The sequence below is a fragment of the Acipenser ruthenus genome, chromosome 26 (assembly GCF_902713425.1).
Source record: "Acipenser ruthenus chromosome 26, fAciRut3.2 maternal haplotype, whole genome shotgun sequence".
Lineage (NCBI taxonomy): Eukaryota > Metazoa > Chordata > Actinopteri > Acipenseriformes > Acipenseridae > Acipenser > Acipenser ruthenus.
This window is the reverse complement of record NC_081214.1, coordinates 14,208,609-14,339,185: the sequence shown is the minus strand read 5'-3', so window position 1 is coordinate 14,339,185 and position 130,577 is coordinate 14,208,609. Positions and strand designations below refer to the sequence as shown.

Genomic DNA, 130,577 nt, shown 5'->3' with positions numbered 1-130,577 from the left:
TTTGTGTTCCCTCTGCTCCGTGGTTCATGGTGCAGTGTTTTGTGTTACCTCTGCTCCGTGGTTCATGGTGCAGTGTTTTGTGTTCCCTCTGCTCCCTGGTTCATGGTGCAGTGTTTTGTGTTCCCTCTGCTCCGTGGTTCATGGTGCAGTGTTTTGTGTTCCCTCTGCTCCGTGGTTCATGGTGCAGTGTTTTGCGTTACCTCTGCTCCCTGGTTCATGGTGCAGTGTTTTGTGTTCCCTCTGCTCCGTGGTTCATGGTGCAGTGTTTTGTGTTCACTCTGTTCCGTGGTTCATGGTGCAGTGTTTTGTGTTCCCTCTGCTCCGTGGTTCATGGTGCAGTGTTTTGTGTTCCCTCTGCTCCATGGTTCATGGTGCAGTGTTTTGCGTTACCTCTGCTCCCTGGTTCATGGTGCAGTGTTTTGTGTTCCCTCTGCTCCGTGGTTCATGGTGCAGTGTTTTGTGTTCACTCTGCTCCGTGGTTCATGGTGCAGTGTTTTGTGTTACCTCTGCTCCGTGGTTCATGGTGCAGTGTTTTGTGTTCCCTCTGCTCCGTGGTTCATGGTGCAGTGTTTTGTGTTCCCTCTGCTCCCTGGTTCATGGTGCAGTGTTTTGTGTTCCCTCTGCTCCCTGGTTCATGGTGCAGTGTTTTGTGTTCCCTCTGCTCCGTGGTTCATGGTGCAGTGTTTTGTGTTCCCTCTGCTCCGTGGTTCATGGTGCAGTGTTTTGTGTTCCCTCTGCTCCATGGTTCATGGTGCAGTGTTTTGTATTTTGTATTTTGTAGCAATATAGGTCCAGTGTTCACATCTTATCTGTTCTGATATTTGATTTGAGCAGTTCTCGGGATGCGTCAACAAATCAAAATTCTGGACATAAACACTGAACAACACTGAAATCAGAAGCCCTCCCAATCAGTGAAACCCCCACTCATATGCTTGGGGTCACTGCAGGTCTGGCAGCTCTGTAAATGAGCTACTTTTCATAGACAGTACAGGGCTGCTCAATGTTTCTTTACAGATACAAAAAACTTTTTTTTATTTTTCATCCACAGAACTTAAAAGCTTAGCAGGACTTGTAACCCAAATCTAAAATCCGTTTAGCTCTGAAAAAATGAGCTTAAGAGTTTTGCATGTAAATGAATAGCTATGCTCTGGTAACAGTGTGCTAGCTGGCATGCTGTTTACAGCAACCATGGAATCGCAGAATAAAATCTGAGAGGCTGTCAGGCTGTCAAGCTGTCTTGAAAAATGTAACTTCTGGAAAAGCATTTAATATCAAATAAAACTTGACAATATGACCTTCATGCAAAATAATCAATTGATGCTTGTGTCTCTTCTATCTCTTCTATTGCCTTGTACTTGAAACTTGGATAGGCATTCTGGCATTGGGTTTATGTGAAAAAATTGGCAAAACTTTGAGGCAGGATTGGAAGATGTCCTCCATTAATAACAGACATGATTGGAACACGACATGACATGACTATTAATTATGTTATCCAAAATTATGCTTTTTTTTCCATAGACCCAAATGTTAAAACCAGGTTGCCCGGCCAAGCTGAGGTACAGTGCTACATTCAAGCCAGCCATGGGCCAAAAAACAGGCCATAGTGACACGTCTACTTTTATACAAAAACATCACGTGATTGTAGCTTAGGCCAGTCAGTTTGTACAGGTTAGTGAGGTAAGGCCCCTAGAGTATAGTGCATTATGTCCAGCTTGGTTGGCAACTAATTGATTCATACTTAATTATAACTTTTGGGGGGGAGCATCATCTCTACAGTAAAATCAGAGAGCAGAGGTCAAAGTGGAGGGTGGAGGGTGGAGGGGGCTCTAATATTGTAGTTGAAATCTTGTAGCCAGGTGGGTGTAATAAAGGCTGGTTTAAAATATAGATGCTCACATCTGTGGGTTATTTTACAGCAACCTACTTAAAATAGCGCACACAGTGAGTATAACATTGGAAATCATCTTCCTTCTAATCTGTCAAATGCATACGGGTTCTGCAATCAGGATTTGTCTCTGAAATGGAACACAAAAGTTCTGTTTGCATGGCAGTCAGGAGGTTCACTTGAAGTAAAACGCTTGCATCCAGTTCATATGCAAAAATATTCAATTTGGCAAAGCTGTAGCAGTCTTGTTGCAATAAGCTTGCTGTCTCCATAGATGTATACTGAATTGTCTGCAACTACACTTTTCTGCACCCATGTGTTTTTGAGTAAACATGTATTTTTATAAACCCCAATATAAATCTGAATTTGTATCTGTCAGCAGAGATGTCTAGGGTTACAGAGATGAAAGTCCCAGAGCTTCACGATAAGAAGATTAGTCACTTCACAGGGTCTTCCTGCCCTACTGTTATCTGTTAATATGCAACCACCATAAAGAAGTGAATAGCTTCATCATGCAGAGATGCAGTAATCCAGCACCCAGGAGGGTTCTAAATGTGTGCACTGGAGGAATAAATGCACATGGCATATGAAACAAAAATAAATTGGCCAGCATCCCATTTTAATGTTTTATTTACAGCATGAAATAGTGCTTCTGCTCTGTCTGAAATCCTCCAAATGTGTTAAAACTGAGTGTTTAACACAGTATGGATGAGGTTCTCAAAGCTTACTCCAAGCTGTCATTAGCAAAACAAAAGTTTCTGGAAGGAATAAACAACATTAAAATGAATAAGAAAGCGGTTAAGATTCATAGTCAGTGAAACAGCAATAACTTTGTACAAAACAACTTGCAACTTGGTAGGAGGTCTGATAGAAGCGAGTTACACAGCTCTATTGAAAACATTTGGATCTTCCAATCTACTTATGATAAAGCACCCAGGGAGGCTGGAGTTATTATATGTTTTTAATGTATTTATGTATTCTTTGTTAAATGGTTTTGAGTTACAATTTTCTGTTTGCTGCCACCCCGGGATGACTTAAGGAGCTGTCTAAGTTATTAAAATGCTCATTAAAAATAAATAAATACAGTAATAAGTTTGATTCTGCTAGAAATTATTATACAGCAGTTCAGTGAGAGATAGGGCCCTAGAGAAGCTGCAGACTTGGAGACAGATGTGAGAGAGAGAGAGAGAGAGAGAGAGAGAGAGAGAGAGAGAGAGAGAGAGAGAGAGAGAGAGAGAGAGAGAGTTGTATCTATTTTGTTTGTGCCAGGCAGGAACTGCTTTAGAGTGACACAGAAAGTAATGGGACATGGCCCGAGCATGTAAAATTGTAAATAGTTATCTTCAGTGTTTCATGTTCTGTTTTGTTCAAAACAAAGTTGTGATTATGCTCAGTTGGTAAAAATGCTAAATAAACAGTTGTTTTTCACCCAGTTTGCTTCATCCCCCCCCCCCCCCCCCAACTTGTTCATTTCATATTGAAGTTCAATGGTGCAGTATATAGCAGTGACCAAAAATGATTTCTTTTGGAAAAGCGTTTTTTTTTTTAACTAATATTCTCATCTCTATTACATATGGTGTGCCTGATCCTGTTGCAACTTACATAATATTTGTGGCCTTTCATTTGATATATTGCATGCATGCAGCACAAACTATCCAGTAGTTAAACATACATAAATGAAAACAGTGAAAAACAGGTGGAAATAGGGCTGAGTGTAAAGAGTTCATGTGTAATTTTGTTGCATGATATAACCCTAAACCTAACCCTAACTCTAACCCTAACCCTAACCCTTCTGTACACTCATATATAATGTGCGTAATTAACATTGTAATTATGTGTAAGTATTTTAGAGACACTTACTGTAAAGTGTTACCAAGATTTATTTGAAGACCAGAGTTATGAGATCCTCTTTGGATCATTAAATATACCTAATTACAGCCTTTATGGAAATTAGTGTTTTTTTTATTTTTAATAGTGGTATTTCTTACATAGATATAATTCTTAGATTTGACATGAAACCCCAATAACAGACATTTTCAACACAAGCTCATATGCCAATGATGAGTATATGCAATCAAGGATAATCAGTTAAAAAGAGGGAGTGCTTCAGCAACAGTGCCTGCAGGAAAGGAGGATCCAACGCATGATGCTCTGCAGAGTACTGCTGTGCAGTATGTGCTGCTGCTAATGACACTGCCCCTTGTCAGCCAGCCTCAGTGAGACACTGCAGAAAATCCCATGAAAGTCACTCTTTACATTCTCATTGTAACAGCTGCACAATTTATTTCATGCAAGTATGTGCAGGCATGTGATATGGCATCTTGGGGTACGATTTTGCGCCCCACAGACAGGGAGCTTTGTGTGTTCAGAATCCCTGTTACTATTGGAAACGTACATTACTTAGGATTATATTTATGTGACCAGTAGCTTTCACAAGGATGCTACCCGACTAGTTTTGAATATTAATTTGTGTGCAGCAGACAAAGAAATGAAACCCATTTATAAAATGTGCAATGCATGTATGCAAATTAGAGTCCATGGAATCTGCTAGCCAGAAGTAGCTGCTGATGTCATTTTATTTATTTATTCTCCTTTTCCCGTTTTATGACGCTTATAATCCTTTTGAGTGGAATTGCTCCAATATTGAATTGTAATCCCTTTTCTCTGTTTAAGAATCTATGTCTGTAGAATCCTACTTCCCGATTGTTTTGGAGTACCGATTCTCAAAGAAATCTCTTGACACGCTGGCCTTTTAAACTATGCCGGCACCAATAGTAATACAATGATGTTAAAAACACATAGGTTGTTGATTCAGATAACATTTCCCACTGCATAACTTACAGTCTTCAATAGAGAAGGTGAGCATTAAGTTAGAGGTTTGGGGTGAATTGTGATTGAATGATCATGTAGGTGCTCCAGGAAGTTTGGATGTTCTTAGAGCACTTGACCAAACAGACAAAGTAAAAACAACACAGAACTAGAAACACTGAACAAGATTCTCTGCAGCACTTCATTTCTTCAAATAGAGATCTTAACGACATGAAGACAAACCCCTCAATATTTCAATTTGACTCACTATTACAAATACAACACTGGATAAGCATTCTTGCAGGGTTAGGGAGGAAAAACAGCTTTTATTTTTTTGGTTTGTCTCATCGCGCTCCAACAAGTCCAGGCTTGTTCCCTGCCTCCAGGGTCCAGCCTCATGATACTAGCCGTTGCTCAACTGACTTGACAGAGGAAGGGAGGTCAGCTATTGCTCTTCAGTCCTCCTGATCGTGAGTGGGTTGCTGTGGTGAGGCAGCGTTCAAATCAGGTAGAAAAATGAGGGTAAAAATATCTCAGAAACAAATAAATAAAATAATACTACATAGAGGATAAAACAAAAACTCTTGCATGTAATTTAATAATGTAATTGTATGTAAAAATAATGTGATATCTTGTAACAATTGTTACAGGACCAGTGCAGCTCCCTGTTCAGCATCCCTCACCAATGACTCCCTTTGCCTTCTAGCTTAGACAGGTAGCAATTAACCACTTTGAAAGATGATTGCTCTTACACATTTATGGAAAGCATCTAGCTGGTACATTCTAGCCCTGCTTTCCAGTCCATTAATCCAAATACTTATAAAAATAGAAGAAAAACACACTCAAGCATCTGCTTATAATGCACATATAAAATGTGACGTCATCCTGTGTGAACCCAGGCGACAGCAACATCGTAGAACAGCGTGAAAATTGAGGCCAAATAGACCCTTGCATATATGAAATGGGATGTCTTCTCTAGCAACCACTTCACCTAGTTTTGTATTATTGTCTCAAACTGAGCAAAAGCTAGTAAGTCTGGACCACGGTATCATTTTTATAATTCAGTTGCATAATAGAAATACAGTAAAATGGCCTGTTTTGGTTTTATTTATAGATGTTTTATACTGTATTTAGCTATCTTTCTCAATGACCAAATGGTAGCTTGTTAAAATGTCTCCTTGAAGAGGGCTCACATGGGAGGTATGAACAGAGGGTATTGATGGACAGGTGGGTCCCAGAGCTCCCATCCCTCAGGAAAGCTGGGACATGTTTGCCAGGTCACCTCAAACACACACAGCTCTTTAGGGGCCATGTAAAAGGTCACTAACTTGCAGTTCTGGAAGAGTACAGTCAGGCAAGGGGAGTCGGTCAAGAATCCCAATGGGAAAACTCAAAATTCAAAAATAAAAGCTTGCTTGATGAAAGTTAAAGTATGAAGGCACTGGTCTACTTGTTTTCTTTCTTTTTTTAATCATGTTTAGAATAAATCACTAGGCTAGGAGTCATTTTAATGTGCTAGAGGGACTGATATAAAATAGGAGGTCGTTTATTGGCAGTTTTCTGTTTTGAAATGAGTGAATGAATGAGTGTTTTGGAAATTGTGGATGCAATTTGATGTGGATTTAAACTGCATCATTAATATTTAACATGACAGGATGTCATTTTTATTATTCATTCCAGAATTATAATGTGAAAACCACATTTTTTGTTACTATTCAGTATTATTCAATTGTTATTTAAAAGACCTAGTATTATTTTCAGTTATCAGCACTGGAAGGTACAGTATGACCTTATTAGGTATGCATGTGAGTGTTCTAGAGTGTATTTATTTTTCATTTGCTTGACATCACAATTGCAGCTTCCGTACGTTTTGAATTCCGAGCTCCCCACAGCAATGGCAATATGAGTAAATTGTGAATTATGTGTGTGTAACTAAAATAAGCAATAATAATTCCTAATAATAATCTCTTGGTTTTTCATTATTTTTGCGTTGCCCAATTCGAACCATCGTGCATCCTCTCTAGGTTTAGCAGTGCCTGTCAGGGCAGAGTTTACTAGAGATTACTAGAATGAAATTGAACAGAAGCAGCACCATGTCAGCAGAGAGGGAACTGCGGGTCAGTCTGTGTAATTCAGAACAGCAGTGCAAGTCAGTAAAGGGCAGCAGGATCCAGGTCAGGCTGATGAACAGATAACTAGACCTCTGATGTCCTCATATTTAAAGGCACAGAAGCTTATTTTGTTTTCAATTTACGAAAGAGTTGTTTAGGTAATATTATCAGCTCTAACCCTATAGCATGACAGCACTAACACTAAGAAACCCAGCTGGCCTGATCCTGCAGCACACGGTTACTCCCCAACGCGCATTTATCAGTCCCCGGGTGTCGTTCAGCAGTAGTTTATTAGTGCGCTCAATTAAGTTACAGGCTTTTTCCCCCAGCACTGAAATATACTTGATCTCAGTGCCCCCGGGTAATTAAAGCTGCAATTGTCTCAAAGGTTTTTCCATTTCACTTACTGCAACACAGACCTTTTGTAATCTGTACTAAAGAAACTCAGGACAGCAACTATGGATGCTGTCAGAAAGATAAGCGTTCGTTTCGTGGCCTCAGTGTATTGTATTGTATTGTACTGTCATCTTACTTTGAGCAGGTGAGTCAGAGCTGCCTGCTCAATGATATTCAGATATTTTTTTTATAATAGAAAATGTACATTGTGTGAAGTGATGGCAATACATTTTTGGTAATATTTACAGCATTGTTAGCTCTATGTGCTTTAAAAATAAAACGTAAAGCACCTGAAAACACGCTGGAAACAAAGCAGGAATACCAAAAGTAAAAACTTGCCCAGTGAAAGGATAAGGGATCATGTTTTTTGCATCATGGTGCTTATTCTATCCCTGATGTAAACTCTAAAGGCACTGCCTGCACTATTTACATAATGCAATATTCTGAATTCCCAATCGTTCTGCTTCACTAAATAATATGTACAGCTTACACTTCTCAGGTCTCAATTTATACATGAAAGGGTTACAGAGGCAATGACAGTTAAGGGGTGGGTCTGCAGTATTACAAATTCAACATATGTAAAAATGCAGCTAAAGTTATTATTTTATGTAACATGATAGCTGGGAGTAAGAAGTACAGGACAGTATTATAATTACTCTCAGTGATCAATTTTGCAGTTAAACTAATTCATATTATTAATACTGGTATGCTGGCTTTTAGAATCTACACACTAAATACTACTGCTACAACTACTACGACTACTGCTATTACTACTACTACTACTACTACTACTAATAATAATAATAATAATAATAATATTACATCCCTATTATAAAAATCCTGCTGTTTATACCTGAACTGAAGTTAAAAACTTACATTGATCAAAAATAAGTCTGTAGTTTTTAAATGATGTCATCTTACAGGTACGATAGAGATGTAGAATGAATGGTTCTGAATGTCCTGGTCCCTACAGCAGCAGCGTAATAAAGACGATATTATCAAAGTAATGCTTACATGAAGTGTCTCTAATTACTGTGTATTTACATAGTAGTTACATATTATACCTATGTTCTTACACAACTGCTGTGCTATTATGCATAGTTACAATGTACTTAATGTGTAAATCTTTTTGCACAATTGTATCAGATAGGGGTTAGGGATAGAGTTAGGTTTAGGATTAGGGTTATATCATGCAAATTAAGTTAAGTACATAGTAACTATAAATAACAACATTGTAAGTATACATGTATTTACTAAGTAAGTAAACACACAGTAATTAGAGACATGAAATGGAAAGTGTTACTAAGATCTATACTGTAACTTCATAGTCACAATTATAAGCATGAGTGAGGTCCTGTTCAAAAGTTCACCCGCATTCTGTTACATTAGGTAATCTCATTAGTGTTTTGCTACTTTGAAAATAACAGGTAACTGTGTAAAATACAAATTAAAATCTTTTGCTTTTTTCGGGATATGTAGATTAGAAGTTGAAACCACTGCCTCCTTGTCCCTAACCATGTCCTGGGCTGTAGGTCACATGATTGACCTGATTGATCTGATTGACCGTTGGAGAAAGACACTGTTCCAAACATCTGTTTCGTCTTGGTTTCTTTTGTGATCCGGATTGTCTCAGAATTGAGTGTTTAAAGTGCTGAATGCAATGAAATGCTTCTTTGGGTTTGCCTTTCATCTCGAGACAAAGAGTTACAGAACAGAAGAGTGACAGAGAGAGTGGGAGAGAAGAAAAAGAGACAGGTTTTACTGCCACTGCTTTGTCAAAACTGAAATCATCTCATTATGCCAAGAAAGCCTGATTTGAATTTAAAAGACAGAGACAGAGAAGGAGGAGAGACAGAGAAAGAAGAAATAAAGAGAGTGACCTACAGAGAGGAAAAGAAAAAGAAAGAGAGAAACAAACCAAGGAAGAGGAAGGAGCAAACACAAAGAGGTAGAGAATAGTCAGGCGTCTATGGGAGCAGTAGTCCTGTCTTTCGAGGACATGGTAAAGGCCTTGAGAAGGACATACTGTGCTGCTTATCTTCTATAGAGCCTTTAACTCTGTAGTAGGACCCATATTACCAGACACACACAGAAACCCATCCTCACACAGACAGCTGAAGACACAGAAGCACACACAACAGTTTTGTATGTTTCGTATTGAAATGTTTGTGACTAGATCTTTTTTCATTGTGAAAATGCAAACACGTTCTATTAAAAAAACATTGCTATGCATAGACTACTAAATGTTTTAACATGGAAGTAGATTTAGATGAGGATAATTTACTAGAGGAATTTCAAAAAAAGGTAAAAAATATCAATTTTCATTATTGCCTACAGGGGAAATTATAACAAAACTCAGTAACATTTACTTTTGTCAGTCATAGGTTTCCACATCACTTAATATCGCTTTAGGAAATAAAATCAAATGATTACAAAGTTTACATGTCAGTCTGTTGAAATGTTTTGATATATGAAGTAGCACAATATATGTATTTGTACAATGACAGCTTTCATATATATATATATATATATATATATATATATATATATATATATATATATATATATATATATATATATATATATATATATATCATGTTGCACCTGTTGTAGTCAATGCAATACCCAATACTACATTTCACATTCCTCAGCAAAACAGGTACATTTGGGTTAGTCCCTCTGAAGGAATATAAAACAGTTTGACTGTGTGTTAGCCTAATACAATTTGGTATTGTCCATTTTAACAATCTAATTAGTGGCAGACCTTAATAGCGCCATCCTAAAGTTTACAAAACACCTTAATGTTACAGAACTAGAACCATGCAACTAGACTATACAATTCCAGGTTTCTTTGGCACCCAAATAGTTCATTAGGGATTGGAGTAAAGACAGTACAAATATCCTCTTGTGTTGTAACAAAAACAATGCACTAAAACTGCAGCTAGTATAGGAAGGCTGTAATTCCATCTTGGGGCTCTGGGGACATTGACAAACCTCTCATTGTGTATCATGTCACCGGTTGATGGGACTGCAGCCCTATTATAAACAGTTCGATGATGATGATGATTATTATTATTATTATTATTATTATTATTATTATTATTATTAGTGGTAGTAGTAATAGTAGTAGTAGTAGTAGTATAACTATCATGTTATGGAAACGTATGACTTTAGCTGCATTTCTGTCACTGCCTCTGTAACCCTTTCATGTATAAATTGAGACCTGAGAAGTGTAAGCTGTACATATTATTTAGTGAAGCAGAACGACTGGGAATTCAGAATACTGCATTATGTAAATGGGTGCAGGCAGTGCCTTTAGAGTTTACATCAGGGATAGAACACCCCTTATTTTCTGCTAAAATGTTCATTCTGTGTTTTTTCTGTCTCAGTTTAGATTCATGCAGAGTTTCAAAACAGGTGAGTGAAGCCTTCCACATTATTATTATTATTATTATTATTATTATTATTATGCATTCCGGCGCCTCCTTAAGACTCACCTCTTCAAACAGCACCTGTAGAAATCCTCTGTTTGTATCCTGGGACACTATCACCCTTCATTTAAATGTGCTTTATTTTGCTCTTATCTGCCCCCTATTTTACTGCATTTAATCCTGTACTTCAGAATGCTGTAATCTGCCAAGTGTTTAACCTGTAGTACTTTGTATTTAATCACATCCTGATGTAACTATCACTATTTAATCATATCCTGATGTAACTATCACTATTATCTGCTGTATTATTGAATTGTGGTTTGTCACACTTGTACTTTGCTTGAACAAAAGTTATTGTATTTCTTGCTCTTATTGTATTACTTGTATTGTAACACTTGAAATGTATTTGCTTACGATTGTAAGTCGCCCTGGATAAGGGCGTCTGCTAAGAAATATTCTTAGTAGTAGTAGTAGTTAAAAAAAGAAAAAGTAGCTTTTTTTCAGCTAAAGAAAATAGTGGGTGTTATGTCAGGGCTCAAAACATTATTATTATTATTATTATTATTATTATTATTATTATTATTATTATTATTATTATTATTAGTGTATTATTATTATTATTATTATTATTAATAATAATAATAATAATAATAATAATAATAATAATAATAATAATAATAATAATAAGCATCATCATACATAGTACATTAAAGGTATTTGTTGAATAAAGGAAAAAAAATAACAGATGAAATTAGACGAAACAGTGTGTGTCACTTGAAAAAACAAGGGGGTGAATTAAACAAAAAAGAAGAAAAAGGAATAAAAAAATGACAGCGAGACAGAGAAGAAACAGGGGTGTTAAATAATTGCATGCATGGTACAGTGATTTGAGAAGGAAAAGGACACTGAACCCCCCCCCCCCAAGCAGAACGGAGATGCATGTGGCAGGAGCCCCGACTCACTGAGGAAGGTCTGAAACGGACTCATCCCAGCCTGCCACACGGCTAACGAACTGCTCCATCAAAAACCATGACAACTGCAGCTTGCTGGCTGGACCGACAACAAGGCTTCGGAAACCAACCAAATCAATGGGAGGGAAACGATGGAGCGATTGTTTTCTAGATATTTACATCTGATGTAAATCTCTTTTTGGAGAGGGAGAATCCTAGCTAGAGGAAAACAAAAAGAAACAAAATGATTTTCTTTTGAAGCTGTGTCTTCATTTGCTGTTTTTTTCGGGGGAAAGTGCTGTTCTTCCTTGAATCATCAGGTCATTCTCTGTTGGAAAAGATGGTCTTTCTGTTTCTAGTCATCTCTTTCTGGTCTACGCTGAAGACTAGATGATTTTCTGCCAGGGATTCAAAAAAGATGTGGAGGGACTGGATTCTAACCAAGGGCATTTGGATCCGCAGCAGTTTTTCTTTTTTCCAATGCAATAATGCTGTGAGGTTTTGAGCTGGACAAATACAATTTACATACAAGCTGTGTCCCAAATAAGGACAGAGGAAAACATGTAAACAACCAGGTATGTTTGTGTGTTTTATTATTCATTTATTGCCATTTTAGTTCAAACAAAACTAACATTTATGCGGCCATTGTTGTCAATATTTTAACATTGTGTGCTGAAAATGAATTTAATATGGTCGTATTGAAGCCAAGTGTAATTTTGGAGTGTGTAAGGAATAAAATGCAATTTTCTCCATGGTAGAGGAAAAAAGTTGCATGTATTTTTTTTTATAGGGGAGCTGATTAAACAATGATAATTTACTTTGAATCATACTAAAAACTACCTACCCCCCGTTTGTATATGATTTATAGATTGCGCAACATGTATAAGTAAACCACACATTTTTGGGGGGTATACATTTAGGCAAATTTCCATCGAAAAGTCTCTCCTGAAAAGAGATCCTCTGATGTAGAAAGCCGTCTTAGTGAGACTTGAGCGAATCTTGATCTTGATGAGAATGAGATTCATCAAATATATATATATATATATATATATTTTTAAAGAACCTGATGCACCATATGCTCAAAATATATTAATAAGTAAATTCACACGTATCAGTGTTTATTGCAAATACAAATTCACAGCAGGGGTACGCACCTACATATTAAGATTTTAAGACCCCAAACACTTTGTTATCTTTTTGTATTAAGTAGACCCACGTTTTCAGTTCGCTGTTCACTGCCAGCCAGCCAGCCAGCATTCTTAAGACACTTTTCACAAAATCTGCGTGCTTCTTTGGAGCGCGAGGTCCTTCTCCTGCTGGATCACCTGCATTGTCTGTATTACTTGACAAACCAAGACATATTTACAGCTCCGTGTTTGACTTTTAGTGAACCATCCTTTCTGATAGTCGGGTGCTTTCATAAAACTGAGGTCCGCAAAAGCGCTTTCATGTGAAAGGATTAACTCCGCATTTTTACATTTTGGTCCGCATGCGGACCGGCGGACGAACGCGTAGCTTTAAGATAGGATATGAAATAGTTACAGTCTGAAGTGTGCGGGTTTAAACTGAATCAAATTAACTGACCTTAATTCTTACATCCTGATTTGCTGCCTTGTGTGCCTAAGGGAGACAAGTCAGGTTTTGTCCTAAATTATGCTTGCCGATAGGTTATGACATTGGTGTTTACAAACTGCTGATGAATTTTGCCTGTATCACTATAAACTATATAAATAAATTAGCTATTGTTTCCCAGTTACCAAACTTGGAATACAAAACAAAACCATGGAAATATATGCATTTAATGTGTTTTTATTTTTATTTAAGCATTGTCAAAAACTTTTAATGACATTGTCCACCAATGTGTTGCCGTTACATTTCAATAACACTAATAAACTACAATCATTTTAAACCAATAACTATGCATAACTACATTTTAGTTGTCTGTTATTGAATACCTTTTATTTTTAATTAAACTAGAAGAGGGACAAGTTCATATAATCAATATATCAGTGTAGATTACAAGTGGCTGCTTCTTGCTATCCCAGGATTCCCTGTACTGCTGAGCCCTCCCATGGTCTGCAATCATAATGTAGCCCAGAAGTCAATTTGCATAGTGTGATGTCCACAATAGAGCTTATGGACTTTAGACACTGGCAAAGGATTAGGACTAGAGTGAGAGAAGAGGCACAGTTTATGAACAAGCACCAATAAAATGCCAACCATCTTCTTTAATTACCACCAAATCCCTGAGAGTTTAACTGAGCTGGGATTTTGAACCTTGGACCTCCCCAACCTCAGATCCCCTTACAAGGTTGTTTAAGATATACCGCCTTATGAACAGTGAGATGCTTAGATGCAATACAATCCCTCACTACAGCTGCTGCCCCCCCCATGCAATATGTATGAAGTATGACTGCAATGTGATGCAGTTATTTTTTTTCTTTGTTTTTCTTTAGAAAATAAATGGTGCGTTCTTTTTGATATTGCACAAGAGTACTGTTGAGTAGATTTGATGTGTTGAAGCATGCTGAGAACTGCCCAAATCAGATGACAGCACAGGTGGGAATCAAATGCAACAAACACAGTAAACTGTGCTGCCAATGGGTTCAAGTGAAACAAATAACTAGTACTCTCCAGTGGTCTTTCTTTCCATTTTTCATAGGATAATTTCTTCTTTTTCCCAGGGTTGTATCTATGTGTATCAGATAGGACCTGACACCAGAAACCCTGTGTATTGAAATTGTGTTGAACAGAGTAGCTACTGCACTCGGTTACAATGAAGTAATACAGCCACAATGAGCCAGACTGCAATACAGGTACTGTAAGTACTTACTATTGCTGCAGTGATCTCCATAGCTATAAGACATGCAGCAGGAGTGAAATGAAACCATTGGTAACACTTCAGTTTTGATATCCATTATAATATAGAGATATATAGATAGCTTCATGAAATAATATATAACATGTAGCAAAACAGAATTTCAAATGGCATTTGGTGTTATTATTTCAAATCTTATTTCTAACTGTTAATAGCATATTTACATAACATATTTATAGATAATATATAACCAGTTATATATTCCTAAAGTGTGACTCAGTGTTGTCATAGTTGTTACGTAGCTTTTGTTGGCATGTTTATTTCACATTTGGTTCAGTAAATGCATATTACTGTTTGCCATCATTCATAAGAGCATGAAGAACATTTCCGAGAGAAAACCATGCGGTTCATTAATCCCAGTGATTCAGCATCACCATGGCTAGGTAAGTGATTCCATACCCACACCACTCTCTGTGTGAAGAAATATCTCCTATCCCATGTTCTAAGTCTATCTCCACTTCATTCTCAGCTGCTCCTCTGGTCTTGGCTTCTTTGATGAGTTTAAAGTATTGGCTTGGGCTAACTTTCTCAACTCCTTTTAAGAATTAAAATAGATGTATCAGTTTCCTCTTCAAAATTCATTTTCTGGGTCACAATGTCCTTTTTGTATTGCGGGAAGCAGAATTCAACACAGCTTTCTAAGTGCAGTCTCCCCAATGCATAATACAACCTCGTCATAACCTCCTTGGATTTCTATTCTGCACTTCACCATTCCCCATGCTTATGCATGTGTAAAGTTACCAGAAGTATAGAGCCTAATAAACTGTTGGGCAATTTTTTTTATCATGCTATTTACGCAGGTTGGCCTTGTATGTAGGTCTCCAGTGGTGCATTGAGATCTGCTTAGAATTACATATGCTGCCCTGGGATTGCAATGACAGCATGTCATCGATGACAGTCCCTCAATAGTCTCAGCACCAGATGGAAGGTTCTCAATGTTCCTCCTGATGAGCTGTGCTGTCGTTCAGGATTGAGCCGTGCTTTCAATGAGGGCTGCTCATCCGCAACGTGAGATATCCCAGGACAGAAGATGGGGGTTTGACAGGATGCAGCTACAGTAAGACTACGATACCAGTACCTAAGTATCTGAGGTGCCTTTACGACTATGAATGCCACGTCTCAGATACCCCAATCCTTCTGAGACCATTGCTAATATATTGCAAAAATATACAGACATGTTTCTTTTTCATAGTAGCTGGACTGTGTCCTGGAAACGATGACTGGATGACCCTGGGATGAATGAAATGTGCAGAAGTCTAGTCATATTATTATATCTGACCTTGACCTGGAAGTGAAAGATTACCTGTGTGACAACTGCATTTACTCTTTTGTTTGTGAGATACAGGGTTTAAATGATTTACATTTTCATAACCTGACATAATGTGAGCTTCACATTGCAATATTTACAGTACAGTACTGTCTACAAGAGCTATGCTGTGATGCACTGCTTCCACTCCATCTGTATTACTGCAGGTCTGCTGGTGATTTGATGTCATGAATCCCCCCATGGAATATTTCTATAACATACTGTAGTATGGTACATCCATTTTTTAAATTCTTTAAAATGAAAAAATGCATCTTGGCTTTCAGAAATACACATATGAGACCCACATAGTGAAGGGATGTGCATGTGACAGGCAGTTGTGATGCTGACCTTACAGATTCATACCCGTCGTTCAGGTGATGTTAAAAGCTCTAAAACCGCACCTGCAGATGAGCCTAGTGCACAGTGGTTAAGCCACTCGCTTGCAGTATGTGTTTCTCCGATTCGTGACCAGCCTCCATCCTATTGCCTGCACAGCAGGTGAGAGTTCTGCAATCCTTGTAAAAGGATATTACAAGTAGAGTGTTTAGGTGCTGTTGTTTTAGTAGGTGTTCTTTGCAGGGATTGGGTTCTGGGCCGGAGACGTCTGTTTCAGGCTGAATATCAAACAGTTGTATGAAGATGTCTGTGTCGAATGCCGTCCTCCGTTTCACAGGCTGTTTCAGAAAGCTTGTGGCATGCTGCCCTTGCTGGTTGTATTCTTCTGCTTTCAGCTTGCACACCATTGCTATTGATTTTGTGTCTCTCTTGTTTGTTCTGTTGTCTGCTCTCCAGCTTGTTAGATTTTCTCTCTCAGAGTAAGTGATCAGTAACGCACCCCGTCTCACCCGCAGTACGGTGTGGCTGATTGTGTCCCCACATGTTAATACATGACTGTGTCATAATGGACCAGAGAAGAAGGCAATTGTTACCAGGGGGCAACTTTTGGAAATGGATCTGACACCTTGTTACCCTGGGAGTGTGTATTTATAGTGTATGTTATATTATTACCAATATTATTGTTCCTAATGGTCTATTTCTTGCAGTTGTGAAATGTCCTAAAGGAATTTAGATCATTTGTATATGTGGTGCAGATAATCAATGGGCAGCTCAGTTTAACAGAGCACATTCGGCAACACTTTACATTAAGTGTCTCTAATTACATAGTAGTTAGTAAATACATATGTACTTACATATAGTTACAATGTCCCTAACGTGTAGATCTTTTTCAACGATATACGTAAGTAATTTTATCAGAAAAGTGCTAGGGTTGGAGGGGGTTAGGTTTAGAGTTAGGGATAGGGATAGGGTTAGTGTTAGGATTATGGTTATATCATGCAAAAAGATGTATACATTTAAGTGCAGCATAATAACATCATAATTATGGGTACGTACACATGTATTTACTAAGTAACTGCTATGTAAATACACAGTAATTAGAGACACAATGTAAAGTGTTACTGAATAGTCTAATCATAATATATGATAATGCCTGTGGTGCCTGGCTTATGGAACACCCTGTAAAGGGCAATACAGTGGTTATACCTCCATGTCACTGCTGTACTTAGAAACATAAGGAAGCAGCAATGCTACACTCAATTAAACCATTTCCAGCTTCCATAATTCACTTATTTGAGCTAGTGAACATACTGTTCCCTCAGTGTTGTTTTTTTCTCAGGCTAAGACAGTCTGTAATATTGTGTTTGTGTCATGAGTGTCGTTTGTGAGATCAGAAAGGGGGTGCTGTGTCAGATCTGGTCCTTCTTTACGGGCCTTTTGGGCCAATAGTTTCACTACCGGATTCATGATGACCCCGCCTTGACCCCAGCACAAAGTGACCAGCCTTTTGTTCTCCCAAACAAGGTAAAAATGGAAAGCAGTGTTTGGGTGGTTTAAGCTTCCAGCTCCCAGTGGACATCAGTGCATGTCACAAAACCACTATACAATTAGCACAGCCGTCAGCCTTTGGGGGACTGAATGGCAGATGGGGTGTTTGGGTCAGGACTTTAGCTTGCAGAGTTGATAGAGGGGAAGCTGTTGTCCCCTTTCTTTCATAAACACCACAATCACAATCCCTGTTTGTTTTTAATCATTCATAAAGAAAATTAGCGAGATATCTTTAAATACTAGATACTGTGTGAAGAGATATTTGTTTTCATAATAAAATTCGACTTTCAAATAATGGGTATTAACTCGCTGCTGAAATGCATGGTTCCAAGGAGACAAACACAAGGGTGGATATTCCTTCAACGCTTTTCAAATGGGGTCTTACTTTACCGTATATACTGTATTATATTGAGGCTATATCAATTATATAGCAACTGTATCTCTCAAATAAAATATGCACAAAGAATATGGGCAACACTTTACATTAAATGTCTCTAATTACTATGTATTTACATAGTATCTACATGGTAAATGCATGTGTACTTACACATAATTGCAATGTTATTATGCATAGTTACAATGTACTTAACGTTTTTTTTGCACGATATATGTATCAGAAAAGGGCTAGGTTAGGGTTAGGGTTAGTGTTACCAGAATATGTTCAGACACATTTTATAGCTTTGTGATGTATTTCTATCCTTTTTACAAATGGCTCTTGCCTCTATAGTTTTAACCAGCACTGCAGCAGAAATCTGAAACAGTGATATCAGACACCCAAGGTTTGAGGACCTGCTTCATTAATGGGAAGTCTCATGCAGATATACATTCTAAATGTATGCAGAATGCAATGAGTACCCTAAACAACTAGACTAAACAAATCAGCTTCACTTGTGTTTCGGAGCCCCTGCGACTGTGAGAGGTGACAGTAGCGGTTCGCCCTCACAGTGTACAATGGCCCTGTGAAAAGCATCAGATCCACACATAGTGGCAGTGAAATCTTTTATTAATCTTATTCAGGCTGAATTCATGAGAATTAAATTCAATGAGACAAGTCAGTTTTCCACAATGTAAGAGAAAAAGAAGAATCTTGGCCTTGACTTCTCTGTGGAGCCTTCCGGGCTTCTGTCACACCGTTACTGTGCAGCACGAGAGTGCAGTGGCACAGCGTGACAGGTACCTGCAGCTCAGCAGACAGAACATGCCAATACCTAGAACAAGAAAAGACAAACACACATTTCAGATATGTCATTTGTGTACTTACCTGTACTGTACATTTATAATTGAGATGAAAATCGGACATTTTCCCCAAGAAAAATGAATTACAATGTTATATATCTATCTCTATATATCTATCTATATCTATATCTATATCTATATCTATATCTATATCTATATTTATATCTATATCTATTATGATTCAGAACCTACATTTGTGCTGCTTGACCCTTCTAGGGTGATCTCATTTGTGCTCACAACACCTTGTGTAATGGGAATTGCAGTTCTGTGCACCGGACGTTGACCTCACGCATCACCGATTGATTTGAAGGCTCCCAGAATCATTACACATTGGGGAAGGGTGCTGTGAACAAAGGAGATCATGCAATGTACCGCAGGTGTGTCAATTGAACACGTCTGTGTCCTGTACAAAACAAGCAATACAGTAATCTGTTGAAACAGGATTTGTTGTGCTTTGTAGGTGCGCATCATTAATATCATCTTCTGGAGGCAACCAAGACTTTTTAGAGTTCTTATAAACTCCATCGAGACACACTGCACATGCATTCTGACTGTTAATAATAATAATAATAATAATAATAATAATAATAATAATAATAATAATAATAATAATAATAATACAGTATTTATTTCTTAGCAAACACCCTTACCCAGTTGTATACAAAACATACATATCAAGAATTACAGTACAATTAAGAGCAAGATACAAAATACAATGACTTCAGTCCTAATAAGAGCAAGTACAAAACCCAGTACGAGTTGATATCGGGGCAGTTCAAGAGCAGATAACAGTGTTGATAGTTACATCAGGGTTAGATATGAGTGCAAGTGAAATACTAGATACTACAGATTGGGTTAAGTGCAGGATTAAATATAGTAAAATAGGGAGCAGATAAGTGCAAGTTAAAGTGTATTAAAGACAGAGTGCTATATTGTCCAGAAGGGAAGAGTTGAGTTTTACAGGTGTTGTCTGAAGAGGTGTGTCTTGAGGTGACTGTTGCTTCATAGTGAGACTGGGAGCTCATAAAGAGCAAACCATTACATACAAAATACACTGTCAGGCCCCTTTATTAGGACCTGTACCTAATACCAGGTTGTGCTGCCATATATCAAGCATGGTCTGAAGCTTGTTAACCATGGAGAAATCAGGGCTGACCATGTTAATAGGTTTAACCATGATTCAAATATCTAGGTCTTGTTGGGATAATGTGAACAATGCTCCATTTGTTGCAAACTCAGTTGTGTGACACACTCTCAAATACTGTTGGCCTTTCCAGTGTAAATACTGCGTATTCTGTTGTGTTAGTTATGACAACAACTTAGCCATCTCGTATTGTGTGACAGTCAGTACCGTGACGCAGGTTCATTGCTGATAATTATCTAAATATGGTATTTGGGCATTGTAACTGTTTAGAGATTGACCTACCCTACTGTTAGCAGCAGTCACTAACAACAATTCAATAACCAGACCATCATTATTGCCACTCATAGTGAGATGCAGTATACGAAAATTATACTTTCCACTTTAACGCCTGACCTCCAGGTCGTAGTCACAGAAGACCAACTTTCTCACAATAGGAGTGGAACTGAGTAACTATAGCCCTGTGGTTTTCGCAAATACAAAAATAACATTAAATAAAACTAAATGCAACATATTGAACTAAATAAAATGGAAAATCATTATGAAGCAAACAAAGAATGACATTTTTAAATTGGGAGGTTTATACAAAAAAATACTTTAAATAAATACTTGCAATCGTAGTTTTCAAGGCTCAGCTGTTGCCGTAAACACGGCTTGAAGGGAAATGGAAGCTCTGTCTAGCACTTGTGTAAATGTATAATTTGGAGCAAGTCCAGCTTTGGAAATTAAAATTGTGATGGAAGAGAATAGATGTGTGTTTCTAAAATGCCTAAACCATGCTGTCACACGGCTGGCTGAGTGGTGCCGTCAGAACCAGAAGATAAATAACACACAGGACAGATGAACTGAAATGATGAAGACGCTTGTTTGCACCAGTTTATTATAAATAAAAAGGTTTTAACAAAACACAGGACACGGCACTTTACGCCAAAATAAACAGACAAACAAAACGGACTAACATTAACAAACGGTGGACGGACAGACACACAAACACGGTGAGTTTAAATAAACAAATACTTATGATTTTAGTTTACTTTCTTTTACTTTCCTCTCCACAGTCGTTCTCCACTCTCGAACACACAACCCCGAGTGAGTAAAACGTGCATCTATATATACTGTTGTGCCGGGATTCAATTACTAATTAATTATTCACTTGAATCCCAGCACGTGAATTAATTATGTGCAACCTCGTGCTCACATATTATATACTTTAAATGCACGTGAAGTGATGTGCAATCCCGTGCCTAAATACAACTATACATTTTAAATCACACGTGAAACACAGACCCGTTTATATCCCGTGTACCAATGCCTATACACCAACATTAACACAGCACACGTAACATATAACACAGAAATGCACACAGGGGCGTGGCACATTGCCACACATGCAAAACAATTAAACAGTGCTGCAAAGAATGAGCATGAGGGGATGTATGCAGATGATGGTGACAAAATAATGCTGTGGAGATTTTGCAACTGTTGGCTTGAATGGAGTCAAAAGATACTGTTGTTAAGCATTAGCTGTGTATTCCTTTTGGGGAAAATATGGCTTGTTTGCTTGTATTTTGTATTACTATGCAAATTCTTTGTTTTACTTCAAGCGGTGCGAACTTTGCACTGGAGCAAATGCTTCTTTTGGTTTTGAATGAATTTTAATGAATAAATCTGCTTTGCTTAGTGTTTGAATACTGAGAAACCCCAAGCTTGTATACTGAAGCCCTGCTTCAGTGCAATGGGATTGCAAGACTTCACGTATGTTACTGTTACTGCTGCTAATGAGAAATTATGGTAACTAAATGATTTTTCTGTGCTAGGTCTGTTTATGTCAAAATGTTTTTAAAAAAGAGGATAATATTTAATAAAAAAATATGTATATATGTAAAACATGATGTATACTTTGTTTTTATTTATATACATCTATTTGAGTTATGTTATGAATGTGTATCTGTAATAACATTTTTTTTTAAATTAGCGGATAAAACGAAATAAAACTACATTTGTAAAAAATAAAACTGAAAATTATATATATATATATATATATATATATATATATATATATATATATATATATATAAAAATCACGGGGCTCTATGAATAACCTGTACGGATACACTTTTGTACAGTTCCTGAGTTACAAACTTGGTTTCAAAAGATCAAGATAAATGTCCCAAATATTTAGTGGAACTTGATAAATGAACTGATGTGTAAATACAATGGACAATAGAATTCACTTGAAATGACATCAGTATATTGATACAGTATACAGCTTCTTGCCAGCTGGGACTAGTGAGTCAATCTCCTGATAGACATTTCAATTTGTAAGCACCCCACATAAATAAAGCTAGAGGCAGCTGTAAAGACATATAAGGGGGAGGGGAGGTTATGCTGATGCTAGCACAAGCACTGTTGGCTGACTGGAATACTGTGAACTTATACCCTGAGGGAAGTGGGGTAGCTCTGGGGTTGTCTCTCCTCCAGAGATATGCTTAACATTCACTGTTTCTATTGCAGTACTGTAGCTCAGAAAAGAGGTTATGACAGCCATCAACAATCCATCCTCTGTTTACACCTTGCTCAGAGAAGGAGGAGAACTGATTCTCCGATATGGAAGAAAAGTTAGAAGTTAGTTACAAACTTGGTTCCTATACATTGTTAAGGAAGTTATACAAAGATGATGTCTTCCATCTTTCACAGTGATTTCAGTTTTGTACAGTTGCAGTCAAGTTGGAACCATAAGAAGATATCCCTGAGAACCTGTCCTTTGATCTCCCATCACCAGGCTCCATTCTAAGAACCTGTCCTTTGATCTCCCATCACCAGACTCCATTCTAAGAACCTGTCCATTGATCTGCCATCACCAGGCTCCATTCTATTCTCTACAGACAAGGTATCTGCTTTTTTCTTGAACAGTAACCTGGCAGTCACTAAATTCATAAATATTAAAGAGTTCTCATTCTTGAGTATAAATGTTAGCTGAACAGAAGCGCAAGGAGGTCCGGCTCAGTTACTTCAAACACCAGCCCCAACACATCAGTCTAATTAGGGAGTCCAACATCTGTCACCTAGCCTGCTTCACACAGGACTGTCCCAATACAGAGGAAGGGGGCTGATCAAAGAGTTCACTGTCACCTATCCTTCTTCACACAGGAGAGCTCAGAGCTTATACCTTACACAGCACCCTATTTTTATTTTATAATATAGTATAGCTCATTTTTATGTGACGTCATTTATATCTCTATCTATCTATAGTGATATTTCTGTAATACAGATGTGATGAAGCCATTTGAAAATTCTTTGCATCTGAAAATCTGTATCAGGTGGTAATGATGTCATAATATGATGATGTACAGTAGCTACCCTTCTAAAAGTGTACCAAAGTAAAAGCATAGCAAAGTATAATAAAGCACAGTGAAAGCATAGTAAAGCACAGGCAAGCATTGTAAAGAATAGCGAGTTGTGGAAAAGCATATTAAAAAACATGGCAAATCAAGGAAAGCTATGGTGAATGCATCGTACAAATATGGTAAAGGTGCAAAAATAACAATGCAGAAATACAGTGATTCATTTCATGAGGGTATACTGTTTAATTATTCCTATTTCACTCTAAATAATGAAAATATATCGTATAGAGTGCTGTAAGATAGAAACTGATGTTTCCCGCTCTGACAGTGTGGATGTGAGCTGGTATCGTGTAGCACCCTGCATGATATGCATTACAGAGATTCTACATCTGGGTCAGTTGCAGTATGGTTAAAAATGTGTAATTATAATGTGTAATGTAGTAATTCTTTACTTTAGGGTATACACAGGGACATGCAAAAGCGTTTTTGTTCCAATTTGCACAAGTGCTTTAATCTGTTTTGTAAACTAATATAAATGTACATTTCATTTATGTGAAAAGGAATGGAAACAAGCAAAATCAATCCGAACAAGGTTTGTTCTTGTGAGCTAAATAGTCGAATCGCCGTATGTTTTAGAAAAAAAATTATGCTTTCCTGCACATTTAAACAGAGCTCTGATCATTACAGTGAAGGAGAGCCTCTGTGATTAATGGCAGATTCTTTACAGATGTGCACAGCACAGATCAATAGACACCAGCATCTGTGAAGCTGCAAACAGTGGCTTTCACTGGGGTCTGGACAGCCAGCATCACCCTCATCATGGAGGGTGTGCAGTGCTGCACACAAGCCCCTCCTGGTGCTGACATGTGGGATGAACAGGCTGGCTCTCAAGAGGCATAATTGGGGTACATTTGCCATCCAGCAGATTGGAGACTATAGTGATACCAAAAATGTTTAAAATGTCCCTAGTTTTCTAAAATATTGTTGAGGTTCAATGGTGTAATTCCCCATATCTAAGTGTTTTACTGTGCATGTATTTATAAGTTATTAGAAAACAATTCAGTACCATCAGCCAATCAGCTTCCAGCTCTAGCAGGCTTCTTTCAGATGGTATATTCCCACTGCTACGTCACGGCATCAACTGTGAATCAAATTTAAAATCAATCCGCACAAGTGCCGGCTTTTTCATTTTTATTTGCTTTAATGAAAGCTCTGTTCACATCTATTGGACAGCAAATACCAAACAAGACACATTTGGTCCAAAATTATTTTATTATCCACCAAAACCAGCCAATCAATACTTTGCACCGAAGAAAGCAGCCAGTCCTGAAAATGCAACCGCCGAATCAGTATATCACAACCTGTCAGCTCGACAGGAGCTCAGACAGTATCTTTCAACAACAGCAAACCGAGACACGGACAGTTCAGTAATATTGCTCTATTCAGATATCTGGCACTGTCCAGATAAACTATAAGCAACTCTTACAAGTAAAAAGTTAATGTTTAATAATGTTCTTTTTTTCTCTAATCATGTATGTGACAAAACATGTGTTTGAGACCTACTGTATATAGCAAATGGAAATGCACAGCAGCTCTGTTTTATATAATTCTTTTGTTGGCTCCAACAACTTTAGAGAAGTTCTATATTCCATTTCTTTCCTTTTATTCGATTGATTAACAAGATCACTGGTCCTCGTTCACTGTGTTTTCTTTAACACAAGGACAGAGATAACGTTGCTAGTGCTAACAAGCTGTAAGAAGGTGGATTTTAAAGCCTTGGTTAGCACTCCTTGAAGGCTTAGAAGCTTCAATTAGTTTTCTGAGTGACAATTTAAAAAGCTTTCACAGAGGGCTACTAAAATCAAATGTACTAGTGTTAAAACATAGAAGGGAACTAGAGGACTGAATAACCTGCATTTATCAGCCTCTTAAGACTTTCAGAGCACCTTGAATCTTGCTATTCTGGTGTGAGATCCTGGTTATGAAAGAGAGTCATTTCATGGAAGTTGTATTCAGTAAAAGAAAATTGAGCAGCTGCAGGTTATGGATCTCATGTGCAAATCCTGCTGGACATACACGGCCTGGCTACTTTATTAGGATCCGATTGGATCTGGCATCGCCTGGTGTGGGGCATGTTCTCCTGGTGTATCCTGAGTCCCTTGATTACTCTGGAAGGCTGATGTTATGCATCGCCCTGTAGAATTAACTAATTTTGCTTCATAAAGTTGAACGAAACCTGCTGAATAATGTTCATATTGAATTACACACCGCTTTGTAGTTTTCCATATAGGCCAAGTTAATGAAAAACTTAAAAAATGTGATATGAAATACTGTACTGCTATTATGGCTTCTGGTAGACTTTTGCAATATTATTTTGTAGTTTCTTTGATTGCATGATGTTAAATGAAATATCTAAATTATGTTCATATATTTTATTTATTTTTTTAATTATGTCTCAATCCTAAACTTCGAGGTGATGAATCTGTCTTAACATTTAAAGTTTTTTTTTACTCAAGTCTACAAAGTGCTCTTATCAGTCTACGCATCAATATACTGGCACTGAACTACACAGTGAAGGATATTTAGCAAGACAGTTTTGACAGCACTTAGCAATGCTCTCACAGTTTTCCAATTCGGCTACACTGACTGCGCGCATTTCTATCTTTAAATATTTGTTTTTCGTAAACATATTATGCATGCTTTTTCACATTTATGCAGTTCAAGCGGAAATGAATGTGGTGGTTTTAACGTCCGCTCGGGCACGAGGGCAGTCCAAATCACAAAGTAAACACAATTCGTCAGCTTTCAGCATAGTTGTCATCCTCTGCTTGAGAGAGACCTAGGGGCTTGTTTCTAAACCAATTCGCTAGAACGACATCGTTAAAGTCTACAGGTCAGGAGCGATTCTATATAAAGTTGCTCACATTACTTGATTGTATTACCTGTCGTATTCCACTGACACCTGCTTACCTGCCTTATAAATACGGCAGGTGGGTCACAGTCATTTCCCTCTTGCACTTTGAGAAACATGGCTGTGCGCAACATCTTTGACTTGGTTTCTCATCAAGAAATGACAGCGAAGTAGCGCTTGAAGAGTGCTGGTACGTGACAGACGTCCCCAGTATTTCAATGACCCTCTCCCTCTTCTTCTGCTGAGAGTGTACCAGGGTGGGGGCCTCTGCCTGTTTTGTCACAGTCACGTCTCATTGCTGCTGTTTTTTTTGTGTCAAGCTGCTCTAATTTGTCCACTTTTTTGCTTGCTCCCATTTTATGGCCCTCCTTTCGCTAGCAGTGCTCATTTTATGTGCAATTAAAGTCCATTTCATCCTCTGATGAAAATGTTACATGGCTGTTACTTTTACAAAATAATATTTACTTGATCAATTCTGCTTCTTCTAGCAGTATCTATAAGTTAGCTCTGCTATAATGCATTCTTTTTGTTGCTGTTTGGGCATATGCCATTATTGACTTAACAGCGAGGAAGTTCTGGTGAGCAATTAAAATGTCAATTTTGCACTAAGCCCTGGTTAATTGTATTCTGCGCATCATCAGTGTGTGTTTTCTGTGGAACATTTGAACCCATTAGGAATTGTCCATGTGACTCTTTTGTTTAGAGCCCAGGCATTGCACCTTCAATCTGAGAAACTGTTTGAGATACAGACTTTGGATTTGAGTTGTATAAACAAAACAAACATTCCCCTCTGACTTTGACCTGGAAGACCACTGCAATACTGCTGTCATGTGACTTTTTCAGTTTCTGGATAACCAAAAGCTTTCCGATATCGGGCTTGTGTTACACCTGCGGTGAGTAAACCACCACACCGGTGAGTATAGGTCAGGGATTTATTTTCGTTGTTTATTTGCAGGGCCCAACTTCGTAGCACTTTTTTTTTTATTTAGAACTTTGAAAAGCCCACAAATACATTTGGGTTACTCACGATCGATAAGCACAGCAGTAGGTCGAGGTCAGCATTGAGGGCAAACTCCTTTTACTTTGGCATTTTGGTGTTCATTTTTATTTATTTTTCACAGCGTCTCCACTTCCATCAGCTTCTTTCTCCCTTTCTCTCCAGCTGCGATCTACCCCTCGCGCAATTTCTCTCCCTGCTTTTGTGCCTACTCTGTAGTGATCTGCCCCCTAGTGTTTGGAGTCCAGCACTTGCAGTAAGTTAAGATGACAGATATGGACTTCAAATCGATACATGCGATATCAGTGTTCTAGAATTGTCACTGCCAAGTTTGATTATCTAGATTGTCTTTATTTTGCTGTTGGATATTCAACACCTCAGATCTCACAAACTATTGTGATGTATTCCAGTGAGTTGCTCGCTCGGGCTGAAACAGATTATTTTCTGCCAAGTCTCTGCTCATTTTGGCAGCATTCACATTCACTGTGCCACAGAGGTTGTTTAGTTTTTATAAAACACTGATGTCTTGCTATGGTTAGAAACAAAATGCTTCAGGCGATTCCAACACTCTTTAACCTAAAGCCTTTTCAAAAGCAGAGGGGATTTTAAATGTAGGTGTGTGAGCTGTCCTTGACAGTACCAGTATGTATTTTAGCAGTTGAGAATTGTGCTGTAAGCTACTGCACTACCCTGCCCTATAACTTGGGAGAGAAACAGTAATATCGCCTCAAAACATGGTCAAAAGCCAACTTTAAAACTTTATTTTCTAATTTTTTTTTTTACTTCAATAAGAACAAATGCAAGCAGCATAAAAAAACTTGCTTATATAATATGCTGAGTATATTTATTTATTTATTTACATTTTTATAGCGCTTTTACATTTATAAAACATATTATTCATCTTCCACAATCATAGCATTTACATAACATTCAAACAGTATAATAAAAATATATATACACATATACACACATAGATAAATCTACCTACAAACACACATCCATACATAATAATAATAATAATAATAATAATAATAATAATAATAATAATAATAATAATAATGCAATATAGAAGTTACATTAAAACCAACTAAGACAAGAAAGCCATTTTATAAAAGTAAGTTTTCAGTCTTGACTTAAAAATGTAATGGTCCCAGCTTCCCTGACAGATGCAGGCAGAGCATTCCATAATCTAGGAGCTTTACAAGAAAAAGCCCTCCCTCCCATGGTGACCCTAGGAATAACCAGTAGCCCCGCATCCTGTGATCTCAGAGTGCGATTCAGAGCATATGGGGTCAGTAACTTCTGCAAATAACTGGGTGCTAATCCATACAGGGCTTTATAAGTTAACAACAAAATCTTAAAATCAATTTTTTACTCCACAGGGAGCCTGCGCAAATAGGCCAAAACGGGGTAATATGTTCACTTTTCCTGGTTTTAGTCAGAATTCTAGCAGCAGTATTCTGAACAAGCTGTAAGAGAGAAACCACACGTTTTGGGATACCAGAGAAAAGTGCATTGCAATAGTCAGTTCTTGATGAATCAAAGGCATGCATTAGCCTCTCAGCATCAGGTACGGTAATAATGGGTCTTAGCTTAGCTATATTTCTCAGATGATAAAATGATACTTTAGTAATTTTCCTAATGTGATTCTCAAATGATAGATCACGATCAAAAATGACCCCCAGATTTCTCATTTCTAGTTTTAGTTGCAATGAGACACTGTTAAGGTCTAGCTTATGTAAATTGATATTCTTTAGTCGTTGCTCTGAGCCCACAAGCATGGCCTCTGTTATGTCAGAATTCAACATTAAGAAGCTCTGTGACATCCAACACTTGATGTCAGCAAGCAAGCAGCTATTAGAATTATTAGAAGATGGATTTACTGATTTATCTAAAAATAAACCTTGGGTTAATTTGTTTCAATCAGATTGGAATAGTATGAAGATCTAGCCTGGGACAGAGCCTTCCTATGTTTAGCTTGATGGCTTTTCCATGCAGAGTAATGAACATGCTGATTAGTTCCCTTCCATCTGCCTTCCAATTTGCGACCCTCACATTTCATCTTATGAGTCGTGTCATTAAACCACGGTGTGCTTCTTTTGTAAAACACCCTCCGAGTTTTAACTGGTGCTACAGTATCTAAAATGTTAGTCATGGAGGTGTTGTTGGTGTTATCCAACTCATCTAATGATACAAACCGAGTAATTGGTGATAAATTGAATTCCTAACAGAACTTTAGAGCGGTTGATGAATGAACTAACCTGGTTTTGATTGTACGATCCTGGCTCTTTGTAGCGTAAGGTAATTTAACCTCAAAAAGAATTGCAAGATGATCATAAATAGTAAGGTCAGTAGTTATAATATTTTGAACAACCAGGCCACGAGAAATTACTAAGTATGGCCACGATTATGAGTCGGACCCTGAACATGCTGGACAAAATAATAATAGTCCAATAATCCCAACAATTCCGAACATTTAGAATCCGATTTAATATCGATGTGGATATTAAAATCATCCAATAGAAGAATTGTAGTTGACAGACAATAGTGATAAAAACTCACTAAATTCAGTAAAAACTACAAGTTTTACTTAAGTGGAGGATATATAATTACAATAAGAACTGCTAATTCATTATTTAGTGTTATAGTTAACAGTTCAAAAGATGAATATCCCTCAAACATTCTCTGTTTAATTATATATTCATTGCAGATGATGGTGGCAAGCCCACCTCCCTGCCCTCCCCGTGCTTTATGAGTAAAAGAAGGAGGAGAAACCTCAATCAAGGAAACATTGTCCTCAGCTCCAAGCCAAGTTTCAGTTAAAGCTAAAATATCCAGGTTAAAGTCCTTAATAAAATCATGAATTAAAGGCGCTTTATTAGAGAGAGGTCTAATACTAAATAAAGACAGGTGTAAAGCTGTATTATCAGAAGCATGCAGTTGGGCAGAGGTAATAGGGATTTGATAAAGAATACTAAAACTTTAATTGTTTTTAACATTCAGCACAGGGCAAACCTCTTTATATCCCCTCCCCTTCCTAGTTCCTAGTTTAAGTAATTTGCTAAATGGTTTTCAATGTTAGCGGCTAGCCTATTAGTCCCATCCTTATTTAGGTGCAATCCATCTCTCTTGTAGAATCTAGTAGTTCCTAAACAGCAATCGCAGTTATTTGTAAATCCCAGCCCTTCTTGCGCACACCACTTAACTAGCCAATTATTGATCGCTTTCACTCTACCAATAACAGGTAATGTCAGGCACCATCATTTTCCACCCTGATTCTTTTAGTTTTTTTTTTTTGTTGGCTCCTTGTATTTTCTTTTAGTACCTCTGATTTTCTATCTCTTATGTCATTTGTACCCACATGTACAATGACCACAGGCTCTTTTTTATATCCATTTAATAAATTAGGCAATTAACAGTCCTATGTAAAGGGTCTTTATGACAAAAGTCACTATCGACCCAACGTAATATTGAGTCTCCCACAAGCATCATCTCACCCTTGATTTCGTCTACCTCACAGTTGTCTGTAGTTAATACTTGGAATTTCTTTGATAGATTCATTTCAACTGTATCTTGACCGCTGAGCCTCGTCCTCCTCTTTCTGCTGTCTTTCTGACTTTCAACTTTCACCTTTTCAGGTTCCTCAGCACATACATATCATCATAGTCTTGTTGCAAATCCGAAATGGTGCTTGGACCAGGCACATTCTGAAAGTTAAAATCGGAATCCTGTGCAGTCTCTTCTACAGAGTCCAGAAGTGTTATTAATTTGGTTAAAACTGTTTTCAATAAACTGCTCATTTTTATTTATGGATCTTACTATTTCTAATTGTTTTTCTAGTTCAACAATCTTTTGTAATAAGATCTGTGAAAAATAACATTTCTGGCAATTCAAGTCTTCCTTAAATTGAGAAATACTATACTATATACATTTCACACGAATTACAAAGCAGTGCATGCATGCTGGATTCCATAGCCGTTATAAACGTATACAGTATGAAGATTTCTCTGATTTAACTGCTCGTTGCATTTATTTTCACATATACACTGTTAAATGCGCAGGGTGACTTGATGTGCTTGTGTGCCTTGTTCCTAGTTTGTTAGTTTAATTGATCTAATGGAAGGCTCCAGTAGATTACATAGTCTGCATATAAAGCACTACCAGCTCATTTTATACGCCTCTGCTCTCATTATAGTCATTATTAGCAGACATCGTCTGCCCATTGCTGGAGCACAGCCACTTGGACCCCCTGCCAAGCTGCCCTTACAAACCAGACTAACTTATTCTACTGTACTAGACTGAGGAAACTCTAGCAGACCACAGCATCACCAGCAACAGCAACACAATGGCCTGGGAACAGATACTACACTGTGGTCCTGATGCAGTAACACATGGGTGTCCATGGTATTGTAATGATATTAACAGCAGGGGATCTGAATACCTTTCCCCTAATACTTGTGTTCAAGCATGGACTTCTTTCCACTGTACTATGTTTCCATTTGAATGGATTGCTAGACAGTGTGCATTGGTTCATAGCATTGTGATAGTGCCATGGTTCTGAATGGATTGCTAGACAGTGTGCATTGGTTCATAGAATTGTGATTCCATTAAAATGTCAAAATATGGAAATGTTCCCACTTGTGGTAAAATTCTTCATCATTAGCCAATCAGAGCAATGTATTTCATGCGCAGAAGGATTCCTGTGTTCTGATGCCATTGACACTGTACTGTACAAATCAGCATAGGTCCTTCGATCATTGAGCTTTGAGCTCAAAATAACATAGGGGCATCAAACAGCTTGTTAGAGATCACTCTTGAGATTTTAAAAAACATTTTTATTATATAAGCATATATCATTGTAAGCACGAGAACTTTAGCCAATGTTTCTTCAAAAATGGATTCTGGCCTTCAAATTGCTCCTTGGCGGAAGCCAGTCTAGCTCCCTTAAGAAGTCCTTACTGCTTTACCTAAGAGGATGCTAACTATACAACAGAAACTTTATGAAACTATTACATACAATGAACGCTTATAAAGGTTACCTAAACACAGAGGTGAAGCATGATATAGAGTTATGTATCACAGCATTTTGAATTGCTTGGTTGTGTCGCTCAGCCTCCCCTGATTGTCACTGTTGGACTGCCAACTCCTCTGGTGAGATTGAAAATGAGGGTGTCAATTCAAAAGCACAGCACTGACTGCTAATAGAGAAGTAGGGTAAATGTACCTGGCTTGAATACTACTGGAAGCTGCCACTGATTGAAGGCTGACACAATTGTCTGTTTGATTTTTTTGCTAATGGTTGCAAGTCATTCTGTGAGCTCATTTGAAAAGAAGAGCCAGTCTAACTTAAGAAAACGGGACACAAAAGTTGTATTCCATTCAGTGGTACAAAACAGCATGCTGACTCAAGGAATCTTGAAATGCTGCTCCTGGTTCTAGTTGACCTGTGTTCTGTGTGCTTTAGATAATTGCACAATCATTTTGGGGTAATAATGTTGTTGCCTTTTACTTTGCTTCATAACACCCACTCAGGAGTGAATTTTGGCCAAGTGCCTGCCTCCTTCTCATCTGCTTCTCCAAAAAAAGCATTCAAACATATTTGGCTCAAAACAATGTCAGAGAAAGACATCACGTTATATTGTGCTTTATATCTTCAAGGTTACAACCAGAACAAATACATAACAGAAGTTTAGTTAAGTTAATATCTTCTTATTTTCTATTATTGTTTATGCTTACATTATTTTCCTGTGAACCAAAAGTTGACACATCCTTTACACTGTAAATGCATTTATTTAACAGTCATCCTACTTATTACATTCTTTCAAGGCATACGTTTTCAGAGACAAAATACTGAATGAATAAAAAATCACGTAGACATGAAATGGGTCTTTCTGGACTTGAGTAGGTAACCCAATTCCTTAACCCTCTGTGGCGGAGTGTCCCACCCCTTTGTTTATTTATTTATTATGATTTGTTTATTACGGCGAAAGCCGATTTTGTTATTTGTTATTTATATTTTAAAAACCTTGTGAGGATGCGTGGCTGATCAGCTACTGATTATTTAACTAGCTGATAGTCACGCATCCTTATTAAACTCGTGCAGACTGTGGCCGAGGGGTAATAAGATAATTAACAGCTAGTTAACCCCTCGGCCAGAATATAAGAACCAGCAGCTGTCCGTGCTGGGAGAGAGTGTACAGCGGAGAGTACGGGGAGTGGAGAGAGTGAGGACAGAGAGGACAGAGAAACTACATTTAAAACAACTGCTAAGTATCGTGCTGGTGTAAAACCAGCACGCGTTATTTGTTTGATTATTTGTTTGGCCAACGTGCCCTTTGGTTTTGTTGTTTGTTTAAATCTTTTGTTTTGTTTTATTATTTAATAAATACGCTGAGCGCAGTTGCATTCAGCTTCACCCGCCCATCCATTGTTTTGTTTCTGGTACTTCCTGGTCCGTGACGTCACCACACACGCCACTCAACAGCTGCTCGACCACACCCTCCTATTGTGTTTCTGGTCTATTTGATCCAACACTGGTTTCTATTGACCTTAAATGTCCCTTTTCTTGTTTCCCCACTCTAATATTTTATGAATTTTCCTAGGTTGGGGTCACAAACTTATAAACAGAAAATAACAACTTTTAGAAGATGTACATATTTTTTTTTAGAATTGACCTTGTATACAAACATAATTGATCTATATAGCTTTGTATGCATGAAGAAAATAACATGCTTTTACTTGGTCTTATTATTATTATTATTATTATTATTATTATTATTATTATTATTATTATTATTATTATTATTATTATTATTATTATTATTATTATTGTCTGGAAATGACTGCACCTGTCTGAAGAGATGCTTATAAACATGGTTTATACTAATCTCTAGAGCAGTGGTGCTCAATAGACGGACCACAGTCTGAATTCGGACCGCAAGTACGTTTTGACCGGACCGCCAAGTCATATGCCAATCTACGTTTTTACTTGCATTCACATTGGAAATGCTGTGAATTTTTCAGACAGCACAGTTCTTATGAGAGTGTGGAGCGATGAATGAAACAAAATGTACACCAAGTCAACAGTATTACTATTAGCAGCTCAAATGAAGTGAAACGCATTGGCTCTATGGCTAATAAAACAACCGTTATTAGTATTATTAAGATAACATTTTCATACCTTTGTGGTACAAAGACCAAGAAAACAATGACAGGTACCGGCGCTACAAAGAATATTTTTGTTAAGTAGCTTTTCCAAGCTGATTAAAAATATTACCGGTAAAAGATATACTATAATGCTCATACACATACGAGTCAGCACACAGTGTGATACCGTACTGTACAACTCGTGTGTATGGAACTTCACTTTGATAGCAATGGCAGTGCAATGGACAGAACCCGGCCACGACACATATCACACCATTTCACAATCCACCAAAATGTGCTACGTGTGCTACGTGTGCAAAGCTGAGTATGCTGATTGTATATTGTCAAATTCTCCGATCCAAGTCAGGCTTACACCACATGCAGTTAAAACGTTTCCTGTCTTAAGTATCTGCAGATCACACAACGTGTGCGGATATTCGTTCTCCAAGACAAACATTATTAATATTAATATCAGCGTTCTGTTCTGACTCATGCAAATCTGTGCGTCTCTGTATTGCTTTTGCTGAGCTCATCTGTAACTCCAGGCCTTGAGGACCTGCCATTTCTCCCACTTACTGTATTAGCCGAATATAAATGTACTGAATGGAAAATGACTGATTTTTTTATTATTTGTAAGATGTTTTTATTTTTAATTCACTTGAAAAGAGAAAGCACAGTGATTATTCAGTTCAGTTTTTTTCTTCTTGTGCTTTAGTTTTGTTTGCTACAATTTGCTTTGTTTTTGCAATGGTGAAACACAATGTTTGGCTCTGCTAACACAGACACATACGAATGTAGTTATGCAATTCTATGGTTATGACAAGGAAAGAACTCATGCAGTAACAATCCAGTAAAGAAGGCAGACTAGTAACAATGAGACAGAGTTTTGATTCCCCCCAAAACTCATTTAAACCTAGTGAAGAACTCTCAAACCAACAACATGTGTAAAAACTATATTTGTGTAGCTCTGTGTTTGTTTGTCATGGGGATGGGAGTGAAAATGTGCTCCGGACCTTCATCTTGCTGTAACCAAGAATTTTGGACCTTCACTAAAATAACTGCGCACCCCTGTTCTAGAAGCTAATTTTTTCTGCAAGCACCAGCATCTCTCTGAGAAAGAGGTTAAAAAACGAGCAGTTGCAAGAGGTTATCAGACAAAGACATTTTAGCAGATCTGGACAGAGACAGTGAATTGGAAGAGGAAGTGTCAGAAATAATGATGATGATCTGAAGATGCCGACTGAATCTGACATGGTTTCTCCTTCAACATCAAAGGGAAGAGGTGGAAAATCAAACTCTCCCCACCAGCCCACTGCTTCTAATATGGATGAAACATTCAAGTCTAAAGATGGAAATATAACATTGGCAGCATCTCCACGTAAGAATCAGGGTAGGCTACTCAAAAGAAAGTTGACCATGCTTGGAACAGTGAGAAAAAACAAGCCTGAGCTTCCAAATGAGATTGTAAAAATGCAGAACCGAATTGTGCACTCTTCAAATGTGCTTTTACAGAAAGCATAGCAGTGGTATCATACTGTCCACAAAATGCAAGACTGTTATTGTGATGAGCACAATGCACAAGGATGCAACAGAAGCCAGACATGATATTGGGCTACAATTCTTCCAAAGGGAGAGTTAACAGTCTGGATAAACTGACAGCAACCTTCACCTGTGAACGCATGACTGCCCGCTGGCCACTGGTTATCACAATACAATATAGCTGATGTAGCGGCATACACTGCTTTTGTCCTTTGGACTGATATCAATACAATGCGGAATGCTGGCAGAACTGTCCTGGAGATGTTGGGCAAGACACTAGTAACACCCCTCATTCAAAGAAGATCGGGAATGCCTAGAGCACCTGCAGCAATTACTCTTATCCACAATGTCCAGGCAGAAGGAGCTGGTGCATCTCTGCCTGTAGCAACTGGTATTGGCAAAACAACGTGCAAGATGCACGTTTTACCCTTCAAGCAATGACAATAAGACAAACATTACCTGTGTGAAATGCAGAAAGTATCTGTGCAAACACCATGTCTACCTTCTGTTTGTCATGTGCAATGTCATCTCACAGATCTGTCCTGCAATTACAAAGTAACCTGAGGATACATATCATTCAGGAATAACAGACACAAGACAGTTCACAGTGAAAAAGAGCTATTTTATTTGGCTGGTTGCTTGAAAGCAAAATAATAAATAACTGGCCTTACACAATGAAATGTATGGCACAGTTAAAACCACGGGGTTCAGTCCTGAAATAATAATACCACACACTATACACACACACGATCACGAATCCCAACAGTGAGTGCTCCTGGTGCAAGTGGTGAATTATACAGCAATTAGTGAAACAGTAGTGCAGTGTAGTCCGGGGTTGGTGCTGGCTGGTGCTAGTTGTCTATAAATTACAAATGTGACAATTAATAGACAGACAGAGATTACACAAAACACTCATGGTTATTTTTCACTCACACGTCCTTTACAGGTATTTTCACAACCATAACAAAGGAACAGATTGCTTCACCACATCCCCTGATATACTTGCAGACACGCCCCCTTCGGTAGCGTGTGCAATTGCTTTTCCTCCAATCCGCGATTGCCACATCGCCTACAGAATTAAGATGATGACTTCTAGTAGTGTGACTCCGCTCCCTTTCTGGATGGCCGACTTCTAACTTTCCTTGGAATGAATTGTCAACCCATCCAGTCTGGGACACACTGTTATACAGAGCCCTCACAGATTGGGAAGGAGATTTATGACTTGGATTCACTCGCTGTCTGTCACAAAAACTTTGTTCTATTTTTGTATCTATCCACATTTATTAGGACATAGATAAAGAAATGCTATTCAACATGGATATACCATAGTTATAATTAGTACTTCATGAACAGGTGTTTTTTTACATACTTGAAATTCTGCACTATGTTGAAGCTTTATTTATTCCCTCCTCCAAATATTAAGGTACAATGCAATTTCAAATTCTGTGCAATAAAATGGTCATGTAATGTTATGATGCAATTAAATATATCTTTGACTTTATTACAAGGAGAGTTTACATAAATTTCTAATATTTAAGGAAAAAGAGTAAAAGCTAGGCAAAGAAAATATATTTAATCGATTCAAGGCTGCTTCAATTTGTTTGAAATTGCACGGGGTCAATATGATACAAAACATAAGACACCTGCCTAAATCAGAGGCTTAAGCATGGCACTTGAAAACAGTGCAAAAGTAGTGACGTCCTTGCTATTGAAACTGACACTTTTCTGTGATTGCTGAAGGCAGTGAACTTCGATTCACGATTCACAGCAGTTACTGCTCAGCTCAGTGCCTGGGGTTATTACTTTTCTCCTCTGTATGTGCTCAGAAGATCTGCAGAAACCCCCACAGCACTGTCCTTGATGTGACTGCTCACTGGCAGTCCTCAGGGCAACTCGATTCTCCCAAGCAGCTCTGTAGATTGCCCTTGATTGTGCTGGACTGGTCTGACTGAGTGGCAAGCTTGAATAATGGGACGAGCAGAAAGCGTCAGAGAGCTATATTGCATTGACCTCATGTTCCACAGCATGACTAAAACACACCTCTTCCATGTTCTAAAGGGGAGACCCGAGCATTGGGTTGGCTCACCAAGGCAGCCCTTAAAGAAGTTTACCACGGTTCATTTGTATCGGAATTGTGCAGCTTTTCCATGGTTATACTCTGAATTAACTACAGTTTACCATAATTTCCCATTATTTTTAATATGTTTTACCATACCTCTCTGGGCTTTACAAAGCGTACCTGTGCTTTATCATACTTTCACTGTGTTTTATTCCACTTTACTGTGCTTTTACTTTTAGCTAAACCAGGATACCATTGCTGACCTTGATTGTTTTGGGCTCTGGTATAACAATGACGAGTTGTGAATGTGCTGAAACTCCATGGACTGACAAATACTATTTTTATTAGCTGAGCATGGTTTGGCTGTTGTGCCATATACCAAGAATGGTCTGGCAATGGTTAACTTTGGGAAATCAGGGCTGAGTATGTAGTTAATGGGTTAATGGGTTAAGCATTCGAAAAAAACATGGTACAACATGTTGAGAATCTTCCATATTGAAATGATAACTGGGCTGATTGGTAAATGTATATATTTTTTTGGAGTTCCCTTTTTTAAAAGCCATTGTGAGTAGGGGCCCCCATCTGGCAAACAATAAGCAAGAAATAAACTGTACTGAAGTGAAAGTCCATGTTTATTGTATGTTGCCCGCAAGTATCACAAGACCATCACAACAGTGATAGACTGCTTTTAGTATATTACCTACATTAGGGTTGTTTTTACAAAAGAGAAGTTTCCCAAAATTACAGGGGGCCCCTAATGCCAGTTTGAGAACTACAAGGTTAATTTATTGAATCAGAAGGAGTAAAAAGAAACACCTCTAACTCTTATCGAAAAGTCCTCGGGATTGTGGGATCAACCATGAATTTGTGTTGACATTTTTATTTTTACAGTATTTATTATGATGTGTGGTATGTTTTGGATTCATTATTTTTCAGATTGATTAGCTCGAGAATCTTGCAGTCTTAAATTAGTTTCATGTACCAGTAAACATTTGGAAATTAGATGCATTTGAGTAGTCAACGACTGTGAATTGAACTGAAAGATGACTTTACCTTCAGTTTCAATAAATATACAGGACACTATTGTATATGTCTAAAGCAGGGCTGCACACAATGTCCAATCACTGCTACAAATACAGCATTGCAAAGGCAGGCAAAGCAAAACCAAATCACTACACTGTGATGAATCCCATTCTGTATACTCAGCATCGCTTCTTTCTATAAATAAAACCCAGAGAAGAATAAACCAGAAGTCTTGCTCAGCAGCCTTGTATGCAAGGTGCATGCATATTGAATGATAATTACACACACTGGCGAGGGTCTGCTTGTAATTTATTTCATGTCATCAGCTGATCCCAATTTGAAAAGACATTAAAATGTATTCAAGAGTTGGCTGAGCTGGTTTCCTTACTGCCTGCATGCCTCCCTTCATGGCTCTTTGTCATAGAGACTGCAACGGATAACAACATTTAGAATTACAGATTGTTATTTATGTAGTCAATAGTGGTCAATGGTTCTAGCTTGGCCTGCAGTATCTATTGATGTAATTACACACCTGGACAACAGCTCTTCCCCAGTCCTTGCCCATATCTTTATTTGACCTGGAACATGCTGATCAGGGGAATTAACCTGAGGGACTGCAAGTCAAACAAGCGATAAACACTTACTGAGAGGGGGCATGCTGGGAAACAGGAACATTCAGGAGCTTCCCAGATTCTCTTTCAATCATACGCACCATGTATAAAAATAAGTGCTGTTTTACAGAATGATTCAGGGATATGTGGAATAATAAAGTACAGGAACCTGGTTACAGAGAGAATATTTATATGTGGTCAGCATTATTAAACAGTACCCAAAGGCCAAATATACTGGAACACATTTGAATCCACGGTATAACTTAGGAACTGGTGAAGGAATAACCTATAACGTGTTTGCTTTAGTGTTCCCACAAACTCATTGTCTACCAAGGCTTAATAATCCATTTCTTATTTCTTAATAGCATTTAATTTATTTAAGTAGCGTCCTTCATGTACAAGCATCCCAGGGCGCTTTACAAACATAACACACTAAAAAGAGCTCCAACCGTATGAGTATGCAGTACTAACAATGACAAATGCTTTGACTACAGATTATGTCATTTATTAGTTTATTTTTATTTTACTGAATGTTCAGTGGTGATGCACATTGCTATTTTAAATTTCTCTTTACAGAGAAAGATCATTTATTAATTGTTTCATAATACGCCCCTCCTCCCCCTTCAGGTTTTAACTGAACAGGAAGCTGTCCTGACAGACAGCAGAAGAGAAATGTCAGGGGTTTGTGTTTGTACTTTAATGGTTGCCATGGAGCTTACTACGCCTTCATCCATGAATGAGCTGTACTCTTTACATCCTCTGCAACAGAAAGAGTGGAACGCAGTGCTTTATTTATTTATGTATTTTAAATGCTGCTCAAGCTTTATGACCTTTTGTTTTCAGGTATCTTTTGCATTTGAGATGAATAATACTCAGTGATTATGAGAGATGAGCTTTGAAGGTCTTGGCCTTTGTAAATACAAGTACATGTGCATCCTATTGAGCAAGTGGAAGGACAAAGGCACATTTTATGACTGGAATAAAACAGCTTTAGTAGTATAAAACTAGCAAGAAACTTTATATTAATATTATTTAGCATATATTATCGAGAGTTTTAGATTGTGGGATATATATCGAGGGTATCTGTCTGTCTGTAATCCATCTGTCTGTCTGTATGCCAACATTTTTACATGTATCTTGCAAGCACAAAAAGGAATTCCACATACTGTAAATCATACTTTACCATGATACTAACACCTCACAAAATCAGAACTTGTATCTGTGATTGGGTGTTTAAAGCACATAGTGCTGGAGAGTAACACATTTCATGTAATGTATTACATGCAACGCAGTACTGTAATCTGATTACATTTTTTTCAGTAACTTGTAACTGTAATGGTTCCTTTTTCAGACAAGTAACTAAATGTGATAATGAAAAAATAACATAGTTACTTTTAGGCACATTTAAAAAAAAGTTATGCTAATGCATAACATGGAAACTAGAAGGCACTTCAACAGGGCAAACCTTACATGAAAACGCGTTTCATATCCTCTTGCTAGAAACTGACGTCAGTGGAGAGATTGAGTGGGTTCGATAGCTGGATCTTGAAAAAAATATTTTGAGCTGCAGCCTGACCAAACCGAAAAAGTATCTCTGTAAAATATAAACTGTGCCTGAGAAGTAACTATTTGTAACTGTAACTAGATACACTTTTTTCAAAGTAATACGTTACTGTTACTGCAATCATGAAGGAGACTACAGGGATATATATCCCAAAAACATTTTCTTCACTAGTAATAGCTTCAAAAATAATACCATTAAAAAGGCAAATACATGTTTACATAATGTATGCATCATTTATAAAGGAAAATATGACAGCAATACATAAGATGTACTGCAATTATTGTGTAAGCTCTATGGATGCACTGCCTACTGTGTCACAAGACTCACTCAACACAAGAAGAAACAAGGATTTGATTATTACTGGATATCTTCTGAATCACTGATTCCAGTTATGGATCATTATTAGTTGTATACGTTGTGTGTGGGGAGTCTCGCATGGTTAAGAGATGCCTTCTCATGGTTCTGTCAGCTCAAACCGCAAGGATGTTTGCTTCCATAAGAGGCACCTTTCTGTGAAATGTACCCCTTGCCGTGTAATATGTAGTTCCCTGTGAATATTCCCATTTCTGAAAGAGTAGTGTAAATATACATATTTGTATCAAAATAAATACAGCAAATGTTTGCCTTATTGATGTACTACCTGTTACACTGTATTTAGGAACCTGGCAGCCGGTTTAGTTTACTTCCGGTAAATGATTGAACACACTGCATACACTGCGGCACAATTTCTTTAAAACACCTTGAACGAAAAAGACACCAAATTATAAAATTTAGCAATTACTGTATTTCAGGTAAGCATTTAAATATTTAGGAACATTTGTTGTATAATAACTCTAGAGAATATGATCAATTTTGAAAATGACAACGCAATTTTTTCTGCTTTAATATATATTTAATTCTGAAATATCTTTAAATACCTATTATTAGACCGTGCCTTTGACAAATCCTTAACCATGATTCATAACATAAATTATTAATGCAAGCGTCTAAGACAGCAGACACATGTTTCATCAATGCAATGAATACAGTAGCTGAAACGTGTGCTCACTTGGTGTGTGTGTGTGTGTGAAGTTGACTGTATTCTTGTTTCTCCTCAGCCGTTGCAGGTGGCCTGAACCATGGCGCAGCTCTACTACAAGAAGGTGAACTACTCTCCTTACCGGGACCGCATCCCACTGCAGATCGTCCGGGCAGAGGCCGAGCTCTCTACCCAGGAGAAGGCCTACCTGATTGCGGTGGAGAAGGGGGACTACGCCAGCGTGAAGCAGGCCCTAGAGGAGGCAGAGATCTACTACAACATCAACATCAACTGCATGGACCCCCTGGGGCGCAGCGCCCTGCTCATCGCCATCGAGAACGAGAACCTGGAGATCATGGAGCTGCAGCTGAGCCACAACATCTACGTGGGGGACGCGCTGCTCTACGCCATCCGCAAAGAGGTGGTGGGGGCCGTGGAACTGCTGCTGAGCCACCGCAAACCCAGTGGGGAGAAGCAGGTAGGCAGCAGGGTGGGTAGGGTTTACTTCCAGTGTTGCTTTGACTGCAAGGGGGGCAGCATCCAAAGCCATACAAGCCTTCAGCTATGGTCAAAAGTTCTGCATCACCTAGAATTTTAGGATTGAGACATAATAATAAATAATAATAATAATAATAATAATAATAATAATAATAATAATAATAATAATAATAATAATAATAAAAACTATATGAACATAATTTAGATATTTTATTTAACATAATAAAATATATGTATTTGCTTGAAATGTATTTGCTTACGATTGTAAGTTGCCCTGGATAAGGGCGTCTGCTAAGAAATAAATAATAATAATAATAATAATAACATCATGTAATCAAAGTGTACAAAGTTGTCAGGATGTTAACAATGAAAAGAAAAAGGACAGATATGTTATTTAAACAGTTGTAGCAACACATGGGGACGTGCAGCGCTATATTTTTCAGAACCCCGCTACTTCCTCTTTAAGAACACATTATGTGAGCATCTGCTACTGTAAGCTCATTTCAAAACCAGGGAGCCAAGTTTATTGCAACACTGGAATTTGAACTTAGCCTTGAACTTTTACAACGGTGAAAGATATTTGTGAGGACAGACAGGCCCTTGAAAGGGATCCATATGACTCTCGGGGCGAATTTCAGCTGCTCTACATTACTGCACTAGCAGAACACAATGTTATCTCTCTGCTGCAAGACTTTGCTGAGAGGCTCTGAACTTGCTCCTGAAGCAGGTGCTCGTGGAATTAGGGATAAGATGTTTACAGCTCCCTATTGAATTGGAATATTGCTATATTCTCAGTCCTGGAATAATCAAAGTGTCATTTTCCTCTGTAAGGCTGTACTCGTAATCAGCCAGTGAATTTAAAGTGTTTATTCCTAAGAATATCAGTTAGAAATGGTTTCCGACAAAATCAATTTGTATGACTCCTTACAAAAAAAGATACTGCAGCATTTGCGAGGCTGTAACTTTGCAGTAGTACAGCAAAATACACATACTGCAATTGTACTGGATGAAACATGACCGGGTCTATTCAGTTGTACTGTATTAAAACATGACTGGGGTCTAGTCAATTGATCTAAACAGTGGTGCATTTAAATACCACTTTTAATTGAATGGCTTTTTATTACAGACAGAAATACACTAAAGCTTAAAGCAAAGGTGTATATTAGAAAATATTGTCATGCAAATGTTTGGGTATCACCTTCATCAGTCTATAGCCATTAGCTGAAAGGTTTGTCTAGGGACTTAAAACAGCTTACACAAATACAAACAACTACTGTGGTAAAGATAACTGAAGGATTTTGCCAAAAAAAAAGCATTCCGTTATTTAGTTATTGGATTTTGTTTGATTTAGCACTTAAAGCCAGCTCTAAAGATAGCCGTGCCTGTATTAAAATGGAATTCTAGGGATAGATATAGATTCAATAAAAAATACAACACCTACCTTGTGTGTGCTGTGCCTCAAAGTCTCTTTGGCTCTTTGAAGTTAATAATACGATTTTCTTTCCACCACCAGGTCTCTTCCTTAATGATGGATAACCAGTTTTCAGAGTTCACTCCCGACATCACCCCTATCATGCTGGCAGCCCATACCAACAACTATGAGATCATCAAACTCCTGGTCCAACGCAAGGTCACCATCCCGCGGCCGCACCAGATCCGCTGCAACTGCGTGGAATGCGTGTCGAGCTCCGAGGTGGACAGCCTGCGTCACTCCCGCTCCCGCCTCAACATCTACAAGGCTCTGGCCAGCCCCTCCCTCATCGCCCTGTCCAGCGAGGACCCCATCCTCACCTGCTTCCGGCTGGGCTGGGAGCTCAAGGAGCTGAGCAAGGTGGAGAACGAGTTCAAGGCGGAGTACGAGGAGCTTTCCCAGCAGTGCAAGCGCTTTGCCAAGGATCTCCTGGACCAGGCCCGCAGCTCCCGGGAGCTGGAGATCATCCTGAACCATCGGGATGACCAGAGCGAGGAGCTGGACCCGCACGAGTGCCACGACCTGGCCAAGCTCAAGCTGGCCATCAAATACCACCAGAAAGAGGTGAGAAGGGTTCCACCTTTGGACTAAGAGGGGAGGGGGATTTCCTTGTTCTATTGTGGCATGCAAGGTGTTGTAAACAGTTTAAAATTGATTTTATTTTAAACCTCTTTTCAAATACAGTGCTGTGTTCGGGGATGTAGTCTGGAGGTTTGATTGAACAGCGCTGTAAAAATGGGAAATAACACAGGTCTATAGGTGTAGCATTAATTTTGGGTTGAATGCCCCTTTTTGTTGTCACCCAACCTAAAATTGACAAGCTCTTGTTAGACTTCTTGGTAACACTTTACATCGTGTCTGTAATTACAGTGTATTTACATAATAGTTGCTTAGTAAATACATGTGTATTTACACACAACATTATGCATAATTACAATGTAGTTAATGTGTAAATTGTTTTGCATGATATAACCCTAATCTCAACTCTAAACCTAACCTTAACCCCTCTAAGCCTAACCCTAACCATAACCCTCTCTTGATACAATTGTGTACTTACATATACATGCAAAAACATGTACACGTTATGTACATAACTATGCATAATAACATTGTAATTATTTGTAAGTACACATATATTTACTATGTTATGTACATACACAGTAATTAGAGACACTTAATGTAAAGTGTTACAGACTTCTTCAGGGACAATTATAGATGAATACATTCATTTCAAAGCAAGAAAATGGGTTGCTGCAATCTATAAAATAAATAGCCATGCCAAATTGTAGACCACTTGCTCTGTTTAGTCCTGGTTATTTACAGGTTTTAGGTTACATGGATTTTGATATTCTTGTTTTTGCAAGTAATAGTATTTGATCAAAAGAAAACCTCTGTTATTAAAACAACTTAGAAGCAGAGAAACAGCCTGTACTGTTGGAGCAGCAAATACATTCCAGTTAGACAAAATGCAGAGAGAAGTTACAGTATGTAATTCATGATAGTAGCGTAGCTCATATGAAGATAAGGATACGCTGTTAGAAGAAGATGACTGATTGCACACACAGGAGAACTAGAACAGAGAGATGGAAAGGATGTCAGTTTGTTGAACATGAGAATTATTTTCAGCTTTAAAATATGCAATAGGTCAGGCCTCAGTTTTAACCATCCTAGCATTCCCCTTCATTTTCATTACTCTACTGTTTCTGAAAAGTGAAGTGCATGTATAGAGTGCAGGTGCATTTATCGGTTTTGGATTATCTATTGCAAGTCAGGTAAAGGATTTATTCTGAAAACTTGATCTCATGTAAAGATACTGCTTGTCTCTTTCTCTTATCTGGGAAATGCTTGATAATCTTGTTTTCCTCTCATTTAAATCTGATATATGTCTGAAAGGTTTCGCTATTGGAGGAACATATTTCAGAAGCATGAGCAGTAAAAGAGAAACGGGTCTGATTTACACATGCGAAACCTACGAGACACAGCGTGTCCTGTTTGAAAGCTGTCTCATTGGTTTTGCTTGTTTCTCCAATAGTGGGTTCAGGCACTCAGGCATCTGTCAGAGAAGTGTGAGACACAGATAGGCAATGCATTTCCTCTCATTCCATTGTCTGCGAGTACTCGGTGGAAACGTTGACATCTTGATGGTCACGTTACTTAAGGCTTTGAGTGTCAGCATGAGAAAAGCATTGTGATTGGTTGATTTAGTGTTCTTTTTTAGTAAAACTCCAATCGCACTCTTCTTTACATGATATGCGAGGCGAGAATTTGGATGTGAGGAAAATATCTCCTTATCATCTTAAAATTATAGTTATATAACAAGTTCATTTAAATAAAAAAAAAGTATTACAAATGAACATAATCAAAGCTAAAAGCGATGTTGTATTCCCCTAAGCTTTTGTGCAGACATTTGTTAAAATCAATAGCACATTTACATAACAGCTACTCAGGAAATGAGTTCTTTTGAACTAGCAGGTGCCCCTTCAGACTCGCTCTGCTGTTCTGTGTAAGCCTGGGAGGGTATTCGTTATATATAGAGACTCAACTCCTACAACAAAGGATTGACACTTGCTTTCTGAAAAGTTATTCAACTATAAGTTGTGTTACCGAAACTGGCCTCATTGTTACAGCCTTTTATGTTATAGAGTTATAGGGCAATACGTTTTTTGTTTTAAGAATTGAGTTATCTGTGTATGATGGAATATTGGTATGAGTAGAAGTGAACAGACAGAGGCTGAAAATCGTGTACAGGTTATAACACGTATCAAATCGTACATAGATGCTCGCAGTCCTATAGCACTGTTAAATACTGCTTTATTTTTAATATAGTAAACATTTTGTTTATTGCGATTTCCATTGAAAAGAAGGCAAAAGTTGCTGAAGAAAACACCGTTAGTGGCTGAGGTACATGGCCGATTGTGATGTCACCGTTTTGAATTGACTTTGAATGGAAGTTTAATGGAATTCCAAGAGGAGCCTCAGTTATGCTTTTTTGAAGCAGGTGATGTGAACAAAGCGCAGTAAAATCTAGATATGGTACAGCAGATGTCATGAAGTGTGTTTTTTTGTGATGCTAAACCTGTGCGCTGGATGGCTAAAAGATCTTCAGCAGTTACAGTCAGGACAATCTTACGTTAAGTAACCACCTTTATTATAATATAAAATCTTACAGATTTCCAAAAACATTGAACCCGAACAATGGTCGAAGAAAAATAAGTAGAGTAAAAAATAGCTGGAGCACAGCCTCATCCTTCAGAGCCGCCTGCTAAAAAACAAACAATAAAATAATAAATCAATGCGACGTGTTCATCCCCTTGAACAAAAGATAATTTCACAAGCACAGCAGGAGTTCGTGAAATAGGTTTATATACCTTATAGGTTGATGGGAACTTGCCGGTAGATTGGCCAATTAAATGTACTAGGCCCTTGTATCAATGATACTATAGATTTCCTGTCTGAAAACCGTGCAAGCTTTATTTTAGAATTAACAATATATTTCTAATGAGACCTCTTTACATTGGCACATTTGGGGAGCAGTAAAATGACAAGACCTCTCGTCATTGGTCCATTTACTTTCCTTACAAAGTGCTGCGTGAAAACATCGACTAAGATTGAGATAAAATAAACATGTTATCCTAGTCCGCATGAGATTTGGCTGATAGTGCTGATTTCTTTAATGAGTTATAGACAAACTATAGTTCATAGTCGTGACATTTTCCTTACGAGACGTTTAACAGTGTGGTCCTTTCCTTTAGCCTTTCAAACCTTTTCCGTGTCTTTTATATTCAATCACAGATGTATGGGTAACAGTATGGAAGCCCTATGTGTTTCATCTTGTTTCTTGCTTGGAAATGGTAATCCTGGTCTGCAGGCAGTTGCTTTGTTCTGTCTGGAATGTAGCTCGTCATCAAGGAACACAGAAGCACCTCATGGCACATATGGAGGTGTATTGAAATGATATCAGATTTAGGTTTTTGTGCCGAAATATTGATATGTGAAACTTTCTTTTCAGTGCTGCTTCTGTTAGATACAGTGGCTCAATAAGGACATAGATAATAAAATAACTACATTGCAATGAGATTTGTTGTGATATCAAGCTTCACCAGGGCTCGGGACAGGGTTGGGTTTGCTCCTCACTTGCTGACTTAAAAGTCAGAGGCAACATTTCTCTCAGTAGTAAAGCAGCACAACCTGCCCCTGATATAAGTTGACTGGTTTATATATCTGACAATAGCGGCACAATTGATCACAAAGTTTAGATTTACATATCAGGAGTACATTTTGTTAGGTTTACAAATAAATACTAAATTGCCTTGGGCTTATACATCAAGCGTTCTGATGAGTAAACTAGAAAAATATATGAATCCATATCTCTGATTTATAAATAAGAAATACTTAAATATTCCAATGAATTAAAATATATATCCTCATTCATTGAACACATTAATTGAGGAAGTGGGTTGCAAGGGTGATGCACCTCTATACTAATGAAATATAGATGAATCTTGTTTTACTATTTGTGTTTATCAAGGACGCCTCTTGTTATAAGCGAATCACTAAACTGAGTTCTGTCCGAGTGGAGTAATTGGCAGTCGTGTTTCTTCATGTCTTTTACTGTTGCTGTGGTGCACTGGGAGTTTGTTTCAAACTGCCTCTTTAATTATGTTGGTGGCCTGAGTGAAGTACCTGCATTTCTGCATAAACTATTTAATTTCAATGGAACAAAATTAATTTTATGTTACAGAGGTTTTGTGAGTGTTATACCAACCCAGATATCTCCCGTGAGCCATGCTGTATAATGTTCTTGCTTATCTGAAATATTTAAAAGGTTGTGTTATACACTCAGCAATTGAATGTGTGCTAGCGTTGGATTCTAATATGAAGATTATTAATATTAGCAACAGCACTGCCCCCCATTGATTGTGCTAAAGCTACTTTGATTCTTTGCTTGTTTCTCTTTTTTGAATTCAGTTATGCATATTGGTCAAATACTGTACAACTGTACAACTACAGATTAACTGATACATCTTAATACAGACTAATTTCCTGTGCTGTAGGTCACGGGCAGCTAGAATTTGGAATAGCTACGTCAAAGACGCAGCAATGATAATGTTAACAATGTTGTTTAAAATGTAGGATAATAGATTTTAAAGCCTTGGTTCCCACTATTTTAAAAGGAGGGCAGTGATAATGTTGTTAGTGGTAATATGAAATGAGAGGGAAGATTTGAAAGCATTGATCATTTAAATATATTCACTTTGCTTTGAACGTGCTTCAAAAAGGGACCTGTGTCATTTCTCTGGGCTTCATTTATGAAATAAGAAATCAAACAAAAGGAAGAATATTAACAAAAAAAACAGTCTACCGAACTAAAATTTCCTTGCAGGTCATTATCATGTAAAGTCGCAGGGCAGAAATACTTTCTTTCAATGTTAAGAAAACTTATTTGAAATTAAAAGTAAAATAAAGGTCAGAGCTTTTACCTCTGAAAATCAGGCAACAAATCTGGCTTCAGTACAGTATAGTCCAGTGCTCTTTCATAGTGGACCACCATCACAAAGCTCTTTACAAGATAGTGAGGAACAATGCATAATACATTAAATACAGGGCATAGTACATTAAAAAAATAAATAAAATAGAAATACATTAAATACAGGCATAATGCATTTAATAAAAGGCTAGGATGTGAATTCTAAACATTGTGGATGCGTGTGTCAAGCAGAATCATACGAATAAGTGAAAGGCAGGAAAAACCTGAAATTTGGACCCTTCATGGTTTTGGGCCTTTATACTGTATGTACAGGAAATGTTGGTACTTTATGCTTCTAGTTGCACCTTGAGATCAGTGAATGCTTTTGGTAGTTCCAAGAAGCTGTCTTGGGAATTCCGTCCCAAGCCATATAAGCGATGCTGCCACAGTTGAGTCTTTCACATCCAATTATTATTATTATTATTTATTTATTAGCAGACGCCCTTATCCAGGGCAACTTACAATTGTTACAAATTATCACATTATTTTTACATACAATTACCCATTTATACAGTTGGGTTTTTTATCAACGTTTCTTTGTAAAACACCACTCACAATGCTCTTTACATTAAAAACCTTATCTGTACGTATGTGAGATAAGGCTTTAGGTACAATCATGAAAAAGAAACAGGGTTTAATGTCAGACAGTGCTAGACAGAAGATCACACAGCTTCAGTTTATCTAGGTCTTGTTGTTTGTATGTTTTAGCAAGACAAAGAGGGGATGTGCAGTCTTCATCAACAACTGTACTGTAGGTATGAAATATTAATTTACTGGCAATGAGATATCTTGATGTTGCATGAGGGAGAAAGAAACTAAACTCTAAATATTAATGTATTGTATATGGAAAACTTTTTGTTAATTCTATTGGGTGATGCAAAACCTTTGGCCATAGCTGTAGGTTGTTTGAAGGAGTTAAACAAGGCTGGGAATGCCAGGAATCATGGGGTCTGTACAGCATCATATTATTGTTGCTGTTGATAATATTAGACTGTGCTGATATAAACAATTGTCTTTGATGTCATTTATGCATTAGACTTACAAAAACTCTCATCACAACACAAAGAGCTTTCAAGTACAGTGTTTTATTACCTGGAATTGGGAGTGAAGTAACAGTGTTCAGTGTACATTCTTAGCATCATCACTAACATGCTGTATGATCAAGCAGACCCCAAGCTCTACCTGATTAAACCCAAAAGAACATATAAAGATGCCACCCCATGGAGGAAGGATCCAGTAAGCAGGTCACTGGCATTGTTTGTTTCTTACTTCAGATTAAGGCTATTTGCTTGCTTATTTTCTCACTTGTTTTAATATATAGATTTTTCAAGGACAATACTATAACAATATAGTACCTAATCACAGTGCACATGATCTGTTTGCACACGTTAGACCATTGGAGTGATATTGACCTGCAGCATTTTTTTTTAAAGAGTTATATTAAAATTATTCTAATAGAGTTCTAATTAGGGTATAGAAAATAAGAACAATCTTCAACACAAGAAACGATGGCACCAGCAATGACTTTGCTAATTAAGTGATAAGAAAATTGATTTTAGAGCTTTGGTTAGAACTCCTTTATGAATAATAACTGTGAGAATAGCATGCCTACCCAAAGATGCTGTTCTGTAATTACATGAAGTGAAACGCACATGATTTCCGATAGCGAATAGTGGTGTAACGGCGTAGGAAGTGGAAAGCGTGGAAAGGGTTCATTATGCAAGTGTTCCTAGTGGCCACAGCGTAGACCGGCAGAGAAAGGATCCACAGCAGCTGTGTACAGAGATAAACAAGAGTAAGCTGTGGGACTCACAGAGGTGAGGAGTGCAATGCAACGGTGCCTGTGAGTATTAACACCTTTTCAATGCAAAAGGCTCCAATTCACACTGATATTACACTTAGGAAATGCGATTATACTGTAGAGGATAGACCATGGGTGTTCATTACCACAGAATTCTATGAACATTCATGCAGGATTCCTTTTATATAACAAGTACCGTAAAAACCAGTGTATAAGTCGCACCGGTGTATAAGTGCCCACATCCCTTTTGAGACAACAATTTCAGGAAAAAGCCTATAGGTCACACCGTTGTATAAGTCGCTCCAAAGGTTTTTACAGTACAATGTATGGAAAAGAAAGCATGTTTAAATTTAAATTAAACAGTGGAATTTAGAGAAGACAGATTGTGTAACAATTATGACGTGAAATATGAATGCGAAAAAATTACTCTTTCTATTTAGTTTGCAGCTTCATTGTATTTTTTAAAATATGATTTTACATAAAAGTACAAGTGTATACATGTTGATATAGTACTACACACCCACAGCGACAATATTATGTGTAATAGGGCTGTCATGATAGGCAATGAAAAGGTTAACCTTGCAGCCAATGAAAAAAACCTGATTATTCTTCAAAGTAAAAAATGATGCTTTTTAAGTTAAATAGGCTGGACCAGGGCTAAGAGCAGATAATAAACTCACTGACTTTCAGAACAATATTGGTATTGATTTAGTTGAAAAGGAGATGTGGGTTCTGAGTAGATCTGTATTATAGCAGGACTACAGTAACCGTGAAATCAAGCAGAGCCCATTGATGGGAGAAGATGGATTGTGCTTGAAGAATAGGAGATGAAATGACTTCAGACCTTTACAAGCTGGTAGACTGCATTAGGGGTGCATTTTTTGAAAAGGTCATTATTAGCATATGTACAGTATTGAAAAAATAAACACAATAAACAGCGGGCCAGATAGTGAAGCAACGAGACACAACTTCATTTACACGTAGGAGTGCTTAACCTGGCTGATGCTAACAAAATAATTCCATAAACTGCACTTGTCCTACCCTTCCACCCGTCTCTGTGTGCTTCACATTGGAGAGTTCATTTTCCATTATATAGGTCTCAGCTGAAATCGATTCAATCTGCTGCTGATGGAAATGAGAAGAGTCTCATTTCAAACTGCTTTCAAGCCAGTCCCAAACGTGGCATGAGTACACAGTGTGTGTACAAGGCTAGTTAACAGCGAGCAGGTCAGGAGTTACTAGAGAATGGAGAAGGCTGGGGCAGTTTGGGTAAAGAGCACAAGTTTGTTTTCCAGCAGCATCTCTTGCTGAGTGGAATTCAAAACTTCACCAATATATTTGATTAAACAAGCATTATTTCTGAGATAAAATAAGAAATGGGTTAATCAAGGCTTTCAGCTATGAAGATTATTAATATTTGTTTATTTAGCAGACATCTTTATCCAAGGCGATTTACAGAGATTACAGTGTGTGAACTATGCATCAGAGTCACTTACAACAACGTCTCACCCGAAAGACGGAGCACAAGGAGGTTAAGTGACTTGCTCAGGGTCACACAGTGAGTCAGTGAGTGAGATGGGATTTGAACTGGGGCCCTCCTGGTTAGAAGCCCTTTTCTTTAACCACTGGACCACACAGCCTCCTTATGGAATGTTTTTCTACTAGACTTTTTTGTTTTACAGTTTTCTCTCTGCATTCAAAACGAGGGCAGTGAAGGGGGTAGATTATACAAGCATTACGACGGTACGCTTATTAGACACATGTTAGTAGTCTGAGCACTTACATGGCTTTGAAAGAGCTCAGTCCTGTTTAATTTGATGAGGGAAAAGGGAACTCATAAAATGATGAGGAGAGATTTATAAGGGAAATAAATCAGATTGTTTCTTTGGGAAATCATCAGAGGTGAATTTTGCATTTGATGGGCATTGATTTATTTAATTGTATTCATTGATTCACTGGTACTAAAATAGGATATTTGCCCAGTAGCTTTTTAGATCACTTTTATATACATTTTTAATAAGACTGATGTCTTAATTTTATTACAAACTGAACTTTTACTTTAATTAGAATATAATGACCTTTGTATTGAGCAGCCTTGTGTTCGATACCCTGTATAATGTGCTCCTCTTGTATACAATACAATACCACAGTACACTGTATAGAATACTATAACTGGAGTATACTGGGAACTTTGTATATAACATACACAACATGCAGGAGTCTCCTAAAATCAGAAAGCACAACTGTTTCAGTCTCTCCTCTCCCATGTTTTGAAAAGATGACAGTCAGATGTAGAGTATCAGAGCAGGCTTCTTGTTCATTACCATGCTGTAACATAGCAACCAGGATCTACATGATTCATTAGACTGGGTCACAGTGGGATTGTCTTTAGATTTATGCATGAAAACCCCTGCCCTGGGTTCTCAGTAAGCCTGGATTGAGAGCATCTGAGCATGGCAATTCGAGGGATTAGGTCTCTAAACGTTCTGTTTTGATATATAACTAAGGAGATCTCACCTCCACAATTATCAGGCTGCCGTTCCCTTACCATAATACTCATGGTGTGACTGTAAGAAGTAACTGAAGGAGTGCTCAATCCAGGGAGAACTCTCGTCACCCTCAGTCTGGGTTAGAACTCTCTGCTTCCCTGTCCCTTCATTAATGACTTCGCAGAAGGCTAATCTGGCTTTTTCACTTTTTGACATTTACATCCCTGTGACCTTTTTTTAAAATCCAACCCATCACATATGCTTAGCCAAGGTACAGAATAATTCATTAGCTGATAAATATTTGATCTTTGGCTCAGTGTCATTGACTTGAAACAGTCTTGAATGTTAACTGGGGATAAGATCAGGATTCAATTTCCCACATGGATGCCTGTGATAGACGAATTAGAGTTGGAATACATGGAGTGTGGAAAACCCCTAGTCCTTCATATCTTTCACCTCTGGAGGCCTGGGTTAGAATCTGCATGTGTGGACATTACAGTGCTACCACAAGTGGTGTCACAATTTGACACAACTGCCAGTCTCTGCTTGAGAGAGGCCCCAAGACTGAATGGCAGGCGGTGTGATTTGTTCCTTTCCTTCCCAAATGATCTTTAAATGTGGTGCAGTTACTCAACAATGGCCATGTAATGGTACTGAGCCAATTGGCAATGGTAGTTACAAAGGGGTAACTATAAAGGCTGTGATTGGTGGAATGGGTCCATAGTGGGACATACCAATAGTATCCAAATGGTATAAACAGCCAACACATTGATGGTGACCCAAATCAGAACCAAACAGACAGTATTCCATTGCATTAGGACCATCATGCAATATTTCTATAGTTTTCTATACTCCTGTAAGAAATTTGTAAGAATACAATGGGCACACCACCCAGTTTATAGAAGGACTGGTTTTCATCCAGCAAGGGGCAGATGATTGCTGCTAATAATGATTCGAATTAGAGCAGAAGTGGGTGAAACATGTTGTCAGGGTTTTATATGCAGAATATTGAATCTGCTGGAGTGTTCGATCAATTGAAGTACGGCATACTGAACAGTGTATGAGTGTTCTATGCTTTCCCTTCCAGTTTGTGGCTCAGCCGAACTGCCAGCAGCTCCTGGCGACTCTGTGGTACGACGGGTTCCCTGGCTGGCGCCGGCGGCACTGGGCTGTCAAGCTGCTGACCTGCTTCACCATCGGGCTGCTCTTCCCGGTCTTCTCGGTGGTTTACCTGTTAGCTCCCAAGAGCAGCCTGGGCCTGTTCATCAAGAAGCCGTTCATCAAGTTCATCTGCCACACCGCCTCCTACCTGACATTCCTGTTCCTGCTGCTCCTCGCCTCCCAGCACATCGTCCGCACAGACCTGCACATGCAGGGCCCTCCACCCACCATCGTCGAGTGGATGATACTGCCCTGGGTGCTGGGTAAGCCTGGATTGAGGAGATCTGAGCATGGCACTTAGAGATTAACAAGGTTTATCCACAACTTCAAACACTCCCCGTATAAAAGTTTACAATGGTACATTTGCATGGTGAATTTGTGGTTTTCCCATGCTTTTCCAATTTAATTGTATAATGGTTATAGAAGGCATTTACTATAGTTTACCATGGTTTGCCATCGGGTATGCTTTACAATACCTCTCTGTGCTTTACAGTGCTTACTGTACCTGTGCTTTACCATACTTTCTCCATGCTTTATTAGACTTTGCTATGCTTTTACTTTTGTAAACTTTTAAAAGGTTGTGGCCGGTTTTACAGACCCTGATTAGCACTAATCTTGAACTACATTACCTGAGGTAACATTATGTAGTCCAAGGTTAGTGCTAATTGGGGTCTGTGAAACCAGCCATAAATGATATAACTATAAGGGGTCATTTCACAGGCACTTGACACTTTAACCCAAAGTTATTTCCCTTTTATAGGAGCTATTCAATTAACTGCCTCAAAATAACTGTTCTGTCCTTAGCACACATATAAAAAACACATTGATGTATAAAAATGTAATTAAATTGAAAGTGAAATAATTAATTTTTTTATTGAATCTCCCTGCCTGTCAGCGTCGATACACTCATTAAGGAATTAACAAAAATGTTTTTTATACTTCCTGTATTTTTTACCTAAGAACTACTGCAGTTTATAAACTTTTCTGAAGGTCTCAGCCAATCAGAAGTAGATAATTCATTACCCTCTCCTCTTAAGAATCTTGAAACTATTATAAAAACAACTTAAAACAAACAAACAAACAAACAAACATAATATTTGTTGTGAATGCCAATGCAAATTCAGGCTCAGCCTTAGACAGGATATTGTTTCCAGCTTCTGTCTGTGACGTGTCTGACAGATTAACAGGGATTCTGCACTTCAGCAATTCAGATATTGAGTGCGTTCCCAGTCTGTGAGGGTCAGGTCTTATGTTGAGTGTCGTGCTGTGTATCAAGTTCGAAAAGGAACAGAAGGAAGGATATTATGCAATGTTTCCAGCAGCAGCAATAAATCAATCTTCCAATAACAATGGGGCTCCAGTTTCAGCACAAAGTCTAAAATCCAACCCCAGTTATCAATCCCTTCACCGACCTTTCTTTGCAAAAAAACGATTGACAGCCCTACACATAACTGTTTCTGCAGGTCAAGATTGTGACATCATCCTCCAGCTACCTTCTCATTGGATGCTCATCAGGTAGCTCCCTCTATCAGTGAGAGAGAGAGAGAGAGAGAGAGAGAGAGAGAGAGAGAGAGAGAGAGACTTTGACTTTTAAAATCCCTTTATTCTATAAATTAGAAAACAATTATAAAAACTAAATAAAGCCAAAAAAAAAAAAAAACACTGGTGCAAAATAAAAAACATAACAAATCCAACATTTCTCATCCCAGTTTCAAAAAGTCCAGTTCAATGAGATCTTAGTCTTTCATAGTTTCTCACAAGAGCATAACAAGCTGCCCCTCCTCAGTCACGGCACACACCCCCTCCCCAATGCACCAACGTCTCTCAAAATTGTCCAGGTCGTGCACCATTTTAAAATAAGCAAATTCCATCTTGATCCTTGACACCATCAGGATCCTAAAAACACTAATAGGATTTATAAAACCAGTGGCTAAAATCTTATTTTTTCGGGATTTTAAAATAGCTAATTTCGCCTGACCAAGGACAAAGTTAACCAATGAGCACCTATCCCCCCGTGCAAAACTATACTTTACACTAAAAACAAAAAAAGTTTTAGTAAAAGTAACCCCCAAGGAAGCCAGCAGGTTCTCTAAAAACAAAAAGAAGGGCTGCAGCCGAGGGCAATCCACAAACAAATGGAAAACAGTCTCTTCCGCGGGACAGAAGGGGCACTGGACACTGACCCCTGGTTCCACTCGGCTAAGATAACGGTTTGTGGCAAAAATGCCATGAAGCACTCTCCACTGCAGGTCTCCGGAGCGCTTAGGCAAGGGAAGCTTATACAGCACCCTCCAGGCAGGAACTTCATCAACAGGGACACTAAGGTGAGCCCTCCACTTAGTGTCCACCAGGTCTTTCAGCTTATTAAAATGTCTGGTTTTCACACAGATCTCATACAATGCCTTTTTCTCAATTGTGTGGAAGGCCACCTCAGTGACCTTCCTAAGTGACAGCAGCTTTCCAGCCGGCTCCTCCTCTTCCTCCACTGTCACTGAAGGGGAGACCAGCACTGCGGGGAACAGGGGTTCCTGCTCTGGAGCCACACGCTCCGCCAGAAACCTGCTCAGAAACTGGGAGAGTGCCGGACAGAGAGATGCCTGGAGATCACTCAGCACCTTCTCCAGGAAACGCTCTGATCTAATATTCAGTGCAGGGGTTAAAACCCTGCTGGCTTTCCAACTAAAAAGATTAAAGTCAATTAAATGCCCCAGTTTAGTAAAACCGGCTTTAAAAAACAAAGTGGATAAAAAAACAGAGCTAAAAACCTCGCATTTAAAAATTGGGTTAAAAAACAGGGGCTCTTCAAAAACCCACTGTGTGCTCTGTGATTCTTCTGACCTTGTGATCTTTAAAAGTCTCCAAGCATTTAAAAGATTCTTATAAAAACCCTCCAACCCTGTATCACTAAAACAATCAAGAGATATTAAAAACAAATGTCTGTCAAAGCCCAGCCTCCCTGCCTTCTGCAACAAACAAAACGCCAGGTCTCTCCAGCTCAGCTGTGGTGTGTACAACAGTCTCTGGGCAGCCTGCAGCCTAAACGCTGCCATCCTGCTAGGGATATCAATGAGCCCCTGCCCTCCCTCTTCACGGGGGAGATACAAAACAGCCGGGCGCAGCCAGTGATGCCCGCTCCAAAAAAACTGCACCAGGCATTTCTGTATTTCGTTTAACAAAAACAGGGGAGGATCCAGGCACACCAGCTTATGCCAAAGCATGGAGGCGACAAGATTGTTAATGATGAGGACCCTGCCCCTGAAGGAGAGCCGAGAGAGGAGCCACTGCCAGCTCTGCAGCCTCCCCTTCACCCTGTCCAGCAGCCCCTCCCAGTTCTGCTGCATGAATTGCTCATTCCCAAAATAAATACCTAAAAGTTTGACCCCAGTTTTACTCCAGCTTAAAAACGAAGGCAGTAAAGGAGGGGGGGTATCCTCCCACCTGCCAACAAGAAAAGCTTCACTTTTTGCCCAGTTTACTCGTGCTGAGGTTGCCTTTTCATACATTATAATGCGTGACTCCAGCACAGCGACGTCTTGGTCAGTTGTAACAAACACGCTGAGATCGTCAGCATATGCGGAGAGTTTAATAGGGGTTGCATCGGGTGCAGCTGGCACTGCCAATCCAGGCAGTTTCTCCCTCAGCTGGTGTAACAGGGGCTCTATAGAGAGGGCATAGAGCATCCCTGAGAGGGAGCAGCCCTGCCGTATCCCCCTCTGCACAGGGAAGGGGACAGTCAAACTGTTATTAATCTTCACAACACTAAAAACATTGTGATAAAGGAGTCTTATAAAAGAAGTAAAAACAGGGCCAAAACCAAATGCTTTTAAAACACGAAACAGATACTCATGGTCAACTCTATCAAAAGCTTTTTCTTGATCAAGCGAAATTAGACCAAAATCAACATTAAAAACTTTGGCTACATTAAAAAGATCTCTTAATAAAAACAAATTATCAAAAATCGATCTCTCAGGCACACAGTATGACTGGTCTGTGTGCAACACTGATCCAATCTTGGTCTTTAGGCGATTAGTGAGAGTCTTGGAAAGTAGTTTATAATCGGAGCACAGCAAGGAGACAGGGCGCCAGTTCTTGATGTTACAGAGGTCTCCTTTCTTGGGTAGCAGTGTTATCACTGCCCTGCGGCAGCTCAGCGGCAGCTCCCCATCCCGGACACATTCCTGCAGGACCTGGTACAGGTCCTCACCAACACAGTTCCAAAACTTCTGGTAGAATTCTGCAGGCAGTCTATCCAGTCCGGGAGCTTTCCCTTTGGAGAGCTGCACCACAGCCGCAGTGAGCTCTGGGAATGCCAACGGAATGTCCAGTCCGCTGCTCTCCTCCTTGTCCAGGCTGGGGAGACCCTGGAGAAGCCGCTCCATCTCTCCCGGGTCGCAGCCCTCAGCCTTGTAGAGATCAGAATAAAAGCTCACTGCAACACGCCTGAGCTCCGCAGGGCTGGAGACCTCTCTCCCCCCGGGCAGCCTCAGACAGCACATTGTCTTGCGCTCTGCTGTCTTCCTCTCCAGGCCGAAGAAGAAGGCTGTGGGGGCGTCCATATCTTTAAGCTCAGTAAAGCGGGCTCTGAGCAGAGAGCCCTTCACCTTCTTCTCCAGCAGGCTGCCCAGGAGCTGCCTCCTCTCCTGCAGGCCCTGATACGCCCCCTCATTGCTCTCGCTGGCCAGCTGGCTCTCAAACTCAACAATCTCTCTCTCCAGCTCACTGACCACTGCATCCACTGACCTGGTGACATTGAGTGTGTACTGTTGACAGAAAAGTTTTATTTGAATCTTCCCTATATCCCACCACTGTCTTAAACTACTATAATTATTTTTTTCATTTTGCCAATTTTTCCAAAACAACTCGAAATAATCAGTGAAGTTTTTATCCTGTAGCAGATTGTTATTAAAGTGCCAATATGATTTTGAATGTGATTGGATTGGTAGTGAAACAGTGACGGAAACAAAATGATGATCAGAAAGGCTACTGGGTGCTATACTGCTTTTAATGAATTTGTTAATATGCTGCTGTGGAGTATAGAACCTATCCAGGCGTGCCCCTGACAGCTGATTTTGATTGCATTTGATCCATGTATACTGTCTACTTGTGGGATGAAAAATCCTCCAAATGTCAACCAGGTCAAAAGTATTTAATACAGTGGCCAGCTCCCTGACAGATTGGGGATGGGGTTCCCCGTGGTTTCTATCTTTATTAAAATCCATAGTACAATTAAAATCTCCCCCCACCATGAGGAAATTATCTGTACTGCAACCCCTGAGTACCTGACTGAGCTTTTTAAAAAATAAAATCCTCTCCTCCCCAACATTTGGTGCATAAATATTAATAAAATCAATAAAAATACCAGCGTGTTTTATTTGTACTTTTAAAAGTCGACCTTGAATAATCTCCTCAATAGATAAAATCTCCGCCCCAAATCCTGGAGAAAATAAAACAGCAACCCCAGCACTAAAATTAGAACCGTGGCTTAAAATGCAGTCGCCCCTCCACTCAGACTGCCAGTGAGACTGATTACTGCTGTCTGAGTGTGTCTCCTGCAATAAAATCACGTTTGAATGCTTACTGTTTAAAAAATCAAATAATTGTGCTCTTTTATTAAAATCCCTGCACCCGTTCACGTTAAAAGAGCCTAAAATAATTTTCTCCATTGATAAAAATAGATTATTCAAAAATAACAAACACGTTAAGAAACAAAAATTCTTAATAAAAATAGCCATTAAAAATGTTTAGACGTTTTCCGAACTAAGCTGACATATTTTTTAAGTCTGAACCTTTTTTTCTGTTCAAACTCAATTATAGTCGATTTCCTTAAAATTAAATCTGCAGAACACAAAAACAGTTTCTGGTCTGGGAAGAAGGGTTTAATGTCTACTCGCCTCTTACCTTTTGTTTTTTCGAGAAAGTCGCTGATCTCTTTCAGTGAATACAGTTTCCCCCTTTGGCTGGCCGTGATGTCAGAGAGCTGCGAGGTGTCGGAGAGCCCATCCTCCCATCCATCCTCTTCCGATCCCGCCGATCCGTCCTCCTCCTCGCCCGCAGAATCTCCATCAGCCGCCGGCATCTCCGCTACCGACCCAGCAGGCTGAGGAGTCTCATCACTGGGGGGGACATCAACAGGGCCTGCCTGAGCCCCGAGGCTATCACCCCCAACATCGCTCCCTTCCTGCACCGAGTCCTCAGACAAGAGATCCGTGGGTTGAGGCCCGCCTTTCTCTTGCCCTTCAGACCCGGTGCTCGGCTCCACCACAGCGGAGGGTTGAGACCCTACGCCGCTGTCGTGAGATACCGTAACGGGCCCCCACACAGACTCCTCCTCACCCGCCGCCGGGTCGGCAGCAGCAGATGTTCTTTTTTTAAGTTTTCTTTTCTTAATGACTGCAGCGTACACCCCCTCCTTGTCTGCGTCGGCCGACGCTGCAGCCCCCAGTTCGGCTGCAGCCGCGCTGGTACACGGCTCCTCCGGTCTCTTCCTCCTGGGCCGCGTCTCAGGTCTCGGCGGCTCCTCTACCTCCGCTCTCTGAACAACCGCGGCCGCCTCCCCGTCATCATTACGACTACTTGTCCCTTCTTCAGTTTGTAGCTTGGGGCAGGTCCGTTTAAGGTGCCCCTGTTCCCCGCAAGAAAAACATTTAAAAACCACTGTGCTGGCAAAAACAACATAATCCCTGCTTTCTATATTAAAGCGCCAAGCTACATTTAAACTTTTTTTCCGGGTTATCAAGTAGTACAAAAACTTGTCTCCTAAAAGACATAACGTGTTTAATTTCTGGATTTTTACATCCAAGGGGAATCATTTTAATCGGCGACATTATTTTACCGTATCTGGAAAGTTCTCTTTCAATTAATGAATTATTAATAAAAGGGGGAATATTTGACAATATTACCTTGGTAAGAGGCGTAGATAACGGTGTTACAGTTACCAAAGAATCATTCAACATAAATCCCTCTTCCACAATTTTGTTAACCAGATTTTCTTGATTAAGAAAAACGACTATAGCTTTGTTCATCCGTGAGGCGGATTTGATTTTTTCAAAACCGACCACCCGCCCCACGGCAAGCAGCACATCTTCAACAGAATCATTATTTTCGGAAAAAACTTTAAAACCGTGGCGCCTAGTAAGCCCCCCCAACCCACCGGAGTGGGAGCCCATCTTCGGGCACACACTGGCTAAAACGTTTAAAAAGTACTAAGAATAGAAAAAATACTTTTAAAAAACGTTTAAATAAATATATAATAAATAAATATATAAGTAAATGGCGATAAATTCACCACTACCGCTCTCACACAGCTCACAAACCCTGCCGCAGCAGAGCCCTCCCACAATCCTCAGAGAGAGAGAGAGAGAGAGAGAGAGAGAGAGAGAGAGAGAGAGAGAGAGAGAGAGAGAGAGAGAGAGAGAGAGAGAGAGAGAGAGAGAGAGAGAGAGAGAGAGAGAGAGAGAGAGAGAGAGAGAGAGAGAGAGAGAGAGAGAGAGAGAGAGCTCTGTTTTTTGCCAATGAGCAGCAATGTGAACTGAGAATGATGGTGACCTCATTCAGATCAATTGTATCTCAGTGTTCTGCCAGTAGAAACGAGCAGGTCAGATTTCAAAGCATGTTCAGCTCGATCTCAGTTTTCAGGTGGAAACGTGGCATTAGTCATACATAGTTAGGAAGTGGAATCTAGGGTAAATAATGCAGGTCTTAGTGAATATGAACTGGTTGTTTATAATGAGCATGTTATGCAACTACATTAGCTGAAACACATTTCTGTGTAATGAACAGTGATGTAATTGCTGAGGAGATGCAAGTGTTCAAGTGGAATGGACTGAAAGGGTGACGGAGGGTATTGAAGATTCATTATGGAAATATTCTTTATTACCACCGAATAGACTGGAGGTGAAAGGATGGGTGACAGGTGTTTGTTTTAACCTCTATCTGTAAAAGATAACCCTGGATTGAGATGATGATGAAATCTATTGAAACTACCAGCGATTAAAGCTTGAAATTCTTGCTTCTAGATCGTTAAATGCTACCACTACTAAACTGATTTGTGCAAACATGCAATACATAACATTAGGTCAGTTCTTTCAGCACATCCACATGTAATACAACTAGTATGGCCATCAATGAACTGGTGACCAGAAATTAACAGGTCACTCTTTTGCTTGCAAATGATTCTGTTGTGGACACAAAGTGCAATAATATACCTGCTAATGTAAAACCAGTGAGGCAAGAATAAAATAATATTCTGGTAAGATAAAAGGAAACCGTGTGGTCTTTGTAAACATTAAAGACTGCATGTTTCTAGAAACAGATGACAAGTGCTTCTGTTGAACTTGTTATTCATTTTTTTTTATCTATTCAAACATTTGGGGACCCAAATTCCAAGGGCTTTTATTCCAATATGTAGATTAGATCACATTATCATTTACAGTACAGTACTTGCATTTCGCCTCACCCATCGCAATACTCCTCCAAATCTACTGTACCTTATTGGCTGATTTTGGGTTGGAATGCCAGGATTACTGGGCATATTTTTCTAATATTAAAATTGCAAAAATGATTGTATCTGCAATTCTTTTTAAATGCGGTGCTGTGTTCAGGAAAAAGATTCAGAAAATGTACAGATCGCTTTAATATCCCAGGCCTGCTATAATTTAAAATGTAATCCTAGGACTAGTTTACTTGTGTGTTTATGACCTCCGTGACTTCGTTAGTGGAAGGACACGGGCAGACTGATGGGCAGAACAAACATTATTTAGTATAATGCCCCTTGTTTCGTGTGGACATTGATGATTCATCCAGGAATAGCCATGCTTCCAGGAGGGTCTACACATACACGTAATCCTCACCTTTAGTCACAATATGAAATCTCTGAACAGCAGGATCTAGTTGTTCACAGAACATTTATCCCCAGACTAATAGAAAGCTTGGATTCATGCTACTGCAGATAATAAAGACCATTTATAATAATTGCAAGCATCATGAGAAGACAGTTTAAACATGCAGTAAATATCATGTGAAGCTATTTACTGGTTAATACAATATTTGTTTCATAAGCAAGATCAAATAATTGAAATAGGAAGTGGAATTTGGGTAATGTGGAAACCATTTATCAAAAATATATATATTTTTTTTTCAAATAGAAGTATAAGAGGGAATAAATCATGTATGTACCTCTTGATAACTTGATTAATTTAGCATAAGTGCGACTATTAACTGTATAAGACAATATCCATTTTGCATCTTGAATAATTGATTTCTGATCTGACTTACAGAAAGCAGTATGTCTGTGTCTATTAGATTAGCTTGCTGTCCAGATCGCTCTCTCTCTCTCTCAAATTCAAAAAGGCTTTATTGGCATGACAAAATAAAATTAGGTTTTGCCAAAGCACTTAAACAAGAAACATCAATAAAGAGACAATACAAACAGATAACCGAAGCAAACGAAACCAAGGAATTATATTGAATATGACTGCAGGTCACTGGAGCTTTAAACAGGGCTAAGGGAAAAGTGAAATGCATTACATTTTGTTAATGCATTTATTTTTTCAGCTGATGAGTCAGTTTATTTATTTCACCTTAAAACCCATACAAACGACTTTGCATTTCTTTACAGACCAAGATGATTCACACTTTGCAGACACTTCTATCAGTACTTTTTTTTTTTAGATAGCTGCTATTTTTAATGCCTTGCATGTATTGGTTTATATAGCACTGCATCTTAGAATAAGCTGGTTTTCATATTAGACTCGTAATACCACTGGTACAAGCTAGTTAAGCTATGAGACTGAAAATAAGATGCTACAGCAGCAGACTGGGTAATGTAACACAATAAGTTCTTCTGAGGAAATCGCTGTGTGCACTGTACGCTACTGAGAGTAGACAGTGCCATCAAGGGAAATATTGCATACATGGTGGTATTAAATATATGAAATGTATGCAGATTCCCCTTCTTTCAATAGCACCGCTCTCTTCTTCTGCTTTCAGGATTCATTTGGGCTGAAATTAAAGAAATGTGGGACGGGGGGTTCACCGAGTATATCCATGACTGGTGGAACCTGATGGATTTCGCAATGAACTCCCTGTATCTCGCCACCATCTCATTAAAGATTGTTGCATATGTCAAGGTAAAAAATGCTATTAATGGTAAGGGTTTCAACTGAATAAAGATGAATCCAAGTCAGGTTAAATCCTTCAACTTTTGTGGAAAAGGAAATTGGGTACAGTACTTCGCATTTAATACTAAGAAGTGCATAATACAATTTCTAGTAGAAAAGATAAATCATGGGGTCCTCAAGTGGCTCACCTGGGAAAAGCATGGCCATGTTGAGGAGTGCAGGATGAGTCGTACAGTCAGGGGAGCGCAGGGGTCGGTCTTTCCTGGGGATTCTGGAGGGAGCGTCGTATTGGCTTTGCCGCTGCCGCGGGTTAGGGAGGCAAAACCATCAGGGACTGTTTCTCCTCAGTGCACTAGGCATCTAGCGAGCTCAGGCAGACACCTGCAGGGCTGGTCTTTGTCCTCCAGAGGCCTAGAGCTTGTTGCCATCTGCTCTTGAGTTCCTGAGTGTAAAGCAGGAACTGGCTTGGTTGTGGGATTGGAGGACGCCCACTGAACCTTCAGTTCTGAGCTGTGTGGGAAGTTGTTGTGGTGAGTTAAAAATTATTGGACATTCTAAATTTGGAAGACAATTGGGGGTAAAATAATTGGGGTCTCTAAATAATAATAATAATAAAAAAAAATTAGGAAGATAAATCAGATACTTGCACACAGGTTATTTGCACACAGGTGCTTCTGTGGTGAAGTACAGAGCATTTGTTAAACCACATGGCTAAATTACATAGAGCAGTGTTTTTCAACCTTTATTTAAAACTGTACCCATTCTGCCTGGAGGTTTCAGCTCAAGTACCCCGTTACAATTTTCGCTCTACTGAATGGTAACATAGTTGCAAAAAAAGGCAGAACAATCTGATAAACAAATTAATGTTTCCCTGTTTATTTAATATATAATTTATGTCACATGTTACCATTTACTTCCCATCTCAGCGTAATTATGTGTGCCATTTAAAATGTTTACAGCATCAAAACCATTAACCTCAAGACAAACTATAATAACTAACAATAATAAGCTTCTTATTAAAGCCAGCATAAAAATGATCCAAAAGGGACTTGGAATAACTTTCTGTGGCTTTGCACTTTCTGTAGACGCTTTTGTGTTTTCTTCCTTCGTTTTTGATTTGCAAATAAGAAATGTATGCATTTTTGACTGTTGAAATGATACACAGGATAATCTGGATGTACAGAAAGTACTCTGCCAAACACCGTAAAGAAATTCAACCAGTCGCTATTGCTGTTACTAAAATGCAGGCGTGCCTAATAAATGAAACCAAACCATCAAAACCATTGCGATTATTCGTACTGATTCGTACTGTATTTAATTATACAATGAGTTGAAAACTGCAACGTTCATTATTATTATTATTATTATTATTTATTTCTTAGCAGACGCCCTTATCCAGGGCGACTTACAATCGTAAGCAAATACATTTCAAGTATCACAGTACAAGTAATAACAAGTAATAATACAATTAAGAGCAAGATAAATACATTATCATTAGCAGCACAGAGCTCTCCATAAGCACAATCACCAGACACCTGCTTCACCCACCCTAATATCAACTGAAGATCATTATTTTCTTTAACTTTAATTTTTATTTTTGCATTTCTTAGTCATCCTGAGCATGATGTTGCTACTTTCATATTGTGTGAAGTCAAGTTTATGTGTAGAGACCTCCGGAGTCACAGATGTTTCAGGGGATTTTTATCAACAGATGAATCTGCAACCTGTTATTTATTCAATTGATCAATCACCTTTATTTAAGCAGACAAGTTCTGATTTACAATGCTGCCCTGGCCAAGAAGGCTCACACTGCTGCTAAGATGACGATTAGCATACAATGCTGTTAGAACAGCTACACAATACATACATCAAGTATAGCAATAACATCACATACAAAACAGTAACATAAAGAGTTAAAAATGATAATAAAATACATCTGAGTGCAGTGTTAGCAGTTACAAGTATCAGTCAATAGCAAAACATCTGAAATTAATCCATTTACAGTCGTAACAACTAAATTGATTCTGCTGCTACAAATTCATCTGTCTCAAAATGTGTTGGAGGGTAGAGGGTGTTTATACATCAGTATATATGCATGTCCATTTCTGTGTGACATGTCACTTCAAGCAAAGCTCAGAAGCACAGATATACTGTGAGCTGCTCCGAGAGCTCTGGCTCAAAGAGAGACATTGCTCACCGTGTCTGTCAGCCGAGCCCTGCAGCGTGTTTGAGCCGTTGGTTTGACACGACTGCCCTCTCAGACCCGTGCAATGAGAGCCACTAAATCAAACAAGGAGGGCGATGGATAAATGCAGCCGTGCATTCCTGACAAAACAAATGTCTCACTGCAATGAGCTGGGAGTGGAAACACAATGCTGCTTCTCAAACACAGACTCATGCTTTCCGTTTCTTTTCTCTGCACCTGCGGCAGTTTACTGGTACTTTAGAAAATAAATCAAAGTGGGTATTGCTATGCCGACAGGCACCTAACTGGAAATCCTAACAAATATACAGAGCAATACAATGTTTGTTCACAGTGTAGAAATGAAAAGAGCATTGAGCACCTATGTTTTCCCCCCACATACTGTATGTACATGTGAACTGATCAGTATTGAACTAGAAGGGCTTTTAAGGCTGTACATCTGTGCTTAAACATCCAAGCCTGTGGAGTAAATTGTTTAAACTATTACATTATCACAAAACTCGACTTGGCATTTATATTTGAATTATTATTATATTTTAAGGTGGCCTTCTTTTTCACCGCAAATGGTGAATTATACAGTAAATGATGGCACTGGTATTGAAAATAAATAAATGTCATTCACTAACCGATACACAGCCTGATCGAGTTCACTGAAAATGGCACTGGCCGAAACATTTGAATATCTGATTTATTTCCACAGTGCAAGACTCATGTTGACAGTAAAATGCTGTTTAGTTTTCACTGAAAGTTTACACAGCATTTTTAAAAGCTGTGCATTTTTAATTGAAAACAAGTCATTTACAGGGAGTTTATTTGTATTTGTTTAAAATGTGACAAATCAATGGAAAAATACTGTTTAGGTTTTTCTTTTTTACACCTTTATAGCATTCATAAAAGCTATTCTTGTAAAGCTCCTAAATAATGGAATGGTCTGCCTTCTTGTCAGGGAAGCTGGGACTCTTACTGTTTTTAAGTCAAGACTGAAAACTTATTTTTACAAAATAGCTTTTCTATCTTAGGTTTCCTATTTTACTATCAAAACTACATTATCTTTTTGTCCTTTTTTAAAATTCCAATTTCATAACACTCTTATTTGTTCAATTTCTACAAACTAGCTTTTTTACAATTAAAACCACATTTTATATCTTTTTTAAAAAAATCAAATTCTGTAATTAGACTGTTTTTAATTTATTGGTTAATTGTTCGTTTTTTTGTGTGTGCATGAAGCGCTTTGGGTTCCTTGAGGAAAGGTGCTGTAGAAATGTGAATTGTTCCTGTTGTGGTTTTTAGTTTCCAATTTCTTGAAAACATTTATTATAAATGCATCTCGCTGCTTCTTCCCCCAGTACAATGGCTCTCGTCCCCGGGAGGAGTGGGAGATGTGGCACCCCACCCTAATCGCAGAGGCCCTGTTTGCCATTGCCAACATCTTCAGTTCCCTGCGGCTCATCTCCCTGTTCACTGCCAACTCCCACCTGGGGCCCCTGCAGATCTCGCTGGGCCGCATGCTGCTGGACATCCTCAAGTTCCTCTTCATCTACTGCCTGGTGCTGCTTGCCTTCGCCAATGGCCTGAACCAGCTGTACTTCTACTATGAGACCAGCGCTGCAGAGGAGCCCCATAACTGCAAGGGCATCCGCTGTGAGAAACAGAACAATGCCTTCTCAACGTAGGTACTGCAGGAAACCAATAGCACACATGATATCCACTGTGAGAAACACAACAACGCCTTCTCAACGTAGGTACTGCAGGAAACCAATAGCACACATAATGACCTATTTACCTGCTCATGTGCTTGATTCACAATCACTGGGATCCAACTTGACAAAGTTTTGAGATCAATCAGATGCTATCTACTGGACGAGGCGAATGGCCTTCTCTCGTTCCTATATGTTCTTATGTTTAATTTTCCCTTTGGAATCAACAAATTCACTCCACTTTCCCAGGGTATGACAAGTGGAATCTTTGACATTCACTTTGTGATTCCCAGTCCTGTTATGCTGTGATTAAAACGATACAGTACAGTCTGGATAAACAAATGTCATAAAGACCCGGATGACTGACTGGGTTGAAATCAAACTGAAACGCAAGGTTTAGCACAATACTGGCAAGGTGAAAACACACCAAATAATAACATAGGGTGGGATTTACTGATGGATAACATTAATCCTGAATAGATATTCTGTAATTATAAGAAATGATATAAACATATTCAGAACCAAGCTATAAGATGCACAAACAAACAGGAGCATATGATGCAATTGAAAAGATAAAAAAAACAACATGTTCTTCATGTTTGATAGTACTATAGTCCACAAGTAAAATCTTCATTTTTGTGATCTATGCCAAGTCATGTGTAGCATGTCTCTTATTAAAAGAGACATCATTTGTCCCAGTTTGAGCAGATTTGCCCAAACTACACACTATTAAATCACTTATAACAATTAGATACCCTACACAAAGCATATTAACATATACTGTATGTAACTACTTAATATCAAATTGTAAATATTCCTTAATGCAAGAAATAAATACCCAAACTGTTGTCATATAATAACTATAGCTTCAGGGTGCATATACTGTGGTGAACCTGGAGAAAACAGCCACCTTCACCAGTATAATATCCTTGGTTCTGTATCAGAGTTTTCCACTCAGTGATTGCCTAAGTATAGGTTATGCATATCTTACAGCACAAGTGAACAATGCCACTATTGATTGTGTGCTAATGCCGATGCCCTGGAGTTATTTTTTCAGTCAGGTTTGTGTTCCAGTCACGGTTTGACGGATTGTTCGAGGCGCTTCAATAAATCCTATCCCATCCCATCTGTATATAAACCATGCGCCGCCTATCAGAGGCTGTATCATAATGAAAAGTCAAAAGCATGTCTTCTCTTTTTAGTGCCATTTGTCTGTGACATTTCAACATACATGTTTTCCCTCAGGATTGGCTTTATAAATATTTAAAAACAGCTTCAAAAGGGCCACCTGAAGAAATGCAACAATTTGTCCCAATGTTTTACTACACTGCAGCAAGCACCTGTTCTGTAGAACGTGTCTGACATTGGTTATATAAAATGTTATGCAGAGAACGTCACTTACCATAAACCCATTAATCTAATGCTGGGGATGCATATGCATGGAGAATGTATCTTTAAGTACAGTATGTACAGTATACCACTCAACCACTTTTTCAATTGTGATAACATTTGTTATCATTTTCTATCTGTTGAGGGTATCAGAGTGTGGGGTTATGCGGAAGACACTGTCCATCCATACTGTATGTCATACTGTACTGGTGTATGGTAGTCATGGTGATTTTTCGTGATCCTAACAGCTCTAATTTTGTACAGCCCTGGAGGTGGATTTAAGTTAATAACATGCATTAACCTTTGCAATCCCACAGTAATAATGAACTGAGACTGACTGTAGACAGTAAACTTCATCTTTTCATTAGCACTAAAATTCAAACTCAAAAGAATTGAAAAAAAAAAAACAAATTGAATGTGAGATTTCTAATGAAGGCTGTTTGTCTTTCAGGCTATTTGAGACCCTGCAGTCCCTGTTCTGGTCTGTGTTTGGTTTGCTGAATCTCTACGTCACCAATGTGAAAGCCCGACATGAGTTCACGGAATTTGTTGGCGCCACCATGTTTGGCACGTACAATGTGATCTCTCTCGTGGTGCTGCTCAACATGCTGATAGCCATGATGAACAACTCCTACCAGCTCATTGCAGTGAGTACAGCATTGCATTTACACTCCCAGCTCACTGCAGTGAGTACAGCATTGCATTTACACTCCCAGCTCACTGCAGTGAGTACAGCATTGCATTTACACTCCCAGCTCACTGCAGTGAGTACAGCATTGCATTTACACTCCCAGCTCACTGCAGTGAGTACAGCATTGCATTTACACTCCCAGCTCACTGCAGTGAGTACAGCATTGCATTTACACTCCCAGCTCACTGCAGTGAGTACAGCATTGCATTTACACTCCCAGCTCACTGCAGTGAGTACAGCATTGCATTTACACTCCCAGCTCACTGCAGTGAGTACAGCATTGCATTTACACTCCCAGCTCACTGCAGTGAGTACAGCATTGTGTTAAATTCTTAAAAATACTCATTACTGAATTTTTTGGTCAAAGGAAAAAACACCAACTACAAATCTAAAATGAATAAGAAACAACTTTATACTACCCACAAGTGCCAACATTAAAATGACTGTGCGTGTTTTTAAAATTTGAAAAACTAAGCATGCTAATGACGATTTGGAGTATGTAGCCCATTGTGTTTACACCCTATGATTGGTAGAAGCTACACTTTCACTTTGATTTGGACCAGTGATGATCTGCATTTGGTAACTGTTTTTGTATTTTTTTTTTTTTTTTTTTTTACAGTAGACAGATTGCGTGAGTCAGCGGGAGAGATTGAGACAGACAGGAGGGGGGTGTGTGTGTGATGGATGGACAGAAAGACAGATAGACAAAGAAACAGATTGTGTGTGACGTCCAGAGACACAGGATGTGTCAAAGACAAGCTGATTTGTGTATGATAGAGAGAGACAGAGCTGGGAGTGTAAACTCTGTGTGTTCTTCTATTTCCCATGCCCTTCATCTCCAGCTCATCAGTCATCATGTGTGAAAACAGACACCTTCCTATCCACCACACAGGGCTTGAGTCACCAGCAGCAGGCCTTCTATCTGCTGCGGAGGAGGGGGAGATAAACCACTTAACTAAATGAGAAGCAGGCTCCTCATACACATCTATTCATTACATTAGTTTAAACTGTTGCCCTCCCAAGTCATTGCACGCTCCCTCTCATACCATGCCAGTGGGGGATGGGGCTTCTCTATAAAACATGAAGCTTGAAAATAAATGTATTAAAACCCTTTGAATTCACACAGAAGTCAGCTATTTAATATGCATGAGCAAGAATAAATGAACATTCTTTTTAAAGTATTTTTATTATGTTTTAAAATGGTATACAGTAAAACCATGCTTTAAGGCCTTCTCATTAAAAATGCCACGTTCTGCTCCTGTTGAAAGCAATAGGACGTCAGCTTCAGTATTTAGACCTCTCTAATAAGAGCAGCATGTTGCAAGCTCCCAGCTGCCTGACTATTCAGATAAACCATGAACAAGGCTGGATTTTTTAACAGTTATCACAGATTTTACGATTTCTGTGAAATGTACCAAGGGTGACCAGACGTCCTGATAAAATCAGGATCGTCCTGATATTAGAGGCTTTGTCCCGCGTCCCGATTGAGGTACTGTTGGGACACCATTTGTCCCGATTTTTAGAGTGTGTTGTGACGAGCCTGTCACGAAAAAACAAAAAGGACAAGTGCAAGTACCGAACGCAGTGGGGGAAAAAAAGGATTCAATCATATGTCCATGGTCAAGCCCTCCAATTAGGATTAGGGTTATAATTAGGATTTCACAGACATTTCGCACACCTGTATAAACATTAAATACACCTAATATTTCAGAGCACTATAAAAGTGGTACTTGCTTCCTTACTAAAACAGAGTGCTGTCATTTGTTAAAAGGCAATCATGCAAAATCTCCCAAGAGCTGCTGCCGACATTCTCTCTCTGGTGTGGATTTGCCCATACATTGAGACTGCAAGTCTGCATCCACTGAATTGGTTGGAAGTGTAAGGCAAAGCTATGTGGACATCAATTAGAAACAGTCCCAAAACTCGGTTACCCAAAGGTATCTGACATTCTTTAATAAAGTCCATATATGCAGCATGTTCGTTGTCATGTTATTTGCCCCATCTAGGAATTTATTTTATCGGTACTGAGTTAAAACAAAGAAAATGTGCCTGTTTGGGTCTAAAATTCTAACTGCATTTAAAAAGTAAACAGCAGGTTGTTTGAACCGAGGTAGCTGTGCTTGATTGTGCCTGTAGTGCTGATTTAACTTAGGAATACTAAGTTAAATCAACACAGGAATACTTTTTTGTCTGCGCTGACTTTCCAGTTTTTTTCTGAAAGATGTTGTTTGTTTTACGTTCTGTTCAGCAGCCTCTGTAGTAGCCTTTTGTTTAATGTGTGATTCTGAAGTTATAGCGATCGATCGTATTTTCTTTAAGACACATTACAAGATGTGCAAAACAATTAATACCATCTGCATGTACAGTTTCTTTGGGAAATGTCTTGATACGATTCTCAGCCGAAATATACTTTGCTTGTTCTTCTGTGTCGTCCAATTTTGGTATTTAACGTCTAATGCTGAAAACTAGATTTTAGCAACCTAAATCAAGACAATGCAGCACTGACTTTGTCCCACCTGCTACGTACAGTACAGCAGGTCACAGAAAAGCCAGTGCAGACGAACTGATTGATTAAAACATTGTTGTCATCTGAACAGTAAACAAGAAAGTTAACCGCTTTGGAGTATTTTTTAAAAAAAATTATATTTCTCTACGTTTTTGTTTTTGCCTAATTGCAATGCACACAGGAAGGTGAAGGAATAAAAAAGCCTATCTACAGAAGAAAGATACATAGTTTACGTCACTTGTGTTGTGCAGTAGTTCACAAGGTTTCTTTCCTCCCGTCACCAACTGAAGGCGTCCCGATTTTTCACTCTTTCTATCTGGTCACCCTAAATGTACCCATTGTTGTGTAATATGTAGTGTGACATTGGTTATGTTACTGTAGAAATATATATGTACAAAAATTATTATTTTACAAAATTTGAAATACTGTATGTATATATTAGTTTGATTATACTGAGTTGCCGCTATTTGTTTTGCTGCTTACCCGGAATGTATTGTTGCAGTTGTGTTGGGGAGTTGGACAGTTTTGGAGGGACACTCTGGAACATTCGAGATTGTTCTTGCTTGGGGTTTTTTAATTGGTCTAGGCACGGAGCAGCGGTGCCCGATCGCTGTTTTATTATACAAGGTTTTGTATAGTATTTGTATCTGCAACTCAGCCTTAAATAAAAAGTGCACGGAACAATATACGTGTCCAGTGTCCTGTTTCGCAAGCTGAACCCGAAGAGGCTGGTTTAAGGGCTTACAGACTGGTGGCAGCGGTGGGATATTGTTTTTTTTTCCGAGGCCTGATGCAGTGAACTGTGCTTGCTGGTGACTGAGGGAAAACCACGGCGGTGGTGAGTGAACTGTTGATGTAAAAAATAAAAAAAAATAAAAAAAATAATAACTTACAGTAAACCGTCAGTTAACCGCAGATATCTAAGTTAAACAAGTACAATACGAAACAATGGAAAATGCGCTAGACCAAGAGGATTATGTAGACGCAGCTCATGAAAACGAAACCGAAAATGAACCTGTTAATGCAGAAAGACGCATGAACACAACCAGAGTAATTCATTACCGTGTTGAGCTACCTCCGTGCTTACACGGAGATGGAAAGGATAAAGAAAGTTTTTCTTTGTGGAAAACTCGTCTGGAATTAGCTGTAAAAGCCGGTACAGACACACAACACCAAGATCTTGCAACAATTTTACCAACACGTTTAAGTGGTGATGCACTTTCCTACTGGGTTTCTTTATCCCCTGAAATACAAAAAGACTATGCTAAAACAGTAGAGAAATTAAAAGAAGTCTTTGGAAGGAAAGAATATATGTTATATTTTCAAACTTTTGTTAATGCAAGACCACGCCAGCCTAAAAAAGCATTAGAAGTGTATGCAGCAGAAATAGGCAGACTAGTGCAAGAGGCATTTCCCAATTATGGACAGCCAGCTGTTGAAATGGAGCACTTTAGACGTTTTGTTGCTGGTCTAGATCCAGTGCTGCAGGCTAAGTGTCATGAGCATGGTGCAAGTAGTTTGGAGGAGGCCCTAACAATTGCTTGCAAGTGGGAGCGGGCTCAGGAGGCATTAAAAACTGCTCCTCCATATCCCTTAAGTACAGCAAATGAGAAGGTTCTGGAACAAGTGTCTGAATGTAAATCTGGGAAAATCATAACAGCCATGGTGTCAAGCAAGTCTGTTGCATCTGCATTAGAGGAATCCCCTAAGTTAATGCAAGCTATTGTGGATTTGACTGCAGATGTTAAAGCACTGAGAGTAGAAATTAACCAATTAAAGCAACAGCAAGAAAATCTGAAACGTGGGCACAGCCAGGGTAATGAGAGTAAAAGGGACTGTCAACACTCTCCAGAACGGGCCAAACAAGACCGTGGCAGAGAAAAATATCGCTCATCAAGACAGGTATCCCCTGAGGGATATAGTTCTGCCTCTAGATCACAAAAATATCCTTCTTCACCTTCACATGTAGAGCACAGCTATCCACTCAAGTGAAAGATACACGAGAAGAACACCCAGTCCTAAACGCAATGAGGGAAGGCCTGGTTCCAGATACAGGGAACAGCACCTTTGCTTTGATCCTGAGAACACCACATATCAGGGAAATGAATGGTAGCAGGTACTGCGGGCCAAGTGGCTGCTACAGTGAATAACAGGGGCCCAGACTTGGAAGCTTCAGCTTTAAAAGATTCTCCAACATCATATGTTTTTGCTGTCATTGAAGATACCGCTGTTCAAGCCTTCATGGATACTGGTTCAGAAATTTCTTTAATCAGTGAAAGTTTAAGAATGTCAATACCAGCACTGAAGACAAAGTCCATCAAAAAGACATATATGTTGGCAAGGTCAGTGACTGGTGAGTGCCTTGACACTCTTGGGACACTAACCATAAGCATTAGACTGGGAGAGGAGGTGTTTCAACATGATGTTCAAGTAATAAGAAATTCCAATCAAGCTGTTATACTAGGTTGGGATTTTCTACAGAAACACCATGCAGTGATTGATGTACGAGGTGGACAGCTACAGTTGTGGAATGGGAAAGTCCCACTATTGTTTTCTAAGCAAATCACACCTCTTTGTTGTAATGCTGTGACGTTAGCCCCAATCTCTATACCTGCAATGACTCAGATGAATATCATGGCAAAGCTGCAGCCTACTACAGAACATCAAGCCCTGACTTCAAATTACTTAGGAATACTGGAACCAGAGCCCTGTAACTACCCTGGTCTGTTCGTTGCCAGAACCATGTCTCCAGTGAAGAAAGGACTAACAACCATTCGTGTCATGAATCCTACAAACGAAGACTGTCAGGTCCCAAGTAACACACCGCTGGGAAATTTTTACTCTCTTATAAATCAAGGAGGTGAAGAATTCCAGGTGATTGAAGCTACTGTGAACAACATCAGCCAGACAGAAGGAACAGTGCTACCCGAAGTGGACCTCAGTCAGTCTAATTTGAGTGTTCAACAAAAGGAGCAACTGGAGAACTTACTTTTCAAGTACTGTGACGTATTTAGTTCACATGAACATGACTATGGACGCACGGATGCTGTAAAACACCACATTCGAACTGGCGATGCCCAACCAATCCGCCAACGTGCTTATAGGACTTCCCCAGCCTTGAAGGAAGAAATAGAGAAATAAGTTCAGCAGTTGCTGTCCCATAACATCATTGAGGAAAGCTGCAGCCCTTGGGCCTCACCTGTTGTTTTAGTTAAAAAGAAGGACGGCAGCTACAGATTTTGCATTGACTTTAGGAAGATAAGCTCTTACTTACCTGCATGGAAATGTGTTTAGTGGACATTTAGGGACTGAACGAACATTGCAAAGAGCTAGGAAAATCTGCTATTGGCCTTATGTGTCACATGACATTTATAAGTTCTGTACAGAATGTTTACCCTGTCAAACTCTCAGTGCTCCAACACCAAAAGCTAGAGCACCTCTGCAGTCTATTGTGGTGGATCGTCCGTTTCAAAAAATCCCTGCAGACCTCACAGAGTTACCAGTCACTTCTCAAGGCAACAGGTATGTTCTTGTTGTAATGGATTATTTTACACGCTATGTGAATCTCTTTCCTTTAAAAGATCAGCATGCAACAAGTGTAGCTCAATGTTTATTTGAAGAGTACATTCGTCAGCATGGCATACCTGAGTCCATCCACACCGATCAGGGTAGACAGTTTGAGTCTGATCTGGTGAAGCAGCTGTGTAGCAAGTTGGGAATCGAAAAGACACGAACGTCACCTTACCACGCACAGTCAGATGGCATGGTGGAAAGACTGAACAGAACACTAAAAGATCAGCTAGCTAAGTACATCTACCAGAATGGAGGAGAGTGGGATAAATATCTCTCACAAGTGGAGCATGCATACAATTCAAGTGTACATTCTAGTACCGGATACACTCCATTTTTCCTTGCTCACGGCCGCGAACCTCGTCTGCTTGTGGACGTTTTGTTAAATTGCAGTTCATTAAATTCTCATGCAACTCCTGGCACACCTGCAGCATATGCCCAGGATGTCATTAACCGCCTGTCACATGCTTTTGAGATTGCAGCGCAGCAGTCTAAAGAGTCTAAACTACAGCAAAAGACTCATTATGATCAAAAGCTCGCTTTTCATCCATATGCCGAGGGTGATCTTGTTTTCCTTGATGATCCTGCCAATCAGAGAAACAAACTCGCTCCCAGATGGAAAGGGCCGTATAAAGTTTTGAAGAGATTGGATAGAGAAGGTTGTCCTGGCGTGACTTATGAAATCACCGACCCAAAAGATCTACGAGCAAAATCATGGATTGTACATTACAATCGTCTGAAGGCATACAAAGGTCCTTGGTCTGACTTACTTATACGTCCAGAAGTGTCTCCACGGCTGCCCCACAACCTGGACATACCTGCTGCTTACCCGGAATGTATTGTTGCAGTTGTGTTGGGGAGTCTGACAGTTTTGGAGGGACACTCTGGAACATTCGAGATTGTTCTTGCTTGGGGTTTTTGAATTGGTCTAGGCGCGGAGCAGCGGTGCCCGATCGCTGTTTTATTATACAAGGTTTTGTATAGTATTTGTATCTGCAACTCAGCCTTAAATAAAAAGTGCACGGAACAATATACGTGTCCAGCGTCCTGTTTCGCAAGCTGAACCCGAAGAGACTGGTTTAAGGGCTAATAGTTCCCTGTGAAAATCCCACTTCTGAAAGAATAGTGTAAATGTACACAGCTGTATCACTTAGAAATAAATACAGCAAACATTTGCATTATCGACGCACTACCTGTTACACTGTATTTAGGAACACGGCAGCAGATTTAGTTTGCTTCCGGTAAATGATTGAACACACTGCATACAGATGCACAATTTCTTTAAAATATCTTCAATGAAAATAAAGACACCAGCTGCAGCAAAGATCGGAAACATTTCTGTTAAAGATCGCTCTGTCCAGTACAAGAAGGGGATATTTCACGTGCCTGTTGTTATTTTTACATGCATTTATGTTTTTATTTTGTTTGATAATTCACTGTTGATGAAAAAAGAATGTCTTTATAAAGGTGGACATAAAATACAAAATATTCTCTTGATTAACTCCTGTTAAATTGGTGCCATATCCAATATCTCATAGATTGGCCGCAGCTGTTATTTGAGGTTAAAGGGCAGTTTAACGAGCAGTGTTGTGTGCTGTTACAGATTGCGACCCCTGTTGGTGAGATCAGGTTTAAAGTTCTATAACAGCAGCATGGCTCTCTTGCATATTGGTAGAGACAACCACCAGTCTGGGTTTCCTCAGTAACATTTCATTGCAGCGTCTCGGAGGGGCGATTATGTTCTAGAATTTGGTTTTAATAGGTTTCCTTACTTTTTTTTTGTTTTATTTAAAATTCAAATAACCGTACGAATCGTTCCTGGTGCCATGACCCCATTAAATGTGCAATCTGTTGTGTAATAAGAGCAGCTGTGACTGTAATTCAATCATTGCTGCTCAGATCGCAGAGGCACCCTGCGCTCGCCTACACACAGGCTGAGTAACACACCAGCTAGTTTGCGGGTTTGGTTTTCATTGTGCCTCTCTTTCTGTGAAGTCTAATCAAATTGTATAATATAGTGGTCTAATTCCTTTAAGTTGTGACAAATAGCTCATCTAATTATTAATGACAATACAGTTAGAGTGGCAGTGTCCTTCCATTACGGTCATTTTCATTCTTCTCTTTTTTCTTTTTAATTTCAGTTACTAAAAGATGAGGGGTGATGGGACTTGCAACACGAGAGAGAGAGAGAGAGAGAGAGAGAGAGAGAGAGAGAGAGAGAGAGAGAGAGAGAGAGAGAGAGAGAGAGAGAGAGAGAGAGAGAGAGAGAGAGAGAGAGAGAGAGAGAGAGAGAGAGAGAGAGAGAGAGAGAGAGAGATAGATGCATGGCCTGCCATTCAGTCCTAGGCCTCGTCAGTCAGTCTGTGCTAAACAGTGTTAATTTTGTGATGAGGATTTCACTAATGTCAGTCAAACCCAGCCCTCCAGAGGTGAAAGAAATGAGAGACTAGATTATTAGCCCCTCAAATTTACGGCATATGATAAAGGCACTAGCTGAAATGTTTATCTACTTGACTTCGATTCTTATACATTTTACCTCATTGTACAATAAACCCGTATAGAGCTGATATTCTCAACATGGTCTTGTGAGGTCATAGCTTTCTGAAGTATGTCAAGCATTTTGTCTCTTTTTTTAAATGGGATCTAGTGGTGCAATAGGCGAGACCTGGGTTTGAATTCAGCTGCTCAGATCCCAGTGGACATTGGTGTAATCCAAATCATAAAACAAACACAATTCAGTACAATTGTCAGTGCTGCAGACAGGAGCAGGACTGTATGGCACGCAGGGAGTGTTCAGGTCAGGATTGAGATGCTCTCCCTCTCTCGATGTGTGTGGAAGCTGTCGTGTCCGCGGACTCTTTTCTGTGCCATCGTACCTTACAGCACTGCACCATTAGCCTGTTAGAAAACACAAGGGGCTGGACAGCTCTAACAGTCTTGATGAATGTTTGCAGGACCACGCCGATATCGAGTGGAAGTTTGCCCGGACGAAGCTGTGGATGAGCTATTTTGATGAGGGGGGCACCCTGCCGCCCCCCTTCAACATCATCGTGAGCCCCAAGTCCATCTGGTACCTGTGCATGTGGCTCCACCGGCAGCTCTGCCCTGGGAAGAGCCGTGACGAGGAGCACAAGAAACATGAGAACTTCAAGACATTCACGGTGAGCAGCCATCCTCGTCATAGAGATCCCATTATCAAACATAAAGATGACGTTTTCCTTAGTTATAGTTCATGAACGATATACAGGGTGATTCATGAAGTACGCACCACAGGAAAAAGATTACACAACACATTTGGTTTCCCGGTGTTTAAGTACGCAGTCATGGCAGACAGTGTTGTTGAATGAATGGGCTTGGTGCTCATGTGTGCAAGTGTTCATAGTGCAGCACAGGCCTTCCATGAAACGTATCCAGACAGACCAAAAAAAAAATAAAAATCACACACAAGCTCTGCCTAATTTAAGATACCTGAAACTATATATATAAGCCTTTTAGATGCACAACAAATCGCTCATTACTTAACTGGAAGTCCATTGTGGATTTACTGTTGCACTCTGACCTAACTTTGAGTTTCAATAGATAAAAAAATAAAAGGGATTATATTAAAATAACATCACAATTCAAATGTTTTACGTGTGCTGAATTTTTATGTTGACATATCAAATTGCTGACTAGGTTGTACAGTAAGTGCCTCTAAAAACACCATCTCTCATTGTAAACCACCTGTCAGAAGTGGGAGGCACCCACTGAGCAGCTGCAGTCCATACTGCTCTAAAATGTGTAGGAGTCATTTTAAAAGGGTTCTTTTTTTCTTTTCTTTTTTTTTACAACATATCAAAATGTGATAATGATATGCTTATGTTAAAGTAAATGAATGTGTCTCTTAAGAGGTGCAGCATTATAAATTATATTTAATTTTCACTAACAGTTATTTGGGGGTCACAAAGGCACAGTAGCAGAAATGAGTTGCAGATCAGCAAGCGCATCATTTATTGCCACCCCTATATAACTTTAAAACCACACCCGATATGTTAGTAATTCAAAGTGGTATGTCTTCATGACCCATAGGACTAACCAATCATGTACGGTTTTCACGATGGGCAGGTGGTCATGACGTCAAAATACTGCTTACGTTTTTTTAATTTTATTTTAATGTTCTGATTGGCAGAATTCCTGTCAATTGGGTCTGCAGAGAATGTGTTTTGTATGTGTAACATGATCTGGACCATGAGACCCGGTCGAAATAGGGAGACTGCAACCCAGAATGGAGGTGCCACAGACATGTCGCAGCTGCTGAGTCACAAAATTGGCTGTAACGCTCATCTTAAACTATTATATAATAAAAAAAAACACTTTGAAAAATTTGATTTTTTTGTGTGCCGAATATAAACTAGGTGAACTGTACAATTAAAAGAATGATATTTTGTGAGATTTATATAATATTTTGAGAAATTATTATACTATTAATATATATAAAGGGTTTCATTGTCTTTTACGGTTTGTAGCGACTTTAGAGCTCTTAAACATAAAACCACACAAACATATGTAAATATTTTAGGACAGACAAGCAGACAAAAAGCTGCATTAAAATATATGTATGTTTTGCAATTGATGATTATTGGGAGAATCTTGCATCGATTTCAGTTCAGCTGCATTGACGATACGCACAGACTGTCCTCATAGGAACCCGATCACACGCTGTTCACCCACCCTACTCTTACTGTTTTATCTGAGTTTTGTCCTTTTTAAATTCCAATTGTATTCAGTTTTTTCTTTGCTGGACTTTTTTTTAATTGTTCTGTTTTTACAAACTGCCTTTCTATCTTCGTTTTTCCAGTTTTACAAATTTCTGTTTTATTAGATTTAGCTTTAATTTAAAGGTTTAATTGTCTATAAATAGAATATATAAAGTATGTACTGTGAAGCTGAGGGAGCATGGCACACCAGGGAAGACCTGGGATTTGAGTCACTAAAGTTGCCTCAAGCTAGATCTCCCATTCTGGAACCAGGTTTCAAGCCACTGGCTTTGTGGTACCTCAGCTTTAAGGTTTTATTGCAGTAGTCTGAAGAATTGTTCAGTGTCATGGTGGTTAAAAGTGAGCTGAAGTTTGTCAAGCGTGATTTTTCACAGTTGAACAGTCAGCAGGGGAACCGAATGTAGTAAGATTAAAAACATGTTATTTGTAGCAAACCAATTGATAGGCACCCTACTGGCAAATAAACCAAAATCCTACCTGACTGAAGTGGCATTGTTAGTTTGGGGTTACTGATTCTAAAGGTTTCAATATTCAATTGTGTAAAAACAAAACAACAAAGTTCCCAGTAAAAGCATTTAACCTTAATAAAAGGAATGTGTAAAAAGGGCATGTTTACATCATCCTATTAACACCTACATGAAACGCAGTTGGCTACAACCTCTCCTGAACTGAACCCCCTAAAGAAGTGAAAGCAGGAGCTCACCAGGCCAGGCAGAGGCCGTGTGTTTAGTTTTTATTCTTGTAGCTTGTACTCTTTTACATAACAAGCTATGCATGACCTCACAAATTAAGAGCTCCAGTCAGAGGCACTGAAAAGGTTAAAGCTGCCATAAGGTTATCTGCATGACCATTTTATTACCAGAGCATCCTCCTAGCCCTGTAATAAATCACACAGTGCGTAGAAGGCTAATAATACTACAGAATCAGGAGTTTATAGGATTATACCCAGAGGTGATCTGAACATATGTAGGAGTAGGAGTATATGATACAAGTTTGGTGCAAAACAACTTTGTTAGCTGTAGCAGTGCAGTTCTCTCGGATGTGTTTCAGTGTCTTTCTGATGAAGACTATTGTGTTCCATCTCCACTGCAGCAGTGTGTGTGTGTGTGTGTGTGTGTGTGCGTGTGTGACAGGATGCAGAGTGAGGCTGCTGTTATTAATGAAATCTGCAGAGGGATTACACAGGGTCTGTCTGTCACAGAGAGCTCTCCTGTTTGTAATGCACATTCCCTGGCAGTTCGGAGATGGAGAAGCACGTTAAGAGCTGCAAAGCAAGCTTTCATAAAAACCATTCCTGGAACCAGGACAGGACATCAAACTCGCAACCCAGATAGGGGTGCTGTATCAGCTGACAGTGTAGGAATTCTGCTTCTAAAAACATCTCAAATACCATGGGCCAAAATATTGGATTAGTGTATTGTTACATGGCACGTTACTTTAATTGAAAAGGACATGCTAAAAAAAAAAAGCCAAAGTGATGCACTATGGGTTTCTGAATCAGTTTAAAACTACAGGAATAGCATTTGTAATAAAATGGGAGGCATCAATTTGCAGTGTGTTTCTCTACAGAGGGTAGACTGCAGTTTGATTTGATGAAGAGGAGACTGGTCTCTCAAGAGGAGTTGTTATTGTTGCTCAATTAAACCTACGTTATTCGCGTTCGTATACTGTAGCTTTGTCAATTTTTTAAAGTTTGTATTATTTAAACAAAGTTTGATATTTATTAAACCTTTCTCCACTGTTGTTAACTTCTTTAGACAAACTTAAAATACGGTGTTTAAAATTACAAGTTTTAGAACACCATGTGTGCTCTATATATTCCTGTGTGCAAAACACAGACAAATGTCCCTCCATAGTAAATGTATCACAGTGGATGTGAGATTGTCCTGCTGGTTGGAGTATTACAGACTTGCCTGTGACCCACCCTGAGCAGCACGTAGAACTCTTTTTAATGCTGAGCCATTGTAATGAGTCACATTGTAATGTCAGGTGTTCTTAACACTACGATGCTGTATCTCCTATAGCAATCACAGTCATTTATATATATGTGTGTGTGTGTGTGTGTGTGTGTGTGAGAATTTAAAAAGTGGGACTAATCAGCACAATTGGTTTCTTTGGATCTTGTCTGCCTTGCTGTCTTCCGTCATTAAAAATAGTATTGGGATTAATGTAATCTTACTTTAAAATGCAGTGATGTTCACCAGTCTTGTCTCTTGTTTTTGGTGAAGATAGAACCAAACGTAATGGGAAATTTGAGCCAGTCTAGCTGTGCACTCGTATGTGAAGAACACCAGGTACACTATAGAAGTTAAATAGTTATGCAAGGTTACAAGCAAAAAGACTTCCAGTTATATTTGATCAATACCGGTATAAAATTATGTTAATCATTTTTTGGATTTCGTTTTTTAGCATGTATTTAAAAACACATGTAGTTTATTTTTCCAGATGTTTGCACCCTTACATTTAAAACACTGAATAATAAGATAGAGTGATACTAAAACAATTAGACAGGCGTTTCAATGCAGGCTTTGTCTTTCAAACATTAAAAGACATATCAATTCTATTTAAAACTAAGATTTCTTGTTAGTACAGCAGACTATTTTTATTCTACAGGTTTTTAGAATATTATTCATTTCAATGCTCTTTTAATGCAGAAAAAAACTATTATTCTTGCAAGGAAGACTGTGTACCTTCTCAGGTGTGTAATATAATACGATAGCAGATTAAATCCCACAAAAAAGAAACCGGTCAAAAATAACAACGGCCTGTGTTCAACCATCATTTGTCAGTATGTGCCCGACATGCAGCCATGCGTGAAGTCTATTTCATTTTAAATTCAATAGTAATGTTTGCGAATCAGCTTGCAGAGCCCAAAGCTCTCTGAATCGTTATCCCCTGATTCGTTTTTAAAAGGTTTGATTGGGGTCTGCTCCAAGGTCAGATTAAACACCAACACCACAGACTGCTGAGGAAGGCACAGGGAAGAGGGATTGATTCCAGGTCATTAGGATGCACAGCAGAAGGGGTTATTTCTTGATGTCAAAAGAAACAGGAAAAATAATAAGATATAATAATCAATACTCATTTATGTTACAGATCCTACTGCCCCTGTGGGCAAGATGAGGAAATGGGATATGGGTCGTTCTCTGATCTAGAGGCACCAAAAGAGTGACCAAGGGCCGATGATGGTCCTGCACTATACTGACAGTGTTATTGAAGGGGTTTTAATTTTTTGGACCTCTGTGATGGTGCTTATTATTTGTATCTATCATTTCAGGAACGCCATGCTGACATCCTCATCCAGAACCAACACTACCAGGTAGGAATGCTCTCTGTTTCAATATCCTGAACACTCCTACACAACACTCTATACATATTCACTTAAGCTGGGAATTATAGTGGGAATCTGTTGCCCAAAGGTAAATAAAGTGACAGATAATGGGCTTTATACCCAAGGGGAACAGTTTTTATTAAAACACATAAAACAACCAATAGCAACTACTTACAAAGCCCATAGTCCCTGGCTACACCCCCTGCTTACTGCAGCTCTGCCCTGCCCCCATTCCCTTACAATCTTGTTCCAGAGAATTCTGCAAGGCTGTGGCTGGCACGCCATTTTGTTTATTGTGGGTGAGGTTAAAGCACACCAGTGCCCGCTCAACTACAGACTGTGTTTTGGGTAACAGCCGAAACTTTTTTTGGTCAAGTGACCCTGCATTAGTCAATTGGGACACAAGTTTCAATTTAATGAAATTATTTCTAGAGTGCTGCACAACAGAAGCTTATGCACCCTCAAGAGGCCTCTACCTTACACAGCTCCCTATAATTAATATATATATATATATATATATATATATATATATTAGAAGAATAAATAAATCAGTAAACTGATGTTCATTGAACATGATTTCCATGCCATACAAACTATCTGATAACAGACATCACTTCTGTCAGTATTATTTCTTTACCATATCATCATTATCATACAAGCCAAATGTTGCAAAAGTAAAACTGATGGAATGGAGATATATTTCAAATGCAATGTATGCTATAGATGGCAGCTGCTTCTTAGAAGACTAATATAATATTGTGAAATCGCTATAAAATGGGTTTTAATTGGTATTAAACTTTAATAATAAATGCACACACGTAGTACTGATATTGTTTTCATTGTGATGGGAAAATAAATCTTGAAATTGAATTGAAAGAAATGATCTTTTTTTCCCCCACAACTGGTTTATTGACCACATTAAAATTGTGCTCCATTTCAGGAAGTCATAAGAAATTTGGTGAAACGATATGTAGCCTCCATGATAAGGAGTGCCAAGACAGACGAGGGTCTAACGGAGGAGAATTTCAAGGTGAGCTCACCTTCCTTGCAGTTATATAGGGTGGTACTGGTGGGGAAGACATTATTCACAGTGAGGGACACTGGAATGGGGTTGGTGCAGTTGTTACATAATGTGCTCCATAGAGTCACAACTGCCATTGTAGGGAACAGGGGGCGCTGTTTAGCATCATTCAGAGGTTTCCATACGTGCTCTTAAAGCTTACCCTCTTTGTGGCATAATAAAGGCTTAGAAGGATTCGCTGTTACAACACAAGTAACCCGATACTGCATCAAAAGCTGCCCTTTGTAAGGTGCTAGTTAATGCCCCTAGCTGCCGTAATTCAGTGCTGCACCTCTCTCTTAAGTAATACCTTTTCCAAATCACTCTCAACACACACATACACCCTCTTCCTTTATTATCAGGCTTCACAGATACTGCTTTCTCACTAATTGCATTCAAGTACTATTATAATTACCTGTTAGTAATTATGCAGTGTCCTAGAACAGTAATGAAATGACATGAGAGCCATATGTGTGCCTCACAGCGAACATGTTGCAGTTCTGCACAAGGAAATGCATCATGATGTGGCAAGAACTGAGCAGTCATCCACACTCTACTTGTTTCTTGCAAAGTGAATGTAGTTAAAACTTCCCAGCAGCCTTTTAAAACTTCCTATCTGTCTTCTGTTAACAAAACAATTACAGGACTTTCCCCATGATTCTTTACAACCAGGAGCTACAAAGTAAACCCCTTATAAAATACATATATAAGTATATATATACACACTATATATTCCACACCCATTCTGCTGCTCTTTCTGCGACATTTACAGCTTTCTCTGTTTCCTGCAGGAGCTGAAGCAGGACATTTCCAGTTTCCGCTATGAAGTTCTCGACCTGCTGGGTAACAGGAAGCCCCCGCGGCGGACCTACTCCTCCAGCAGCGATGCCACCCTGAAAGACGAGATGAACGACGAGGGTGAGGGCAAGTGCAAATCCAAGAATGTCTCCTTCAACCAGGCCGACAAAAAGAGAGACGCCTTCAGCGTGTCGGCTCTGTTCCGCTCCATGTCGGGAATCGACATCGCGGAGGAGAAACCAAAGAGCAACGGCCTCAAGAAGTCCTTCGTCAAGAACGGCAACCGACTGCAGAGAATCTCTAGCTCCAAAAAGGACTCTTTCAAGAGAATGGGCCTGCTGTTCTCCAAGATGAACGGGCATGTTTCGGAGCCCAGCTCCTCAGAACCCATGTACACCATCTCGGACGGGCTTATTCAGCCCAAGCACATGTGGCAGGACTTCAAGTACTCTCGGAGCGAGGTTCACCTCAATGCGGTTGGCATGGACGAGCCGGCCAAGGTCAACGGCATGGACGGTCTCCTGCCTCCCGTCTGTGGCAACTCCCTTCACTGTGCTTCCAGCATCACCGCTTCCAGCTCCAAGCTCATCAACTCTACAGAGGACGTGTTTGATGGCTGGGAGGCGGGTTGCAGTGTGCTCATTAACAATTGGAAAGCAGGGCAAGAGGACAGCGTTACCACCCAGTTATGAAAAGGGGATGGCGAGCTTGTTTAACACAGGGCAGTGCCTCCACTTTTCTCATAGCTGGATACAGCACGGCTGGAACACGGACTTGGTGTAGCTTTACAAAACCCATTACTGTCATTAGTGTAGAAACAAACTTTTAAAAAGACCTTCTTTATTGCAATAGTAGTAATATTAACAGGATACAATTTAGCTACACGTGTAAAGCCTTTAATCTCTTGCCGGCTACTGACTTTTTAATCTGAGCTCAGGTGGGTGGGAGTGAGCATAGGGGTTATAGGGTTGGATCTACTCAAGACCTTCCTTCCAAGTCTTGGAAGGGCAGTTCCAATTACTTTTAGGGTTATGTTTTGTTTTTTAAAACGCTGATTACATTTGTATTATTGTTGGCCAAATGTTTCAAGATGGAACTGACATGAAGATGCTAAGCACTCTTGTGGGCCATTCCATTTCAAACGACCAATGGATTACAAATGCCATTCAAGTGTTTTTTTTCCATCAATCACTCTGAAGGGTTGTTGCTTCAATATTAAGATTTGTAGAATGTTTCTCTAACTGGCTGCCTTGTTGTTTGCAGGCCTGTTTTACCATGTTCAGATCATTCGTTTTTGCTTCCTGATCTTGAGAAATCTTGTGATATTGTGACCTTTCAACTCTTCTATACTTCACCATAAAGCAGGTAGAGGTAAAACAATATTTAAAATGGCACTGCTTTTTGTTCTGGATACAAAATTTGAAATATTGCATCCAGGTACCTAATAATGTAATGCAATTGAGGTTACATGGTCCAGTAGCAGCTGCTGGACACAGGAAGTTAACAGGAATCAAGAAACAATGAATTGATCTATTGGGTTTTAATAATTAGAATCTGCAATAGAGTTGACTAAACCAGACAAAAAGCAAGCAATCTTCAGCATAATTAATTTGGTACCAGCTCATCAAAATTATTCTTCTTATTGGGACATATTTGGCTAGTTTAGTTGTGACATAGAATGGCTCATCTGAATCCCTGCGGATGTCTTTTAGTGAGGTATTGGATTTTTGATAAGCAGTGTTGGGGAGTAATGCATTACTTGTAAACGCATTACTGTAATTAGATTACTTTTTTCAGTAACTAACTAACGGTTCCTTTTTCAAACAGATAACAAAATATGATAACAGGTTATGTTTTATGTGAAGAAATAAGTTACTTTTAGTTAGATAAAGAAGGACCATGACTAATGCATAACATAGAAATCAGAAGGTTACTTCAAACAGGCAAACCTTACATTTCACATAAAAACGCTGTTCATATCCTAGCTAGAAAATGGCATCAGGAGGGAACGAATGGGTTCGATAGCTGGATCTTCTAAGAATATTTCCAGATGCAGCCTGACCGTAACGAAAAATTAATTCTCAGTAAACTGTGGCTGAAAAGATACTACTTAGAACTTGAACTAGTTACCTGTAACACATTACTTTTTAAAAGTAACTTCCCCAACACTACAAATACACAAGGAAGATGTTGTTGGGATTGTGAGTTTCTTAATTACCACTAACAGAGATTGGAGTATATTCAGATTCAAATATGTTATGTACATGGTTAACCCATGTCAATGGACTATTGTTAGTATATAAAAAAGGTGGTAAAACAAATTCTTCAATAATTCCATGTTAAACCTATAGCCATACCTACAGCCAATGCACAGAACTGCACAAATCAGTGACTGCACAGTCTTCCTCAGCTCTGAATGAACATCTCACACTAAAAGCAAAACAATACGTTACATTTTGGTTTAGTATGTATTCATACATTTTTTAAACAGCCAAGATGTTCACCAAAAAGTCTAAACTAAAATCACTGTCACCGTTTTGTTTCAACAATAATAATACATTAATAGTAATTATACAACTACTAATATTGATAAGGTTATGTAAATGTGTCAATTTGAAAATGTTAAGGTTTTCGTTCAATGAAAATGTTATTTTTATATTTTTAGGAGGATATGCAAGATGATATCATTTTTTTCTTAATGAAAATATTGGATTTAACTGAACGCTATGGATGGATTAAAGATAAGAAGCTTTATTCTCCATAAAGAGAATGTATTATTTTGTGCCATTTATTGTTTTTAATGCTAAATAGAGAATGACTATGAAGTGGCTTGAGCTCTCCGGGATGCTGCTGCTGTGGAGAAGCCTGGAGCAATGAAACCAAGTGCTGGTGACCTGAAGCTAAGAAGAATGTTGTACCAATTACAGCAGTGCACAGAGAAGCATTAGACTTGAAATCCTGCACACTGCAGTGGCGGCCCAAAAACATTAGGAGGCAGGAAAAAAAGACTGGTGGCTGCAGCAGTAGATTCTTATTATTGTATTCTGACTGACAACACTTTTCATATCTTAACATTCTCCCCACTAGCCAGCAGAGGAAACAGAACCGTAGCCCGTCATAGTTTATTCTATGAACTTAACTGTTATACACTGCCAGCGTATGTTTAAAAATGCACTGTATACAACATGAATATAGCATTTAGATTTCAAGACCACACATTTTGATTCTTTAACAATGAGAACATCATTGTCACCACACGTTGTCTATTTCACCTAATATATTACAGATGTGAAAATGCAGATGTTTCCATTGGATGTTGAGAAATTTTACAAAAAAAGACAATTGCCATTAGCACTGTATAAACTCCTGAATATAAAGCCATAGTTTGTCTCCATCCATTCCCACTTAGCTTGAGCACAGCAACTATCTTAACTCTAGATTACATTCTTGCATGAGACCATCCATTACCCAGGAAATCATATGAGTAAAGCACTGGACAAATCCAACAGTGCTCATGTAGAAAACTGTTGAGTTTAAGAAAGTTATTGGGAAATATGACTTTCCTGGACCGCTTTCAGAATTAAGAAGTGGAGACATGCATTGTGAAACTACACAGTGCAGAATGTATTACATTTAGCCATTTAGTGCTAAAAAGTAGAGTTGGTGTCTGTGACGGGCTTGTACATCAAAGTAGTGGTTGCATAGACAAACGATTCCATCAAGACAATTTTTTGCCCAGTAGGTAAAATTCACTGTAGAATTTCAAAGCATGCCTGCCATAGCGCAGAATGAGTTCCACTGTCCCTGATGATTTGCATACATGTCTTCTTCCCATGCCAGTCACACTAGGCTGTGCACTTTCACCATGCTCCTATTTACAGTACCACAGCATTGTGCATACAGAGTTCAAGGCCACTACACCCTTTTACAATACATAGCATGTAATCATTATGCAGACCAGACCATTGCCATCCCAATACTTACCCATACACTCCACAGGCACTCTGATGAGCATGTTGAGCGAGGCACCAATTAATAAGATCACAGCATGCATGGCATCTGGATTTAGAGAACAATGTAAGAGATTACTCACCTCTTTAATAGGTAGTTACAACTTTCTGACAATAAATAAATAAATTCAGCAAAACTTCACTGATTAACTAATCTGGTGTATTTTACAACCATGCTGTGATACAATAGGAGAAAAAAAAAATCTGCAATGATATTTAAACAGTATAGTTTGGAGCTACACATTACTGCTGTGTATCAAAGCATGCAAGGCCTGCATAGATTTGCCATTTTGAAGCGGTTTGACAGCAGGACTTTTAGTCTCTGGATCGATCAGCACATTCCACAGCCTTGCTTCAGGTTAGAGAAGGGCTTATAAACTGTCTCTTGTGCTTTTACACCACCGGGAGATATTTAAACAGCAGGCACAATGCAGTAGAATCTAAATAATAAACCATTGCATTTGCTGTAATAAATATATTCCAGTCATCTCTGCCCATCAGATTTATAAACCCAAGGAAAAAGCATCCTCAGTAGTTCTGAGTTTTAAAAATCAATAATGCAAAAGCAATGTACTGTAAACCTACAGTATTACAGATGACAAGGGACATATTTAAAGGGAACTACCTCCATCTAAAACAAGCTATACTTTTTAAAATAACCTTTGCAATTGTCACTATATACTATATACTATGAATATTTAGTTTTTTACATTTTTGAATTACAGAATCTCACCTGGGAGGTTCATATTGCATTACCAGAGACACGAGAGAACAGGCTCATGTGCTGTAGTTCAAAACCTGGTGAATCACATTCATTATAATACTAGTACACTGTGACACTGCCTGTAAACATTTATTAAAAAAATCAACGTCCGTTTTCACTGTAGAAATAATGAGCTCCCCCCCCCCCCCCCCACAAGGTCAGTCTGTCACAACTTTACAAGCCTTGAAAAAGCAGACTATTACATGTTTCTAGCTTTTGTTTTCACAGATGGTTGATATGCAATCTCCCATTGTTTACATATAATCATTTCTGCTGAATAAATGTATTTTATTGAACACCATCTTCCTGTTTTATTGTTCCCATGTTTATTAAGAGTTTGCACCGGGTGGGTCCTGTCCTTATGTCTTGTACAGTATTAACTGTGCATCTAGTGGGGTTCATATTGCCCTGTACTGACCTGGGATGCAGGATGATCCTCTGCCAGCACCATTCATAATCCATTCGTATCCCAGACACCATGCAGCTCTAGTTGGTTTTGTGTCCAACACAAAGCGGTCGTACCCCAGATATAATTAAGGGATAACCAGTGTGGTAATCCCAATCATACTCCAAGTAGCAACACATTTTAAATATTGGGGGATCATACTGGAATATAAATTGATGTTTGCCTTTCTGTGAGAAGACTTGGCTGTGCCACAAAACAAACATTCAATCAATCTCGCCATCTTGCAGCCAAAATGTCAAGGAAGCTGTGGGCTATATATTATATATAAACAGACTTAACTATCAGTATATAAATATACTGCACGTACATTTAACAAGGAATACAAAACAGCCCTTTTTGTCAGCTACAACAGCAACCTAATTGTTTGCTCAGGTAAAATGCAGAGTTAACTAAGAACTGTGTAACTATTGTATACATTAAAGAACAAACAAATGAAAAATAAGCCAAAACTCAGTGTTAATGCGTGTTTTAATTGAATATTTAAACTGTCGTTTTAAACACCAATTTTCCAACCACTTGTGAACAGTGACAAAATAGTGAAACTTAAAAAAACCAAAACCAAAACACAAAAAAACACAACCTTCCTAAAAACAGACGAGTCAAAACACATGAACAGTACGGAACTTCCAATTGGCTAAGAAATTGCAGAGAACCTGTGGGTGGAAATTCCAGACTTATTCACTTTGACTGAAGCTCATTAATCCCAACACATCCTTGTTAACCGACTGGCTGTGCAGCAGGTATTAGGCTCCCACCTGACCCCCCCCACGCTGGGGTTCCAATACCTGCTGCACAGGATGTGAATTATTGTCACGGCAGAAAAAAATGGCTTCATGCCAGATGAGTTTTGGAAAGTATTCAGCCCCTTAGCCAATTTTTTATCAACAAGAGAAAGCCATGAACGAGACTGCTAGTAGTCGAGCGCTTGTTGAATTTAGTTTGGTACATTTATTGCCTACTCGCACAAACAGGAAGCTTTAGAGATGCTCAACCAGTCAGACAAACATACAGTGAAAGCAGCTGTGCCCTTGACCATTACAGGAGGCTGCCTATACTCTGATATTTAAATAGCTCCAACATATTGTATTTAAGAAAAACCTGCATACAGTTATTACACAAGCAAAGAACACAGCGATTGACACAGGAGAAGGGGAGCAGTGCTAATGTTGCTCGTGCCCCACATCAACAGAATGGGGTTCAAAGCTTTGGTTAACATTAATTCTAGCACTGGGGTTTGCTTCAGGCAAGTTTGGAAGAACCAAAAAGTCGTGCCCAGTACAATGCTACTGAAAGGGCTTTTATTAGACCCCTTTAAAACACCAGAGCAAGAGACTCTTTATGGTGTCTAATAGCCAGCAATGTTCAGTGCGAATGGTCAAATGCACAAAACTGCAAAAACATTAACATACATATAAAAGTATAATCCCCCAGTGACAATTACATACCATTTAGAACTTTAAACACTTAGAATAAACAAATCTTAAATATATACAGGACTGACACAGGAAGCTGTTGCTCTGGTCTGTTCCAAACCAGATGATGTACCTGGGCCCTCAAAACACTTGGGGACCCGAGGTTTCTCCCCTAGTGATGAAGCCCGGGAGTAACTGCCTGGGGCCCCGGAGGGTGAGGGTGGTGCCAGTTACATGTTCTGGGGGATGTAGTATGCAGGTGGGGTTGGAGAGCCGACGTAGTTGACCTGGTGAACCGTGGTAGGACACAGCGTGCCGTGGATGCGTGGCTGGTTCACCGGAGGCCAGGGTGCTACATAGTGATATGCAGGCACCATTGGGATGCAGGGCTCGTAGGTGGGAAGAGGTTGCTGGTTGAAGTGCTCAGTCATGACTGGGTAGTAGACTGCCCCCTGAGACACTGGAGCAGCCTCCACATTTGGGGCAGAACCTACAGCACATAGGAAGAGAAAATAGCACAGTAAGTTACGTTCTCCTTCTATCTTAAAGAAAAGACAGTTCACACACTAGAATCTCTATATATACACACACACACACACAAACAGAGCTGTGTAACTTCACATGGTGAGAATGAGTCTGAATTTTGCACCAAAAAAAGAATTAAAAAAAGCCCACTTTGATAACTTTGTTCTCCATGTGGGGGAGGACTGGGATGACCAGGAAAAATAATTTCTGATTCTGCTCCACAGGTTCTAAAACATCCCACCTACCATTAGGAGGGGACTCTGGAAGGCCCCTATTGTCATTGGATCTCCCAGCATCTGTGTACTGCTGCTGCATAGACTGCTCGGTCATGGGCTGGGCCGTGCTGAAGCCCTGGTACTGCTCCGTGGGAGACTGCTGGTACATCTGCTGCATCTGCACCATGGGGTTCCAGTAGCTCTGATGATACCACTGAGAGGCAAGCAAACAAACCCCATCAAAAGAACGCCTGAAACATGCTGCCGACTGTAAATTAAATATTGACAAGCAAAAGCCCATGAACTGAGTGTATTCTGTATTAAACAACATTATCCAGGGATGGAAACACGACTCTCATTGCCAGCAGTTTGATCCATTCAGAGTTTTACTATGGGTTTAATAAGACACAGCCAAGCTGGTTATCAAGCACATATTAAAACCTGGAATGGGTGAAACTGCTATACAACAGGAGTCTTATTTCCATCCCAGTTAACCCATTCAAAAGATGAACTGAAATAACTATAGAAAATGAAAAAGATCTTGCAGACGGAATAAGCAAAAGGCAAGTCTGATACTTTACTGTTGAACACAGTTCTGGATTTTAATCAGGCAAGAAAGGACATATCTGGAGCCCAAAGTTACTCTTCAAAAGACTAGTTCTAACCAATATGTGTGCTCACAAAACTGAAGAGCTTACACAGCAGCATACCTACAGGAGCTCAGTGGAACCCATTACCACACGTCAAGAGCGTAAATAACTTTGTTGTTCATAGATGCAAGTGACATTCTCTTGAGAACCATGCAAAGCTAACACTCAAACTCGTTCACCGAAGAGCATAATGCAGGTCAACATCAAAAGGCGATTTCCATTTCCATAAACACTGAAAACTTTACCACGTAAAACGGCAGAGGGAGATACATATTAGTCAAGACAATCCATAACACTGCAAGCCAAAATATTTGCTGAAATCAGAACAAACAAGGTAATACTTACCTGCACACCCATGTTGAAGTAATACTGGACAACCTTGTAATCTACAAAGGGAACCGGACATGTACTATTTAGAGATACTTCAAAACACACAGCAAGCTTATCTGCTTAAACCTACAGTTGAAGTTGGTTTTATGAGCACCAAACCAAACTTGATTTAATAAATCTAAATAAACCTGTCCTTAAAACAGTCCTAAAGTGTTGTGACGGTGCCCTAGAACTGCTGCACAACCTCCACTTTAAAATTCTAAAAAAGTGTTCATAACCAAACAGACTTTTTTTAAATTTTTTTTATAAACTGTCCCTTGTTAAGCCGATTTGAAAACGTATTTAAGTGGTCAATATCCCAGCCCATATAATCTGAGCGTAAATGTCACTTAATAGTGAATGGTAAAAAAATGAAATAAGATCAGGCTTTACAGAAAGTGTAATTGCAGTATGAAATTAGTAAAGCCATGCCTTGTTGCAGTCACAGTAATGGGGGCGGTGTGCTCACCTCTCGGGAGGTCATTCCCATTTGGATCACAGGAGTAGGGTGGCGGGGGAGGGGGGGCACTCACAGGCTCCCCCAGCTCATTCACAAACAGCGGGGCTCCCGGGGGGTACGACACGGACAGAGGGGTCAGCACAACTGCAGGGAAGCAGGAGATATGCAGGACAAGCACACATGACTACAAGTCATTTACTAGTTTATTTTGTATTCTGACACAGCAGACATTACTTACTACACACTAATATCCACTTTCTAGCCTCTTATTATCACTAGTGCCTGTATGATTGTGTGGAAGATCTTTTGTTATTTGGTATGTTTAAAAAAAAAAAAAAAAAACACACACAACAACATTTTCTGCTTTGAAATCTACTTTCACTAAGTTCTACGGTCATGTACTGGTGAAGCAAAGGCTGCAACACTTAAGAGACAAGCTATGACATATTGGGATGTATTCAGCAGATCTAAAGAGCAACCTATTGAAATACTACCACATTTGATAATAAAAATAACCTGTGTTTGTCTATTTCCCAGTTGCTTGATCAAGAGTTTGTCATCAAGAACATGGCTGGGCAACCCACCTCGAGCCCTCACCACGCTCTGTGTGAACAAGACATCTCCTACCCTCTGTCCCAAGAGAACACTATAGGTACTGAAGTTATGAAAATCAAACTAGACAGGAGATGCAAGTGTTTAGTGTATTTCAGACTGTACTGTAGAAAACCAAGAAAAGCCCATTAGAAGGATTTAAACAGTGATATTTACTGGAGATCCAACACTATTTACATTAAACAGACCGCAGTGTTATAGGAGTTATTTTTCTTGTGTAATAAAGCATTGTTTTGGGATGTTGCACAACACCCAGCCTAACTGCAACTTCACTATATATGTATTTGTGCAAACTGCTCTCACGTGCTGGTCTCAAAGGCATTCTGGAGGTAAACACTTTCAGAAACATGCAATTAGCAGCGCGAATGTGCATCCATATTCAATACAGAGAAATATGCATTGGCCAAGTATTCCAGAGTGAAGCTACAGTTCGTGTAGATCTGTGCAAGTCTAAAGATTTCATTTTTCCCACACTACTTTTTTGATATGCCAAGTAGAATTCTGCAGCGCAATTACCAAATAAATAACTTTTACTAATGCGCACATCAAACCAGAAAACACACTGTATAAATCAAGTGTGTCATTGTAGCGTGCAACTGCATATAAAACTGGGTAAAATGACAAGCAGTCATAAAAACCAGATGGCAAACTGACACCTACACAACGAAATTTGTAAGGACGCCAAACTAAAGAGATTTGTAGGTTAACTCTGGAATATACTTGTACACAGTCCTCACATTTTGTTGCATTCCAATATACTGAACCTGTACACAAAATCAAATGGATTTGACTCCGAGCACTTAAATACAAAATTATACCAAAACCGGGCACTGTTCTCCCATTCCCAGCAGCTCCCTTAAAAGGAAAGACACGAATTAACAACACTTGTTCAAACCCTGCTCTGAAGTGAACCCCTTTAGTGGACTGCAATGATTTATTTCAGACAGAAGTAAATATATAACTATTTTAACCTTGGTAATAATATAGCATCCATGTTTATTGACTCTTAATTGCTTATCGTCTTCGTGCCCTCTGGCACATAAGGCAGCAATGAGAGTTACCCAACCTTGGGCCTGGCTTTCTGCTGTGCCCCAGCTCAGGTGGAGTCGCTTCCAAGTTCTCTTTCTTTAGCCTTCAGGTGTCCAACGCAAGGCTACCTTTGTGATGTCACTGCCATCTTTGCGAAGGACAGCCAATCCTCTTCTGGTAAGGATGGTCTTAATGCTTGGTCAGTTTGAGAAGGCTGTGGTTGGCATCTGTCTGTGGCCAGAAGATGTGCATGATGTTCCTCAGACAGTCTGTGAGGAAGCTGGCATGTTTTTTCAGGTTGTAATCTGTCATTCACTCGAGAGATCCACACAGCAGTTCTGGTACATCCTGAGCTTGGTCTTTTTGCTGTATTTTCCTTGATTGATTTCCACACTGACCTCAGCTTGAAGAACATGCTTCTTGCTCTGTCCAGTCTGGGACTCATTATTACCTTCAACACGCCACGACAATGCAATTAAACCCTTAAATTATATCACCCCTCCTCTTCCATCCAGAACCCTGTGTTCGTAGCAGGAAATGCATCTAGAATAGGATTTAACTGATCTCAAACCTGTAGCAGAACCAATTTTTGATATTTAAAAAAAAAAAAAAACATAACACAAAAATTCACTAAAGAGAATCTTAAAAGCCCTGTTGGATGTTTCATTTAACTATCTGAATGTGGTACTTGGATCATCCACTGCTCAAATCAATTGAACCAGACCTGCATCTCTTATTAAAAAAAAAAAAAAAAAAATCATATTAAACAAAACAGAAAGGTTAGTGGAAGAATAAAAACCTTATTACTAAAAAAGATGATTCAACACCAACTAAGAGACACTTGAGAGAATAAACTTATTTTCAGACAAAGCACAGTAGAAGGTACTGCTATATACTGCTGCCCAGTAGTGTATTTCAAGGCATGCCTTGCTTGCATGTTTTGTATGGCTGTGGATATTCTATCTAAACACCACAAGGCCTTTAAACAGAGTGCTTCACCAGTGGGCAATAACTGGTGTTACTGAAGTAGTGCTGGGTGCCAAGGAATTTAATTGACAATCTAAAGCAAGATGTTCAAGTCATAATTGTGACTGATTAAGTTAGCCATTGGTAAAGCTGCTTCTGCATTAATGAACAATGGTTAACTTGTTTAATCGTCTAAAACAGTATACTGTACTGTATACATCGCCTCCAGTGTTTGATATTGCACACCAATCCCTATCAAACCACTCACAGCAACGCTAATAGTAATTTACAGTATCTGGTACAGAATGCTGCTGCCCCCCCTCCCCCCATAGCTTCTGCAAGATTTGCTTCAGGAAATCAAAGTACAGTCAAACCTCTAACAGGTGGGCAGCAGTGTGGAGTAGTGGTTAGGGCTCTGGACTCTTGACCGGAGGGTTGTGGGATCAATCCCAGGTGGGAGACACTGCTGCTGTACCCTTGAGCAAGGTACTTTACCTAGATTGCTCCAGTAAAAACCCAACTGTATACATGGGTAATTGTATGTAAAAAATAATGTGTAAAAATAAATAAATGTAATTGTATGTAAAAATAATGTGATATCTTGTAACAATTGTAAGTCGCCCTGGATAAGGGCATCTGCTAAGAAATAAATAATAATAATAATAATAATAATAATAATAATAATAATAATAATAATAAAACCCTGGAAACACACCTCTCTGGATATTCAGAGTGGTCAGACAGTTTGCTTGGCACACTCGGCATTACCTGGTCGTGCGACGGGGTGGGGGGACACAATGACTGGCTGCACGGTAGACTGGGGAGGGGCTGCGGGGGACTGGGAGCTGGCTGTGGAGCCGGAGGTGAACACAGTGGCTGAAGCAGCGTTGACACAGGACAAGGAGTTCACAGAGGAGTTCACCAAAACCTGAAGAAAAAGGGAATCTGGCTTGCACATGACATGCAAAAGAAAACTATTCCAGAAAAAAATAAGTAATTTGCCTTTAAAACATGGGTGCAATTGAACAAGATATTTATTTTATATATCAGGGGTGTGCAATATCGCCCGACACCCGGGACAACAAGATTTGTGTGAGGGGCAACAAGTTTTGCAGTTCTACTTTGCCCGTCGGACAAACAGTTTTTATTTATTTATTTGTTCTATTTTCATTCTGTTGCTAGAAAAAACACTCCTGGTATATTTCTAGAGAGCCACGCAAGTTTCTGAAAACTGAATTGTGGAAGTCTAGCACCTACACACAAACATTTTAAAGTGTTTACGTTCCACACCTATCACTTCTGATTGGCTAGCTGTGAAAAAAAACTGGGACCTGTTGGTTTCAAAAGAAACCCAGAAATGGCTGCCAAGACAGCCCCTGGCAAGGCACAGACAAATATTTTAAACTTAAGGTGTTAAAGTTTTTTGTAAATTAGCAAATAAGTGATACAGCTTTCTTAATACAGGAACCCGACATTTAAATGCAGCAGTCAAAAAAAAACAAAAAAACACGCAACACACCCAACCACACACACACACACACACACATTTGCCAAGGTATTACCGGATTAGAAAAAACATCATTATTTTATTATTAAAATTATACTTTGTGGTCAAGCATGTATTTGTTTGGTTGTTGGGGGGGTGGGGAGTTTATGTATTAAATCATTTATGTGTTTATTTTTTCAGTGAGAGTAGTGCAGGGAAAGAATGTCGCACTACTTTATATGATTTCACAATGGCAATGATTTCATGTCTATGATGCAACAAAACACCTGACCATCAGGAGTTGGATTCAGCTTATACAGAAAGAGTGGAAAGAGCTATTTTATATTTATATTATATATTTGAATAACTCAGAGTATTGCTTATTATAGTCGTACTGTTAGTGTGTTACTTAAATTTACTAGCAATGGTGTTCCAAACTGCACTGAATGGAACATTCTGAAAGAATGTTATACATTTGTTGAGGTGAGGTGGGGTCACAGGGAAGCCTTTTGTGTATCTTGAACTTAATGAACCAGTCAAGCTAGGCTAGATCCACCCCTGTTAATCACTAATTGATTGATGGATGTTCACTGTTAAATAAAACCAAAATCATACAAGTTATATTCTACTTGTGTGTGTTTTGTGTGACAGGGAGGGGAAAAGTAGATTTAAAATAAATAAATAAATAAATAAATAAATAAAAGACTTGTCTAGCATTTTGTCCCTTAGACAAGAGATATACAAGAGGTATATATATATATATATATATATATATATATTATATATATACACACACACACACAAATAGTCTTTCCAAGATACAAAATGCTACATCATTTTTTAATTTTTTTTTTCTTAATTTATTATTATTTTTTATTTCTTGATTTTATTTTATTTTTTTAAATTTAACACCTGTGTATGTACACTTAATGTCAGTGCCTCAGATAATTGGAGTGTTACCTGCTGGGAGTAACTGTAAGTGGCAACGGCATCTTGCGGTGATCCAGCATGAGTTCCCCCTTCCTGAATGGACTACAAGATTCCACGTCCAACATTTACATCATCAAATACAAGAAAAACTACAATGCAGGGATTATGGGCAGCAATAAAATCACAATTATAATTACACCAGTTTCATGTTTTTTATTTTCACTCTTACATTTTTATTTAAAAAAACAGGGATATATAAAACTTAAAATAAAGGGATATTTTCAATACAACTTGGTACAAAGTGAAAGTGGCGAATCCCAGCCTGTGAGGCTGTGATAACATTCTTACCAGGTTAGTGGTGGACTCCGCAGCAGCATACACAGATGGACTCTGGAATCCAGCCTCTGCGATAAAGCACAATGCTTTCCTTAATAACTTTGAGCCAGGTTCCCTCACTTCGCTTTGGATAATGCATTTGTGTCATGAACGCTTGAGACCTTCTCTTCAAAAACTAACTTTCAGTGGACTACAATGATTTCAGAAAAAGATAAATAACTTTAAACAGTTCTAGTATAATGGGGATAATGGCATTGCTGTGGTGTGTTCCTCTGTAATGATGGGACTCCCTCAAGTAACGATCATGTCACTATGGTTTTGTCAGCAATCTCGAACATAGTATAGTCTTGTGGTCCAAACACAGCAAGTCTGCCCAGCAGCCCGTCTCTCAGTTTATTACATTTAGTAGGCTTTAAGAAACAGAATATACAAAATAACATATTGGTCAGAATATATTATTATCACACGATATGTCTCTGTTTTGGGCATTATATTATCAGATGGGTCGGATTATATTATTTGTAACATGCCACAACAATGCAATTATCCCTTCATTAACACACAGGTGCAAGGACCTTAGTGCCCTAAAGACAAGGAAACAAACACAGGTCTGTTTAATACAGTGCAAAAACAAATAGATATTTATTCAGCACCTGTCTCACCGCTTTATAAAACCCCCACCCAAAAAATGTGATTTTATTTGTTCATTTTTTACCAGTAACATAATATGCAAAAATGTCAACCGAGGTGCAGGCAGATTGAACTTCTATTAAAAACAGGGTGGAAATGCTGTTCCCATTGACACCCCACTGATATTCTGTATGGGACATTTCAATTTGAGGTACACAGACAAAGCTCAAATCAGAAAATGACTTCAACACTTGTATCTGAAAAGAAGATGCACACCTGGACAGGAGTTTTTAACATACAGGTCAACAGCAGACCCCACACGATTTAGCAGCTGAAAGCTACAACCTAGCTCATTGGATTCCAATTACAGTGCGGTGGAAACCCATTGCTGTGCCGGATCTTGCCCGTTCACCATGCAGCACAAAGATATTTGTGCTCCAACATCAAATCTGCAGGGTAATTGAGCGCTAACAGCACAGCTGGGAGGTGGCAGCAGCAACTTTAATCTTTTCAATAACAGATAACATGCCCGTGCTGCAACCAGCATGAAGATCAGACGGATAATCGGCTAGATAGGGACACTCGTTACAAGACCGCAATCTGTTGTTAAAAATAAGTGTACTGATGATATCAAACAGCGCAGGATGTGAATCTATCCGCTGACAAATTCATTTAAATGGAACAAGATAGCATTACTTTTTAATCAAATGCTGAATCTGAGGCCGAATTAGGTTTCACAGGAAATCAAGTGAAATTACAACATCACAGTTTAACTGCAATGAAAACGAAAAGCGTGGAAATAGCCATCTGTTGCCACATGAACTCCTGATTAAGACACCAGCCAGGGTACTGTTGCCATGAACCTGTGCACTATGCTTTTCTCAAAGTCCCCTTGAACATACCGGTATCTTTGTGTATTTTAGACACATTCAGCTGATCGATATTTAAGGATGTGGGTCAACTGAAAAACCTGCAGAGCACAGTGTTCATAAAACTGCAGCCCACACTATGACCTGCACTGCACCTTGCTGCCTCCTCATGTTAGATCATGGAGGCCAGACTGTGGGTTTGGTGGAAGAATGACAAAAACAGACCGTCAGTGAGAGAAAGTAGCAAAGATGCAGGCGCCATCGCACTCAAGGACAAATCCCAGGGTTGAAGATATTAAGGCAGATAGCAGCAGCAGCAGGAGGAGGAGGAGGAGGAGGACGGTCTAACTGCAGCAGACAATGAGGGAGGGCAGGCAGCAAGCTCTGGTGTGCTTTGCAATCGCAAACAGCTACAGTATGACAACTGGACAGATTGGGGGCCCTACACAGCATGCATACTTTAACAAACATGACAAAGTGCAAGGATGGAAACATAAATAAAACAAAAGTTTAAAAAAAAAACCACACAACAATAATATCTTAATATTCTGAAGGATTATACTGAAATATACAAACTGCCAGGATTAATGGCAGAGGCCAGTTTATTCTTCACACCACATTACCACCGCAAAAATGGGGGACAAAAAGACCCATCACAAGATCATCAAGATACTCATCAAGACCAGCTACATACAATGAATTCCTGTTAATATGAACTCAGATTAGACGAATTTTCTGATAGTACGGAATTTTCTACAAGGTCCCGGCAATTTAGCAGTCTTTTATTATAAAAGTTACTTCTTACAACACAAATTCACTTAACACAAATTTCCCGTTAGTACAAACTATTTTGGAGCCCTCCCAGGGAAGAAATGTGAATGAAATGACATGACCCAGTTCGATCACCTGAGTGTAAAGGATATTGGGAAATGTATTAACTTGAATCCACATTAGCGTCTCTGTACTATATTTTAATGCTGTTTGGGGACAAGAAAACACTTTGTCATCCATGCTAAAAAAAACAGGATACAATAATACAGGCTTATGTGGATGAAAGTCGTCAGGGTTTCCGATTTGCTCAATACCTGATGTTGAGGATGCCTTGCTTTTGTGGTTTAAAAATGCCCGTGATCAGAATGGGACATGCAGATTTCAAGTGCAGTTCAACACGTCTGCATAGAACTTCCCCATTTAAAGTTTGTTTTTATCAAGTACATCCCTGCTGCTGCCTCAAGTATAAAACAAACCTTCTTCATTGATCATTTTGCGGTGGCTGTTTATTTCAACTTGAATGCAAAATGCTACATTTGGAACTAATCTATGTTGATAATCACTCACAGGAATGCACACATTATGTTATTATTCAAGTAAGCGGTGATCCAGGAGATCGGCGTTTCTAAAATTATATTATACATTATACCAGCAAAAGCAAAGTAAAACACCAGCACCACACAGGTTGTAGTAAAAATCAAAAGGTGGGAGAAAGGACAGCATGTTTTAAACCAGGGCAAATATATTCTACACATGTTGACTTAAAAGGAGTGCATTTCAAACAAAACAGCATACATCCCCCTATTTAAAATAATGATCTGGCAACACTGGACAAATGGCATTCCATTCTGTATACCTGTTGAGTAATTTCAACGCTGCTTTCGTTCTACCACCGTGTTCAAACAAGACAGTGTGTACTAACCTGGATCAGTGTAAATATAATCCTCAGGATATTCACCTAAAAGGACAGAAATAAAAATAAAATAAATAAAATAGCTACATAAAAGACAGGCATTCAGATCTGACCCTAATCTAAAGCCACCGCTATTTTGTTTGGTATTTGTCGTCAGAAATCACTCAGATGTGGAACACAGGTGAAAGCACTTTTGTATGGGTGTGCTCTTCCAAACAAGATAAGCAACAATGTTTGTATCGAGGACTATTAAAAGATGAATCTATTAGAAACCCACCTACTATAAAAGGTGTTAATATGGCATTTTATCAGATTGACTTCTACAACTTTCCATGCTGTTGTAAAGCAATGCAAACTTATAAACATCGGAGACTCTGACACAGGCTTAAAATATGAAACCAAATGAATTGCATCCTTCACACAAAACAGCGAATCCCCAAGTAAAAGCCCAGGGGTGTCTTTGCAGGACTATACAGCACGTTAACAGAATAACTCTGCCAAGGTCTCCTGCTCACCACTGTTGCTCCGTTCATCCATATCCTCCTCAGATGAAGCCATGGCCTGCTTTCCAGAGGGGCTGGGTTCCCTTCTCAACCAGAAGGTGGCAGGAGGGGGGGCAAGTGGAGAGGAAACTCCTTGTCCCTAAGAAATCAAAAACATAACCGCCACATGAACACGTTTTTAAATACACAGCCAGTGCACAAGCAGCATGCGCTCTTTTGAATACACAGTTGGGGCAAACCTCCAATCCTATCCCAGTGAGGACAGCATAATAATGCACAGGTTTGTTTTGGTAGGCCACACTTACTTGGGTGATCTATTAAGACAATATTTAAATGTATTGATGCGACACAGCCATCTGCAATTTCTTTGTGTCGCATGGCTTGTATTGGACGGCAGGGACGGCACGTTAAAATGAGCTATGCTGTTAAATTATTCTTACAGTATGCAACAATATAGTATGGGGTGCTGTGCGATGCAAGCTGATTTTCACCCGCTCAAGGTCAGAGCGGCCAGTAAGCACGCTTGTGGGTAGCCTTCCTCTGACCTCTAAAGAGTGGATATCGGCTTGTATCGTTCAGCACCCTATATAATATTCTATATACTGCAAAGAGTTCAGGAAAAGATTACAAGGACAAAATCATGATTCTGAGTGCAGCTGTGCAAAGTATGCCGCTATCTGGCTATTTTCAGGGAAATAAATGTTTTATTGTGTCAATAAAACTGGCCTCACCTGACCTGGTGCAAGCAGGAGTTATCTGGTCAAAATGTTGCTGACACACAGAGATAAGCCGACACTAAACTTTTCACGCAAAGGGTGGTACAAACTGTATAAAAACAGCAGGCACTTGGAGGTGCATTCGAGAAGCATAAAGATCTTCCATGAACTCACACCAGCGCAGTGTCTGATGCTTTCTTCCAGAAATTGGGAACGGATATAATTGCTTAATTTCTGTTTATCTAGTGGCCTCGTTGTGTCTAATAATACTGGGATCAATAAAGGAAGCTTGTTCTATTCTTGCTGTGTGCGCTCCTCCACAGAGAGGAGCACATATATAATACAGTTTCCTTACAATACTTCATGCTAAAAGCATGTAGGGGAACTTACTGGCAGGGGCGGAAAGGCAGTCTCATCCCCCTCCTCCAGCTCATAGAAGGTGATGGTCCCATCCAGGCCCTGTGGCTCCTCCCCATTGTCGGGCACAAAGGTGAACTGGCACTCTTTATTCACATAGGGCATCTGCTGGCGACTCCGGCTATAGGAACTCCAGGAACATGGACCCTTAACATCAAGTGGCTGAGGCACACCTTTCAACCCAATGCTGTGTGGCCAGTGCAGCATGAATGGTCAAAAGACTAAATTCAAGCATATCTTTCACATATAGAACTGCTCAGATCAAGTTCATAAAAACATCCCGCTTACAATGCTAAATAAAATATCAGCTAAAAATATAAAAACGGTGTGCTCCTAAAACCAAAAATAAAACAATACAAAAAATAGTCAAATCTCATGAAGACAAACTCGGATTTCACCAATTTCCTGAACAAGCCAAATTTAGCATTCACTTAACACCAATTTCCTGTTTGTGCAAATTATTTCAAAGCCTCCTCCCCAGGGAAGAAATCTGAATAAAGCAAATTGCTCCAGTTCAAACAGTCGAGTGTAAAGGATATTGAAAAATATATTAAATGTGCATCCAGATTAGCACCTCTGTATTGTATTTTTGTGCATTATCCTTGCAGACAAAAGTGAAGGTGTTGAAAGCAGTGGATAATTCACTCCCATACAAGAAGATGCTGAAGCAAATTTCAACATTCCCATGAACACTCTCAACCATTATGAAAAATCGGGGTACAATACAGGCCAATGAACAGCAAAATCGTGGATGCAATCATCAGCATTTCCCAATACCCTGATGTTGAGGACGCCTTGCTTTTGTGGTCTAAAAATGTTTGTGATCAGGACGAGACTTGCAGATTTATACTTTCACATTTAAAATACTTTCCATTGTTCTGTAATTGAAATTTGATTTCAGGGTTACTGTAACTTCAATAAGAACTGACAGTATGCATTTGGCTTGGACTCTAATAAGAATGACTGATAAGACAACATTTTTTGCCGGTCCCTTGAAATTTGCATTAATGAGTGTTGACTGTACAGCTATGGACAAAAGTTTTGCATCACTATAGAATTAACTCATTTTGCTTCATAAAGCCAATGAAACCTAATGAATAAATGTTATGTTAAAATATTGAATTACTTGCCACTTTGTAGTTTTCTATATACTTAACGAAATAGACAAACTGAAAAATGCGGCATTTCAAAAATGTAACGTGAAATATTATACTACCATTCTGGCTTCTAGTAGACTTTTGCAATATCATTTTATAATTTCTTTGATTACATGATGTTAAATAAAATATCTTGTATGATGTCTCAATCGTAAAATTCTAGGTGACGCTAAACTTAGATGTACTGCTAAACTGTATAACATAGTACCCCTCGTGAAACACTGCAAAACATTTGGATTGATTTGCACTGGGTTCCAGGTAACAAACATCTTAAATATCAGTTATTCAGTCACCAACTTCTCACTTGTTTCCCCTGATGGAGGTGTGTGTTCATTGTAGAAGTTTTATTTATTTTATAAATTGTCAACATGCTTAAGAATCTATCCACAATAATACATTTTGCAGTACAGAGTGTTCCCTCATTATTTCATGATTCAAACACAGCAGTATTTATCACGCACTTGAAGGGACCTTATGCTTTATAGTACAGGCTCCCTTCACCAATGCACAGCCCTTCATTTTTTTATGTAGCAATTCAAATTAGGGAGCACTGCACTTTAATGACATGCAAACAACTGTAGGCAGTGCTTGAAATGTTAGCTTCACTGATTCCAAAGGAACACTCCAACAAGATATACTGTGTCGTGAGCCGGGTTTATTAAATATTAAACAAGACGTGAAAAGTTATGTTCAGAGCAAGCAGAAAAGGAGCTAAAATGAGGGCTAAATCAGCTAAACAACAAAATATTTGAGTACACAAATGTGGTTCTGCGACACACTGGACAGCAGCCTTTCCCTTACCGTGACCTGTAGGAGTAGTTATCAAAGCTCTGGTAATACCGCCTTCCTGGGCTAGAGTAGTACGCTACCTCGGGTCCAACCAAATGGTGTCTATTAACAAAGCGTGCTGAGCTTCTATAGAAAAAGGGAACAAAAACCCTGTAGGAAACGCAATACAAAAACACGCATACAATCTTCAAAACAGAGCTCTACTATGTTAGGAAACATTGAACAGCCAACCTTCAGACAGACTTTTGCTACGTTGACACTTTAGGGATTGTAAGGACTGGACATGATTTCCAGTGAATGTAATTAATTGTTGCATGCAATTAGGGGGCCCGTTACCACTGGACTGTCCCTAGCAGACAGCAATCGGCCTTTCGATGAAGTGCTGGGTTTTTCATGTTTGAATATTCTTTCAAAACTTAAAATATTAAAAATCTCTTTAAAAGTTAATTAAATAAAAACCATACCTTGGTTAAAAAAAAAAAAATCCTCTGGAGAAATGACATATTAAAAAAAGGAGAGAAACACTCCTGTACAGTGTGTTATCTTCTGTATATCATTTATGCATTGGCTTTCCTTTGCATGTTATCTTATGGATAGTCATTTTCTAAATTCTGTTTTTATGAACGAATAGAAACGGTAATCTGTACCAATGAACACGTTACAGAGAGTGTTTGTCCAAATGTTCAAATCAGTCCCAGCAGTGCCTGAAGATGCGCGTCCCTCACCTGGGAGGCCCGTAGCCTCGGCCTGCCCGCTGGCTGGAGGGGTGGGGCCGGTACTGCTCATAGGGGGCCATGTTGTTGCTGCCCGGGGGGTTGTGGATGGGGGAGGACCTGCCGGAAGGGATGTTGTGCTGCAGTCTCGGGGGGAGTCCAGACTGACCCCTGCTGTACGCCACGGCCATGAACATCTCCTTCCCACGGGCCTTCTTGTAGAAACGCCTGCGACCCCTTACGTCATGGTCTGTATTTATAGGAAGTCATTTAAGACCGTCAGGTAAAACTACTATTAAAAAGAATATTGCAGTAAAAAAAAAAAAAAAAAAAAAAAAAAATACTAAAAGCAAGTTTATACTGCTATTTAAACCTAGGTTATCTAGTTCAGTTGTCCGTGTCTCTGAATGGAAAACAAGAAAAATGATAGTCCAGCCGCTTAATATCACTCTGGTTAAGATCACACCGCTCTCATTATCCTCAAACTGAAATGTCTCAACCCCAATAAAATGGGAGTCAACAGAAACAAGCTCCTGATAATAACACTTTGGTTAATGTCACACTCTGCTTAATTTCAAGGAAATGTAACAGTCATACAATTGATTTCCACCCCACTTAATATCACATCTATTTCTACTAACTTTTTCCTCATTCACAAAAGCAAAACTTTTACTACAAAATATTTGTCCCATAATCATTTTTTTTCGAGATATGTCTAGAAATTATAAATTTCCATTGGGGTATGTAAACTTTTGACTACAACTGTATGCGTGTGTAATTTATATATTATATAAAAATGGCCATGCACAACATTCATTTACATCGAGTGGTGTAACTTAAGATCTTTTAGAAACGAATTTGACCAACCTCTACACTGCCACCTGCCGGGACAAGTCCCCCCAAAGCTGGATTTCAGAGCATTTACAGCACTAGGGACTCTCCCTGGACAGCATTAACTATTTATTTATTTATTTATTTATTTATTTTTTAGGGTTAATCTTGCAATAACCAGAGATATATGGTTGATTCAAAACCAGGGAGATTTTGCCAGTGCTGCAAAATGCTCTAAGCCCCCAGCTGCAGCTTATCCCAGCGGGACAGAAGTTGGTCAACTCACAATCCCTAAACCATGTAAACTAACATTTCAGCTAATGCCTTCTTGAAGGTACTAGCCGTAACAATTGCATACTTGACCAAGTTTCTTAAAAGTTTTAATTTATAATATACGATGGAATATTTTTAAAGTTCTGGTTAAAAGGATCTAAACTTTCCTAGACTTCTCTACAAGTAACTAATGTTGATGTTAATGTTAAAAATCAGAAAACAGCAAGCATGCAGACTGTGAAAAAAAAAATTCTTCCAAAAAGAATGCGTTTCAAAAGCATGCAGCCCAAATAAACATAAAATCTGAAGGGACAGACCGAGCTCCGCTGCATATCCATCAGACATCCTGTTGTAATTCCCCCCTTTCCGGTTTGCGGCACTGTTCCAGGCTGGCACTGGGTTAACCTGGGTGACTGGTTTCAGGTTCGTCAAAGGGACAAGGTGCCTGGAAAGACACAGCAAAGGAATGAGGGAGGGTTTATACGGCTGGTTTCAAAGATCCAGAGGAGCATTAACCTTGGATTATTTCAGGTTACCTAGAAAGATAATGTTAATCAGGTCAGAGAAACAAGCAGTTCATTTTTGCCAGCGTCTTTGAAAACACAATAGGTGCACAGTTAAAATACTAGCTGCATGTTGATAGATTAGTCTAGTCTTTTGTCTGTTTATACATTGTAAAGTTTAATTGAGACAGTCTGCATCAATGCACTTCTATCTATACACACACTAACGCATTTTAATTCATGTTTTTTTTTTCTTTACTCAAAATTAAGTCCTTGAGGTTTTCATTTCATCTCAACAGAGGGTGATCTAAAACTTGTAACATTGCTCGACTGCAAATCTCTTTTGACAATTTATTTGTTCAATAAACCCAGGCTGTTTAAATTTTTGTAATAAAAAAGAAATGCTTCAAATCCCACTAGAGACCGGTTTACCAAAGCAGTTTACACTATAACTGAAAATTAACACACTATTAATCGTTACAAACTGTTAAGAAACAACGAAGATGGACTCACGTTAGCTTCAAATAATTTTTTCTTGTTTTGAAACATGTTCTTTACTTAACAGAATGGTATAAATATATGCAGCGATTCACTTTGCATATTGCTTTTAAGTAGTGTAGTTTCTCATCTCACTTTTCACCCAGCTCCTCTATAAAAACCGTGACTGCACTGCTGTGATGCCCAACCTCTTGGATAAAAGCATTGTAGTACTTCCCGCCAGGCTCCAAGCGAACCTGGAACACAACCAGTTTAAAAGTCACTAGACAGGGAGAAATCAGCAATTCAAACACTGCTGTGCTCAACACAACGGGGCAAATCCAGTTAGGGGTCTTCAGCAGAAAGGAGGTGAGGGGAGGGGGGGGGGGGGGTTCTGCAGACTGTGGTGAACCAGGGGGGTCTTTTACAGGATTGTCTCAACAAACAGTCATCTAACCACGAGCACCAGTAACACTGTTAGGAAGTACTGTACTGTATTTATCACTGAACATCAATAATTCAACATGTATGATTTACATATTCTCATGTGCAAAAAAGAAAAACAACCAAACACTATTACCTGACATTTGTCTCCCAAGCAGTACTGCCTCCCAGCAAACACCATGTAGTCGGTTTTCTGAAGCTCTGTTAAATAAATCATTGTTTTCATTGGTATAAATAATCCTTCAAAGCATACAAATATTGTACCCCCCAAATTGTAAAAAAGAATACATTACATACAAGTTTTTTGATTTGCATAATTGGTATACAAGTGGTCGCAACACACAAAACTGAAATATAACACCTGATTGGCACATCTGTTCCATAACTCAAAACTAAACCAAAATACTGAAAGCTTGGCATGTGCATTGAGAAGAACATGTTGGGTGAACTCAAGACAACCTTCTGTGCAAAGCGTTTACCTTTCCTGCTGTCGTGCCAGACGTCAAACTCAACATTGCGGTAGATATCCGGGTCCAAAGCTTTCAGCACCTTGTAAGGAAAAGAGGTCTTCGCTGGGCCGTCTGCAGGCTGAAAAGTTTAAAAGGAACACATTGGGATTGCTTAAAAAATGCCCTTGTAAGCATTAAGGCTTCTGTGCACTCAACTATGAAAAAACTAAAGAAGAAAGGGATGGTCTTGTTTGTTTACATCCCGCGGGGATTACTTGCAGCAATTGGATGTTTGGGTAGCATAAAATTAATATGGATTTCAATCCAGTTTCATAGGATTGCAGGAGTAACATCTGAATAACAAATGTTTTGTTGTTATTTTGTCATGATTTTTCTAGTCCATAATGAATTCAAGTGGACCACCAGAGGAACAGCATTCGCTGCATGGGGATTCACAGGCACAGCATTCACTGCATGGGGATTCACAGGAAGGGTAACCTGATGTACCTTTTTCACCCCAATATCTGTGTACTCTAGGATCACCTCTCACCTTCTGTTCTTCTGGTCCGGATTTGGATTTCTCTTCAGAAGGATTGCCACCCTCAGTCACCTCCCAGTCCTCCTTACTGCACATTTAACAAAAGGAAGAATACCAATTACCAGAAAACATGCAACACGAACTCAAAACACTTTTTATTGCCCCATCTACAGACACAAACGCTCACAATGTTACATCTACACTTTCATGTTATATTAAATGGTACCGCGTACACAGTCGTAGACAAATGCTGAGGAAGCAGTCAATACCATGAAAAGACCTCAATCCTAATCTGACATTAAATGTTAGATATTAACTCAAAGGCTGACTTCTTGTTTGCTGTGAGGCTCTTGTGGTTCTTCTCGTCGCTGGTTTCGAAGTTGGCGTCCTCGCTGCACATCGAGGAGCTGTTGCGGTACCGCCGCCCCCCACTGCCGTGGAACACATCCAGGGCACAGTGAATCTCCTCCTCCTCGATCCCAAACACATCCTTGTACAGGACCTCGTACAGGACAGCTGGAGGGGAAGGAAACACACACACACACACACTGAGGGCTCGCTCTATTCTGGTCACAGACAGGCCCATTTATTCAATCTTCATCATTTATTTTTAAACTGAATATAATGCTAATATTTGCATCATTCAATTATCCTTTCACAATTTGCCTTAGTGAGCTCTCTGAGCAAAAAATAATTAAAAAACTAGACATTCAACATGTGGGGGGAAAAAAAAAAAAAAGAGTAAAATACAGCAATAACACTGAAAGCAGTGCTATAAACTCCTGTTTATCCCAAAGTTTACAGTAATAACACTGAAAGCAGTGCTATAAACTCCTGTTTATCCCAAAGTTTACAGTAATAACACTGAAAGTAGTGCTATAAACTCCTGTTTATCCCAAAGTTTACAGTAATAACACTGAAAGCAGTGCTATAAACTCCTGTTTATCCCAAAGTTTACAGTAATAACACTGAAAGTAGTGCTATAAACTCCTGTTTATCCCTAAGTTTACAGCTGGTCCAAAGATAACAAATATAAAACAAGGCTAGATACTTTAAGTGGCAGATTTGCAAAGCTTACTGTATGCATCAGGTGTAAGGTTTACTACAACTTTCTGAAAGGAATTAAAAGCTCTAATGTTTCAAATAACTTCAGTGAAGGACTTTGCCTGTGTCGAAGTTTTAAACATTACCAAAATTGAATTCCAAACTCCCCTTTTTATTAAAATGAACATTTCTTCCAATGTGTGTAATTGTTACAAGGGATGACTTGCACTTGCAATAGATTAAAGTTAAGCCTTGTGCCGATACCCAATCTGCATGTCCTTCAGTAACACATTCCTTGTTAAAAGTGTCCTTAAGCAAATCGGCCAGATAAGGAGACAAGCATTTGTTGTAAAGAGAAGCCATCACAAAAACTATGCATAGTAGATGACTTGCAGGAGGAAAAGCTCCCAAAGGTTACAGATTGAATTGGTAGCTGTAGACTGGTTTCTGACTCCCTCCAAACAAGTAATTTTCTTCAGGAAATGTAGTTATTTATGGCTGAATTTTTTTCAAAGGACAGAATACTAAGCACGCTCAGACATTCTAACCCTGTACATTAACTCCCTGTTCTGTCCCTGACTAACACATCACAGATTTCAAAGCAACAGCCTGAATTCTGGAATAGAACAGAGTCTTGGGAAAAGACTAATACTTGTAGAACTGCTGGACTCAGTTTCGGAAGCTATAGCTAATCCATCGTTAACCCAGGCAAAGAGAAGTAGCATTTCAGCATTCTCAGATCTAAAATGTTTTAGGGACACGTTCATTAACAACGGAATAATGACTTTGGGATAGTTTAGGATTGAACCAAACTTAAAATACAAAATAGAGGAAAATAAACCATATTTGGTGAAACAAGTACTAACCTTGGCACACTGCTGCATCAGCAGGGTAGTGTTTTGGATACACATTATCATAGTGGCCATTGTTAGAACAGCACAGCACAACCTGAAACACACAAATAACAACTGACTACAGGTCAGACTGGAGATCTTGCTCTTTAAAACACATATCATCTTGCCTGTAAAATGACCAATGCATTGGGTGTAGTCTTATGTTTGTTCACATTGTAATGTACTCCTATATTTACTAACGGAGCACATTTTTAAAGGCTTTGTTAAGTCACAAGGGAAAGTCCTTCATAGGACTGGTGTCTTATTAGATCACAATCAAACTTGCTAATAACTAACTACATTTTTAGTGACAATATACTGATTGCATATTACATTACAACACAGACATACCAAATATGCATGTTTTACTGGAGAGTAAATGAACCCAGTCTTGTGCTTGTGTTCTCTTTGTTAGACTATTGAAAGATGTGCCTTATCTGCTGCATGACCTCTTCATTTAGTTTTTTCCTAGAAAGGTGGCTCCCCCTGCTGAACTGTTATTTTATATAGTGTGTATCCTGCACCAGCTGGGCTTGTAAAAAAGCCTATCAGCAATGACACAGATAAAATGAAAATGATCTATGAAGATGACAGCTGGATGGATTAGGTAGAAAGAGACACAAAGCAGTATTAAAAAAGGCATAAATCAACTAGTTGTGAATAGAAGGGAGCAATGTGTGGAGAAGACAACATTTTAAAGTGACCTAATCAATGACTTAACTATGTTTATACAGTAATCTAAAAAGCAGCGCTGAGCTCTTATGATTTGCCAATTATATTCTGCAACACAGAATATGGAGGTAAATAGAGGTTGTTGGTTCCTCTGTCCCATTGGCCTGAGAAAGTGTGAGACGCCTGTCCACCTGTAATAAAACTTGCTACAGAAAGGGGCGCTCTCTGTACATACAATATGTCAAACTTACTTTAAGGTGCAGTGCATGTATTTTGGTAAAACTAAAGCAGAAATACAAGCGACACACTTGTAACAAGACAATCCTACTAGAACTTATAAAATAGTGTTTAATATGGGGGGGGAAGTGTTCACTCCACTCAACACTGCAGACCAGGTATCTAGAATGTTTAGATTTTTATTTTGATGTCTGCAGTGTTAAATCAAATATATGCAATTAGCAACACATTTAAAACACTGGACACCAGGCAATTATGGCTGCTACGGTTTCATATGCTGTATGTGAATACAGTCCTAAGTGAACTGGAAAACAGTGCAGACTAGAAAGACAATAGCATGTGTTAAGTAATACAGCACTGTAGAAGTCATGCAAACCAGTACATGCATTGCTTTCACAGCTGACACCTAAACTGGACTATCAGGGTACCACTGGTCCAAACCGAGAGGCCCTGCTGAAACAAACTCAGTACTACCTTTTCTTTGTAATCCTCATCAGCAACTTCGGTAGGTGCTTTCCCTGGATGACGATATATAATGAAGCGACGTCTACAGGAGATACAGAAACCCAGATTACACAATTACTCCCCCTGTACAACAAATTACAGTAAAGTCTCGCTAATCAGAACCTGTTTGGACCAGACCCTGCTCAGATTAGTGATTTAAAAAAAAAAAAAAAAAACCCTATAGATGCTACTGTAAATGATTTACACCCTTATCACAGATTTTTGAAGTTTGGTCAATACAGCTGCTATTCGCATGCATGTCATTATTGTTCTTGCCTGGTTTGGATTATGGGTCAGATTAGGACAGTTCCACAATTTCAGATGTACATTTCAGATACTTTACAGATGAGGGTAATCACAAATGGCTTTTTACTTGATCACAGCATGTCAACCATTTAGCACTAATTAAGATCGAAATAATTTGTCTGCCTTTCTTGACAAGGGAGAAGTGCTCATAAAATACCTTGGTGTTGGACGTACTCGGATGAACTGACTTATCCATGTTGGGATGGTATCAAAATATCTGTGATGTTTGAGGACTTGGGTACACATTTTTTTTTCTATGTGTAATATCAGACCCTTATCAATACACTACAACAGAAGCAATCTTCCTTCTTGATTGTAACTCATATATGTGTGTTGGACATACACGTCTGAAATAACTTTGTACAAATGTTAATATATAACTTAACAGAATTATAATGTAACAGAATTACTTACAAGTGCTTATTAAACAGGAAAAACCTTTCAGTAAATCACAATGCAGTTCAAAATCACAAAAATAATAACTACTGTACAATATATCTGTGGATACACATCAATCGTCATACAGTTGCATTCAGTTTGAGGTCAGGGCTGCGGTACACAGTGTCACTCTGAGCAGAGCTGTGAGGGGAAGCTCTCATGGTGCCTGACTCTAGCCAGTGTCCCTCATCATTCACAAGCACCAAAGAAGCAGCCAACAACCAGTATAATTCATCACAATTAAGAGCAGCACCTCAAACTTCACTTACTTATACATTAAAGAAAGAGCTTTAATCTCCACCTGGCCAGCAGTTTCCTACAAAAAAAAATTAAAAACAAATTAGCTTCAGGAAAAAACCCTCAACCAACACAAGGATTTAACAGAGGGTTCATACCTTTGGGTCTTCCAACCGCTCCAAATACTTTTCAAAGGACCCTTCAACAAACTGGAATGAGCAAGACAACATGTTATAATTCAGTTACGGTATACCGCAGTACAGTCTGCAATACAATAATATGACCCTATTTGTACAATTAGAGGGGTGCACATAAGACTCCTATTACATGGCACTTGGATCCATTCCTGGTTTCCTAGGAGTTTAATAAGACACACCTGAGCTTGTTAGCTACACAAACTTGCAGTAAAACCTGGAATGGGTGAAACTGCTATGCAATATGAGTGATTTCCATCACTGTAATTACCATTTCGTTTTACACTGGTGCAAGAGCTACTCTGGACACATGTCCTGTATTGTACTCTATGTATTGAAAATCAACCTATGGACATGTGTTTTATAAACAATTAACAATTAAATACATTTAAAAATAACAATAAAAAAACATTTAAAAATCACAACAAACAAATGCCAGAAAAACAACATCTGTATATTTACTAAATTCTTAAATGTTTTTTTTTTAGTTTTCTTTAATATTTAATCAATAAATTACTTACAGGCTCAAAGTTGCATCGGTTGGCCCTCATAAAGGAGACACATGCCTTCCTGATGTGCTGGTGGTAATTCTGAGAGTAATAAAGCTGGGGGGAACCATTTATGCAATGTAATCACCCAGGAAATACAGGTCAAATTGAAGAAAAAGAAGAGAGATTCTACCTTCCATTTGAACAAACCAATGGCAAATCAAACGACTGTATGTAAATGTCAAAATATACAGCTGCCAACCCACTACTTGCGTGGTACAGTTGTATATTCCACTTCACGCAATTACACTAAACGTCCCATTACACTAGATAGTTTTCATGATAATATAAATAAAGCAAATATTTTCTCAGAAATATTTAAACTAAACTCATTACAGCGCAGTAAAAGTACATGCAATTACAAATGCCAATGTAAAGTAAGCAGCAACTTACTCAGTTTGACAGCTAACTTATTTATTTTCATTTTATCTCAGAACTCAAATACATGTTTTTGTATCTTACCTGTTCAGAAACAGCTCTAAACAGACAAGAGGCGTCTCTTGCTGTAATTTTTCTATATAAACCCAAACTGGCCAGGTATTCATCCATGTTGACCTCGCTCAGCGGCTTCTGCCCAAAATACTTCCTCCAACCTTTCTGCATTTTTAGCAAAATAAACTACAAATAAACAAGCAACAAATCAAGACTTCGCATCTCCATGTTGTGGAGTACACGAAGAGGAAGCGAAGAAAACCTATTTTCCCGTCGGTGTTTTATTGTTTAAATTTTTTTGGTTTGTTTGAAAGTTTCCTTTCGAAGAGGCAAGAGCTCCACACAGCTGGTACAAATCTGCCCACGTAATACTAGCCTGTAATTGTAAAACAGACTTCAGGTGATAAATGAACAGGCGATGGACTGTTAATTTGAAGTTTTATTTTTTTGGCTACATCGAATTTATCTTTCAATAGCTGATGCATTAATACAAAGTAAACTGTTTGCACACAACGCAACAGTTAAATCCGACCTGTCAAGTCTTTAGTATTAGCCTATTACTATTATTAGGCTACTATCCACTGCTCAAAATTGTCATTGATGAAATGCATTACCTGTTTAATTCCTTTTTTTGTTACGAGCTAAAAGAGAAATGCGAAATCATATTGACTGAAGAATATATTTTCATTCCACTACTGTACAATATTTTCGGGGTGGAGTGTTGACGAAAAACACGCCATGCTTTGATAATGTGTTTGTGCCCTCAGTGCGTACCGCTTAACATTTTTTTTTTTAATACGGGCCTCCTCGTGCTGCTACCCATGACAACAGTTTTTTTTTTTTTTGTTTGTTTTTTGTCTTGTTGGGTATTTGAGAAACGTAACACATATTTAACGTTCAGTCTCCTTCGTGTTTTTGGATAGAAAACATATTTATGATGTTTTTTCAAAAAGGTCCTGATGCCCTAATAATATTTTTAAGTGATAAATTGATTGATCCGCCCATCCCCAGGTGACACAGTCAGCCACAAGTCAGAGTACGCACGTGGTTATGTGTTTATTTATTTATGTTTTGTTTTTCAATCAGACAAACAAAAACAAAACAAAACAATACAAACAAAAAAAAATGTCACGTTAGTTGATCAATTATAAGAAGCATAAGGTTGTTATATTATACAACATTACAATGCTACTGTTAGCAGAAGTTGAGTAATTGGTACTGGGGCTTTTCTTTTCAAGGTACTTCACTATATGAATACATTAGCAGGGGAATGTTAAAATATAAAAATCTGCTACCTGCACTTTTTCTCTCTCTCTCTCTCTCTCTTTTTTTTTTTTTTTTTTTTTTTATAATAAAACCTAGTTTTTATGTACACTAAACTCTCAGATTCTGATTGGCCCCAATCTTGGACTGCCTTGCTCTAAGGTTATAGTATGTTTTAACTAACATGCATTTCCAATAACTACATTACACTGAAATAATTTGCTACTCTAGCAGCCTCCAGAGTTATAGTTTGATTAGCACTACAAATTCATCTTGTAGCTGTTGACTTGTAATAATGTAGAACATTTTGGGTCATCAAAAATCTGTATAAATGTATGTAATTTGTGCAAATGGAGAACGACATGTTACAAAACATAAATACATTATAGATTAATACATGCATGTACACACTAAAAAAATACACTAGTAAATAAAATATGCATGTTCTAGTTAGTTTATTGTGTATAGATTTAACATACATTTATCTCAATACAATCACAAGAGTTGCACAAAACACCAACAATATGAAGCACGCATTTTTCTGTGTAAAGCTGGCTGTCCTCCCACTGAAATATTCTGTAGTATTGAAAAGAAAGCAGCATCTCCCAGTGAGGTCAGTGATTAGGTTACTGAATATGTGGAATGTGTTTAAAGCTCACTTGCCTGACTCAGTGCTAACATTACTAGGGGAAAAGATCAGGACATTCTGGTATACAACACATTACAGTTCAGTAAGACGGTCAACAGTATTGGCTCAATGGCACAGTGTGTTAATACACTAGCATAAATGGACCATATTTTCAAAGCATTTACTCCAGTCTTTAATAAGCTCTGTTTTTTGAAAGAAGAAAATTCAACAGTAATGTACAAAACAGAGAAACAAACAGCGTGTGGTGTTTGAGATACAGTACCTCCAATTAGATGGCTTAGATGTTTGACACTAGTTTTGTAAAGTCAATAAGGTGTTTTTTCTACTTTAAAGAAAATATTAGTTAATAAGACTGGAGTAAACTTTGAAAACAAGACCCAGTCTGTTTATAGGAACGATAACCTTCATGTAGTTGTAGCAAACCAAATTATTCTATAAATATCTGCTATGCACTTACATTCAATATAAGTGTAATAAACATTGTATAGTAAACATTGTGTGCACTATAGGTAAGCATCATTTTGTTAGGTGCAACCATTAAGGCTTACTTAGTGGGAAGCTGAGCCCACATCCCAAAGTCACTAGCCAACAGTTGTAGCAGGTTTGAGGCATGTCCAAGGGGCATTGTGGAGGAATTTGCAGTAGTAGAGGACTTTAATCTCTGGTGCCAGTAATCAAGGGCATTTTATAAGCACGACAATGCATCACAAAAAAGAGCCAATACTCTTTTTTACACAACCTCCTGCTATTTTGATATAACCTGTACTGGCGCAATACAGACACATGAAACATACCACACTCTTAGCACTGACCCTGATCAAGATACATCCTGAATGGTACATGGTCATTTTAGGGACTTACTGGGTGTCCGGCTGATCTTCGATTTAATTGCACATTATTCACATTGCTCAATTCAACTCTTGCACGCCCAAGCACAGCCCCTCGCTCCATTGTGCACGCTTGTTTGTGATTTGGACAATAGACTGACGATTATTAGTTGCACAAATAGAAATAGTGAAAAACAAAAACACACAAGACAGACTGCTTTAAATTGTATGGGAGTTACAAATGTTGTAGTTCCAAAAAAAGAAAAAAAGATACAATAACATGGGCTATCAGTTAGAAACTTCAGTAATATCTGTAGCTCATTTAAAGATCCATCCATACACATCAGCTCCCTACAGCAGGAGTTTCATGGACTCGATCCTAGAGGGAAAGCTTTGTTGAGTGCAGGTCAACAGTCAAAGCATTGTCATTTCAGATCGCTTTACAGACTGAACAAATTAAACAGTGTGATAAGACAGGCTGTTAATGGAATCTCTAAAATAATCAGGATAAAGTTTATAAAATAATCAAAATATGTTGAAGATGGACAGACAATAAATCAGCAACATTTTGATGGTCATGTCACAAGAATGGTTGAGACGCTGAGGCGTATTATTTAATCTTAGTACATATTGTACTATATTTAGTAAGGAATTCTGTCAATTACACTGCTAGAGGCGCTAGCCATGGTTCTGAAAATGTCATAAGGGGGAGGGGGGTTATGTAACTAGACATGAGATTTTGAGTTTGCATACTCTAAAACATAAATAATAACGGTCTTGTACTATGATTTTTCTACAGCAGGGAATAATGGGGCAGGGTGGTAGGTGGGATACATCTACTATATGGCAGCTTGCAGCAAAATCTGAACCGGCTGTGTACAGTGTGTTGAATTGACTTGGAGTTATAACATACATGAGTTATATGTTACTTAAATGTTCAAGAAGCAGTGCAAAATAGGAATGACCTGCACAATACCATTACATTAGTACACACCACAGCAGTTATTAGAATGAGGGCACAGTTGCAGTATGGTTAATAGTTTTGTCTCATTACAACTAATCATTTAATACCATTTCAGGAGTCAGAATTGTTAGTGGTGTAACGGGGCAGTGCTGTAGGGATTCTGTTCCCTGGTGGCAGACTTGTAGAGGACTCGAGTTAGGTTGTAGCCCCACATAAATCCAATAGCAACCATCGCAGACTAAGTTTTTTTCTTTCTTTTGCATTAAGTTTAATAAGGAGTAAATATTGTCAGCATGGTAAACAAGTAAGTAATTATTTGGCTTTTAACAAGCCTTTCTCTTTACTACTTTAAACCGCCCATATGGAACAACATTTTTAATATATAATAAGAAATGTACGCTGCTTATATTTTCCCAACATCATTCTTGAATGAAATAGAATATAATAAAATATATTATCAAGATATTTTATACATTTTTAATACACCAAAATTGGCCTGTTTTCTAGATATGAAAAATATATGAGATATATGGTATGTATTTAAAATATATAAATATGTATGTTAAATATATCATTAATGCTTTTATGTACTGTATGGTATATATATATATATATATATATATATATATATATATATATATATATATAGTTAATGTTTACTCAATGTCAAAGGTCAACATCACATATTAGCATCATTATACATTTCAGGGAAACTTATGAATACATTCTTAATGTATTTTTATTCAGTTCCAAAATATTTACACCAATTTATTGCTAAATATATATTTTTAATATTATCCATAAATAATGTTTTTAAAATGTATGACAATGTAAGGCAAAAACATAATATATTTTAAATGTATGGTAAGTTTGTTGCAAATATACATTGATAACAATATATTGTAAAATATATTTTTAGTCAGTTTAATAAAATGAATTAGTAATGTATAAAAAAATACATTAAAAATATCTGGTGCATTTGGAATATAGGCTGTTTTAAATATAATTTAATCTGTGAGCCATATATTTATTTTATATGTTGGGAATATATGGTAAGGTTATAAATATATTATTCATATATTTAACATGTTTCCCATTCATAAAAAAATATATTAAAAATATATTTTCTTCTGTACAGGCGTGTTCTAAGTTTTTTTAAGCACTTTAGAAATACATTTCTAAAACTGCATTCTTAAACTAGAACATTGGTCACCTTTATAATTTTCAGTTTCCTGAAAACAAAAATGAATGAAAAAAGAATAATCATGTAAGTCATAAAAATACTTTTAGAGCTTTTTAATTCATATCAGAAAGTCGCTGTGTGATTGGAGTTACCCTGGACCCCTGCCTCTCTTATTCCCAGCACATCTCCACTCTGGCACGCACTTGCCGATTCTTCCTGAGCAACATCCGAAGAATCCGACCCTTCCTCACCAACTATGCTACCCAGCTCCTGGTCCAGGCCCTGGTACTCTCCCGCCTAGACTACTGCAACTCCCTCCTAGCTGGCCTCCCTGCGTCTGCCACCCGTCCGCTCCAGCTCATCCAGAACTCTGCTGCCCGCCTGGTGTTCTCTCTGCCTCGCTTCGCCCACGCTACTCCATTACTCCACTCGCTCCACTGGCTCCCGATCACCACTCGCATCCAGTTCAAGACTCTTGTACTAGCCTACAGATGCCTTGACCAGACTGCACCCAGCTACCTCCAGACCCTCATCTCTCCCTGCACCCCCACTCGACCTCTCCGCTCCGCCTGCACTAGAAGACTAGCTCTACCTCCGCTACGCTCCCCTGCCTCCAGAGCCCGCTCCTTCTCCACCCTTGCTCCGCAGTGGTGGAATGACCTTCCTACAGATGTCAGGACTGCCCAGTCCCTGATCACATTCCGACACCTCCTTAAGACTCACCTCTTCAAACAGCACCTGTAGAACTCCTCTGTTTGTATCCTAGGACACTATCACCCTTCATTTAAATGTGCTTTATTTTGCTCTTATCTGCCCCCTATTTTACTGCATTTAATCCTGTATTTCAGAATACTGTAATCTGCCAAGTGTTTAACCTGTAGTACTTTGTATTTAATCATATCCTGATGTAACTATCACTATTTAATCATATCCTGATGTAACTATCACTATTATCTGCTGTATTATTGAATTGTGGTTTGTCACACTTGTACTTTGCATGAACAAAAGTTATTGTATTTCTTGCTCTTATTGTATTACTTGTATTGTAACACTTGAAATGTATTTGCTTACGATTGTAAGTCGCCCTGGATAAGGGCGTCTGCTAAGAAATAAATAATAATAATAATCATAATAATAAATATTCTGTGCTTTACTTCTAATCTCCACTCATTCCCAGCACATGTCATCACTGTTTGCAAGCAACGTCAATTAATTCACCTGGTAAATTCAGTGTAAAACTAGGCACTAAAGTCTCAAATCGCAAATTGCCTATCGTCAAACAGGCATATCAGACTGATGACAGAAGGACTGATTGATAGCAAAAAATGAACGGCAGAATAACTTAATACCACTTCATTAACAAAAATGAAAATCATTTATTATGGATAAGGGAAAAACACATTAACAATAGCCTACGCTGTGCAGCGTCAAGATAGAAATCTGTCTGTGTGAACTTGTTTTTATTCTATGATGAACCTACACAAAGGGGAAATACAAAAATATAAGATGTTTTTGTGTAAAATATAAAAAAAATACATGATCTGAAATCAAATGAACAGAAACACAATCTTGTAAATGCATCACTTTATTACAGACTTAATAAGAGTGCAAATGCAATAATAAAAATAATACTAAATGTGCTATTTCAATAAGAACACAGTATATATACAGTTCCGGCAATATCTAAATCAGATTGGCAGATTTTACCTGAATTGAAGTCAAAGTAGATGAAATAGTCAGAAATGAAAGTAACTTTAATTTCTTATTTATTTATTTTTTATTTCTTAGCAGACGCCCTTATCCAGGGCGACTTACAATTGTTACAAGATATCACATTATTTTTTTTTATACAATTACCCATTTATACAGTTGGGTTTTTACTGGAGCAATTTAGGTAAAGTACCTTGCTCAAGGGTACAGCAGCAGTGTCCCCTACCAAGGACTGAACCCACAACCCTCCGGTCAAGCGTCCAGAGCCCTAACCACTACGCCACACTGCTGCCCATTCTTACCGGTGTAGTGTTATTTTCAGGTATGCGTTAAAAAGTGGTACTCAGCACACTGCGCTTGCTCGCGCATTACTAAACAACTTCCACTAAGAAAGCATTCAAATCTGGTACGTTCTGCTGTTTTCGGTCTTTTACAATGCAATACATTGGGTCTTGTACATTGTTTCGGTGGACTTCTTGCAAATTGTTTTTTTTTTCTTTTTAGAGAAATTGTTTGTCTGTTTCCAGTTTAAGTTTGCAAAAAAACTAATGTAATGGTAAATGTACCTCTTTTTGACAATAGAAAAACACCCATCAGATCGCAATCGATTGCATATGTAACAAAATCTGACAACGTACCACTACATTGACGCTATAATCCAGAGCACGGCTTCTATCAAAGTGAAAAACAAGTAAAGAAAGATTTTAAAGCAAACCAATGCCAAACGCAACAAGGTATAATACATAAATAATAAACGAAAAAAAAGTGGAGGGGCAAAATATATTGTTTGTCCCTCCCATACTTAAAGGGAAGGGGGGGGGGCGTGCCCCTTCTGCCCATGGTTTAGGCGCCTATGGTACATTTATACCGGTGGAAACGATGCACAGTAATTTATATTTTTAATTATTATATGTAGCAACAGTTCGGGAACAGACTGTAAGCACAGATAATATGTAACGTGTAGGATTTTTTTTAAACAACGATTATACATTCCTTAGTTATACCAACGTTTCTTAAAACGTTTTGAAACCGCCACAGACCCCTCCCCACCGACTGACCCCTGTTCCAGCAACTTCCTCTCAGGAGGTATTGAACGGGAAACTGCGCGTGCTCCCTGGCTATGTGCGTCGCGATTGGTCTGAGCGTACACTACGTGTCGCCTGATTGGCTGGCAGGGTGGAGTGTGTCTTGTGTTGTGTGGCTAGAGTAAATTTCAGGAAACATTACAGTGAGCTTACTTGGTAGTCCAAGAAGCAGATAAAAAGGTGCTAATTCTTCCGTTTTATTCTGCACCATGCAGACACTACTGTTTGTGTTTTTATTTCTTCTGATACCTGCTTCAGCACCAGCAAAGAAAGACGATGACGAGGATTGGGTTAAACTACCCAATAAATGTGAAGGTACAGTAAATTTACACAACCGTCTATTCATTGTAGTATTGCAGTCATGAAATGATATATCATAATTTATATATGATATGGCTGTTTAACACGCCTGATTGGTTTTGTGTAGAGAGGTATTGAAAGATCTGAGACGCCTATGAATATTGCACCACGCATCTTATTATTTTCACATGTTTTGGTATAATAGCGAGTAAATGCAGAGCAGATCTACTAATAATGTACTGTGTCGCTATGTGATGTGTAAATTCAGCGTACCACACACTTCGTATGCACTGTATGTAGGTTTCATGTCTTATACCATGACAGAAGGATAACCGGACAAAACCGGGCAAATGTAATGTCGTTACAATAGTTGCAAATGTATATATTTTTATGCAGAATGTCTATAAATGATTTAATTAATTTAAATCATTACAAACCAGTCGGATGGCACTAAGGCAGATGATTCCGCTGCTGCCAGTAGCTGCACAAAACACATTCATAATATAACCACCCATTTCATTTCCTCTGAACTTCGTCAATAAAATAGAAGTATTTCTCTTTCTTCAGCCCTGATGATAAACTACTGGCAGCCGTCTTTTGGGGCTTCTTATTGGCAGTAGAATTTAAAATGGCCAGTTAAAGGGAAACAAATACATTTACTTTATTGTTCATTTTGAGTAAGTCACATAACTCTGCAATACCTCGGATGTTCAAACGTTTCCTCTTTCAAAGGAAGGTGAAGTGAAACTGGGGAACCGTTGAGACTGCACCTGGAAATAAAAAACAACTTTTATATAAAGTGATGAAAAGTATTCTTCAGACTGTTTTGTTTTCCCGATAAATAAATTAAAACAAATTGTCTTGTCATCTGCAGATGCCAGGCAGACAGTCTAGTTTCTAATGTGTACAAACTGTAATCGTTTGAGAACAGTGTTTAAGAATAAAACATAAATATTCTGCAGTATTTTAGTATTTATTGAAAGTCACAGTATCTACTAGTTCCTACTGCAATAAACATCTCTCTAGAGCTTGGTAACATGGCCGATTGTATGCCTGTGAAGTGCATTTGGACAGGTGCAGTATACTTTGCACTGTTGCGTTTGCTTATGTAACTCTGTTTTTTGAGCATTTAAAGTATAATCTAAAACAGGGAATCTCTAAAATGCGTTTGGTTTTACAGTGCAGGACAAAGGCAATTTCTTCAGTATTTTAAATGAATAAAATATTTATTATTATTATTATTATTATTATTATTATTATTATTATTATTATTATTATTATTATTATTTATTATCAGACACCCTTATCCAGGGTGACTTACCGTCATAAACAAAAATACATTTCAATAATCACAGTACAAGTAATAATACAATTAAGAGCAAGATAAATACAATGACTTTGGTTCTAGCAAGTACAAGTATGACGAAATACAGTAAAATAAGGAAGAGTGATAAAGTGTCCAGAGGGAAAAGAGGAGATCTACAGGTGCTGTCTGAAGAGGTGAGTCTTGAGGAGGTGCTGGAATGTGATCAGGGACTGGGCAGTCCTGACATCTGTAGGAAGGTCATTCCACCACTGCGGGGCGAGGGTGGAGAAGGAGCAAGCTCTGGAGGCAGGGGAGCGTCGAGGAGGTAGAGCCAGTCTTCTAGTGCAGGAGGAGCGGAGAGGTCGATGTTCAACAATATGTCATAGCCATGGTACTATTTTTCATCACTTGAGGAATTCAATTGTTCAGTGTTTGCTTAGTAAATAGTTTCAGCAAATTCAAAACGCACATCTTTTCTTTTTCAGTGTGCAAGTACGTCACGGTCGAAATGAAATCTGCATTTGAAGAAACAGGAAAAACCAAAGAAGTGATTGACACAAAGTATGACTACATGGAGGAAAAAAAGGGGATTCCGATAAAATATGTCAAATCGTAAGTCTTTTAAATCCTGTTAATCTAGCACATTTTACATTAGGGGTGTTGGAGTCTGAGAAGGGAAGGTGGGGAAGCATATCAGTGTTGCACAGGCTTCAGAGGACAGTGTAGCACAAAGATGCTTCCCCAGCTGGTTTCCTCACAATCGGTCTCAAGGTATCTTCCTGGAGTGTTAGTAATCATGGCAAATAATAATGTAAGCAGAAACGACAGCAGAGAGCACACAGGCTATTACACTGGGAATAAAATACATATTAGGAAAGGTAACAGATATTAGGATATCCTTTATGTATTGATAATTCTTCTTTTTTCCTCAGTGATATCAGATTCATAGAAGTAATGGAGACAATTTGTCAGAGGCTCATGCATTATAATTTGCACAAAGAAAGAACAGGAAGCAACCGATTTGCAAAGGTATGTATGAGATTCATGGTCCTGTTTTATATCACTTTAGAGGAATCACTGAAATAACCACAGCATATTATAAACACTTCTGCTGTCAATTGAAATCTAGGTAGTGCATAATCAGTATCAGTTTGAAATAAATGGTTACTTCTTTCTCTGTTTTTCAGAGGTAGAAATAAAGACTCCCATTGCATAGCACCAATTCCTGGTTTAACTTGGGGCGCATGTGGTCTGTGTAGGTAACAAGCACAGGTTAAACATGGATGGTCTCACACTGCTCTGCAATGGGAGTCTGTTTTCCATCCCTGTTATTTATTTTCAATTTGACACCTTGCCAGTTTCATCAGCCAATAGCAATGCCATCATATGACGACAGCCACCCTAATGACACCAAATGAGTGCTGGGATAAAAAGCATGATTTACCTCAATTAAGAAAACAAGTGATCACACTCAAATGCAGTGTTTTCTTCTGTCTGTGTCCATTGCTAAGGTCGTACAGGGCTTGGCTGCCTAGCAACCGGGTAAACATGAACCACCGTAAAACATGTCAAATTGTAATAGAACACTCTTTGGGTCAAAACGATGAACTCGCCTTCATATATCAGCTGAAAAACTAAACCAGGGAGTGTTTTATCTTTTAAATACATCTTGGAAAGTAAGACTTGTAACAGTCTAAACAAGTATAAAAGAAACAAACAACCCTTGTAAGGTGATGAATATCTGCAGTGCTTCTGATAAGCTGTGTACTGGGTGTGTTTTCCACTTTGAACACATATGCAGAATGAATAAGCAATGCAATTGTGCTGCACAGCTTGAGGTCGCTTGTTATCAAGTTTATTTTACTTTATTTGCTTCACAGCCATATTGTTTGTAGCCAATAAAGCAAATAAGTAATTATTTTTGTTTTTATTGTAAGATCATGTTTTTGTACAGTAGTTCAATATAACATCACAGTTCAAATTTAAGGCTGTGTTTATGCATACCCTATAATTTAGCATATTTATTGAAAGCACTTTGCATTTTACTCCCATAGGGGTAGATGTACTAAGATGGGCCAGTCGCAGTGAAAACATACCGCAATTTGCATTTTCGTTACTACTGTTCGCAAAGTGCACATTTTGTCGTATGTGCTAAGAAAAAATATGAAGAGAGCCGCAATATACTAATTTAAATATTATTTACGAGAGTTGTGCGACACCTTTTCAAATAAAATGGCAGCAGTTGATTTGTGGTTTGCTGCAGCAGAGTGTGCCTGAAGGATAGCGTCTATACATGCAAGGGTGCAAAAGGCAGTTTAGTCCCATCAGATTCTATAGTGGGGTTCCAACTGTCACTCTCAAAAAGCTTTTCATAATCATACACTAGCCCCTCACTAAACCAGATATGTTTATCTGCCATAAGGCAGTGTCGGGTTTAAAAACAATACAATAAAATCACACACACATACATTTACAGTTCTCGATGTATTTTAAATATAAATCATTGCGCTGAAATAACATTCATGTATTTTGGGTCGGCTACACATTACATTGTGTAAAAATATGAGTCTGTACAGTAGGCCTATACCGTATACAGTACAGCAGTACAATCAAATGAATACCTAGCGCACTTTTTAGTACTTTAGCTACTGGTAACACAAAATACATCATGCTGCTGCACTGTACACACTGGTGTACAATGCAAATAAAAGATTATTTTAAATTGAAACTAAATGATTTTAGTTTTTTTTTATTTTATTTTAATTATTATTTTTAGCCTAGACAATTAACACACAATAGATCAAGGTCCTATACAGATGCTCAGAATGAGCTGGAGGGGTTAGCGGCACATGTGTGCAGTCTATTGCTCCTAACACACTGGGAAAACCAGAAATGTCATAGAAATTTGTTTTCAAGGCTTTTAAGTACACCCTGACTTCAGTGAAAATTAAGCACAACTGGCAACACACGAGAAAAAGCAGACTGGGAAATTCCAGAAACAATTGCGACTGTTTAAAACATGCTTTCAAAAGTTCTTAACAAATTGATGCATTTGTAAGTGTCGTCAATTGCCCGCAGCTTTAGTACATCTCGTTACAGTATTTTTGCTCCCTCATTATCTCCACCCTGTTTGTGTGAATTTCTGCAGAACGCCCAGAATTACATATTCATTTAAGGCTAAAGTGCAAATCAGAACTGCAGCTGCAAAGCATTCGTTACATTGATGCGAACAGTGTTGTGTTTGTTTAGTACATTTCA

General features: G+C 38.7%; 3 protein-coding genes across 5 annotated transcripts in view; 2 read left to right on the top strand and 1 right to left on the bottom strand.

The window, feature by feature from the left end:
• The first annotated feature begins 11,613 nt into the window (after positions 1 to 11,613).
• On the top strand, positions 11,614 to 92,910 carry LOC117430198 (short transient receptor potential channel 5-like). The gene is made up of 11 exons (XM_034050007.3): positions 11,614 to 12,156; positions 42,318 to 42,716; positions 44,250 to 44,771; positions 55,112 to 55,448; positions 65,173 to 65,312; positions 68,853 to 69,175; positions 71,044 to 71,239; positions 80,314 to 80,520; positions 85,394 to 85,435; positions 86,388 to 86,477; positions 87,299 to 92,910. The coding sequence occupies exons 2-11, from the start codon at positions 42,339 to 42,341 to the stop codon at positions 87,995 to 87,997; spliced, it is 2,934 nt and encodes a 977-aa protein (XP_033905898.1). The 5' UTR covers positions 11,614 to 12,156; positions 42,318 to 42,338; the 3' UTR covers positions 87,998 to 92,910.
• Positions 92,911 to 92,994: 84 nt separating this feature from the next.
• On the bottom strand, positions 92,995 to 118,981 carry LOC117430160 (putative bifunctional UDP-N-acetylglucosamine transferase and deubiquitinase ALG13). Of its 3 annotated transcripts, XM_059001195.1 has the most exons (25): positions 118,647 to 118,981; positions 118,063 to 118,218; positions 117,574 to 117,657; positions 117,017 to 117,067; positions 116,891 to 116,937; positions 115,848 to 115,920; positions 114,438 to 114,519; positions 112,845 to 113,043; positions 112,540 to 112,615; positions 112,020 to 112,128; positions 111,677 to 111,741; positions 111,253 to 111,353; positions 110,434 to 110,561; positions 109,025 to 109,262; positions 108,312 to 108,425; positions 106,327 to 106,483; positions 105,233 to 105,359; positions 104,727 to 104,762; positions 101,547 to 101,602; positions 101,229 to 101,300; positions 99,551 to 99,710; positions 96,185 to 96,319; positions 95,692 to 95,732; positions 94,727 to 94,910; positions 92,995 to 94,446 (listed from the first exon to the last, which is right to left on the bottom strand). In XM_059001195.1, the coding sequence occupies exons 2-25, from the start codon at positions 118,201 to 118,203 to the stop codon at positions 94,187 to 94,189; spliced, it is 2,736 nt and encodes a 911-aa protein (XP_058857178.1). In that variant the 5' UTR covers positions 118,204 to 118,218; positions 118,647 to 118,981; the 3' UTR covers positions 92,995 to 94,186. The 3 variants fall into 3 exon arrangements, with proteins under 3 accessions (XP_058857178.1, XP_058857179.1, XP_058857180.1); XM_059001196.1 differs by lacking the exon at positions 118,647 to 118,981 and having other exon boundaries at positions 106,327 to 106,474; positions 118,063 to 118,633; XM_059001197.1 differs by lacking the exon at positions 118,647 to 118,981 and having other exon boundaries at positions 112,857 to 113,043; positions 118,063 to 118,632.
• Positions 118,982 to 125,810: 6,829 nt separating this feature from the next.
• The window catches only part of LOC117430772 (protein canopy homolog 3), a 10,933-nt gene continuing 6,166 nt past the window's right edge, over positions 125,811 to 130,577 (top strand). The window contains exons 1-3 of the mRNA XM_034051226.3: positions 125,811 to 126,028; positions 127,805 to 127,931; positions 128,252 to 128,348. Coding sequence (XP_033907117.2) covers positions 125,923 to 126,028; positions 127,805 to 127,931; positions 128,252 to 128,348 — 330 coding nt within the window. The 5' untranslated portion in view covers positions 125,811 to 125,922. The remainder of the gene's footprint in view (positions 126,029 to 127,804; positions 127,932 to 128,251; positions 128,349 to 130,577) is intronic.

What these genes read in the sequence shown, in the direction of transcription:
- LOC117430198 (XM_034050007.3), top strand. Translation starts at nt 42,339, where the DNA reads ATGGCGCAGCTCTACTACAAGAAGGTGAACTACTCTCCTTACCGGGAC. An exon ending in CAGAACAATGCCTTCTCAAC is followed by an intron (nt 69,176 to 71,043) that starts GTAGGTACTGCA and finishes TTTGTCTTTCAG; the next exon opens with GCTATTTGAGACCCTGCAGT. An exon ending in TCCAGAACCAACACTACCAG is followed by an intron (nt 85,436 to 86,387) that starts GTAGGAATGCTC and finishes GCTCCATTTCAG; the next exon opens with GAAGTCATAAGAAATTTGGT.
- LOC117430160 (XM_059001195.1), bottom strand. Translation starts at nt 118,203, where the DNA reads ATGCAGAAAGGTTGGAGGAAGTATTTTGGGCAGAAGCCGCTGAGCGAG. An exon ending in CCGGACCAGAAGAACAGAAG is followed by an intron (nt 112,129 to 112,539) that starts GTGAGAGGTGAT and finishes TAAACTTTTCAG; the next exon opens with CCTGCAGACGGCCCAGCGAA. An exon ending in CTGGCACGACAGCAGGAAAG is followed by an intron (nt 111,742 to 112,019) that starts GTAAACGCTTTG and finishes TTTATTTAACAG; the next exon opens with AGCTTCAGAAAACCGACTAC.